Source organism: Salvelinus namaycush, chromosome 20 (assembly GCF_016432855.1).
Source record: "Salvelinus namaycush isolate Seneca chromosome 20, SaNama_1.0, whole genome shotgun sequence".
Lineage (NCBI taxonomy): Eukaryota > Metazoa > Chordata > Actinopteri > Salmoniformes > Salmonidae > Salvelinus > Salvelinus namaycush.
In genome coordinates, this window is record NC_052326.1 from 4,494,971 (window position 1) to 4,639,149 (window position 144,179).

At 42.6% G+C, this 144,179-nt stretch overlaps 1 protein-coding gene across 1 annotated transcript; it reads left to right on the plus strand.

Moving 5' to 3' along the window:
- Positions 1–4,406: 4,406 nt before the first annotated feature.
- Positions 4,407–74,341, plus strand: LOC120065560 (chromodomain-helicase-DNA-binding protein 6-like). The gene is made up of 35 exons (XM_039016625.1): positions 4,407–4,945; positions 10,723–10,882; positions 13,270–13,419; positions 24,396–24,461; positions 24,565–24,623; positions 25,583–25,700; positions 26,015–26,101; positions 26,263–26,397; positions 26,662–26,783; positions 31,167–31,410; positions 40,333–40,509; positions 40,852–40,995; positions 41,746–42,001; positions 42,224–42,434; positions 43,048–43,243; positions 43,688–43,852; positions 50,495–50,674; positions 51,363–51,473; positions 53,630–53,832; positions 55,907–56,106; positions 56,516–56,675; positions 57,042–57,131; positions 57,374–57,477; positions 57,825–57,954; positions 58,234–58,312; positions 58,417–58,471; positions 58,731–59,016; positions 59,497–59,705; positions 61,025–63,022; positions 66,110–66,261; positions 67,601–67,819; positions 67,962–68,510; positions 69,573–69,749; positions 70,061–70,204; positions 71,408–74,341. The coding sequence occupies exons 1-35, from the start codon at positions 4,407–4,409 to the stop codon at positions 72,467–72,469; spliced, it is 8,937 nt and encodes a 2,978-aa protein (XP_038872553.1). The 3' UTR covers positions 72,470–74,341.
- Positions 74,342–144,179: the final 69,838 nt, after the last annotated feature.

The following is a 144,179-nucleotide window of genomic DNA, read 5'->3' on the forward strand; positions in this document are numbered from 1 at the left end:
CATTTGAATGATGCCCAGTCCTGAAGCGTCCTGTGGCAGCAGCCTTACCATTTCTGCTGGATAGGTGTCAGTGTTTTTAGGGAGAAGGCACAGGGAAGCATTGACTTGACTGCATCTGTGGTGTTCAGCAGCTCGGAAGGCTGTATTGATTCATAGGGAATTTGATTGCAGGCAGCTTGTTTGTGGTTGACCGAGTTGGCTGGCAAGCGTGTACATTGCAGCACGTCACTGGGCGCTGTGCGTGCAGTCGCAAATGAAGGTGCATGGGAAATGTAGAGCCATGAAGCCTCAGGACAATGTCCCAGCAGCTCTGTGGTTCTGGAGATGGGAACCTGGATGAGGGTTACACTGTGGACTACTACACTAGGATTTGAGAGGGATCGTGAGGTGAGAAGGAATGTTCCTGTGATTTTGGAGTAAGACATGTCCGTGGCTTTTCTGTCTTATTCAATCTTTGCGCTACCAGTTTGTCTGTTTGCAGCCTTGTCCTGTCCATTGTTTGCAAGCTGGTGAACGTTGTATGAGTGTGTTAGGTCGGTTCATTTGGAGAGGTGTCGTTTACATCATACATACCATGGTCTGTTTTTATGTTCTATTCATGTAAAAAAAATAAGCATTCTTTCTATAGGCAAGATGAATGCTGAATTTGTTTTCAATGTCACACACCTCATTAAGAGCTCTATTTGTGAGAGACTGACTGTCATATTTTGTGGTTGACCTTCTCCCTTTTGATTGTTCATCCCAGCCTGAAGACTATGGAAAGCAGCTGTTGACCAAAGCAGGGGGGCAGGCTATAGGTAGCATCTGTCTGATCAAGTGCAAAATGGATGAAATGTCAAATAGTCCCGTCAGCTGGCAACGAAAGGGTTACCATAGAGACGGCGTGTTTACGTTGCTGCTTGATACAGAGCCTGTTTCCATGGCGACGGCCCTGATTCCCGGAGCTGGGAGTCTGATTCATTGACATTATTATCTTCCTGTGCATGAGTTGTCTCATATACCCCTCCACATGTCCTCAGCCTTGGTTTATAAATAACATGTTGCTCAAAATGGGACTGCACCAATATAGCCCTTATCACATGAAGTGTGCCATATCTACTTTTACACAGAATTCTCTACTGGGATGTGATACGCTGCTAATTCTCGTGGATACAATTACTGTTGCTATATTAAATCAAGGACTTTTCTCGAACAGTAGGTGTTTTTTTTGTAATTTTTTTAATGCTTTCTGGGACTACTTTTGTCTTTGTTACTATGTAGCTGTAAGTGTACATCTTAGCATGAGTCTTGATTATGGTTACATGATGTGCTTATCGTTTTGTAGCACAATATGAACACAAAAGCATAGAGGAACAGATTGGGTCAGACTCAGACATCCTGGTGATGGATGCTGACCTTCACTAATGGCTTGATTTAGCTCTTGTTTTATACTTGTGTAAAAATGTCATGGCTCAAATAATGGCCCACCCATCAGAATTAAAATATAAATCTGCGCCCCTCCCAAAAACTGGGGACATCGGGTACCCCAAACCTTTACCACAATACATACCTTGACAGTTTTCAACAAACCTGGTCCTTGTCACGCACTATAAGTATCTACGAGCACAAGTCCTACTACTACACATTAATTCATGCCGGTCAATTTGATAATCCAGACAACCGAATGATTAGCCTACACAACTCATTACAGTATAGTTGCCAATTGAGTTTAGCCAGCATTCCCTCAATATCAAGCCTATAGTACAGTGGTTCCCAAACCTTTTTAAGTCCCATACCCCTTTAAACATTTAACCTCCAGCTGCATACCACCTCTAGCACCAGGGTCAGCGCACTCTCAAATGTTTTTTTTTGTGCCATTGTAAGCCTGCCACACACACTATATGATACATTTCTTAAACATAAGAATTGAGTGTGAGTTTGTCACAACAGGGCACAAATAGGACCAGGGCGCAAATAATAATAATAATCACAAATGTTACTCTTTATTTAGCCATCTTACATATAAAACTTTATTTGTTCATTGAAAATTGTGAATAACTCACCACAGTGAAGGGTGTACTTGAAAGGATGCACATAACTCTGCAATGTTGTATTGGAGAGAGTCTCGGACTTAAATAATTTCCCACACAGTCTGTGCCTGTATTGAGTTTTCATGCTAGTGAGGGCCGAGAATCCACTCTCACATAGGTACGTGGTTGCAAAGGGCATCCGTGTCTTAACAGCGCGATTTGCCAAGGCAAGAAACTCTCAGCGCAGCCCAATCTAGAAATCTTGCAGTGGCTTCTGATTTAAATACAATTTTCACAGAACCGCTTGTTGCAATTTCGATGAGGCTCTCTTGTTCAGATATCGGTAAGTGGATTGGAGGCAGGGCATGAAAGGGATAACGAATCCAGTTGTTTGTGTCATCCGTTTTGGAATGTAACTGCGTATTTCACCACCCAACTCACTCAGGTGCTTCGCTATATCACATTTGACATTGTCCGTAAGCTTGAGTTCATTTGCAAACAAAAAAATCATACAATGATGGAAAGACCTGTCTTTTGTCCTTGTTAATGCAGACAGAGAAGAGCTCCAACATCTTAATCAATTTTGTCCCGCACATTGAATATAGTTGCGTAGAGTCCCTGTAATTCTAGATTCAGATCATTCAGGCGATTTAAAAAAAAAAAAAAAAAAAAAAAAAAAAACATCACCCACACAGGCCAGTTGTGTGAGAAACTCGTCATTATGCATGCGGTCAGACAAGTGATAATTATGGTGAGTAAAGAACTTTAATAACCCCTTAGAGTCGGCGTCTACTGACGCCTCTAGGATGCCCACAAGACTGGTCTGAAGGTAGCCCAGGACAAGTTAAAAAAAGAAAAGAAAAAAAGAAAAAAGAATGGAAGTGTATATATGGAGTTAGTTAAAAAAAAAAATATATATAATAATATGGGTAAAAAAGATGTGTCCTGAACTTTCATATCGCTCAGATATAGGACTGAGATTTCCTTATGGTACATCATTTTTTAAACTCTTTCCATGTATGAATCAGTTTATTCAATGCATTTCTATGGGCTAATAGCAGTAAGGACAAATTCAATGTTTCATCAAATATATATATTTTTTACCTAAAAGGGGTCCTACAATTCTAAATCAAAAAGCTAAATGATCCTTGGTGTGACTCCGTATGTTAGCTTAGTAGAACCACCAGCCCTTTTTCTACTTAACTCATGGATACCATTTTTATGTCTGCATGCGGTTTGAAGTGCAATTGCTTACTGCCGTTAGCACAATGACTGGAAGTCTATGGGAACAGCTAGCAAGTCTATTGGAACAGCTACATTACCTTTTTTCAGCAGGTTTTGCATTGTTGGAGTCTTGTTCCTCAAGTGATCACATGAAAGAATAATGTAATAGACCAATAAGACACTTTCAAATGTCTCTGCCAACTTGTTTTCAGCTTAAGAGATCTCTTATTTTGCACTGATTTGATGCGACATGCTTATTCTATTGTAACTATTGGGCTGGTCCCCACACCCGCTCTGCGTCTTAGGCCACTCCCAGACAGTCCTGGAAAAATGCTTGCTTGAGAAATTGGGGGGGGGTGGGCGATTTAAATTTTTTACCATTTGGATCTTTTTTTTAATTTTAATTTATCGTTACCCAGAAATTAGTTATGGATTTCAGAACAGCTGTACGGGGCCTTTTCATTCATATTTCTTAATTCATGCCCAGTTTGCAATGCCATGCTAATAAAATTGGTTTCATACAGACTTTCATCCCGCACCTAAACTTTCCGTTCAAATGATGCATCCTCACCTAAATCTATAATTTTGTGGTCACTGTTGGGAGAGGTTTAGACGTATTGCACTGCTCTCATCAGGTGTAGAGAGAGTACAATTGTCCAAAGGTTCTGGGGTCCTATGAATCTGCGTTGGCTTATTAGTATTGTGCATAACTTTGCTGTATCGGTTGCTTGCATTTCAAAGAGTAGTCATAATGCGTCATGGGGGATGTTTTATTGTGGAGTTTGTTTCTCCATAGAATTGGCTGCATTATGACAGCCCAGATGTGCATTTTGAGGAAGAGATCGAGGAACATGGAGACCCTTAATGGAATTCTGAGCATGCCGTTAAATATCGGAGGATTTGCAGGCTTTGGGTTTACCCTCTGATTTGACACAGAAAGATTTGTCACTATATCTCTGACTAGGTCTCTGAATATGTGGAGAATTTTACTGAGACTTCACTGTTGTGTAATGTGATTCTGAACACTGGCGAACATTGTTCACATTTGCAGAAGTACGCCCTGTGACGACCATTCACTCTCATTATGACTGCAAGATAGAGGCATGACCTGCCTTTTTTTCCTATCCCTTTATCTTTCTGTATCTTCATTGCACCATTCTTGTTCTTTTCCAGATGTCCACCACCCACTCACAAAAGTACACTCCAGCTACAGCAGCCTCTAATGCAACTGCCCAAAATGCACAAACTCCATTTCCCAGGGGAACCCTGGGCTCTAAGGACCAGATCAGGGACCTTGGTGGTGGTCAGACCAATCACTGCATGGCCAACTCCAAGCACCCCAGGATGGGCGAGGCGGGCACCAGCTCGGCCAGCCTCAGCCCCTGCGCCCCCTCGTCACCCCTCAACAGCGAGGAGGATGATGGAGGGGGCGGGCGGTGGGCGAAGAAGAAACGAAAGAAAAAAGACAAGCGGGGCGAGCCTGGCATTGCCTGGCAGCACAAGGGCTTGGAGAGAGACATGAAACCAAATAAAAAGAAGGAGCAGAAAGAAGAGAAGGAGCTGCTGCTGCGCAATTTCAAGGAGCCCAGGAAGGTGAAGGCACCAAAAGAGGTGAAGAGAGGGAGAAAACCCAAGGCGCAGGCCCTGCCCCATCCTCCTTCAGAATGCAAGAGCGCCCCCTCTCCTTCCAGACAGAGGGGCCGCAAACCCAGGTGAGGGGCTTTTGATCACTAGTGCATTCACTGTGTTTTTCCAATGGTGTGTCGCAACCAAGTTCTCTTGGGTGGTTAGCGGGTAAAATCTTGGTTGTATTTAGAGACATGGTTGTGTTTGTCTAGTGCGGAATAATACCATTCAATTAATTTAGGTGGGTTACAAGAAGTCAGAACCCGTGCTGTTACTCTGCTTTAACTCCTCTCCTTAGGCCTAACAAAGTTGATTTGACTGTTTAATGGATCCCCGCTTCACATTTCTCCCCAACATTTCGAATAAAAAATACATAATCGATGATTCATATGAAACTATTTTTGACAAAGTTGACGATTCATTGTAGTAGTTGGAATTTGGTTCAATCATGATGAATAGAATCATGTGACTCAAAAAAATAATTTGTAAATCTCAAATTTAAGTTTTATTTTTTTTCTGTACCTTTTTGGATTATGAAGCTGCAAAACTTGTTTTGTAGATATTTCAAGTCGATTTGGGTATTGAATTTGTGGGACATTGCAACCCTATATGACTAAACTAGGAAAAGTACATTTCCTGAAGAAAATGTGTTTGCTTGCTGAATCTGTCTAAAAATATTTTTATTTAACTAGGCAAGTCAGTTAAGAACAAATTCTTATTTACAATGGCGGCCTACCCCGGCCAAACCTGGACGACGCTGGGCCAATTGTGCGCCGCCCTATGGGACTCCCAATCACGGCCGGATGTGATGCAGCCTGGATTCGAACCAGGTACTGCAGTGATGCCTCTTGCACTGAGATGCAGTGTCTTAGACCACTGTGCCACTTTACCAAAAAAACAGACGCGTGCGCAACTATGGGGCAAAACAGACTTTATAGTTTACATGTCAACAATGTTAATTAAAAACATATACATTTTATACAATGAGCACTTGTCTCACAAATCCATTGTTAGTTGTTGGTTAACTAGCTAGCGAATTTTAGCCATATTAGCATTGACATAATCTGCCAAAACACAAAACAAAACATGGTATCAAGAACAAGATGAAACTAGCTGAAACGAGTCATTTACGATTCCTCACATAGCAGTTTCTTGTCATTGTTGGTAACTATCGGGCTATCCAGAATCACAACTCATGTACTTCTACCCCAGTGACAAGTGCACATCGTTTCCGTGACGTTGTCAGCTAACCCATCTATTGTAGTGGGAGATGTTAACCCTTTGACATGTACGAGTACACAGGTGTGATGATTTTACAGTGGTCCCTACAGCGTATGCTCAAACCGGTCTGATTAGAATGTTTAGTTATGATCGACGCACCAGTCAGTTGTACGCAGTTTATTTTTGGATGCAGATGTTAAGACTTTCAACGAAGTAGCAGCAGTATAATGCCATTCTCATCCAAATCGGAAACTGTAGGCTACGTTAGTCCTAGTGCTAACTGTCGGCTGACAGAAACCATAATATGAATTGGATAATAGCAATTACTATATGAAACAAAAATATAAACGCAACATGCAACTATTTCAACAATTTTCATAGAAGGAAATCAGTCAATTAAAATTCATTAGGCCCTAATCCATGGATTTCACATGACTGGGCAGGGGCACAGCCATGGGGAGCCAGGCCCAGCCAGTCAGAATGATTTTCTTTCCCCACAGAAGGGCTTTATTACAGACAAATACTCCTCCGTTTCATCAGCTGCAGCGGTGGCTGGTCTCAGATGATCCCGCAGGTGAAGAAGCCAGGTGTGGAGGTCCTGGGCTGGCGTGGTTACACGGGGTCTCCGGTTCTGAGGCCGGTTGGACGTACTGCCAAATTCTCTAAAATGACTGGTGGCTGCTTATGAACATAGTCTTCTGGCAACAGCTCTGGTGGACATTCATACAGTCAGCATGCCAATTGCACGCTCCTTCAACTTGAGACATCTGTGGCATTGTGTTGTGACAACTGCACATTTAAGAGTGGCCTTTTTAGGGCCCCCAGCACAAGGTGCACCTCTGTAATGATCATGCTGTTTAATCAGCTTCTTGATATGCCGCACCTGTCAGGTGATTGGATTATCTTGGCAAAGGAGAAATGCTCACTAACCGGGATGTGAAGAATGTGTAGATGGCGCCGACACAGGGCTGCCTCGCTTCTAGTTCTTAGGAAACTTTGCAGTATTTTGTTTTTTATGTATTTCTTACATTGTTAGCCCAGAAAAATTTACAGTGGTTCCTCCTTTAAAAGTTGCGAGCTTACACAGCGGGACTTAGAGGTGGGGCGGCAGGTAGCCAAGTGGTTAGAGCGTTGGGCTAGTAACCGAAAGGTTGCAAGATCGAATCCCTGAGCTGACGGGGAGCAGGTACAGAGTATTTTTGCCGAGCAATGCAACGAAGCTGGATCATTCTGACAATGATACCTGCACCATCTACACGCTGCGAAGACTCCCTAACTCTTCGCCATTGTACACGATGGCCCATTGTTTGGAGACTTCCTTTGACCATTCTTAAGCCCGCATGGGGCTTCCTTAATGGCACTGACTTTCTGGTCTAACTCTTCATCTGACACATCAGAATAGCATTCTCTGGCAGACATATTGTATTCTTTCATCCTTCTGTAAGAAAAGCTAACCGTTACACTGTCATGGAAGGTGATTTATATAGCGACTATGAAAAATGGGACAGAAGGTTAGATGAATTCAACTGAAAATGGCGAGCACAGGCGTTCGTAGCTAAATTATTTTGGTTTGCTTGAATAATAATTGCATTATTTATCATTCTACGGTATGTATGTGTAATATAGTAGAATGTTATGAACCGACACTGAATCGTAGGAGCTAACTACTAGCTCCTAAAGCGCCTTACGGCCAGATGAGGAACATTTGCCATACCAGGCGGTGATGCTCTCGATGGTGCAGCTGTAGAACTTTTTGATCTGAGGACCCATGCCAAATCTAGGAGCTAACTACTAGCTATGTAGAAGTTGGATGGAAGAACGCCCAGTACTGCTTACCTGAGATGCTATCATCACGCAGTCCTTCGTAGGTGTCTGCTATGACTTCCTTTTTGTCGGAAAGAAAGGCTGAACAGTGTTTGTAGCCAAACTGACACTCAAAAAATGGCCAAAATGGAGGGTGGTTGATAGCGAAATGTAATTAATTTTTTCAAATACATTTTTTTCTCAATATTTGAGGAATAAAATGCATAAAGTTTTGAGCTCTATTACAAAATATTCGATTGCAATTTTTTAAAGTGTATTTACTTTTGAAGCCTCGTTTTTGCTTACAGAACAATTATTTTTGTTTGAAAATAAAGTTCTAGTCTCTACAAAAATACATCAATTTGTTGCAAGTTGGGGAGGGAGGCTAATAGCTGAACAATAGATTATTCAACCTTTACTACCAGGTGGTGATATAGCCCGACACTTTCGGAACTAGAAGCACAAGCATTTTGCTACACCCGCAATAACATCTGCTAAACACGTACGTGTATGTGACTAACATTTGATTTGTGCACAACATTTGAGAACCTTTTTGTGCCGATGGAAAAGATTTTGGGTCTTTTATTTCAACTCATGAAACATGGGATCAACATTTTACATGTTACGTTTTTGCTCAGTGTAGATAATTAGCAAGTAGCGTTCCTGGTTAACTGTCCTATTGTGTAATGATACAGTTTTGGAACAGTGAGCATATTGCACACATTAAAAAATAACTCTTGCTGGGTGCACTGTTACATATTTGAAACTCACACGTGAGAAGGTTAAACGTAGAATTCAAGCTAAATAGAATATATATACACTACTATATGTAGACTACAATCAATTATATAAAATGGCAGATCTATGCCTCTGATTTAATGAACTGTGCCTAAAAGTCAGCTGGGACAGGCTTTCAAAGGTGCTATCCAACTCCTGACACTAATGACCCTGACCAGGACTCAAACTGTGGTCCCTGTGACTGTCATTCTAAAATGTCTTGGTAAAGTCAGTACAAAACCTTGTAAGGTTGGGGTTCAAAAAAATAAATGAATAAATAAATTGCTCACTCGCCTCACTTTTCAAAAAATGAAATCTGTTAAACAAGTAAATCAACTTTGTATGGCTTTAGTTAGAGATGTTTAGATTTTTTCCCCCAAAGGTGAGATTTCCCAAGTTGCACCATGTCATTGAGCCTTTGTTATGGGATCTAGGGAGATATTCGTTCGGTGCTAATATCTAGACCACAGAATTTTGCTATTTGGCATGTCCGTAGCGGAGTGGGAGGCATTTTTCTAATCGCAGAATGGGTGGATTTGAGGTGGAAACTGTGGGGAACCTTTTTAAACCTCTTTTTTAAACCCCTGCATTCCCAAAAAAAGGACGTTAGAAAAAAACCATTGCCCACTTACAGTGCATTCGGAAAGTATTCAGACCTCGACTTTATCCACATTTTGTTACGTTACAGCCTTATTCTAAGGGTTAAATACATTTTTCCCTCAATCTACACAAAACACCCAATTTTTGCAAATGTATTAAATAAACCTTATTTACACAAGTATTCAGACCCTTTACTATGAGACTCAAAATTGTGCTCAGGTGCATCCTGTTTCCATTGATCATCCTTGGTTTCTACAACTTGATTGGAGTTCACCTCTGGTAAATTCAATTGATTGGACATGATTTAGAAAGGCACACACCTGTCTATATAAGGTCCCACAGTTGACCGTGCATGTCAGAGCAAAAACCAAGCCAAGAGATTGAAGGAATTGTCCGTAGTCCTCCAAGACCGGAATGTGTTGCGGCACAGATCTGGGGTATTTTACAAAAACATTTCTGTAGTATTGACGGTCCCCAAAAACAGTGGCCTCCATCATTCTTAAGTGGAAGTTTGGAACCACCAAGACTCTTCCTAGAGCTGGCTGCCCAATCGTCACTCTGACAGAGCGTCAGAGTTCCTCTGTGGAGATGGTTGTGCTTCTGGAAGGGTCTCCCATCTCTGCGGCACTCCACCAAGCAGGCCTTTTATGGTAGTGGCCAGAAGGAAGCCACTCTTCAGTAAAAGGCACATGACCGCCCATTTGGAGTTTTCCAAAAGGCACCTAAAGGACTCCCAGACCATGAGAAATAAGATTCTCTGGTCTGATGAAACCAAGCTTGAACGCTTTGGCCTGAATTTCAAGTGTCACGTCTGGAGGAAACCTGGCACCATCCCTATGGTGAAGCATGATGGTGGCAGGATCATGCTGTGGGGATGTTCTTCAGGGACTGGGAGACCAGTCAGGATCGGGGGAAAGATGAACAAAGCAAAGTACAGAGAGATCATTGATAACCTGCCCCAGAGCGCTCCGAACCTCAGACGAAGGTTCACCTTCCAACAGGGCAACCCTAAGCACACAGCCAAGACCACGCAGGAGTGGCTTTGGGTCAAGTCTCTGAATGTCCTTGAGTGGCCCAGCCCGGATACTTAGAGTAAGAATACTTATGTAAATGTGCTAAGTTTATTTTTAATACATTTGCAAAAATGTCAACCAGTTTTTGCTTTGTCATTATAGGGTATTGTGTGTGGAGGGGTGGGAACAAACCAATAATACATTATATATATATATATATATATATGCTGTAACGTAACAATGTGGAAAAAGTCAGGGGTTCTGAATACTTTCCAAATGCACTGTATCTAGCTTTTGTATTCTCTGCTAGTATACCTGCCGATGTGAGGTGGCAAGGCGATAAACGCATAATGCCGCCATGTGACCCCTCTGGTCAGTTGAGTGCAGATTACGAACACTCCCTGGTGGACTTCTGTTTCTGTGGTGCCAACCCTGCTGTGTCTCTACAGAGCGCAAGTCTTCCAAGGGCCGGTCCCAGCGGAGAAGAAGAAAAAGGGCAAGCGGAAAAGCGAGGCAGTTCTCCAGGAGGCTGGGGATAGAGATAATGTGACCTTCCTGTCCGCGCTGGCCATCGGGGGAGAGGAGAGCATCGATCCCCTCGACAACACGGTGAGGAACTGAGTGACAGGGCAAGAGCAGACTGAGTGACACTTGCTTCTCTAAAGCATTCTTGCAGTCTTGATTACATTTTTGTATCACTGTGTCTAATAAATCACTGTTTATTTCATGAAACTAACTCAGTATTTTTTGCACTTATTTCCCCGAGCCTCTTTTTGCCATTGAAACGCTCAGTCTGATCTTGTGGGCGTGTTGATACAAATTTGAAATATATTTCCACACACAGCCCTGATTGGCAGATAGGATTGTCTAGACTCTAGCATATCAAAGTATTAGCCGTCACAGCCCATGGTTTGTTGACAAATACATATTTTCTGCCTATTTTTGTTTATTGTATTTTAGTTAGTATTGCCATTTTCTGTATTTATATGTAAATTGTGCTCACAATTCTGCATGTTGCTTCCATTTGTACAATGTTCTGTAAAAAAAAACATTCTCTCAAAGTGGGGGCGACAGGTAGCCTTGTGGTTAGAGTGTTGGACTAGTAACCGAAAGGTTGCAAGATTGAATCCCGAGCCGACAAGGTAAAAATCTGTCGTTCTGCCCCTGAACAAGGCAGTTAACCCACTGTTCTTAGGCCGTCATTGAAAATAAGAATTTGTTCTTAACTGACTTGCCTAGTAAAAGGTTAAAAAAAAGAGAATACATATGCAAGTAAAATGACTGGTTATTGGTCAGAATAATCAGATTGTGATGTCATGCTCTGTGCCAAAAACTGTCTCACCTGAAAAGGATGAAATTCCAGGCAAAGAACAAAAAAAAGAAGCAATGTTTATAATTTTCACAATTCCAGTGTTGGTTCGAGCTCCTAGTGTGGAAACACCATTACAAAACAGGAAATCACTATTTTGACCCCACTAATCAGGGGTTCAGTGTTGACGCTGGTTAAACCCTATTTGTTGCCGTTCATTATTACTCCAGTTCTGCCAAGTTGGTTAACAAAAATGCATGTTTGTGTGTGCAGTACCAGTCAAAAGTTTGGACACCTGCTCATTCAAGGGTTTTTCTTTATTTTTACTATTTTCTACATTGTAGAATAATAGTGAAGACATCAACTATGAACTAACACACATGGAATCATGTACTAACCAAAAAAGTCTTAAACATCAATATGTTTTCTTCAAAGTAGCCACCATCAAGCTGCCTTGATGACAGCTTTTGCACACTCATGGCATTCTCTCAACAAGCTTCACCTGGAATGCTTTTCCATAAGTCTTGAAAGAGTTCCCACATGTGCTGAGCATTTGTTGGCTGCTTTTCCTTCACTCTGCGGTCCAACTCATCCAAAACCATCTCAATTGCGTTGAGGTCGGGTGATTGTGGAGGCCAGGTTATTTGCTGCAGCTCTCCTTCCTGGTCAAATAGCTCTTATACTGCCTGGAGGTGAGTTGGGTCATTGTCCTGTGGAAAAACAAATGATAGTCCCACTAAGCGCAAACCAGATTGGATGGCATATCGCTGCAGAATGCTGTGGTAGCCATGCTGCGTAAGCACCACACATGCGGCGACCATCCGTTCACCTACTCTGCGTCTCACAAAGACATGGCGGTTGGAACCAAAAATCTCACATTTGGACTCATCAGACCAAAAGACAATTTCTACCAGTTTAATGTCCGTTGGTCATGTTTCTTGGTCCAAGCAAGTCTCTTCTTCTTATTGGTGTCCATTAGTAGAGGTTTCTTTACAACAATTTGACCATGAAGGCCTGATTCACGCATTCTCCTCTGAACAGTTGATGTTGAGATGTCTGTTACTTGATCTTTGTAGCATTTATTTGGGCTGCAATTTCTGAGGCTGGGAACTCTAATGTATGTATCTTCTGCAACAGAGGTAACGCTGGGTCTTCCTTTCCTGTGGTTGTCCTCATGAAAGCCGGTTTAATCATAGCGCTTGATGGGTTTTTGCAACTGCACTTAAAGAAACTTTAAAAGTTCTTGAAATTTTCCACATTGACTGACCTTCATGTCTTAAAGTAACGATGGACTGTCATTTCTCTTTGCTTAGTTGAGCTGTTCTTGCCATAATATGGACTTGGTATTTTACCAAATAAGGCTATATTCTGTATACCAACCCTACCTTGTCACCACACAACTGATTGGCTCAAAGAAAAAACCCTTCAAGTGCAGTCGCAAAAACCATCGAGCGCTATGATGAAACTGGCTCTCATGAGGACCACCACAGGAAAGGGAAAAGTTTTTTTTGGTTACTACATGGTTCCATATGTGTTATTTCATAGTTTTTATTTCTTCACTGTTATTCTACAATGTAGAAAATAAAGAAAAACCCTTGAATGAGTACGTGTCAACTGTTGACTGGTACTCTATGTGCAGTAGCTAATGCTTGACATGAAGGCACTTAGTGTAAACTCTCTCTTGTAGAAGCGTCGCTCGGGGCGACAGGTGAAGCGCAGGAAGTACAATGAGGACCTGGACTTCAAGGTGGTGGATGACGACGGGGAGACTATTGCTGTGCTGGGGACGGGCCGTATCCCTGCCCTCAACGCTGCCACTATCACCTGGCAGGCTGAGGTAAGCATCTTGTTCTTTATCTTTGGCCATGTTTATACTAATAGCTATGCGATAGTAGAATGTTTTATGTGGAGGCTTCCGTGTTAATACGTGGGACTAACGTGAGGTAGCTCCTCTACTTTTCACTACTAGTAGGATTTACTTTTTCTAACGCGAACGCAACTTCTTACTCAAATGGCTCACAAGCTGTGTCCCAAAGACAGTCTGAACGAAAACTCTCTGCTGGAGATGACTAAGATGGCGCCGCCTATGGTGGAGATGACTAAGATGGCTGACAACCCTGCACCAGGCCTACCTGCCGACTTGGACAAACTACACATCATGATGGTCTCAGAACTTAAAGGGACAATAGACACTGCTTTGGTCCTGATATCAGCTACTCTAGATGGCGTTCGCAAGACTATCGACGGCCATGGCCAACGGATCATGAATGGTGAGCAACATCTGTCGGGCTACAATGACAGAAGTTCCTCACCGACACCATAGACAAGTCTCCAAATTTCTCGCTGTTCAAATATTTACAGTTCATAAATATTGAAGACAGATCTAATGTCGTTAAATTCATGTATGAAATTTTCAGAGGTCCTGGGGCAAGAAGTTGTCCTCTCATGAGTTTTGGACCGGGTACATTGAATTGGCAAAGTATGTAATAGCCTGACGGCTAAGCCAAGGTCGACGATTGTTAATTTCCACTACTATCAAGAATGTTTATATAATGACTAAATCAGTCAGCTGTTACTATTTTTTTCCCCCCCATGTCCGCCAAACCGTGCTTCTTAACACCTGCTCGCTTAACCCGGAAGCCAGCTGCACTGTGTCGGAAGAAGCACCGTTCAACTGACAATCAGAGTGAGCTTGCATGCGAGGAGTTGTTAGCGCGTGTGGAGCCAAGTAAACCCTCCCCTAACCTGGACGACGCTGGGAGAATTGTGTGGCACCCTATGGGACTGGGATCGAACCTCAGGCTGTAGTGACACTGCAACACTGAGATGCAGTGCCTTAGACCGCTGCCCCACTCTGGAAGCTTTTTAAAGGCCGTGCTTTCAATTAAGATTACATTAGAGGACATTAAACACCAAGTCATTCTTACATTAGAATAGGTGATCACTTCAACGTATTTTTTTACCCTCTAGTATAATAATAAAAAAAATAAAAAAAACACTACTTATCTTATTATTCTTTTGATTGCGCTACCATGTTGATTCTCTACACATTCTAATATTCCTCTTCCTACAGTGCATTCGGAAAGTATTCAGACCCCTTAGCGTTTTCCACATTGTGTTACGTTACAGCCTTAATCTAAAAATAGATTAAATAAAACTTTTTCCTCATCAGTCTACACACAATGCCCCATAATATCAAAGAGAACAGGTTTAGATTTTTTTGCATATGTATTTAAAAAAAGAAATACCTTATTTACATAAGTATTCAGACCCTTTGCTATGAGACTCGAAATTGAGCTCAGGCGCATTCTTTCCATTGATCATTCTTGATGTTTCTACAACTTGATTGGAGTCCACCTGTGGTAAATTGAATTGACTGGACATGAGTTGGAAAAGGCACACACCTGTCTAAGGTCCCACAGTTGATAGTGCATGTCAGAGAAAAAAATCAGGCCATGAGGTCGAAGGGATTGTACAAAGAGCTCCGAGACGACAAGATTGTCGAGGCACAGATCTGGGGAAAGGTACCAAAACATTTCTGCAGCGTTGAAGGTCCCCAAAAACACATTGACCTCCATGGAAGAAGCGTGGAACCATTAATACTCTTCCTAGAGCTGGCCACCCGGCCAAACAGAGCAATCGGGGGAGAAGGGCCTTGATCAGGGAGGAGACCAAGACCCCGATGGTCACTCCGCGCTCCAGAGTTCCTCTGTGGAGATGGGAGAACCTTCCAGAAGGACTACCATCTCTGCAGCACTCCACCAATCAGGTCTTTATGGTAGAGTGGCTAGACGGAAGCCACTCCTCAGTAAAAGGCAGGACAGCCCGCTTGGAGTTTGCCAAAAGACCTGAAAATAACTGTGCAGCAACGCTCCCCATCCAACCTGACAGAGCTTGAGAGGATCTGCAGAGAAGAATGGGAGAAACTCCCCAAATACAGGTGTGCCAAGCTTGTAGCGTCCTACCCAAGAAGACTCGACGCTGTAATCCCTGCCAAAGGTTCTTCAACAATGTACTGAGTAAAGCATCTGAATACATATGTGTTTTAGTTTTTTAAAATATATTTGCAATATCTAAAAACTTAATTGTGGATTGTGTGTAGATTGATGGAAAAAAATATTCGAATTCTACAGGCGACTGTCTGGCCATCCATCAGTGAGCTGAAGCGCAGCTGGGTAATGCAGCAAGAAATGATCCAAAACACAAAATCGAGTCTACATGAAGGTGGTTAAAAATAAATACATTTGAAGTTTTGGAATGGACTTGAAACGAGCTGTTCATGCTTGAAAACACACATTTTGCTGAGGTAAAGCATTTCTGCATGCAAGAGGGAGGCAAAAATCCTCAATGGTGATGTGAGAGAATGATCAACAAATACAGGAACCATTTGGTTGCAGTCATTGCAGCTCAAGGTGGCACAACGAGTTATTGAGTGTAAGGGTGCAATTGGGTGTTGTAACTTTTTGTTAATTAATAAAATAAGTATCCTTTTTTTATTTGTAAACCCCGGTGCTCTTTAACTAATATTAGGATTTGGTTGAAGATCTGTAACATTTAGTATGAAAAATATGCAAAAATTGAGAATCAGAAAGGGGGCAAATACTTTTTCACGGTACTGTATATAACATGATTCATTCTAATCATATTAATTAACATCAATATTAATTATATAGCTGATAACTGATAATAATGGTAATAACCTCAACAATATAATACATTTGTAATAAAACAAATTAAGATGTGACTCACCACCTGGATTCGGTCTTATGTAGCAACATTTGAAATTGTTTTTTTTACATTGGTGAAAAGTAGAGACTCAGCTACAAAATGGTATATCATACACTGCATTTTTGAGGAACAATGGGAAAGTAATTCTGCTTTAAGTTGATACACTTGTAAACTAATTTTTGAGAAAAGGGTCTTTGAATGTTTTGGTACCTATTGGAGAGCTCTATATTTGTCTACACTCATTCAGCATTGTTCACTCCCTCTTAAGCCAGCCCCACCATCTCTTTAAGGATTCACATGTGAGGTCATGTGCGAAACTGAGAAGTGTAGGAAAGATTGACTAAAAGTGGTAAAAGTAGTAGCCTAGAATAAGGAAAAATTCCAGGTTAACAGAAAATGTCCAGATATAAAGATAATTCAGTCATTATCTATTAAGGTAAAAGTCACCCAGTATAATACTACTTGAGTAAAAGTATTTGGTTTTAAAAATACTTAAGTAAATGGAATTGCTAAAATGTACTTGAGTATCAAAAGTATAAATAATTTCAAATTCCTTAAACATTAAACCTTTTTTGAAATATTTTTTGTTGTTGATGGATGGCCAGGGGCACACCAACACTCAGACATAATTTACAAACAAAGCATTTGTGTTTAGTGAGTCTGTGGTATGTCACAAAATCATGTTACGACCACACAGATCAATATACATTTTATATACAGTTGAAGTCGGAAGTTTACATACACCTTAGCCAAATACATTTAAACTCAGTTTTTCACAATTCCGTACATTTAATCCCAGTAAGAATTCCCTGTTTTAGGTCAGTTAGGATCACCACTTTATTTTAAGAATGTGAAATGTCAGAATAATAGCAGAAAATGATTTATTTCAGTTTTTATTTCTTTCATCACATTCCCAGTGGGTCAGAAGTTTACATGCGCTCAATTAGTATTTGGTAGCATTGCCTTTAAATTGTTTAGTCTTGGTCAAACATTTTGGGTATCCTTCCACAAGCTTCCCACAATAAGTTGGTGAATTTTGGCCCATTCCTCCTGACAGAGCTGGTGTAACAGTCATTTTGGCCTCCTTGCTCACACACGCTTTTTCAGTTTTGCCCACAAATGTTCTATAGGATTGAGGTCAGGGCTTTGTGATGGCCATTCCAATACCTTGACTTTGTTGTCATTAAGCCATTTTGCCACAACTTTGGAAGTATGCTTGGGGTCATTGTCCATTTGGAAGACCAATTTGCGACCAAGCTTTAACTTCCTGACTGATGTCTTGAGATGTTGCTTCAATATATCCACATAATTGTCCTCCCTCATGATGCCATCTATTTTGTGAAGTGCACCAGTCCCTCCTGCAGCAAAGCATCCCCACAACATGATGCTTCCTCCCCGTGCTTCACGGTTAGGATGGTGTTCTTTGGCTTGCAAGCCTTCCCCTTTTTCCTCCATACATAACAATGGTCATTATGTCCAAACATTTCTATTTTTGTTTCATCAGACCAGAGGACATTTCTCAAAGTACGATCTTTGTCCCCATTTGCAGCTGCAAACCGTAGTCTGGCTTTTTTATGGCGATTTTGGAGCTGTGGCTTCTTCCTTGCTGAGCGGCCTTTTCAGGTTATGTCGATATAGGACTCGTTTTACTGTGTATATAGATACTTTTGTACCTGTTTCCTCCAGCATCTTCACAAGGTCCTTTGCTGCTATTCTGGGATTGATTTGTACTTTTTGCACCAAAGTATGTTCATCTCTAGAAGACAACGCGTCCCCTTCCTGAGCAGTATGATGACTGCTTGGTCCCATAATGTTTGTACTTGCGTGAACGTGGTGCCTTCAGGCGTTTGGAAATTGCTCCCAAGGATGAACCAGACTTGTGGAGGTCTACAATTTTTTTTTCTGAGGTTTTGGCTGATTTCTTTTGATTTCCCATCATGTCAAGCAAAGAGGCACTGGGTTTGAAGGTAGGCCTTGAAATACATCCACATGTAGCCAGAAGAGGACTGGCCACCCCTCATAGCCTGGTTCCTCTCTAGGTTTCTTCCTAGGTTTTGGCCTTTCTAGGGAGTTTTTCCTAGCCACCGTGCTTCTACACCTGCATTGCTTGCTGTTTGGGGTTTTAGGCTGGGTTTCTGTACAGCACTTCGAGATATTAGCTGATGTACGAAGGGCTATATAAAATAAACTTGATTTGATGTACACCTCCAATTGACTCAAATGATGTTAATTAGGCTATCAGAAGCTTCTAAAGCCATGACATAATTTTCTGGAATTTTCCAAGCTGTTTAAAGGCACAGTCAACTTAGTGTATGTAAACTTCTGGCCCACTGGAATTGTGATAGTGCATTTTAAGTGAAAACAATTGTTGGAAAAATTACTTGTGTCATGCACAAAGTAGATATCCTAACCGACTTACCAAAACCTATAGTTTGTTAACAAGAAATGTGTGGAGTGATTGAAAAACGAGTTTTAATGCCTCCAACCTAAGTGTATGTAAACTTCCCGACTTCAACTGTATCAATATTTTGTTAAGTCTTGCTAAGTGATTGGGTCTCTACAGAAGGTGTAAACAGTACAGCCAAATGGTTACTTGCATAGTAGCAATATCAGATGTGGTGTCAATATAAATAAAATATACAGTATGTACACTATCAATAACGATAGTGAAAGACGTCGTAGTTGTATACATACAGACAATAATACAGTATATATTGTGTGTTTTGTTTATTCCATGTGTAACTCTGTGTTGTTGTATGTGTCGAACTGCTTTGCTTTATCTTGGCCAGGTCGCAGTTGTAAATGAGAACTTGTTCTCAACTAGCCTACCTGGTTAACCTCTCTTGGGTAGGGGGCAGTATTTTGACGTCCGAAAAGCGTGTCCAAAGTAAACTGCCTGTTACTCAGGCCCAGAAGCTAGGATATGCATATAATTGGTAGATTTGGATAGAAAAGCAGTTCTAAAACTGTTAAAATTGTTTGTGAGTATAACAGAACTGATATGGCAGGCAAAACCCCGAGGACAAACCATCCCCCCCAAAAATATTTCAGCCTTCCACTATTTTCAATGGCTATCACTTTTATCATAAGGCCAAGTCCTCCCAGATTGCAGTTCCTAGGGCTTCCACTCAATGTCAACAGTCTTTAGAAAGAGTTTCAGGCTGGTTTTTGGAAAAATGAGCCAGAAATTGTAGTTTTTCTAGGTGGCTCCCATTTTGGCTGTAGTGTTTCCAAGCACGTGAATTCTTTGGTATTTTTCTCCGGTAAAGACAATAACGATTCTCCGTCTTAAATTGTATCGTTTATTTACGTATTAGGGTACCTAAGGTTTGATTATAAACGTGAGCAGCAGAATAAAAAAATACTAGCCGCAACATATGTGTCTGTGTGTTTGTTAAGAGAGAGTCATTTGAATAGAGGCAGTGCATGTAGTGCTGATGACTGGAGAGCCTGTTTCTGTCGTGCCCTTGATTTTGATGCAGGGCATGTGAAGTCCATAGCCTCTTTGGTGCGAAACTCTCTGATATTTTTGAGAAGATGAGTTTGTCTAGCTGTGTCCAGTCCAGGTGGTGCTTGTACAGGCAGACCCATCTGTTGGAGGAAGGATGTCAGCGTTGCGCAGCAGCTGAAACCTGGTCCCGACTGAGTCTGACCGCTCCTTGGCGACAACACCAGGCTCCAGAGCATTGAAGGTGTAAAACAGGAAATAACAAAAAAAAATTGAAGACATTACGACCTTGCACAACATCAATTCACCTCCCAGGTTTAGATAAGAAGAATAACCTCATACAATGCAATGAAAAATGATATTCACCTGAAGTGCTGGTACTGCTTGATGAGGCCGAAGCACCAGTGGCCACTGCCGTTATCACAATTCAGGTCCACACGTGTTTCCCCAACTCCGTAGTTGCTTAAGAAATGGCGCATGTAGTTGATGACTGCGCTGCTGCCTTTGCTGGATGACAGACCTTCATCAATCAAGTAGTTGACTTGTTGTATTCCTTCACAGCAGACACCAAATAAGCCAAACTTGCGAGAAGTTAAAAAGTAGATGGGACCTGGCTGCATAGGGTCAGATGGATAGTGCACCTGCAAACAACAAAAGAACATTAAGATAAATTACAATTCAATGTCTCACTCTTGTCAATCAAGTATTTGCCTGCCTCCCGTATATTTATTTATTTATTTATTTATTTATATATATATATATATACACACACAGTGGGGCAAAAACGTATTTAGTCAGCCACCAATTGTGCAAGTTCTCCCACTTAAAAAGATGAGAGGCCTGTAATTTTCATCATAGGTACACTTCAACTATGACAGACAAAATGAGAAAAAAAAATCCAGAAAATCACATTGTAGGATTTTTAATGAATTTATTTGCAAATTATGGTGGAAAATAAGTATTTGGTCACCTACAAACAAGCAAGATTTCTGGCTCTCACAGACCTGTAACTTCTTCTTTAAGAGGCTCCTCTGTCCTCCACTCGTTACCTGTATTAATGGCACCTGTTTGAACTTGTTATCAGTATAAAAGACACCTGTCCACAACCTCAAACAGTCACACTCCAAACTCCACTATGGCCAAGACCAAAGAGCTGTCAAAGGATACCAGAAACAAAATTGTAGACCTGCACCAGGCTGGGAAGACTGAATCTGCAATAGGTAAGCAGCTTGGTTTGAAGAAATCAACTGTGGGAGCAATTATTAAGAAATGGAAGACATACAAGACCACTGATAATCTCCCTCGATCTGGGGCTCCACGCAAGATCTCACCCCGTGGGGTCAAAATGATCACAAGAACGGTGAGCAAAAATCCTAGAACCACACGGGGGGACCTAGTGAATGACCTGCAGAGAGCTGGGACCAAAGTAACAAAGCCTACCATCAGTAACACACTAGTAACACAGGGACTCAAATCCTGCAGTGCCAGACGTGTCCCCCTGCTTAAGCCAGTACATGTCCAGGCCTGTCTGAAGTTTGCTAGAGAGCATTTGGATGATCCAGAAGAAGATTGGGAGAATGTCAGATGAAACCAAAATAGAACTTTTTGGTAAAAACTCAACTCGTCGTGTTTGGAGGACAAAGAATGCTGAGTTGCATCCAAAGAACACCATACCTACTGTGAAGCATGGGGGTGGAAACATCATGCTTTGGGGCTGTTTTTCTGCAAAGGAACCAGGACGACTGATCCGTGTAAAGGAAAGAATGAATGGGGCCATGTATCGTGAGATTTTGAGTGAAAACCTCCTTCCATCAGCAAGGGCATTGAAGATGAAACGTGGCTGGGTCTTTCAGCATGACAATGATCCCAAACAAACCGCCCGGGCAACGAAGGAGTGGCTTCGTAAGAAGCATTTCAAGGTCCTGGAGTGGCCTAGCCAGTCTCCAGGTCTCAACCCCATAGAAAATCTTTGGAGGGCGTTGAAAGTTCGTGTTGCCCAGCAACAGCCCCAAAACATCACTGCTCTAGAGGAGATCTGTACTAACGTACTAACATCAAGGCGGTGACCCGTTCCTGTAGGTTCATGCTCTACAACATTCGCAGAGTACGACCCTGCCTCACACAGGAAGCGGCGCAGGTCCTAATCCAGGCACTTGTCATCTCCCGTCTGGACTACTGCAACTCGCTGTTGGCTGGGCTCCCTGCCTGTGCCATTAAACCCCTACAACTCATCCAGAACGCCGCAGCCCGTCTGGTGTTCAACCTTCCCAAGTTCTCTCACGTCACCCCGCTCCTCCGCTCTCTCCACTGGCTTCCAGTTGAAGCTCGCATCCGCTACAAGACCATGGTGCTTGCCTACGGAGCTGTGAGGGGAACGGCACCTCCGTACCTTCAGGCTCTGATCAGGCCCTACACCCAAACAAGGGCACTGCGTTCATCCACCTCTGGCCTGCTCGCCTCCCTACCTCTGAGGAAGTACAGCTCCCGCTCAGCCCAGTCAAAACTGTTCGCTGCTCTGGCACCCCAATGGTGGAACAAACTCCCCCACAACGCCAGGTCAGCGGAGTCAATCACCACCTTCCGGAAACACCTGAAACACCACCTCTTTAAGGATTACCTAGGATAGGATAAAGTAATCCTTCTAACCCCCCCCCCCCCCCCCCCCTTAAAAGAGTTAGATGCACTATTGTAAAGTGGTTGTTCCACTGGATATCATAAGGTGAATGCACCAACTTGTAAGTCGTTCTGGATAAGAGCGTCTGCTAAATGACTTAAATGTAAATGTAAATGTAAATGTAAATCTGCATGGAGGAATGGGCCAAAATACCAGCAACAGTGTGTGAAAACCTTGTGAAGACTTACAGAAAACGTTTGACCTCTGTCATTGCCAACAAAGGGTATATAACAAAGTATTGAGAAACTTTTGTTATTGACCAAATACTTATTTTCCACCATAATTTGCAAATAAATTCATTAAAAAATCCTACAATGTGATTTCTGGATTTTTTTTCCTTCTCATTTTGTCTGTCATAGTTGAAGTGTACATATGATGAAAATTACAGGCCTCTCATCTTTTTAAGTGGGAGAACTTGCACAATTGGTGGCTGACTAAATACTTTTTGGGGAAAAAAAAAATATATATATATATATATATATATATATATATTTTTTTTTGTGTGTGTGTATAAACTTTTTTCAGGACCCTGTCTTTCAAAGATAATTCGTAAAAATCCAATTAACTTCACAGATCTTCGTTATAAAGGGTTTAAACACTGTTACCCATGCTTGTTCAATTAACCATAAACAGTTTATGAACATGCACCTGTGGAACGGTCATTAAGACACTAACAGTTTAACAGTTTAGTGCCCAGATCCCTGCTCATCTGCGTGAATGTGCCTTAGGCATGCTGCAAGGAGACATGAGGACTGCAGATGTGGCCAGGGCAATAAATTGCAATGTCCGTACTGTGAGACGCCTAAGACAGCGCTACAGGGAGACAGGACGGACAGTTGTGGTTCTAAAGACTGTTGACGTCTACTGGAAGCCTTAGGAAGTGCAACATTACCAATATCCCACTGTATCTTCAATAGGAGCTGAGTTGAAAATCGACAAACCTCAGATTTCCCACTTCCTGGTTGGATTTTATCTCAGGTTTTTGCCTGCCATATGAGTTCTTATATACTCAGACACCATTCAGTGTTTTCTATCCAAATCTACTAATAATATGCATATTCTAGCTTTTATGTTTTTGTAGCAGGCCGTTTACTCTGGGCATGCTTTTCATCCGGATGTGAAAATACTGCCCCCTACCCCAAAGAAGTTAAGGAATGAGCGTTACACCGAGGCCTGTACTCTGGATCAATTTGGAGGTGGAGGGTCCGTATTGCTCTGGGGCGGTTTGTCATAGCATCATCAGACTCAGCTTGTTGTCATTGCAGGCAATCTCAATGCTGTGTGTTACAGGGAAGACAGCCTCCTCCCTCATGTGGTACCTTTCCTGCAGGCTCATCCTGACATGACCCTCCAGCATGACAATGCCACCAGCCATACTGCTCGTTCTGTGTGTTATTTCCTGCAAGACAGGAATGTCAGTGTTCTGCCATGGCCAGCGAAGAGCCCAGATCTCAATCACATTGAGCACATCTGGGACCTGTTGGATCGGAGGGTGAGGGCTAGCCCCCCGCCCCCAGAATTGTCTGGGAATTTGCAGGTGCCTTGGTGGAAGAGTGGAGTAACATCTCACAGCAAGAACTAGCAAAGGAGGAGATGCACTGCAGTACTTGTTCAAGGACACATTTTTCCATTTCTGTTGGTCACATGTCTGTGGAACTTGTTCAGTTTGTCTCAGTTGTTGAATCTTCTTCTGTTCATACAAATATTTACACATGTGAAGTTACACATGTGAAGAAAATCAACCCAGGTGAGAGGACTTTTCTTTTTTTTGCAGAGTTTATATCTGTCTTTATGTCTGTCATCAGTATAAAGGAGGAGATGTTGCTGACTTGTTGAGCAAAATCAAAGCTGTAATGCATCCTGATGTCTTTGCTTGCTGGTTCAGTGTCCCCCTCAGTAAGCCCAAGCACACTATTTTTTTTTTAACCTTGTGTGAGTAATGCCCCCTTCCCCCCTGTTGCAGGAGCCCCCTGAAGATGAGGCAAACGTTATTGAGAAGATCCTGTCGGTTCGAACTGTGAAGAAAGAGGTATGCCGCCTGACATAAACAACCACACACACACAGACACTAGCAACAAGGTGTTTGTGGATTTCGATTATTTGATGTGTTGTTTTTTTTCTCTTCTTTTGAGGCGTCCCCTGAGGATGCAACTGAGGAGTCCGAGGAGTTCTATGTCAAGTACAGAAATTTGTAAGTGTGCTTACAGTAGCTAGGCGGAAGACCCCAATAACATTGGTCTCTTTGATAACAGATGGTCTGTCGACAGACGGTCTGTTTTTTTGGTGTATGACACATGTTAGAGCGCTCAAGGTTTTCCTAGCTGCACCTTTCAAAATGAGCATTTTCTCATGTTTAGCTGTGTTCAATGTTTAGCTGTGTTCAATAAAAAAAAGACCTACAAATTATTTGATGAAACGTTGAATTTGGCCTTACTGAAATTAGCGTATATAAACGCATTGAAGATTACATTCATACATGGGAAAACGGATAGTAAAAAAAATCTAAAGGAAGTATGTTTTGAAGTGTCTGTCATACGGTGTATATATGAGAGATATAAGAAAGTTCAGGAAATGTATACAGTACAGTCAAAAGTTTGGACACCTACTCATTCCAGGTTTTTTCTTGATTTGTACTATTTTCTACATTGTAGAATAATAGTGAAGATATGGACTTGGTATTTTACCAAATAGGGCTGTCTTCTGTATACCATCCCTACCTTGTCACAACACAAATGACGCTCAAACGCATTAATAAGGAAAGAAATTCCACAAATTAACTTTTAACAAGGCACACCTGTTAATTGAAATGCATTCCAGGTGACTACCTCGTGAAGTTGGTTGAGAGAATGCCAAGAGTGTGCAAAGCTGTCATCAAGGCAAAGTGTGGCTACTTTTGAAAAATCTTGTTTAACACTTTTTTTGGGTTACTACATGATTCCATGTGTATTATTTCATAGTTGTGATGTCTTCACTTTTAATCTACAATGTAGAAAATATTAAAAATAAAGAAAAACCCTCGAATGAGTAGGTGTCCAAACTGCTTTTGCACCCTTTTGCCTAATTACTCTCATTTCAACATAGTCGAAGGTCAATGTACCCCTTTTCCCCTTGAATATTTTAATTGAACCATCCTACCACTTTTGCTCATAGCTCCTACCTGCATTGTAAATGGGCGACATTGGAGGAGTTGGAGAAGGACCCTCGCATCCAGCAAAAAATCAAGCGCTTCAGGACTAAGCATGCCCAAATGAAGCACATATTCGTTGAGGTGAGGCTACTCTTATGTTCTTCTGACATAATTTCATGATTTTATGTATATACAAATTATTTGTTTTTATGTCATATGAAAATGTACTATATGGCTAAGCTGCAACAGTGGATTTTATTTGTAGTAGTATCTGTATTTATCAGCAAACATTTATTTTGTTTTCTGCGAAGTACAAATGTACACCAATACAAATTAAAAAAAACTGTCCCAGCGTAGCCATTCAATACATTTTCATATGACATAAAAAAATACATGCATAGCTACGTAGGTATCACATGAAAAGGATGATATTGATTGTCTACTCCTCCATGTAGCCGAATGAAGACCTCTTTAACCCTGACTACATAGAAGTGGATAGAGTTCTGGAGGTGGCCATCACGACAGACACAGAGACAGGAGAGGTGAGCCGGGGAAAGCCAGTTGCTCACCACCAGTGAGGGGCGTTTGTGTGTTCGGACACACGTGCTTCAGTCAGTGTATCTGACTGACTCACTGGCTAATTCTGTGTCTGACTCATTGACTGTCACTATGTCTCGCTGTGCGTGCATGTGTGTGTTTACAGGAGGTGACACACTACCTGGTGAAGTGGTGCTCCCTGTCCTATGAGGAGGCTACATGGGAGCTTCAGGAAGATGTGGACCCGGTGAAGATTCGGGAGTTTGAGGAGATCAAGAGAATCCCTGAATTGAAATTTGTGGTGAGTGGGAAAGAGTAACTTGTTCCCCTGTAATTTACAACATTTGTTCCTTTGTTTAAAAATGAAATGAACAATCGGCAATGTGTCTGAATTGGGTGTTCTGTTTTTGAAGAATAGCTTTTGATGTGTCTGTGTGATTATGAGAGTTGGTCAGGTATTCTGTGCATTTGTGGGCGTGGGCAGTACGTTTACCCGTCCAGTCGACCTCAATGTGTGTGTGATGCTGTTATTTGACATTGCCAATCCGTGTGTGTGTGTGAGTAGGAAAGACCTCAGCCAGACAAGTGGCAGAAGCTGGACAAATCCAAAGACTATCGAAACGGGAACCAGCTGAGAGAGTACCAGCTGGAGGGCATGAACTGGCTGCTCTTCAACTGGTACAACAGGTAGGAAACCTGCCACTCCTCCTCCCCTAAATCTATACATAGTTCCCCCCATGAATAGTAGACTTACTGCTCAGGTAGTAATCCACCACTAAACACTTCTCGTAGATAAACAATCTGAAACATGCATGAGCACACCAGCTGTTCTGGAAGACTGTGATCACACTCTCCGCAGCCGATGTGATTAAGACCTTTAAACAGGTCAACATTCACAAGGCCGCAGGGCCAGATGGATTCCCAGGACGTGTACTGCGAGCATGCGCTGACCAACTGGCAAGTGTCTTCACTGACATTTTCAACCTCTCCCTGTCCGAGTCTGTAATACCAACATGTTTTAGCCAAGAACACTAAGGTAACCTGCTTCATGACTACCGACCCGTAGCACTCACATCTGTAGCCATGAAGTGCTTTGAAAGGTTGGTCATGGCTCACAACACCATCATCCCAGAAACCCTAGACCCACTCCAATTTGCATACCGTCCCCAACAGATCCACAGATGCAATCTATAAGGACCCTGGGACTAAACACCTCCCTCTGCAACTGACTGACTTCCTGATGGGCCTCCCCCAGGTGGTAAGAGTAGGTAACAACACATCCGCCACGCTGATCCTCAACACAGGGGCCCCTCAGGGATGTGTGCTCAGTCCCCTCCTGTACTCCCTGTTCACTCATGACTGCACGGCCAGGCACGACTCCAACACCATCGTTACGTTTGCAGATGACACAACAGTGGTAGGCCTGATCAACGACGAGAGCGCCTATAGGGAGGTCAGAGACCTGGCCGTGTGGTGCCAGGACAACAACCTCTCGCTCAACGTGATCAAGACAAAGGAGATTGTGGACTACCGGAAAAAGAGGACCGAGCCCGCCCCCATTGTCATCGACGGGGCTCCAGTGGAGCAGGTTGAGAGCTTCAAGTTCATTGGTGTCTACATCAACCAACAAACTAACATGGTCCAAGCACACCAAGACAGTTGTGAATAGGGCACAACCAAACCTATTCCCCCTCAGGATTTGGCATGGGTCCTCAGATCCTCAAAAGGTTCTACAGCTGTACCTTCGAGAGCTTCCTGTCTGGTTGCATCACTTTCTGGTATGGCAACTGCTCGGCCTCCGACCGCAAGGCACTACAGAGGGTAGTGCGAACGGCCCAGTACATCACTGGGGCCAAGCTTCCTGCCATCCAGGACCTCTATACCAGGCGGTGTTAGAGGAAGGCCCTAAAAATTGTCAAAGACTCCAGCCACCCTAGTCACAGACTGTTCTCTCTACTACCGCACGGCAAGCTGTACCGGTGCGCCAAGTCTAGGTCCAAGAGGCTTCTAAACAGCTTCTAGCCAAAAGACGCCTGAACATCTAGTCAAATGGCTGCCCAGACTATTTGCATTGGCCCCTCCCCCTCTTTACACCACTGCTACTCTCTGTTGCAATCTATGCATAGTCACTTTAATAATTCTACATATACATACTACCTCAACTAACCGGTGCCGTCGCACATTGACTTTGTATCAGTACCCCCCAGTATATAGTCTCGCTATTGTTATTTTACTGCTGCTCTTTAATTACATGTTACTTTTATCTCTTATTCTTAACCATATATATTTTTTAACTGCATCGTTGGTTAGGGGCTCGTAAGTAAGCTGTAAGGTCTACTACACCTGTTGTATTCATTGCGTGTGACTAATAAAATTTGTTTTGATGTGTGAGGTACTGCACTGGCCCTGAAATGGTTTTGATCAGTCACCATGGTCAAATAGTTTGCCATGGTGTACTGTCAATTTGGGGCCAGATAGCACTGCAATTTGCTTTGTGCTTTTGTTTCCCAATAGGTAATGTAGTTTTGTTTTGACTTTGTTGTAATTTGGTTTATTCTGATTGATTGGCTGTCCTGGTCCTGAGGCTTCAGTGTGTTCGTTGAACAGGTTTGTGAACTCCAGGACCAGCTGGATGAGTGGACTCTTGTCTTTGCTCAGATCTTGCATTGCAGGGCTTGGTAATGATATGAGTGGATCACTGTATTTTTTTTATTACTAGTGGATATTGGCCTAAATTTCCTCTGGACATGTAGGAGAATCTTATAGAACTCTGCATGCAGGGTTAAAATGGGGTGTTTGTCCCATCGTGTGAAATCTTGTTTTGCAAGTGTACCCCACAACTCGCTGCCATAACGTGCAATTGGTTTATTGACGCATTCAATTTGTTTTAGCCAAATTTTAATAGGTATTTCAATTTTAATTCATTTTTAAAGGTGTATAATACCCTGCGTTCTGAGTCCAGTTGAGTTTATTTTTAAACCAAAGTAATTGTAGTGTGTGCAATACTTTATATATTTGTACCAAATGAGATCTTTGGTCTAATTCCCTGAGATCTGGATCTTCTCTGGAAAATCTATATTTTACTGCCAAGGCCCAGGTCTGGCAGTACTGCTCTAGCAGGTCCAGGCTCTGCTATAGGCCATGTGCTGTGGCTGAAAGCAGGCACAGGTTATCTGCAAAGAGCAGGCATTTATCCTCTGAATTGTGGAGACAAACACAGGGGCTGAGGATTTTTCTAGAATAGTGGCCAATTCTTTGATGTAAATATCGAAGAGCGTGGTGCTCAACCCTGTCGAAGGCCCCCCCCTGGTTAAAGAATTCTTTAGTTTTCTTGCCAATTTTGATGCTGCACGGATTCGCCAGTATACTTTGATTTAATTATGTCATATGTTTTACCCCCTAAACCACTTTCAATAAATTTGTAGAACAGTCCTCTATGCCAAATAGAATCAAATGCTTTTTGGAAGTCGATAAATAAAGCGTATATTTTTGTGGACTTGTTTATCTATCAGGGTATGTAGGGTGTAAATATGATCGATCGTGCAATGTTTTTGGTACAAATCCAATTTGGCCTTTACTCACTACATTGTGCTTATTAACCTTTTCACGTGTGAGTTCCAAATAGCTCTAACAGTTGCCCCAGTCTGAGTTATTGTTTTATGCGCGTGATATCAGAATGCACTCACTGTTCCAAAATGTGATTGTTACGCAACAGGACAGTTAACACGCGCTGTCCTCAAATCAAGACACACGCTACCTGCTAATTATCTCTAGACTATATTTCAACGTGTGTGTTCCGCCTCATTAATTCACATAGAATGTAGCCCATTTCACTGTTTGCGGACAATTTGTTTGAGGCTTTACTGAACCAGACAAACATCCCTCTTCAATGAGAGCCCAAGCACCTCCCTATTGTTACCCCAGATGAAGTATGCAGATATTTGCACAGTCTAGCACAAACTTTTTCCCCCCCTTTTTCTGGTTGGTGCTCACATTGCCTTGATTGCTGTTTTCCCTACAAATAATAACATTGGACATGTGAGTTCCAATCAAAGTAAGTGCCATATTTTCTGTATATCGTGTTGTCGTTTCTGTTGTAGCATACCGTATGTATGGAGCATAATGTATTTACTGTTTTTTTTTTACACATTTTCAAGTACCGGTGACAAATTACGCATTCCGATTCTTGCGTAGTTTGTAATGGACACGTGTGTAAAATACTTTTTTGATTGTTGAAGTTTAGAACTCTTATAATACTACCAAACTCTTACATTATAATACTACTGAACAGGTTACTGTTCACACAAATGCTTCTGTAATTGTTACACACTCACTCACTCAAATCAAAGACCCAAAACATATGTTAACACATGGTGAATAGCACATGCTGCAAAAGCACATGGTGAAATTCCTCTGTCATAAAACGCCATGCCCCCTTCATACATTTTTGGACAGTTAGCATCCTCGATAGACTACTATCACATTGAAACCAGGCATGATCAAAAGGGGGAGATCAGGTGTTCAAATGAACTTTTGTGACAGACTATTAACATTTAATCTGTCACGTTTGAGATGGGGGGGGATGATATCTTCTGGTGCGGTGGTGGATTAATTTTGCACTGCTAACCTGTGAAATAGTTGCAGACTATTAACATTTAATCTGTCACGTTTGAGATGGGGGGATGATATCTTCTGGTGCGGTGGTGGATTAACTTTGCACTGCTAACCTGTGAAATAGTTGCATCCAAAACATCGGATACCTCTATGACATGTTGTCATTCTGTGCAGCCTGGATTGTAAACGTGGGCTTCTTGAGAAGGTGCTTGGGACTGGCTTTGGCAGAGGCTTCATGACTGTTACTTCCGTTCAGTACAGATTTGAAAACCTCAGCCCCCCAAAATCAAACCGAGTTGGCTGGCATGCACACATGAGATTTGGTTCTAGGTTCGGAGATTAGCTCTACTCTCCCTCAGCAGGCCACTGATTGTCACCCCTCACCCCTTTTTGTATTCTTTGAAAATATTTTTGTGCGTTTGACATCACCATGTTTTCCCGACTCTTCCTATATAGGAAGAACTGCATCCTGGCTGACGAGATGGGCCTGGGGAAGACCATCCAGTCCATCACGTTCCTCTTTGAGATGTTCTCCATGGGCCTGCGGGGACCCTTCCTCATCATCGCCCCCCTTTCCACCATCACCAACTGGGAGAGGGAGTTCCGCACCTGGACTGAGATCAACGTCATTGTCTACCACGGCAGCCAGATCAGTCGCCAGATGATCCACCAGTATGAGATGTACCACAAGGACCAGCAGGTGAGCCAACATGGTCTGTGTGTGTGAGACAGTAGGCAGCTGCGAGATGTATCACAAGGCCCAGCAGGTGAGACAATGGTGCGTGCATGTGTGAGGGTATGTGTGGATGTGAGACTATGCTGGGCAGATGCAGTGTGCATGCATACTAAAATGCAAAGGTTCCTGAGGTGAGCCATTGAATGTGTATGTATGAAATTGCACCACTGTGTACGTGTGTTTGAATCTACACAAGATATGCAGATGTAATGTGTTTTTTTCCCTATGGGTCAAACAAAAGCTGAATTTGAATTATCAGAAGACTAAAGGGTGAGCTATTGCTTGTCTGCTGGATGTACAGTGCCTTTGGAAAGTATTCATACCCCTTGACTTTTTGTACATTTTGTTACGTTACAGCCTTATTCTAGAATGGACCATTTAAAAAAAAATGTTTCCCCCTCTCATCAGTTCTACCCACAATACCCCACAATGACAAAGCAAAAACATTTAATAAAAATAAAACATGCAAATGTATTAGAAATAAACATAAATATCACATTTACATAAGTACTCAGACCCTTTACTCGGTACTTTGTTGAAGCACCTTTGGCTGCGATTACTGCCTCGAGTCTTGGGTATGCCGCTACAAGCTTGGCACACCAGTTGTAGAAACATCTCAAGGATGATCAATGGAAACAGGAGGCACCTGAGCTCAGTTTTGAGTCTCATAGCAAAGGGTCTGAATTGTCGTTAAGGGGTATTTTGTGTAGATTGAGGGGGGGAAAATGTATTTAATCCATTTTAGAATGTAATTTTTATTTTACCTTTATTTAACTAGGCAAGTCAGTTAAGAACAAATTCTTATTTTCAATGACAGCCTAGGAACAGTGGGTTGACTTCCTTGTTCAGGGGCAGAATGACAGATTTTTACTTTGTCAGCTCGGGGATTCAATCTGGCAACCTTTCGGTTACTAGTCCACCGCTCTAACGCTCTAAACAAAATGTGGGAAAAGTCGAGGGGTCTGAATACTTTCCAAATGCGCTGTACTTCTGTTCATTTTTTAAACTGATACAGGGACCTTCAGGCTTGTGGGCGTCCTAGAGCAAAACAACCAACTTGTTCGTGCAAGACTTACCTTTCTGCAGAGGTGTCATATTACTGTATAGCCCAAACTGTTCGGACGCTACAGATCGGCTGTACTGACTTCAAACGAGTCCCAAGACGCTTGTGGGGGTCGTAGCACAAAACGGAGAACACCATCTTGTTTATGAGAGTCTCATCTTTGGTTTGTGGGCCAATGTTCAGACACTAAAGAAGTTTGTGAGAAGACCGATTTTCCGGGATGTCTCATGGTCTGACAAACACCGCTCCTAGCTCTGCCACCTTTCACCGCAGATGCGCAAGTGCGGCATTGGCTAATGCGGTAGATTGAGAAGCATCCAATGCAAGAAAAAATACAAATACATATCTCTAGCTTAAACTGGTGGATTTTTTTATTATGCCAAGTAGATTCCCGTGGGGCTGCGGAAATCGACTAGGGGTTTAAACCCAGACTTGGACCACACACCCTCTCTACCGAATAGCAGTCAGGGGAAGTCAAATATTGACTGCTTTGCAACTCTCGCAGTTAGTAACTGATTCCTTCCATACCACTCATTCGTCTTGTTGTGTAATGTTCATTTCCAATGGCCGACGAACACGTTTGATCTATAATTTCTCTTCATATGACAAGGATTGAAAATTATTTTCTAGTAGATTGTCGACATGAATTGTAGGGTTGCACATTTTGGGGATTATTCAGAGGTGGAAACTTTCCGTGGGAATTAACGGGAATATATGCAATTAATATTAATACCTTTTAAATGTAGATTTTTGTTGCATTGGATATGTTTACCATATCATATGGAGACATAAACCTTTTACCTTATCATAAGTAGACATAATTGCAAATTATAAATCCTTCCAATAGAAATAAAATCAACTATTTAGTTACGAATTGAACTTTAAATGAGTTGACTCTTCACATGGGATGATTTCACTGAACAACAAAAGGGTATATTGAATGATCCCCAATGATCCATCACATCTCCCAAAAACATTTTCAACATACATCTATCTATCTGTAAAATGATAGTCTAGAAACTAAGGTTTAGGTTGTCTTTCTCTCAGGCTTCCATGTCTTCTCCCTGGACCACCTCAATGTCCACCTCTTGAACATCAGCCTTTGAGGCCTCATCTTCACTGTCACTTTCCGACCTCGTTGAGGATTGTCAGGCTCAAATGTGCCTGGATGGCCACCAATTTTTCAACCCTTGTATTGGTCAGCCTGTTGCATGCTTTGGTGTGTGTGTGTGTGTGTTCCCAAACAAGGACCAGTTGAGCTCTGAGGCGGGTGATGTTGGTGGGATTTGGAGGATGATGGAGGCAACCGGGGAAAGAGCCTCAGATCCACAAAGTCCCTTCCACCAGGTGGCTGATGAGATATGTTGGCACGACTGCCATATTGCATCTCCATCCCAAAGCCCTTGCTTGGAAGTGTACTTCGCCAGACTGCCGAGAACCTTGCCCTCATCCAGGCAAAGGTGGCGAGACACGGTATTGATGACACCATAGGCCTTGTTGATCTCTGAACCAGACGGGTTGCTCTTGCCAGTATGGGCTTCACGCAGAAGTCTTCACACTTTTTGATGTATTTCAGAACTGCTGTTTCCCCTGCTTGGAGCAACAGTGAAGTAGGCAGGGCAGTACAGATTTCAAATCTAATTTTATTGGTCACATACACATGGTTAGCAGATGTTGATGCGAGTGTAGCGAAATGCTTGTATTTTTAGTTCCGACTGTGCAATAATATCTAACAAGTAATCTAACAATTTCTTCTCTTACATCTGCAAGCAGAGTCTGAAAATCAGACAGGATGACATTGTCTCCCTCAATCTGGGCAATGGCTACTGCTATAGGTTTCAGGCTGCTTACCACTCTCCCAAAATACATCATCCAGGAGGATCCTCTTGATGGGGCTGTCCATATCGGCAGACACTGATATGGCCGTTTCTTGGAGAGACTCCTTTCCCTCCAGGAGACTGTCAAACATGATGACAACACCATCCCCAATGGGTGTTGCTGGGCAGATTCAATGTGATGCTCTTATTCTTCTCACTTTGCTGCTATACCTTCATGACCTTTCACATACCTAACCATTTCCTTGGCTCTCTTGTAGATTGTATCCATTGTTTTCAGTGCCATGATGTCCTTGAGGAGCAGATTCAATGCATGAGCAGCACAGCCAATGAGTGTGATGTGAGGGTAGGACTCCTCCACTTTTAGACCAAGCAGTCGTCATGTTCGCAGCGTTGTCTGTCAGCAGTGCAAATACCTTCTGTGGTCCAAGGTCATTGCAGATGAGTTGAAGGCAGTCATCAATGTAGAGACTGGTGTGTCTGTCCCGTGTCTGTGCTCTTGTAGAATACTGGTTGAGGGTTGGAGATGATGTAGTTAATTTTTCCTTGCCCATGAACATTCGACCACCCATCAGAGATGATTGCAATAGTCTGCTTTCTCTATGATTTACTTGACCTTCACTTGAACTTTGTTGAACTCTGCATCCAGCAAATTAGTAGATAAAGCATGTCTAGTTGGAGGGGTGTATGATGGGCGAAGAACATTCAGAAGTCTCTTCCAATACACATTGCCTGTGAGCATCAGAGGTGAACCAGTTGCATACACAGCTCGAGCAAGACATTCATCAGCATTTCTCTGACTACGTTCCTCCATTGAGTCAAAATACCTTCTGATTCCAGGAGGACCATGAGCTGTTGCTATCGATAAGGTGTCTGATTCATAATTTTCACCTCAGATAGAAGTAGAGGAACTTGTCAGGTTGCTCGTTGTGAGCGCTGAGGGAACTTTATGCACTTGGCCAGATTCAGCATCTTTGTTGTATTCTTCACATATGATTTGGCACAGTATTTGAAAATGTACACAGCTTTTCCTTCTACATTAGCTGCAGTGAAATGTCTCCACACATCAGATAGTGCCCGTGGCATTTTCCTATAAAGATTAGAATACATATTTTTTTTTTTTACCCAAATACAGTTCCATGTACAGATAAATAGTTAAGCAGTTAGATTAAGCAATTCCTTTGTAATATAAATGTTTTAAAATGAAACATGTATGGAAACAGCAGGCTCAATCAAGCTAAAACCCACATGGTAGCAAAAACGAACTAGCAGAAATTAACAAATTAGAATGATTTTAAACACACTTTGCTGTAGGCTACTATTTACTAGTTAACAAAAATCATGCATGTCATATAAAATATATTCACCCCACCCAGTATTGTAATCAAAACTTACCAGAAGGCATGTAGTCCTTGGCTCGGACCGTGTAGTAGTGTAGGCTCAATAGCATCTCATTAGTGTGCAATATCTTGAGAATTAGCTGTACATGTGATGGAAGAGTGCACTGCACATGTGATGGAAGAATGCACTGTGCATGCAGAGGGTTGCAATTCCACTGAATTAGGGATAGTTTAACCAAAATATGCCACAAGACCTATAATTGCCTTATGTGTATCCCACAAAAAGGTTCAAATCAAGTTTTATTTGTCACATACACATGGTTAGCAGATGTTAATGCGAGTGTAGCAAAATGCTTGTGCTTCTAGTTCCAACAGTGCAGTAATATCTAACAATTCCCAACAACGACCTAATACACATAAATCTAAAGGGGTGAATGAGAATATGTACATATAAGTATATGGATGAGCGATGGCTGAGCGGCATAAGCAAGGTGCAGTAGATGGTATAAAATACAGGATATACATGTGATTGATATGAGTAATGTAAGATATGTAAACATTATTAAAGTGGCATTGTTTAAAGTCACTAGTGATCCATTTATTAAAGTGTCCAGTGATTGGGTCTCAATACAGTATTTATATGTGATATGAGTAATGTAAGATATGTAGACCTTTTATTAAAGTGGCATTATTTAGAGTGGCATTGTTTAAAGTGACTAGTGATCCATGTATTAGTGTCCAGTGATTTCAGTCTCAATGTAGGCAGCAGCCTCTGAGTTAGTGATTGCTGTTTAGCAGTCTGATGGCCTTGAGATAGAAGCTGTTTCTCAATCTCGAGGTGTAATGGAGGGCAGGTAGTTTGCCCTCGGTGATGCGTTGTGCAGACCGCACCACCCTCTAGAGAGCCTTGCGTTGCAGTTGCCGTATCAGGCTGTGATACAGCCTGACAGGATTCTCTTGATTGTGCATCTGTAAAGGTTTGTCAGTGTTTTGGGTGACAAGCCAAATTTCTTCAGCCTCCTGAGGTTGAAGAGGCGCTGTTGCGCCTTCTTCACCACACTGTCTGTGTGGGTGGACGATTTCAACTTGTCTGTGATGTGTACGCCCAGGAACTTAAAACATTCCACCTTCTCCACTACTGTCCCTTCGGTGTGGATAAGGGGGTGCTCCACTGTTATTTGCTAACTTTTTTTGATGAATTTAAGCAAAATTCCCGGGCTTAACTCTCCATGGAAAATTTCCGACCCTTTCCAACCCTAATGATTTGTGATGATGGCTGCTTGTCTAGCTAGCTAAGATTTTGAAAGTATGATGTTGACATGCTCAGTACAATCAAAGCTACGGTAGATATAACGTGATTTGACGTCATTTTATCTGTGGCCAATGACCTTGAGCCTTCTTGGACGGGCATTTCTACTGTAAATCTATGGCAGCACCCAAAGGGCCTTGAACTGCTTAGCTCTCCCTATAGATTCTACAGTGATGTAGTGTCCCAATGAGTGACAGAAGCACTGAGCTCGGCTGAAACACCTGCTTTTTGGAGCTGCCTTACTCAGAGACGATGTTTGTATGTGGCTTCATTATTAAGGATTACATTTTTAACTACATTGTTTGCAAACATATGTGACACGAATTAATGCCAGAATAACATGGAAAACAGGCTATTTGTATATTTAAAAAAATATCTATATACACTGCTCAAAAAAATAAAGGGAACACTTAAACAACACAATGTAACTCCAAGTCAATCACACTTCTGTGAAATCAAACTGTCCACTTAGGAAGCAACACTGATTGACAATAAATTTCACATGCTGTTGTGCAAATGGAATAGACAAAAGGTGGAAATTATAGGCAATTAGCATGACACCCCCAATAAAGGAGTGGTTCTGCAGGTGGTGACCACAGACCACTTCTCAGTTCCTATGCTTCCTGGCTGATGTTTTGGTCACTTTTGAATGCTGGCGGTGCTTTCACTCTAGTGAGACGGAGTCTACAACCCACACAAGTGGCTCAGGTAGTGCAGCTCATCCAGGATGGCACATCAATGCGAGCTGTGGCAAGAAGATTTGCTGTGTCTGTCAGCGTAGTGTCCAGAGCATGGAGGCGCTACCAGGAGACAGGCCAGTACATCAGGAGACGTGGAGGAGGCCGTAGGAGGGCAACAACCCAGCAGCAGGACCGCTACCTCCGCCTTTGTGCAAGGAGGAGCAGGTGGAGCACTGCCAGAGCCCTGCAAAATGACCTCCAGCAGGCCACATGTGCATGTGTCTGCTCAAACGGTCAGAAACAGACTCCATGAGGGTGGTATGAGGGCCCGACGTCCACAGGTGGGGGTTGTGCTTACAGCCCAACACCGTGCAGGACGTTTGGCATTTGCCAGAGAACACCAAGATTGGCAAATTCGCCACTGGCGCCCTGTGCTCTTCACTGATGAAAGCAGGTTCACACTGAGCACATGAGCACATGTGACAGACGTGACAGAGTCTGGAGACGCCGTGGAGAACGTTCTGCTGCCTGCAACATCCTCCAGCATGACCGGTTTGGCGGTGGGTCAGTCATGGTGTGGGGTGGCATTTCTTTGGGGGGCCGCACAGCCCTCCATGTGCTCGCCAGAGGTAGCCTGACTGCCATTAGGTACCGAGATGAGATCCTCAGACCCCTTGTGAGACCATATGCTGGTGCGGTTGGCCCTGGGTTCCTCCTAATGCAAGACAATGCTAGACCTCATGTGGCTGGAGTGTGTCAGCAGTTCCTGCAAGAGGAAGGCAATGATGCTATGGACATGCCCGCCCGTTCCCCAGACCTGAATCCAATTGAGCACATCTGGGACATCATGTCTCGCTCCATCCACCAACGCCACGTTGCACCACAGACTGTCCAGGAGTTGGCGGATGCTTTAGTCCAGGTCTGGGAGGAGATCCCTCAGGAGACCATCCGCCACCTCATCAGGAGCATGCCCAGGCGTTGTAGGGAGGTCATACAGGCACGTGGAGGCCACACACACTACTGAGCCTCATTTTGACTTGTTTTAAGGACATTACATCAAAGTTGGATCAGCCTGTAGTGTGGTTTTCCACTTTAATTTTGAGTGTGACTCCAAATCCAGACCTCCATGGGTTGATAAATTTGATTTCCGTTGATCATTTTTGTGTGATTTTGTTGTCAGCACATTCAACTATGTAAAGAAAAAAGTATTTAATAAGAATATTTCATTCATTCAGATCTAGGATGTGTTATTTTAGTGTTCCCTTAATTTTTTTGAGCAGTGTATTTTAAAAATGTTTTAGCTAAACAGGTGTGCCCTGAATGATGGGTCGCCGCTGGTCAAATTGACAATGAAGGCAACTATAGTGGGACTTTGTCCTTGTGTTTCTTGGCCAGTTGTATAATTGTATTCACAAGCTAGGTTGTTTTTCAATGTTCGTTTGAGTTTGCTGCAACTGTCTGCTGCTAGGAAGACATCACAGTTGGAGATGTTCTTCATCATAGACCAGCGAGTGCCCAAGTTACCACAGTAATGGCCCGTACCTTAAAGGGTCAACCGCAAAATTCTCACCTAATGATTGTGCTTGATTTGAGCACGGATCACTCCTAAAAACATATATTCATTAACTTTGAGTCATTTATTATCATTTAAACACTCATACTTCAATTATTCTCCTTATTTGTGTGCTTCATTTCTACTTGTAATCCTTGTAAAAAAAAAAAAAATGTCAGAGTAGAGCCCTGAACTATAATAAATCAGACTTTTGTGTCAGGCTAGGCATTTTGTTGATTCTTGATGTTCAGTTGTAGAACTATTTCTGTTTTTACTACTGTATCTAAATTATTTATTTTAACATACAGTGGTTAAAAGACGCAGGTCACAAAAATGAAATGAAATTAAGCAATGACTTCTTGTTTTAGAAAACAAAGCATGCTCATCCGTATTTGTTTTTTGGGAGGTGTAATTATGTCGCAAAAATAGATTGATTTAAAAAAAATATATATATATCTGCCTGCCACAGTGGCTGGAGGACCAAAAAGTGAATTTTCCACCCTGATTAGCGAGCGTAGCAGAACCTTGCTTACTAGTATCTCGATAAATGTGTTTCCATGGTACTGACAATATCTGCACTCCATGCCTCTCGAGCGCTTTTAACGAACTCATGTTAAGGAAGTAGTCTCCAGGTAAGGTGTTTGAAGTGATGGAGGAGAGCTTTAATGGATGAGCAATGTCCGTGACCCACTTCCAGCTCAGGCCCGAATAAATCTTACCTGAATGTTTTGCTGTGGTGAAGGGGACACAGAGTGCCGTGTGGCAGCAAACACAATTGCAGGTTTGATTCTAGCTTTACAAGATGGAACAACTTCACAGAAGAACGCCTGGCATTATGGAATGCACATCGGAATGACGAATATTATGCATTTGGTTATTTGATCAGGGAGGACCGCAATGTGTTGCCACTGCAATTGTCTTGATTTTACCATGGTACTATTTCACTTATTTAGGGCCAGAACTGTTCTTGCTTCTGCTTTCCTGGAGGACAAATTCACGGATTTCATCGGTTTTAAAGCAGTGTTTAAATAATTGCTCTGAAAAAAAATAATGTTTTCCCCCCCAATCTTTCCTTTTCTTCCTCCTTTTGTCTTTCTCTGTGTATAGGGAAATGTAGTGTTGGGCGGGTACAAGTTCCACGGAGTGATCACCACCTTTGAGATGATTATGGCCGACTGCCCGGAGCTGAAGAAGATCCACTGGCGCTGCGTGGTCATCGATGAGGCCCACCGCCTCAAGAACCGCAACTGTAAACTCCTGGAGGGCCTCAAGCTCATGAACCTGGTGAGGGGGTAGCTAGCTAACTCTCTTGACCATCTGCATTGTTCTTTGTAGTCAATTCAGTTCAGCACCAGCCAAGGCTGATAGTAGCATGGATGCCCCCCCTTGGTCAAGAGGGAAGTACAGCAGAAAAATAAAAAATTTAATCAGCCAGAGTAGGATCTCTGAGTTGGATGTTGTCTTTGAGTTGTCTTTGAGTTGTCTTTGAGTTGTCTTTGAGTTGTCTTTGAGTTGTCTTTGAGTTGTCTTTGCGTTGTCTTTGCGTTGTCTTTGCGTTGTCTTTGCGTTGTCTTTGCGTTGTCTTTGAGTATCATGAAAAAAAACTATAAAACCTAACTCCTGTAGGAACACAAGGTCCTCCTGACAGGCACCCCCCTGCAGAACTCAGTGGAGGAGCTCTTTAGTCTGCTCAACTTCCTGGAGCCCCTACAGTTCCCCTCAGAGAGCCTCTTCTTGGAGGAGTTTGGAGATCTGAAGACTGAGGAACAGGTGATTTTCTCAGGGGTACTCTTTTAGGGTGGGAAAACTGTGGGGAAAAGTTGGTAACTTTCCTTGGGAATTTACAGGAATGTATAGGAAACTTGCCATGGGAATATACAGGAATCTATGGGAATGTTGATTCTTTCTCGTAGATACCCCTCAGCAATTTCCTTTTAAGCATGGTATCATACACTTAATGACAGCTAAAATGCTACTGAACAAAACAGAAAGTCTGCACTTTACATCATCAAGCAGTTTTTGAATCCGTGTTATCAAATTGTTGCTTCTGCAGATAATTTAAACATATTGTTATGAGTAGCGCCACTGTAAGTTATTGTTGTGTCTACGGCAATTTTATACATTCATTCTAATAATTTAGCAGACTGCCTTAACCTTAATTGCTCCTGTAAGTCCTTTTGGATAAGTGCCTTGCTCAAGGGCATATCGACAGATTTTTCACCTAGTTGGCTCTGGAATTTGAACCGGCAACCTTTCGGTTACTGGCCCAACGCTCTTAACTGCTAGGCTACTTGCCGCTTGGTTGTCCAGCCCAGACTAAACAAACAATTGTTTTGTCTGAGTCTAAACTTCACATATTGCTAAGTCTCATTACTGTAGACCATCAGATCCTGACCACCTCTGTCCTCTTCCCCCAGGGTCGGGGTCAATTTTAATTTAATTCAGTCAATTTTATGTACATCCAGAATTGACTGAATTGGAAATGGAATTCACACCAACCCTGCTCTCCTCTTCCTCCAGGTGAAGAAGCTTCAGGCCATCCTGAAGCCCATGATGCTGCGGCGGCTGAAGGATGACGTGGAGAAGAACCTGGCGCCCAAGGAGGAGACCATCATCGAGGTGGAGCTCACCAACATGCAGAAGAAGTACTACCGGGCCATCCTGGAGAAGAACTTCACCTTCCTGGCCAAGGGGGCCAACCAGCACAACATGCCCAACCTCATCAACACCATGATGGAGCTGCGCAAGTGTTGCAACCACCCGTACCTGATCAAAGGTATAAAATGAGTCGACGGCTGAACGAATCTGTTAACACCTGACCTGTATTCCTTCTAGCATCCATAGCCCTGTAGAGTCCTTTATATATGGACTCAGTTTAATTCCATCCTGACTTTATGGAAATGGCTTCATACCGATTTTTCTCTGACCTTCACAAGGCTCTCTACAATGCATTTTAAGTAGACCTTTTTTCTCCCTTATCTTCTCTGGACATGTCCAGGTGCGGAGGAGAAGATCCTGGATAGCTTCAGGAAAACGCACAGCCCTGATGCTTGGGACTTCCAGCTCCAGGCCATGATTCAGGCGGCGGGGAAGCTGGTGCTTATTGACAAGCTGCTGCCGAAGCTGATTGCTGGCGGCCACAAGGTGCTGGTCTTCTCCCAGATGGTGCGCTGCCTGGACATCCTGGAGGACTACCTCATCCAGAGGAGGTTAGGTTGGGGCTGAGGATAGAGTTGAGAGCGTGGCTGGGGATGGGTCTGGGGCTGCTGGACTGGGCTCAAGCTCTGCTCTGTGTGCGCGCATCACAATCCCCCTCACCCTCTGCTCTAGTCTAAAAAAAGAGTCGGACCAAGACTGCAATTGTGTTGAGTTTATCAAGTAGGGAAAAATATATGATTTTGCTGGACAGTTCCAAGAACAAGAGGAAAGGCGCATGTGTATAACAATATTAATGGCTGTCACTTTATGACATAATGATAAATCTGTGTTAGACACACATTTTTACAGGATATCTATGATCCATAGGGGATTTTATATTTATTAAGTGGAATATACAGTGTAAGAGGTGACCAAGCATTTTAATTGGAGATACAATATGAATATCGCAACAACAAAAAAATCTAAATGAAAACACAGTATGAATGAATATGTTTGAATACATAATATGTATTGTAGCGAATTCGGGGGTAGCCCGACCAGTACTCAAACCTGCGACTGTCAGCCCAACACCTTCACTGTTACGCCAAGAGATCCGAACCTCTTGACGAGGTCGTTCGGTTGAGGTTGCTACAGTATGTTCATACGTTATATGTGTGGTTCTAGGTACACCTATGAGCGCATCGACGGCAGAGTGCGGGGTAACCTGCGCCAGGCAGCGATCGACAGGTTCTGTAAGGTGGACTCGGACCGCTTTGTGTTCCTGTTGTGTACCCGTGCTGGGGGCCTGGGCATCAACCTGACCGCTGCAGACACCTGCATCATCTTCGACTCGGACTGGAACCCCCAGAACGACCTACAGGTTAGTCAACACAAAGTTCAGCACCACTTTCCGGACCTTGACTTAAACCTAGTCCTGGACTAAGAAGTGTTATACTCATTTCCTGATTTCATGCTTTCATGTTGTCCTGTGTGGCTCAGTTGATAGTGCATGGCGCTTGCAATGTCAGGATTGATTCCCTCTGGGGACACCACTGTATGTGTATGCACATACGTACGTCGCTTTGGATACAATTTCATACTGTATGAAGTGGTATAATAGCTATTTCATGTGGGCATGCAGTGTGAAATGTTTTTTTTGTACTACATTGATATTGATTACTGCGTTGTTGGATTTAGTGCTTGCAAGAAAGGCATTTCACTGTACTTGTGCACGTGACATTAAAACTTGAAACTTTGAATGCCCGTGTGAAATAACTGTTTCAAGCCGTGTGTGTGAAACTGCCACCGTTTGTGTCCCTGCCAGGCCCAAGCTCGCTGCCACCGCATCGGCCAGAGTAAAGCAGTGAAAGTGTACAGGCTGATCACCAGGAACTCCTATGAGAGGGAGATGTTTGATAAAGCCAGTCTGAAGCTGGGGCTAGACAAGGCTGTGCTGCAGGACATTAATCGAAAGGGCAGCCTCAATGGGGTGAGTGACTGCTATGATCGCCTGGTCCCATATCTGTTTGTGCTGTTTTGCCAACTCCTATTGTCATTGTCCCATCGTCATGCCAGCACAAACAGATCTAGGACTAGGTTATACAATGAAAGATGATTTCTGGATTTTCTTTGTATACAGTGAGCTCCAAAAGTATTGGGACAGCGAGACATCTTTTGTTGTTGCTTTGGCCCTGTACTCCAGCACGTCGGATTTAAAATGATACATTTTTTAATTTGAGGGTGAACCGTTGAGAAATTACAGAACTTTTTGTACATAGTCCCCCCAAATTAGGGGACCAAAAAAAAGTATTGCGACAAATTCACGTACATTGCATTTACTTTTTCCACATTTTGTTACGTTACAGCCTTATTCTAAAATTGATACATTTTTTTCCCCTCATCAATCTACATGACAAAGCAAAAACAGGTTTTTAGAAACTCCTGCAAATGTATAAAAAATGTCACCGAAATATCACATTTAAATAAGTACTCGGTACTTTGTTAAACTACCTTTTGACAGTGATTACAGCCTTGAGTCTTCTTGGGTATGACGCTACAAGTTTGGCACACCTGTATTTGGGGAGTTTCTCCCATTCTTCACTACAGCTCCTCTCAAGCTCTGTCAGGTTGGATGGGGGCGTCGCTGCACAGCTATTTTCAAGTCTCTCCAGAGATGTTCGATCTGGTTCAAGTCCGGACTCTGGCTGGGCCACTCAAGACCATTCCGAGACTTGTCCCGAAGCCACTCCTGCGTTGTCTTGACTGTGTGCTTAGGGTCGTTGTCCTGTTGGAAGATGACCCTTCGCCCTAGTCTGAGGTCCCGAGTTGGTTTTCATCAATGATCTCTCTGTACTTTGCTCCATTCATCTTTCCCTTGATCCTGACTAGTCTCCCAGTCCCTGCCACTGACAAACATCCTCAAAGCATGATGTTGCAATCACCATCCTGGCACCTGAGATGGTGCCAGGTTTCCTCCAGATGTGACGCTTGGCATTCAGGCCAAAGAGTTGAAGCTTGGTTTCATCAGACCAGAGAATCTTGTTTCTCATGGTCTGTGTCTCTTTAGGTGCCTTTTGGAAAACTCCAAGCGGGCTGTCATGTGCCTTTTACAGAGGAGCTGCTTCCGTCTGGCCACTCCACCATAAAGGCCTGATTGGTGGAGTGCTGCAGACATTGTTGTCCTTCTGGAAGGTTCTCCCATCTCCACAGAGAAACTCTGGAGCTCTGCCAGAGTGACCATCGGTTTCTCGGTCACCTCCCTGACCAAGGCCCTTCTCCCCCGATTGCTCAGTTTGGCCGGGCGGCCAGCTCTAGGAAGAGTCTTGGTGGTTCCAAACTCCTTCCATTTTAAGAAGGATGGAGGCCACTGTGTTCTTGGGGACCGTCAATGCTGCAGAAATGTTTTGGTACCCTTCCCCAGATCTGTGCCTCGACACAATCCTGTCTCGGAGCTCCTTCAACCTCATGGCTTGATTTTTGCTCTGACATGCGTAGTCAACTGTGGGACCTTGTATAGACAGGTGTGTGCCTTTCCAAATCATGTCCAATCAATTGAATTTACCACAAGTGGACTCCAATGAAGTTGTAGAAACATCTCAAGGATGGTTAATGAAAACAGGATGCACCTGAGCTCAATTTCGAGGCGTATAGCAAAGGGTCTGAATACTTATGTAAATAAGGTATTTGTCTTTATACATTTGCAAAAAAATCTAAACCTGTTCGCTTTGACATTATGGGGTATTGTGTGTAGATTGTTGAGGAAAATATAATTTAGAATAAGGCTGTAACGTAACAAACAGGGATGCAAACTAATCTTTTCTCTCTTCAGTCACATGCTGCATTCTGTTATTTGAACGTTTGGCAGAGCCTTGTATACAGCCAGTATTGCGCCAAACGGGCATCACTCGTTTGCATACAACACCCCCCCCCCCCCCCCCCCCCCAAACTTATCTCTTCGGATCAACACGAATCATGTAGGTCACGTATTTTGAATCCGAAATTAATGACCTACGTGCTTCGTGTAGATCCGATGAGAAGTTTGGGGGGGGGTTGTATGCAAAAGAGTGATGCCCATTTGGTGCAATACTGGTTGTATCCAAGGCTCAGCTCATCGTTCTAATACAGAATGCAGAAAAGACAACACATTTGCTAGTTACAGCATCAGTGCGCGCTCTGGAAAGGGTTTTTGTAATGATCAATTAGCCTTTTAAAATGATAAACTTAGATTATCTAACACAACGTGCCATTGGAACACAGGAGAGATGGTTGCTGAGAATGGGCCTCTGTTCGCCTAATGTAGATAACGCCTACGTTGAAAATAGTACATAAAGTTCGGACGCCATGTTAATCCCTTTCATGTAAACCGTTATCAACCTAGCCAAACTCCATTACTTACAATGGGGAAAATGCCAAGCAGTTTTTCAGTCGGTTAAAACTCCCTTCAATTGCCTTTAAACATCATCAAACTCATGGACTATGTAATTAAGCATGTTACCTCAATATTTTGAGTCATATTGCACTTTTGCACATTACATACCTGAATTATAGGTAAAATTGAGACATAAACGTTCGTTTTCAGAACTAGTCGTTCTCCAAGAATGAAGAAATGTCAAAGATCTCACTAATGTCACAGTCCCCCTAGCGACAGTAATTATATACATTTAATGCAAATACCTGGGAGGCAAAATAAAACCTCAAGTGTGTGTGTGTCCCATATACACATGGCATATGCTTGGGTACCACCTTGACATCTCTGATCTGCTTGCCTCAGTAAATTAATGCTAGAACTTTGGTAGCCAGGATTAGCTATGTGCATCTAGTCTCCTAATAATTGCATAACGGTGCATGTTAGACACATTATCTTTCGTTTGCATGTTTAAAACATTTTTTTTAACTGAACTTTTAACTATGCAAGTCAGTTAAGATTTGCAATGACGACCTACCCCGTCCAAACCCTAACCCGGACGACGCTGGGCCAATTGTGCGCTGCCCTTTGGGACTCCCAATCACGGCCGGTTGTGATGCAGCCTGGAAAGGAACCAGGGTCTGTAGTGACGCCTCTAGCATTGAGATGGAGTGCCTTAGACCGCTGCGCCACTCGGGAGCCCACTTGAGTGATCACATATGCCTCCGCACACACAGGTTACTTTGCCTGCTTGCAAATGTGTGCTAAAAGTGCGGATGTGTCATAATCAGAAATACTATCTTAACTCACCACCACTGAATTAGATTTTTTACAGAAAACCATGGAACCACCACTGCAATATAGGCCTACACTTAGATATAAAGGTACTATCTACAAATTAACACGATTCTTCCGCTGTCCCCATAGGAGAACCCTTTTTGGTTTCAGGTAGAACCCCTTCTGTGTCTAGGAGGAACCAAAAAGTGTTCTCCTTTGGTGACAGCCAAAGAACCCTGTTGGAACCCCTTTCTCAAAGAGTGTACTCAACAAGTTCAGTCTGTTAAGTTTACACCATTTCATTCTGTACTCAAACATCTGCCTGGTATTCAAGATGACACGCAACATAGAACCACCACCTTTGAAGGTTTTTGTCAACCTCTGCCCAGACTTAAATTGCAGTGTTCCAAGTGCCTCCACCAGGGGTGACTGTAGTATCCTCAAATGGAGAAAAAGGAGACACGAGGCACCCCACATTTTAGATCCCATGGGGTCTTTATTTTCATACTGTATGCTCTCACTCATCTCCTTTGCCATCTTCTCATGTCTTTACTTGGAACGCCATCCATACACACACTACTATAGCATCTTGCTTGCATTTCTCATGTCTTAGACATCCAGTTGAGGCCTTAGATGGATCATGTTGCACTGAGATGGGCACAGGGGTATGTGTACAGTCATTGTTAGTGTGGTGGCAAAGTAGTTGAACAGGAGAAGAGGATGTAGTTACTTGTGGAGGGAGTAAGGGGGTGGTGGATTGAGCAGCTGCAGTGAAGCTGATTGGTTGCTCTGGCTCATCACATCTTGACTAAAAGAAAGAGATTTAGTTCGACATTGCCATAGTTCAACAGCTGAAAATCTGTCATTAGCATACTCCCAGAGATAGCAATACATTGAGTATTCACTGAATGAAGTAGCCTACCCATCCCTATTTACAATTGTATTCATCAATTAAATAAATGATACTATAGCACATTCAATTTCATTATTATTGAGGACTATAGACTACTCCTGGATCTACCTTGTACAATACCGTGATCATTGAATGAAGTAGCGTACCCTTCCACATTTACAATTTAATTGATCAATTATATAAATAATACTAGCACATAGTTACATTGTTGTAGAATAGGCTACAACTGTATCCACACTATATTAGGATACCGTTGTGATTTTGTCAGGCATGATTTTAGGTCTTCGATCGAAGTTGCATGTTGTACCGCGTTTCCCTTCAGTGAAAAGTATTTATGCATCCCCGATTCAGTTTGAGTGTGAATGTGTCGGCCTAGTGACAGTGGAAAAATAAACCCATAGCTCCATCACCCAATGGCATGTAGGGGTAATGTATTACAATGTAAAATATTTATATCCTATAGCACCACGTGTGTATTCTCATTTACAATTTAATTAATCCGTTAAATAAATAATACGAGCACATTAAATTACGTTATTGTACACTAGCCTACTCTGCTATCGACACAGTAAATAATATTGCCTACGTACTTTCGACAATACTTTATCAACTCGTCATGAACAAAAAATTATTTTCAAATAAACCAAATGTGCCTCAACTTCTTATGGCTGCAATCCCGTTGACGGGATGATATGACAACAGCCAGTGAAAGTGTAGGGCGCCAAATTCAAAGCACCACAAATGATTATGTTAGGTCACCACCAACTCACAGAAATTCAGCCATTTTTCCAGCCAAAGAGATACAATTAATCACTAACCTTTGATGATCTTCATCAGATGACACTCATAGGACTTCATGTTACACAATACATATGTCTTGTTCGATTAAGTTCATATTTATATCCAAAAACCTCATGTTCAGAAAGGCCTCCAAAATATCCGGAGAAATTGCAGAGAGCCACGTCAAATAACAGAAAATACTCATCATAAACTTTGATGAAAGATACATGTTTTACATAGGATTAAAGATACACTTGTTCTTAATGCAACCGCTGTGTCAGATTTAAAAAAAAAGCTTTACGGCAAAACACAATATTCAATAATCTGAAAACAGCGTTCAGCCACAAAAGCAAGCCATACAGTTACCCGCCAAATTGTGCAGTCAACAAAACTCATAAAAAGCATTATAAATCTTCACTTACTTTTGCTGATCTTCGTCGGAATGCACTCCCAGGACTCCCACTTCCACAAGAAATGTTAGTTTTGTTCGGTAATGTCCATAATTTATGTCCAAATAGCTATTTTTGTTAGCGTGTTTGGTAAACAAATCCAACATCAGGAAGCGCGTTCACTAAAAGCTGACGAAATGTCCAAAAGTTCCGTAACAGTCAGTTGAAACATGTCAAACGAAGTATTGAATCAATCTTTAGAACGTTTTTAACATAAATCTTGAATAACGTTCCAACCGGAGAATTACATTGACTTCAGATGATCGATGGAACAGAGCTCCCTCTCATGTGAACGCGCATGGTCAAAGAATGGTCAGGTCATGGCAGACTTGACTAATTCCCCTCTCATTCGGCCCCTCTTCACAGTAGAGGCATCAGACAAGGTTCTACAGACTGTTGACATCTAGTGGAAGCCGTAGGAAGTGCAAACTCATCCATATCTCGCTGTGATTTCAATAGGATCTTGGTTGAAAATCGACCAGCCTCAGAATTCCCACTTCCTGTTTGGATTTTTTCTCAGGTTTTTGCCTGCCATATGAGATCTGTTATACTCACAGACATCGTTCGAACAGTTTTAGAAACTTCAGAGTGTTTTCTATCCAATAGTAATAATAATATGCATATATTAGCATCTGGGACAGAGTAGGAGGCAGTTCACTCTGGGCATGCTATTCATCCAAAGTGAAAATGCTGCCCCCTATCCCTAAAGTTAAAATACTGAAGTAGTTTTTTGGGGTATCTGTACTTTACTTTACTATTTATATTTTTGACAACTTTTATTTCACTACATTCCTAAATGTAGTGTACTTTTACTCCATACGTTTTCCCTGACACCCAAAAGTACTCGTTACATTTCGAATGCTTTGCAGGACAGGGAAATGGTCCAATTCACACACATTGAGAACATCCCGTGGTCATCCCTACTGCCTCTTATCTGGCAGACTCACTAAGCACAAATGCTTCGTTTGTAAATAATGTCTGAGTGTTGGAGTGTGCCCCTGGCTATCCGTAAATTTTAAAAACAAGAAAATTGTGCTGTCTGGTTTGTTTAATGTAAGGAATGTGAAATTATTAATATTTTTACTTTTGATACTTAAGTAAATTTTAGCAATTAAATGTACTGAAGTATATTTAAAACCTATTCCACTTTTTGTAATTGAAAAACATTAAGGAGTATTTGAGTTTTGTTCAGTTAAATGACTGAATTGAAATGGAATTGACCCCATCCCTGATCTGTAATTGGGTCCAGCTGATCTGAGAGCTGTTGCTATGGCTGCCTAACTAACGGGGGGGCATGGTGTCCTAAAGGCGCAGCAGATGACCAAGATTGAGGTGGAGGACCTGCTGAGGAAGGGGGCGTATGGCGCACTGATGGATGAGGAGGACGAGGGCTCCAAGTTTTGTGAGGAGGACATCGACCAGATCTTGCAGCGCCGCACCCAAACTATCACCATCGAGACAGAGGCCAAGGGCTCCACCTTCGCCAAGGTTAACACTGATCCTTATATCCCTGACCTCTAACCCCTGACCCTAATATCCAGACTGTCAATATCAAGACGGTAGGCAAGGGCTTCGCCAAAGTAAACCCCAACCTTTATACCTCTGACCTCTAACCCCTGACTAATACCCAGAACATCACCATCCAGACAGAGGATAAGGGCTCCACGTTTGTCAAGGTAAACCCTTATACCTCAGACCATTAACCTCTGACCCATATCTTGACCATCATCATCCTGACAGATCTCCACATTTGCCAAGGGTAACTCAATTATAAACCTTACCCTTCAACCTTGGTCTTTCACTTTACTGGATGGTGATTGTTTGAGATTTGATTACATTGTGCTCAACTACAATGGGGAAATTCAAGTTTGAGTGTCAAGGGCTTTTCCTTTGCCAAGGTAAACTCTACCCCTCCCTTATAGATTAAACCTTCATCCTAAAACTATCACAATCCAGGTAGTCTGTAACTATCGGAAGAAGGACATGTTAGCCAGTCACCACAAGTTTCAGTTTCCCCTGCTTTACACTCCGAGTGGGTGGTGAAAGGGAGATGCAACTCTAACCAAGGTCTGATTTCACGCCTTATCAGCTTTCTCAGCATATCTGTGTATGTTACTCGCATAGATCCAGTCAGGTTGATGTGTGTGCATGCTTTTGTTTTCCTTGTCATTTCCAGGCCAGCTTTGTGTCTTCTGGAAACAGAACTGACATTTCCCTGGACGATCCCAACTTCTGGCAGAAATGGGCCAAAATAACCGAGCTGGAGATTGACTCCAAAGCAGAGAAGGTAAGGGGAAGGGAGGGGAACTAGGGAAGGGCACTATGGGGCTACCGGTTATCCCTGACCAGGGTGTAGTCGCTCCATGGTGTTGGAGGGACTCCAGAAAAAGCCGGTCCCGCATGTCCCTGCAGATCACTCTGAATGCGGGCTAGAAAAGAAAGGGGAAGCGAAACAGTTTAAATATCTGGTACTTGTCACTCTGTTGAACAGATGTGTTGCTTTAATGAGAGAGGAAAAAACAGCATGCGAAGCAGAGGGAGGAGGAGAGGCTGCAGTTGAATTAATTCTGTGTGGTGTATATTACAGCTTGCTGTGTGTGGTGTGTGTGTGTTGCGTATGAATTTTGTGCCCGGGGGGGGGGGGGGGGGGGGGGGTGTACAGTTGACGTCGGAAATTTACGTACACCTTAGCCAAATACATTTAAACTGTTTTTCACAATTCCTAACTTTTAATCCTAGTAAAAATTCCCTGTTTTAGGTCAGTTAGGATCACCACTTTATTTTTAAGTATGTGAAATGTCAGAATAATAATAGAGAATTATTTTATTTCATTTTTTATTTATTTCATCACATTCCCAGTGGGTCAGAAGTTTAGATGCTACCAAATACTAATTGAGTGTATTTCCTTTAAATTGTTTAACTTGGGTCAAATGTTTTGGGTATCCTTCCACAAGCTTCCCACAATAGGTTGGCACATTCCTCCTGACAGAGCTGTTGTAACTGAATCAGGTTTGTAGGCCGCCTTGCTCGCACCCGCTTTTTTAGTTCTGCCCACAAATTTTCTATATGAATGAGGTCAGGGCTTTGTGATGGCGACTCCATACCTTGACTTTGTTGTCCTTAAGCCATTTTGCCACAACTTTGGAAGTATGCTTGGGGTCATTGTCCATTTGTCCAAGACTGAGGTCTTGAGATGTTGCTTCAATATATCCACATCATTTTCTATTTTGTGAAGTGCACCAGTCCCTCCTGCAGCAAAGCACCCTCACAACATGATGCTGCCACCTCCGTTCTTCAGCTTGCAAGCATCTCCCTTTTTCCTCTTTTTCCCTTTTCCTCCAGATGGTCATTATGGCCAAACAGTTCTATTTTTTTCATCAGACCAGAGGACATTTCTCCAAAAAGTACAATCTTTGTACAAATGTACAAAATGTGCAGTTGCAAACCATAGTCTGGCTTTTTTATGGCGGTTTTGGAGCAGTGGCTTCTTCCTTGCTGAGCGGTCTTTCAGGTTATGTTTATATAGGACTCGTTTTATTGTGGATATAGATACTTTTGTACCCGTTTCCTCCAGTATCTTCACAAGGTCCTTTGCTGTTGTTCTGATATTGATTTGCACCTTTCGCACCAAAGCACATTCATCTCTAGGAGACAGAATACGTCTCCTTCCAGAGCGGTATGACGGCTGCGTGGTCCCATGGTGTTTATACGTGCACGCTATTGTTAGTACAGATGAACAGGCGTTTGGAAATTGCTCCCAAGGATGAACCAGAATTGTGGAGCTCTACAATTTTTTTGCTGAGGTCTTGGCTGATTTCTTTTGATATTCCCATGATGTCAAGCAAAGAGGCACTGAGTTTGAAGGTAGGCCTTGAAATACATCCACAGGTACACCTCCAATTGACTCAAATGATGTCAATTAGGCTATCACAAGCTTCTAAAGCCATGACATCATGTTCTGGAATTTTCCAAGCTGTTTAAAGGCACAGTGAACTTAGTGTATGTAAACTTCTGACCCACTGGAATTATGATACAGTGAATGATAAGTGAAATAATCTGTCTGTAAACAATTGTTGGAAAAATTACTTGTCATCCACAAAGTCGATGTCCTAACCGACTCGCCAAAACTATAGATTGTTAACAAGAAATTTATGGAGTGGTTGAAAAATTAGTTTTAATGACTCCAACCTAAGTGTATGTAATCTTCCGACTTCAACTGTAATGTACGTTTTTGGGGGCCTGAGTATGTGGTTTTAGCAGTGTTTGTACACTTATGTATAGGCCTACATCTTGACTTTTCTGCGCATGGATTTGTTTGGCATCCGTACACAGTATGTGTGCTGTGCATGGGTTCATATAATGTCTGTATGGCTAGATGAACTGTGTGTCCATAAATCCTTCAGTAAAGCCAGAATATGAACTACCACCCCCTCTCCCTCACAGGAGAGCCTGGTGATTGATACGCCTCGTGTGAGGAAGCAGACTCGTCACTACAACTCGTTCGAAGACGACGAGCTGATGGAGTTCTCTGAGCTGGACAGCGACTCAGAAGAGAGGCCCTGTCGCACCCGCCGCTTCAGCGAGAGGAGCAGACGCTACCTCCGCGCCGACTGCTTCCGCGTCGAGAAGAACCTGCTCATATTCGGGTTATTTTATCACATCTAACATTCCCCAGTCACACTTTCATTGTGCCATACTGTAATAATTATTGTGAAATGTAAGTGCTCTCTCACTGGCTTAAGTACCCTCAAATTGTACCTTAGTAAGCACTCTGACGCTTCGAACACACCGACTGCGTCATTGCGTTTCGATACACCAGAAGTACATTCATTTCCAATGGAACGCTGCATTTGCCTTGCAGCATTGCGTTGCAGAGGCAGTTGCAGTGCGTTCTGTGTGGTGCATACGTTCGATAAATCGAACGTATGCATCAAATTGTATGAGTGGACTTGACAGAAAGTAGCAAAATATGAATGTAGATTTTTTTTTTGCACACATTCAGTAAAAATTTGGGATTACATAAAAACAGTTTGATTGCATCATTTCTTTACATTTTTTATTTATTTATTTGCCAAGTATATTATTTATTCGATGACATCCTCAAATTAATTGTGAGAGCCTATAATATAATTTCCCTCAAATGCAGTTTTGGAGCGAAATGCAATAATAAATAGTCAAGATAGGCAGAGTAGGCTCTTTCAACAATGAGACCAACGTTGAGGAAGGTGGTCTTGATCGCGCTGTTGGGCCGGGACCAGCCCCGCCGAAAGCTAGCTAACGCTAACTAGCCACAAGCTCACTACTAAACTGACCTGGCAATCCTACTATCGTGGACACTTGTCTCCAAGCAGCATTTTTTGTGTTTATGTCCCTGTAGCTGTCAGCAGTTGTGTCAAAAAGACACGGTTTTGAGGATACTGCGAAAATGATTCTCTCCTCCATGTGAGAGGAGAGAATAAGAGCGTCTGCTAAATGACTTAAATGTAAATGTAATGTGTCCAACCGCATGCGACCATTTGCAAAAGGTACCTGCATCAGTATAGTTGCCTAGCTGCGCAAAATGTTATGCAGCAGTGATGCAATGTTGCAGTCGGTGTGTTCGAAGCGTTACTGGCTACTGCGGAGTTAGTGGGCCAGTGTTTCCCAATCATCTCCTTGAGTAACCCCCAGCCAGTACCATTTATTTGACATATTCCGGGACTAGCACAACTGATTCAATTGGTCAACTAATCACCAAGCCCCTCATTAGTTGAATCAGGTGTGCTAGTTGTGGAATACATCAAATACAGTCCCTGCCAAATATATTGGCACCCCTGCACTTTTTTTTAAAGGCCCAGTGCAGTCAAAAACGTGATTTTCGTGTGTTTTTTAATCTGTTTTTCCAGCTCTTTTATTGTAAGAGCTGTTAGAAAAGACCACCTGAAATTTCAGCCTGTTTTGGTGGGATGAAGTTTTGGCCCATCGAAAAGAGGGTTCCAAACCACTCTGCCAATAACGGGTCGTTTTCAGTTTTCCCCTCCCCACTCAGACCACATCCAGACAGTCTTAGCAAAGTTCTTGCTCGAGAATTGTTTTTGTTTCTTTTAGACCATTTTAATTGAAAATAATCAGTAAGGTACTTAATTGTTACCCAGAAATTATAGGTCTCTGGGTCTCTGTTGAAGGTTGGTCTTCCAGCAGGACAAAACAAACTAAACACACATCAGAAGCACACTTGAATGGTTCAAGAAGAAGCACTGGACCGTTCTTGAGTGTCCAGCGACGAGTCCAGATCTGAATCACATCCATAACCTATGGCAAGAGCTGAAAACAGTGGTTAGTGGAGGGCACCCCTCAAACATTGACGAATTAGAGCAGTTTTGCTGCTTAAAAGTGGGCCAAAAACGCAGGCTCTGCAGCCAAGTACTAGCTCCGGGGTGCCAGTAATTTTGTCCATTTGTCTTTATTTTCAAAAGTAAAATTGTAAGCAATTTTTGATATTTTTTTTTGAAGAAATATGGAATTCTTTAAGAAAAGTGCAAGGGTGCCAATATGTTTGGCTGCAACTATGTGGCACTGGCTGGGGGTATTCAAGGAGAGGTGGGGACTCGATGAGAGCCTAATGCAGTAAGCTACATTAGAGTACAGTTTTATTTATTGTATCCCGGTGACTCGGACACTTTTTTGTGGTGTATCTGTGCTCATGCCACCCGCTCCATCTCTCTGTGTGTGTCCACACAGCTGGGGTCGCTGGAAGGACATCCTGACCCACGGGCGCTTCAAGTGGCAACTGGGTGAGCGTGACATGGAGGTGCTGTGCCGGGCACTGCTGGTCTACTGCGTGCGTCACTACATGGGCGATGACAAGATCAAGAGCTTTATCTGGGACCTCATCACACCTGCCAAGGATGGCCATAAACAAGACCTGCAGAACCATTCTGGTGAGAGATTCACTTACATCCCCTCCAAACAAGCTGCCATTCACTCATATGGCCGTGTGGAGGAAAGAGGACTGGCAAAATGGCTAGTTATGTTGACAACACTCAAATTAATAATCAAGGTCTAAAAAGCAACTCGTAGTGCCAGAGTTTCTCATTGTGGTCTATAAAGCAGATTCCTGACTGAATGGCCCCTGAGGGCTTGAATCCTTGCTCAGCATCTTGTATCGACTCTATCTATCCCTTAACTTTTGTTAATTTGAGTGCTTTGATGACTCCAAATAACTGTAGCCGTAGCTTCAACTCTAATCCCCAAATATGTGCTTTAATGTGGACTGGTGTGCTACTGATGATTGCTAGATGTAAGATGATTGCTTGGTATTGCTCTCAAACCCTACCTTTCCACAAGCAGGCCTGTCGGCCCCAGTGCCCAGGGGACGCAAGGGTAAGAAGCTAAAGAACCAGCTGAGCGTGCCCGAGATGAAGCATGCAGACTGGCTTGTCAACTGCAACCCAGAGGTAGTGCTACAGGACGACAGCTACAAGAAACACCTCAAGCAGCACTGCAACAAGTGAGTCTCCCATTACTCACGATTCACCTTCAGCTGTTGGTGAACCTCGTCATGTTCTCCTCTGACTAATAGGATTCCTAAGGTTTCTAAATCTACAAAGTCTAGCTTGAAAAGAAACATACAACATCTAGATGGTTTGAAATTATGATTTCAAGTGCTGAGGCCAAGGGAGTTTTATGCTAGATTTACTTTTTGTGCCAGATTTATTTTGCATTTGCTCCTTTTTTAAGTTTTATGTTTTAGCTTTGTGTGTTTTCTCTTCCTGAAAAAACTGGTGCAAACTTTGCACCTGGTAAAACAGTTGCTGTGTCCAATAACAGAACGACGAACGAGTGGTCCATGTGTTGTGTTATGTGTTGTGCCAAGGGTACTTCTGAGGGTGAGGATGCTGTACTACCTCAAGGCGGAGGTCCTGGGAGAAACTGCTGCTCAGTTCCTGGAGGGCATCCATGCCAGGTACAGAGTGGGCACCATGAGGGCACCCATTAATCATGCCACTTACTATATACACTGATGAACTTGTTGATACATGAAGGGCTAGTTCCTTGAACACAGATCATGCCTATTCCTGTACTCAAAAGCACTTTCATTGCAGATTCTCCATTGAGCATGCTTTTTAATCCAGAAGTAGGACAATCTTGTCCGGGAAACCAGCCCAAAGTAAATGGCTGATTTGTTTGTGTGTGTAATCTGTGCAGTAAACTGGAGGTGGCACTGCCTGATATTGACTACATCGAGATCCCAGCAGGCTGGTGGGATGCAGAGGCGGATAAGTCTCTCCTCTTAGGAGTGCACAAACACGGTAATCCTTTAGTCTAGGGTCTCCTGCTTATCAAGGCCCTAATTTGATCAATTTCAAAGGATCTTACATCAACCTTGTTCTGAGAGAATTTCAGGGTGTGCAAGTTTGGTTCCAGCACTAAAACACCTGAATCAACTAGTCCAAGTCCTGATCAGTCGATTAGCTGAGTCAGGTTTTAAGCCTGTAGCTCGCTCTGTAAATATTGGATTAGGATTGGTAATTACTGGCCTACCGTATATCAGTTATTGGTCATTGATTTAATTGATCATACATTTAAAATTGATAGTACATTTCAGTCTAAAGCCACTTCCATCATCACCATCTGCGCTCTTGCTATGTGTCCTCAGGGTATGAGCGATACAATGCCATGCGGGCCGACTCAGAGCTATGCTTCTTGGAGCGGGTGGGCATGCCTGACGTCACGGCGCTCTCAGCCGAGCAGAGTGGAGGAGAGGTGGTGGCTGACCTCACTGACAGGCAAGAAACCACCCCCGCCTTACCGTAGGGCACAAGTCTCATTTTAAAGGATTGCCCCCAAAATAACAGCATACAGTAATATCCACAGTACCAAATCTCAGGTGCTGTGTAGAAATGTGAATGTCAATCAATGCCTTTAAGCCCCAAAATTGAATGTATCAGCAATACCTCGATCTAGTTCCCCTAAATATATTAATACATCCTGGGTGGTCATGCTGAGTCTGGTGATGGAGAAAGTGATTTAACTTTGTGGTCTTTATCTTGATTGTTAATGTTTAGTGCTTGCAAAAGTGATGATGTGAAAGACGATCCTGAATGCAATCTGGAGGAGGGAGGAGTGGAAAAGGTTGATAATAAGGTATGGACTCTCGAGTGACTCGGCTAAATGAAAATGGGATTCAATTATTTCATATCTTTAAAGGTCGAGTTGTTATGTTGTATCGTCTATTTTTGCTCCAAAAGGATGAAACCAGCTCCAGTAATGATGCAATGGACAAGCATGACAGTGTTGGTCAAGGTGAGTGTTCATCTACCTTTCAACTTTCATTTTTGCATAAAACACCTTACAAACTGGAGAATCTGTGAGTGCATATAGATTTTAGTGGTTTTGCCAACTCCAAGTTCCACCTAGTTCATTTTCTGCAAGTGTTCTTGTGGGTTATTCTACGAGGTAGGTAATATAATTTTGTCAAAAATATATTTTTCACATAATTGTAAGAATTTGTCATAAAAAGCATATGATTAACAAGCATAGATCTGATGCTGTTACTTTGCAGACACACTCTCAGTGGAGATGGTCCAGGAGAGCTTTGGCCAGGAGGGCATGGAGCTAAAGGGTCGCCCTCTGTGGCCGGCCGGCCCTGCCCTTACGGCCAGGCTACGTCGCCTCATCACGGCCTACCAGCGCTTCATGCGGCGTGAGCCGCTGCGCCACGACTTCCTGCTACCTGAAGGGCTGGGGGCAGGCCTGGGGACGATGTCCTGGCAGCTGGGGGAGGAGATTAGGCGTTGCTCGGTGGCCGCCGCCGAACCTGACCCTCTCTTCCTGGAGTGGCAGAGAAGGTGGGTGATGATGTCAGAGCAAAGGTGGGTGATGTCATTGATCCCCTACGTTATGTGCTGCTCTGTCCTTTTCCCTTTCGGTTCCTAGCTCCTTACACCCCTCTGTTCACCGATATGTAAGGCATGGTTATATCAATACGAGGATGTCTCCTGCTAGCTCTACAATAAGCTAGGTGGAACTATCACTATTTACCTTTCACAAAACATATCCTTCAAGATCTGTGAACACCTGCTATGCTAGAGGAAGAATTGGACTGGTTCATTATCTATGCCCCTAAAATATGGTGCATGTCAAAGACCTAATGTAAAATTATTTGGATTAAGACATTTGACTTCAATGGGGAAATGTCTTACTGGAACCAGACTGCTTTTGTGTATGATACCCACAACTGACTTGTGGCTTCCATGTACTGCAGTCACATGTCAGTGCATGTGACTGCAGATCAAAGGTTGATGGTAGGCCTGTGTTTTTGTGAGCAGGTGGACACGGCGTGAGCAAGCAGATTTCTACCGCACCGTGTCGTCGTTCGGTGTGGTGTACGACCCGGAGAAGAAAACATTAGACTGGAGTCCTTTCCGCTCCTTTGCCCGGTTGGAGAGGAAGACCGACGAGAGCCTGGAGAGATACTTCAGTAGCTTTGTGTCCATGTGCCGCAGCGCCTGCAGATTGCCCCCCAGGAAGGACGAAGGTAACGACTCAATAGGAGGTAAAGCAAGAGAGCTTGCCCTTAAAGGTGCAATAAGAAGGGAATAACCGGAAATCAGGTATCTTCCAACCAGGATTTCTGGATAACCTCAGAATTTTTGGAAAGTACCAGAATTTGTCACCCTAGGGAATGCCATAATGTACACTGAACAAAAATATAAACGCAACATGTAAAGTGCTGGTCCAACATTTTAAAGTGCTGTTTGTAATAAAGGTATTTTGTGGGGTAAAACTCAATTCTGATTGGCTGGGACTGGTTCCCCAGTGGGTGGGCCTTTCTCCCAAGTGGATGATCACATATTATAAACAAATAATCTGAACTAAAAACTCCACACTTTAAAATTTCTGTGTGTCCTTGACAATCGCTAATCAATATCCAGAAACTACACACATTCTCTCTTTTGTGGCATCAATGTGAGGGTTTATGTTGTTGCAGTAGTCTAGTGTGTGGTGTGGGGATAATGACAAGTGTACCTGGTCTCAGTTGGGTTCGCACTGCACAAAAAATGAAGCAAACTGAAAATTGGCTTTTTTAGACCTTTTATTGAACTAGGCAAGCCAGTTAAGAACAAATACTTATTTTACAATGACTGCCTATCCTGCCAAACCGGACGACGCAGGGCTAATTGTGCACCGCCCTATGGGACTCCCAATCACGGCCGGTAGTGATACAGCCTGGAATCGAACCAGGGTCTGTAGTGACCCCTCTAGCACTGAGATGCAATGCCTTAGACCACTGCACCACTCGGGCTGAAAGGGACCAATTTTCACGCTAATTGATCATCCCAAATCTAGCATGAATCATTGGATTTGTAGTGCTATGCTGACGTTGCCTCCCTTTCGTGGCACGTGTTTCTTGGCAACCACCCTGCACTTGCCACTTGCTCACTCTTTGACTAAAGCCAGCGAGAAACTTGCTTGTGTACTTTTGTGCTATGAAACTAAATAAATACTGCACTCTGAACCACAAAACGTATTTGCTATATTCAAGATAGTGTAGTTAGACAAAGCAAGGAAAGTATTTACGTGATGTAGTTTTATTGAGATTTGCAGCTGTTGTTGGTTAGTAATGCGTCCTGCAACCTTCTAAAAACGACTTACTTAACCTTTAACAATAGTCTCAGCCAAAGGAATGTGTCTTAAAGGGATAGTTCACTATTTAGCTTATTTTAGCTGTGCTTTGAAAAGCATGGTGATAGATTTGACATGATTAGTATTATTTATACTGTAGTAGTGACATTGCAATGGTGTGATTTTAATTATACAGTTTATACGAAAGTAAGCCCTCCTTCTGTCTGTCAGGGCCTCTGGACCACAACCTGTTTGTGGAGCCCATCACAGAGGAGCGAGCAGCACGCACCCTCTACCGCATCGAGCTGCTGCGCAAGGTCAGGGAGCAGGTGCTGCGCCACCCACTGCTGGGCTCGCGACTGCAGCTGTGTCGGCCTAGCCTCTACCTGCCTGTGTGGTGGGAGTGTGGCAAGCATGACCGCGACCTCCTGATTGGAGCGGCCCGCCACGGCCTCAGCCGCACTGACTGCTACATCCTCAATGACCCGCAGCTATCTTTCCTGGATGCCCATCGCAACTACGTCCAGAAGGAGAATCACCAGGGCTACCAACCCAGTGTGCACCACGCAGGCATGGCCCCCTCACCGCACCACCACCCCTGCTGCATCTATGAGACGGGCCTCGGCCAATGCCACTCTCCCCAGCCGCCGGAGTACGGTCACCCAGCCATCCCCTCCTCGTCGATCCACTTCCATTCTCACCCGAACGTCCACGGTCACCCACCAGAGATAGTGGGCATGGGCCCCGGTGGCAGCCTAGGTATGGTGTCTGGGCCAAGGGAGGGCTTCCTGGTTTGCCCTCCTCTGGATGAGTCATTGGAACTGGCATCACTGCAGCATGAGGGCCTGGCCTCAGATTCCCTCCATGGCAAGTCTGCCAAGGAGGCCTTCAACGGGTTCCCCTTCAACTCAGCGCAGGGCGGCCAGAGCATGCTCAACTCGTATGGTGTGCAGGCGGAGCTGACCAGCGAGCAGTCGGCTGACATGGACCCAATCATCTCAGGCAAGCTGCGCAGCGACGTGCTGGTGGGCTCCTCGGAAGAGAATGGCCTTATGGCTCCCTTGCTGGAGCTGGAACAGGAGCTGCAGGCGCCCTGGGAGAGCACGGACCACACAGGCACAGCAGACGTCGTGGGCATGTTCAACGAGGCCGACCCCATCCTGGGGGCACCAGCCCTTGATACAGAGTTCCTGGACACAGAGGAGCAGCCGGGAGACGGGGGAAGGGAGGACGGAGCAGGGGGAGTGCTTGACGACTGCCTAGGTATACCCTCATCCCGGAGCGGCCCAGGGGAGCCGCTGCCCTCCAGTTTCATGCTGTTCAAGAACATTGACGTGAGCGAGGAGGAGCCTGCTGCAGAGCACACAAACCTCTCCGCCAGCCCGCTTCCTTCCTACATCCCCCCTCCGCACCTGTCGCTGTCCCATCTGACCTTGCACCCCCACCACCACAACCAGGGTGATGTCGAGCAGCCAGAGAAGTTGAGTGACTCGGACACTGTCGCCCACGTGCCCAGCCCCGACGAGAGGGAGGCAGAGAGGGATGTGTCCTTTCAGTTTGACAAGGAGATGTCTGTGGACAGTCCAAGTCTGGTGGGGCTGGAGCAGGGCCTGGACCCCTCATGTATACCATGCGAGGACACTCTCCAAGAGGAGCCCTGCTATGGGATGGGAATGGGCTCTCCAGTGGAGTCATGTCAGGTGGCTCTAGAGAGGCCAGGAGAAGAGACTTTAGAAAGGGACACGCCCTTAGGGCCAGTTGAGGGGCTTCTAGAGGGACAGGTAGAAGAACCCTTGGAGATATCGCCCATGGATTCCCAGGAGGAGGAACCAGTGGATGGGCCTCTGGAAGACTTCGGTAAAGACAAAGCACCAGAAGGACCATTCACAGGGCCGTTGGAGCAGTACGACGTAGAACCAGAAGCTGACTTCGAGGGGCCTGCCGAAGCAGAGAGCACTTTAAGCGAACACACACTCCCCACTGTTGACGCTACAGACACTCTGCCCCCATCCTCCTCAGTCCCCAGGCCCCAGCCTGAGCCACCACTGTCCCCACGTGTGGTGGGAGTGACACAGATCAAACTTGAGTTCCCTCTGGACCCAGAGAGCTCTGAGAGCAAGTCAGACATACTGGAGCCTGACAGCACTGTCCTCACGCCCAAACTGGAGCAGACAGAGGTGCTGCTGGAAGTGAAGGACAAGATCAAGGAGGAGAGGCCCCAAACTCCAGGTAATGAAGGTAGTTTTACATGCATCCAAAATAGTAATATGACCTGGACAAAAGTAAGGTTCTGTGTGTGTGTACGCGCACAGTACCAGTCAAAGGTTTGGACACACCTACTCATTCAAGGGTTTTTCTTATTTTTTTTACTATTTTCTACATTGTAGAATAGTGTTGAAGACATCAAAACTATGAAATAACACATGGAATCATGTAGTAACCAAAAAAGTGTTAAACAAATCAAATATTTTTTCATTCTTCAAAGTAGCTACCCTTTGCCTTGATGACAGCTTTGCACACACTTGGCATTCTCTCAACCAGCTTCACCTGGAATGCTTTTCCAACAGTCTTGAAGGAGTTCCCACATATGCTGTGTACTTGTTGGCTGCTTTTCCTTCACTCTGTGGTCCAACTCATCCCAAACCATCTCAATTGGTTTGAGGTCGGGTGATTGTGGAGGCCAGTTCATCTGATGCAGCACTTCTTTACTCTCCTTCTTGGTCAGAAATGCCTTACACAGCCTGGAGGTATGTAAGGCAAACCAGATGGGATGGCGTATCGCTGTGGTAGCCATGATGGTTAACCTCTCTAGGGTACGTGCGACGTTAGCGTCCCACCTCTTCAACAGTCAGTGAAATTGCAGGGCGCCAAATTCAAAACAACAAATCTCATAATTAAAATTCCTCAAACATACATGTATTTTACACCATTTTAAAGATATACTTGTAGTAAATCCAGCCACAGTGTCCGATTTCAAAAAGGCTTTATGACAAAAGCAAACCAAACGATTATGTTAGGTGAGTGCCTATTCACAGAATAACACAGCCATTTTTCCAGCCAAAGAGAGGATTCACAAAAAGCAGAAATATAGATAAAATTAATCACTAACCTTTGATCTTCATCAGATGACACTCATAGGACTTCATGTTACACGATACATGTATGTTTTGTTCGGTAAAGTTCATATTTATATCCAAAAATCTGAGTTTACATTGGCGCATTACGTTCAGAAGTTCCAAAACATCCGGTGATTTTGCATAGAGCCACATCAATTTACAGGAATACTCATAATAAACATTGCTAAAAGATACAACTGTTATGCATTGGATTTTAGATGCACTTCTCCTTAATGCAACCGCTGTGTCAGAATTCAAAAAAGCTTTACGGAAAAAGCAAACCATGCAATAATCTGAGGTCGGCGCTCAGAGCCCAATGAAGACACAAATATAGCCGCCATATTATGCAGTCAACAGAAGTCAGAAGTAACAATATAAACATTCACTTACCTTTGATGATCTTCATCAGAATGCACTCCTAGGAATCCCAATTCCACAATAAATGTTTGTTTTGTTCGATAATGTCCATCATTTATGTCCAAATTCCTCCTTGTTGTTCTAGCGTTCAGTACACTTTCCAAACTCACGACGCGCGGGCAGGTCCAGCAAAAAGTACGGACAAAAAGTAAAAAAAAGTAATATTACAGTCCGTACAAACATGACAAACGAAGTATTGAATCAATCTTTAGGATGTTTTTAACATAATTCTTCAATAATGTTCCAACCGGAGTATTCCTGTGTCTTCAGAATTGCGATGGAACAGAACTCGCTCTCACGTGAACGCGCATGGTCACTTCATGGCAGACCTGACTCATTCCTTTCTCCTTCGGCCCCACTAAACAGTAGAGGCATCAGACAAGGTTCTAACGACTGTTGACATCTAGTGGAAGCCTTAGGAAGTGCAACATTACCAATATCCCACTGTATCTTCAATAGGAGCTGAGTTGAAAATCAACCAACCTCAGATTTCCCACTTCCTGTTTGGATTTTTTCTCAAGTTTTTGCCTGCCTGATGAGTTCTGTTATACTCACAGACATCACTCAAACAGTTTTAGAAACTTCAGAGTGTTTACTATCCAAATATACTAATAATATGCATATTCTAGCTTTTATGGCTTTGTAGCAGGCCGTTTACTCTGGGCATGCTTTTCATCCGGATGTGAAAATACTGCCCCCTACCCCAAAGAAGTTAAGTGTGCCTTAATCACTGACAGTGTCACCAGCAAAGCACCATCACACTACCACCTCCATGCTTCACGGTGGGAACCACATGTGCGTCTCACAAAGACACGGCGGTTGGAACCAAAAATATCAAATTTGGACTCATCATACCAAAGGACAGATTTCCACTTGTCTAATGTCCTTTGCTCGTGTATCTTGGCCGAAACAAGTCTCTTCTTATTGGTGTCGTTTAGTAAGTGATTTCTTTGCAGCAAATCGACCATGAAGGCCTAATTGGGCTGCAATCTGAGGTGCTGTTATTCTAATGAACATGTCCTGTCCTGTGGCGGTCCTCATGAGAGCCAGTTTCATCATAGCGCTTTTTGGTTTTTGGGAATGTACTTGAAGAAACTTAAAGTTCTTGAAATTTTCCGCATTGACTGACCTTCATGTCTTAAAGTAATGGACTGTTTCTCTTTGCTTATTTGAGCTGTTCTTGCCAAAATATGGACTTAGTCTTTAACCAAATCGGGTTATCTTCTGTATACCACCCCTACCTTGTCACAACACAAATTATGCTCAAACACATTAAGAAGGAAAGAAATTCCACAAATGAACTTTTAACAAGGTGTTAATTGAAATGCATTCCAGGTGACTACCTCGTGAAGCTGGTTGAGAGAATGCCAAGAGTATGCAAAGCTGTCATCAAGGCAACGGGTGGCTGCTTTGAAGAATCTCAAATATATTTTTATTTGTTTAACTTTTTTTGGTTAGTACATGATTCCATATGTGTTATTTCATAGTTGATGTCTGCAATGTAGAAAATAGTAAAAAATAAAGAAAACCCCTGGAATGAGTAGGTGTGTCCAGACTTTTGACTGGTACTGTATGTATATGGGAAAAACTCTAGGTAACCTACAGCTAGACAAGCTGTTAAGATGGACTCATATAACAGAAAAACAGAAAAAAAATTGCTGTGGCTTTTGGTTTTAGCGGGCTTCAAACATGTAGCATTGAATATGACCTTTCTACCACCTTCTCCAGATGCCCTGTAGTTGAGATCTTGTGTTGTGCACTGAATCACTGTCTCTCTCCACAGCCTCTCTAGTGGACAGCTATGTGGAGGTGGCACAGTTTGCAGTCCCCATGTCCATGTGTGAGATGCCTGACAGTCTGCAGGACGTGCGGGAGCCCACCATCGCCCAGCTGCTGCAGGAAAAAGCCCTCTACTCCTTCTCCGAGTGGCCAAAGGTATGGTACATGGGGAGTTGACCTGCCAACTGCCTTGAAAAGTTTCCATTTCATGTTAGCCCAGGGGAATTGGTTGACACTATCCGATTAGGGTATAACAATTTCTCTCCCAAAATCTAATTTTCAAGGTTATTTCCATAACCTTATGTTTAATTAAGACCAAAAACTGACACCCATTCAATTTCGTAGATTTGGCTATTTCGGCCACACCGTTGCTGACAAGTGTGTAAAATCGAGCACACACCCACACAATCTCCATTGACAAACATTGGCAGTAGAATGGCCTTACAGAAGAATGGCACAGCCATCGGAAGCCACCTTTCCAACAAGTCAGTTCGTCAAATTTCTTCCCTGCTAGAGCCACACAAGCTCACAGAACCGGACCGCCGAGTGCTGAAGTGCGTAGCGTGTAAAAATTGTCTGTCCTGGGTTGCAACACTCACTACCGAGTTCCTAACTGCCTCTGGAAGCAACATCAGCACAAGAACTGTTCGTCGGGTGCTTCATGAAATGGGTTTCCATGGCCGAGCGCAATTCCATGCGTCAGCTGGAGTGGTGTAAAGCTCGCCGCCGTTAGACTCTGGAGCAGTGGAAAAGCATTCTCTGGAGTGATGACTCGCACTTCACCATCTGACAGTTTGATCTGGGTTTGGTGGATGCCTGGAGAACGCAACCTGCCCAAATGTATAGTGCCAACTGTAAAGTTTGATGGATGAAGAATTATGGTCTGGGGCTTTTATTCATGGTTTGGGCTAGGCCCCTTTGTTCCAGTGAAGGGAAATCTTAACGCTACAGCATACAATGACATTCTAGACAATTCTGTGCATCCAGCTTTGGCAACAGTTTAGGGAAGGCCCTTTCCTGTTTCAGCATGACAATGCCCCCGTGCCCAAACCAAGGTCCATACATAAATGGTTTGTCGAGATCGGTGTGGAAGAACTTGACTGGCCTGTACAGAGCCCTGACCTCAACCCCATCGAACACCTTTGGGATGAATTGGAACGCCGACTGTGAGCCAGGCCTAATCGCCCAACATCAGTACCCGACATAACTAATGCTTCCATTCAGCTACAAGAGCAAGTTCCTGCAGCAATGCTCCAACATCTAGTGGAAAGCCTTCCCAGAAGAATGGAGGCTGTTATAGCAACAAAGTGGGGACCACCTCCATGTTAATGCCCATGGTTTTGGAATGAGACGTTCGACGAGCACGTGTCCACATACCTATGATAATGTAGTGTACATTTTCACGATATAGCCAATTTTGACTTTGCAGCTAGGCCAAATACTGAGTACCAGGGGAATAATGCGTGGGACTTTTTTGTGCTCCTTTGCGTTGCAGGATCGGGTGATCATCAACCGCCTGGACAGCATCTGTCACGCCATCTTGAAGGGGAAGTGGCCCTCTTCCAGCCAGCAGTATGACTCCCCTAGCTCTCTGGCAAACACCTGTGTGCCTAACATTGTGCACCAGAGGGCTGGCTTCATTTCAGCCAGGGTACAGCCATCCCAGAGCCTCAACTTCAACATCCCAGCCCCTCCTGTAACCCACCTTCCCAAGGTGACTAGCCCATGTTCATCTTCTGTCCCCTCATAACCATCGTTGTTGAAATCCTTCTTTTGTGACGTTTTTGTGGATATTCGCCAGTCTATTGTCGGTATTCGTTAATATTTTTCCATTCTTCCATTTCCATCCTGTTCAGTACAAGTCAAGAGATGCAGGGGAATGCAGCCAGGGAGGCTGGAGGTTGACATCCTTGCCTCTCTTGCAGGAGAGGCTGGTGGCGCCGCCCTATTTGCCTGAACTAAAGCGGGGTAGGCGTGCGTTTGAATACAAGGCAGAGGTGCTCAGTAAGCAGTGCCACACAGGGGAGAAGATGCCTGTAACCGTGTCGAACAGAGGCGGGGCGCTGCTGCTCAAAGGCTGGCAGGAGGCGGCCATGGACCTCTCCAAGGCCGGGGATCTGGGCATTGGGGGCGACGCGGCAGCCACTGTAGGCCACATGAGTCACCAGGTCCTCCCCGGTGCCCGAAAACTGCCCGCCATGAGCGCCATGCAGGGTTCAGTGGGGAAGGACATGGCCGGGATCCTGCAGGCAGGTCTCATCCACCCCGTCACCGGCCAAATTGTCAACGGCAACCTGAGGTGTGACGACGCAATCATGCGCCGGAGGAGAGGCAGACGGAGAAACGTGGAGGCGGTTGACATCGGGTTTGTCAAGAGCAGAGGAATGCATGTGCAGGAAAAACAGGTATGTCAAGTCAAAACTCCTTTTGGTTTTGTGAACAGAAAAAGAGCCCGCTTAATGGTACTAGTTTTCTGCACCACCTGGTTTTGATGATAATTACTGTGGACCTGTCCCCCTACCAAGTTCAGGGGGAAGGACAATACAGTTGTCTCTTGTGGTTTGGTGCTTGGAGGCAATTAATTTGCAACAAAGGTTGAACGATAGCGTATCACTAGTAGTGTTGTCACGATACCAGTTTTAGTATCACGAAACTCAATACCATCACAATACTTGATACCAAAACGATACCATGGCAAAAAAGGCGTATTAGCCGTAGTCACAGAATGGCATTTAATCCAGACCGATAAACTCAGCTATTGCTCTGTTCAAATGTTGGGCATCTTTTGAGTTTCCAAGTTTCACTTCTGACACCAATGTAATGAAACAGGCCGGGAATCCGGCACGAACCCTCAACATTCTTGCCGGTAGCCCTGCGGAAATCGACTGTGCCACAAAAGCACAGCTTATAAGTCAGGGTTGCTACAGTATCTTTGGATGTGAGGGAGAGATCGTTGTGAATTTATTACGTTTTTGTTGACAACAAGTTTTGAAATCAGCATATTTTGTGTTTTTTATATTTTTTATTTCACAAAGTATTAGGATTGTGAATTGATGTCAGTTCAGCTGTGACTTGCATAGAAAGTTATTCTACAAAGCTGGAAGCTACCGGTATCTTTAGTTTCAAAATGATTCAAGTGTGTTGCTAACATGTTGCTGCCTAGACACTCTGCTCTAGCAATGAGTAAGTGGAGCAGGCATGAGGCACAGTACGCTTGCGTTATTTGGGACATCAGCTGCATTGATAGACAGACTTGATCCTCTCAATCAGTATACGGCGTGAGACACATTTGACAGAAGTACTGAAAGTAACCAAAATTATAGTACCAAACCGTTTTTCATGTTCTAGTATCGAAAAAGTACAGAGTTTCGTTATACCGTGCAACATTAATCATAAGCGCTTCATACTAGCGTTGAGTTGGGAATCAAATACATCTATTTGTTTCCCTGTGTTTTTGTCCTCTACAGGTCACCAGCCATTCTGCAGTGTCGTCCACCTCCTCCCCACCGGAGCGCCCCCCGGGAACCTCCACCCCCACCCTGCCAGAGGTGGTGGCCATCGACAGAGAGGCTGCCAACAATGGCTTGATGGAATGGCTGCGACAGAATCCCAACTGTAGCATGGAGGTGCCCACTTTCGCACCGGTGAGTTGATCCTCCATGCACATTCATCTTATCCATTCTTCAAATTCCCTTTACTTTTGTGAAATCCCAGTTGGAGGGATTCCTGGAATCAAGAGGGAATGAGCAGGAGGAAACTGTGAATGAGCAGGAGGAAACTGTGAATGAGCAGGAGGAAACTGTGATTTCTGAAAAACGTGTGAACTTTGAGAACGTTTCTGGTACGAGGGTTCAACTCACCCGCTGTTTTTATAAGTAAGGTTTTATAGTACGTTTTAAAGTAAGTGAATATCATTTGGAGTAGTGTGCTTTTCTTGCCAAATCTGGGGTTTCAGTCTCCTGGCTCAGCGATTCTGCACAGCTTTGTGGAGCGGCCCAAGCAGCGGCGGCATCGCTGTAAAGACCCCACCAAGCTGGATGTCAACTCCCTAACAGGGGAAGAGAGGGTGCCAGTGGTCCACAGGAGCACTGGCCGCAGGGTAACTATTTTGACTCAAACGCACACACCGAACACTGATGCACAAGCACACATAACATCACTGACATTAACCATGTTTCCATCCCACCATTTTTATGAGAGTACTGTACCTGATGGAAACAGCAAATTGTGGGGAGACTTTAAAAAAAAAAAATGTTAACAAAATACGTTCGATTGGTGGATCATTTTTTGGGTCGGTGAAATAGATACAGTACCAGTCAAAGGTTTGGACATGCCTACTCATTCAAGGGTTTTTCCTTTATTTTTACTATTTTATACATTGTAGAATAATAGTGAAGACATCCAAACTATGAAATAACACATATGGAATCATGTAGTAACCAAAAAACTGTTAAACAAATCAAAATATATTTTAGATTTTTCAAAGTAGCCACCCTTTGCATTGATGACACCTTTACACACTTTTGGTATTTCTCTCAACCATCTTCACTTGGAATGCTTTTCCAACAGTCTTGAAGGACTTCCCACATATGCTGAGCACTTGGCTGCTTTTCCTTCACTCTGCGGTCCACCTCATCCCAAACCATCTCAATTGGGTTGAGGTTGGGTGATTGTGGAGGCCAGGTCATCTGATGCAGCACTCCATCACTCTCCTCCTTGGTCAAATAGCCCTTACACAGCCTGGAGGTGTGTTGGGTCATTGTCCTGTTGAAAAACGAATTATAGTCCCACTACGCGCAAACCAGATGAGATGGTGTATCGCTGCAGAATGCTGTGGTAGCCATGCTGGTTAACTGCCTTGAATTCTAAACTAATGTTTGCCTGAATTATACACAAATGCATAATTTATATTTATGCTATGTGTGTGTGTGTGTGTGTGTGTGTGTGTGTGTGTGTGTGTACAAGAACTCATTGAGGGCTGTATTCTTCTGTGCTGTAGCTTGGGGGTGCTATGGCTCCAGCAATCAAGGAGCTTTCACGATGGCTAGATGAAAATACTGAGTACTGCGTGGCACCTGACTGGGCAGATGTAGTGAAACACTCTGTGAGTAGCATGGCATTTTCACTCTCTCATATCCACATAAATGCCCCATCAAATAGTTTCATTAGAATGCTTCCATTTTTAATTAGGCATTTACTCATCTTGAATAGTGCAGTTGTCAGAACCTACTGCTTCACAGATTACAGATGTCCTTCAAAACCATCCCTGCATTTTCCTTAAGCTAATACCTTGTGTTTCCAGGGCTTTCTTCCTGAGGGCAAGTTCACCCGCATCCTCACTGAGCCCGTGAGCCGCGACCAGGGGCCCCGCCGCCGGGGCCGTCGTCCCCGCAGCGAGATGCCCAAGCCCCTCCTCTCCGAGTCTCCCATGGGCCCGCTCTGTATGAACGGCGGCCTGATCGGCAGCATGGACCTGGTCAGCCTCCAGAACCTCCACAATGTCCAGGGCATCCCACTCACAAGCTTGATGGGATTCCCCCATGGCTTTGCTGTGTCCGCCGGTGAAGACGCAAAGAATGGTCTGAGTATGCTGCCTATGATGCTCCACGGCGTACACGGCGCCCCCCACATGTTCAGTGTTCAGGGGCTGATGGGGTTGCCGCCCACCTGCTCTGCTTCCACCTCTTCCTCCACAGCTGTAGTTACCACCACTGCGGCCTCCTCCTCAGCGGCCAGTAGCCCCTCTCGAGGCCCCGGCCAGGCATCTTCAAGCACAGGGGCCGAGGGCTCTGGCATTCAGTCTGGCAGAGAGAGAAAGAGGGAGGAAAAGCAGCAAGGCGCGATGGGCAGCCACAGCATTGCGGCCATCACCACCACCACAGCGACCAGCAGCAGCAGTGGCAGCCACCAGGCCTTCAACCCTTTCCTCATTCCGGGGATGTCCCATGGACTGCTGTACCCTCACATGTTCCTCCCGCACGGGGGCGTCATGGCGCTGCCAGGCATGCCGCCTGCAGACTCCTCCATTAGCCCAAAGACGAAGAAGAAAAGAACAAGGGAGGAAGGGGTGGTGGTGGTGGTGGTGGAGGCAGGCAGCCACAGCCACTTACAGACGGACAGTGGGCCTCCGAAAAAACACAGTGATGGCCAGACTGGGGAGAGCACGGCTGACCAGGCTGGGCCGGAGGACAGGGAGCAGATGGAGGACAACATTCAGGAGGGCGGCACGGGACACGACTCCCATGATCCTCCAGAGGTAAACCCCAAGAAGAGCGTTGAAGAGGAGAGAGGAACGATGGAGATTAGCTTGATGGAGGAGAAAAAACTGCCTGAGGAGGAGAGCGTGTCAAGGGGGGCAGAGTAGACTTCACAATATACTTCTTCTCCCACCTCTTTCTTACTGTGCAACAGTTTTAAGTTTGTGGTGTGTAAGTACCTTCATTTGTATGTAAATACTTTTATTATCAACCTATTTTTTATAGTTCTGCCCTGTAGCAAATTTGTGATTATCTTATACTATATATCCCCACACATGCTCCATTCAAGAACTTCATGAAAGAGATGCAAACACACACTTGCGAAGGGAGGAATTAATCAACGTTGTTACATGGTTATAACAATTCAAGCATTTTTGACGGTCTGTTACATCATTTAGATGCCTGGTATGTCCTGGTTGCAAAAAGGTAAAGCCGGGAGCCTGTTTGACTGAAGAGGATAAAGATTGTGGGTTGTGTTCATTAGGGCATGCAATGGAGAACATTGTCAAACGGTTTCAATGGGAAATGAAAATGTGTTTCTTATCAAGTCGTCCCATCTTTTTTGTCAGTTTTTTTTAATCCATTTGGTGCCTAATGATCACAACCAAGAACGATGTAGCCTTCTAGTGATTACTGTCCCCTCAGTTTCCTTGATGGTATTAAGGAATGTGAATATCCCATTAAAGTTGTTTAATGTCCCGAAAGCCTAAAACTAATAGCAATTTTATTTGAAGGTCCTTTAAAATGTGTTGAATATAATACTTTTTATATCAATGCATGCAAGGTAACTTGCAGTCCCAAGTTTGATTAGTAGCATAACTGCTGCTAAGAAGTTCTGAATAGGACAGCTTTTGTCCATCCCTATTTTGTTTGTCTTGTTACTGCTGTGTAAAACATTTTTAAAAGGAAAATAGACAAACGAAAGTGCGTATAACAGATTTAGAGAAAACAATGATGCTAGTATAACCAATCGAGAGAACACATATTCAGTACGACAGCCACTCAAAAAAAGGCAAAGACTAATCCTGAGTTTTGATAATGCTTTAAAATATATAATCTCACAAAGTCACTTTGGGACGTGATCAGCTGTGTCAGTGTGGGAGCAGTGAAGAGGTACCATAGACAGTCTGTCACAGAGAGCTCTGTTGAGAGCGCCAGTGCCTCACCGGTGAGGGACAAGCACACAGGGTACTTCACTAAGGGAGAGGGGTGGTGGGGGATGTGCAAAATATCAAAATAATATGTCCATTCCCATCCGCCTTTCCAGTGTTAGGGAAAAGTTAGTCGTTTGATCACAGATACTGTATGTAAAGCAGTGGCAGAGTGCCTCGTTGTTTTAAAGGCTTCGTGGTCTCCTTTTCTTCCCTTAGAAGCATTTTAAACTCCTGTAGACTAGGTCATACTCAGAATGTTTAAAACAAATCTATCTATTTAGCTGTATATTGCTGTTCCTTTTGTTTACATGCACACCACATTTTTAGTTTTCTCCGTTATGTCCCTTGACATTGGGGGGAAATGGCAAAATCAGTACCAGTGTTTATTGTATTTAACATAATGTACTACACTAAATGGATGCAAAAGCTGATTTTATTCTCAATTTTACAACAGGGTCTGTTTTTTGGGGTATATGTTTTAGACTTGGCTTCTAAGCGTAACAACTTGACTTCTCTTTTTGTTTGATTTTTTTTTTTCATATTAGAAAAGTGTCCTTTTGGTGAATGTTTACCTGTATTCTGTCTATTAAGCTTTTATTTGTGTATGTGTACATGCATGCGCACACTTGCACAACCTGTCCCATGGGTGACATTTTGTCCTAGAGCTGTATTTCTCTCTTGCTCTAGCGTCATCTTTCTTTGTTGGAAGACATGTTATAGTTGCCTTGTCACAACTTGTGACTATAATTCATTTGTTCTGCCAAACTTTCACCAAATATGACATTTTTCTTTAAACTTAGTTGATTATATTAAAAGTAAAATGCCTTATTTAGCTAGTGTTATATATAGATATATATATATATATACACTGCTCAAAAAAATAAAGGGAACACTAAAATAACACATCCTAGATCTGAATGAATGAAATATTCTTATTAAATACTTATTTTTTTACATAGTTGAATGTGCTGACAACAAAATCACACAAAAATTATCAATGGAAATCAAATTTATCAACCCATGGAGGTCTGGATTTGGAGTCACACTCAAAATTAAAGTGGAAAACCACACTACAGGCTGATCCAACTTTGATGTAATGTCCTTAAAACAAGTCAAAATGAGGCTCAGTAGTGTGTGTGGCCTCCACGTGCCTGTATGACCTCCCTACAATGCCTGGGCATGCTCCTGATGAGGTGGCGGATGGTCTTCTGAGGGATCTCCTCCCAGACCTGGACTAAAGCATCTGCCAACTCCTGGACAGTCTGTGGTGCAACGTGGCGTTGGTGGATGGAGCGAGACATGATGTCCCAGATGTGCTCAATTGGATTCAGGTCTGGGGAACGGGCGGGCCAGTCCATAGCATCAATGCCTTCCTCTTGCAGGAACTGCTGACACACTCCAGCCACATGAGGTCTAGCATTGTCTTGCATTAGGAGGAACCCAGGGCCAACCGCACCAGCATATGGTCTCACAAGGGGTCTGAGGATCTCATCTCGGTACCTAATGGCAGTCAGGATACCTCTGGCGAGCACATGGAGGGCTGTGCGGCCCCCCAAAGAAATGCCACCCCACACCATGACTGACCCACCGCCAAACCGGTCATGCTGGAGGATGTTGCAGGCAACAGAACGTTCTCCACGGCGTCTCCAGACTCTGTCACATCTGTCACATGTGCTCAGTGTGAACCTGCTTTCATCTGTGAAGAGCACAGGGCGCCAGTGGCGAATTTGCCAATCTTGGTGTTCTCTGGCAAATGCCAAACGTCCTGCACGGTGTTGGGCTGTAAGCACAACCCCCACCTGTGGACGTCGGGCCCTCATACCACCCTCATGGAGTCTGTTTCTGACCGTTTGAGCAGACACATGCACATTTGTGGCCTGCTGAAGGTCATTTTGCAGGGCTCTGGCAGTGCTCCACCTGCTCCTCCTTGCACAAAGGCGGAGGTAGCGGTCCTGCTGCTGGGTTGTTGCCCTCCTACGGCCTCCTCCACGTCTCCTGATGTACTGGCCTGTCTCCTGGTAGCGCCTCCATGCTCTGGACACTACGCTGACAGACACAGCAAACCTTGCCACAGCTCGCATTGATGTGCCATCCTGGATGAGCTGCACTACCTGAGCCACTTGTGTGGGTTGTAGACTCCGTCTCATGCTACCACTAGAGTGAAAGCACCGCCAGCATTCAAAAGTGACCAAAACATCAGCCAGGAAGCATAGGAACTGAGAAGTGGTCTGTGGTCACCACCTGCAGAACCACTCCTTTATTGGGGGTGTCTTGCTAATTGCCTATAATTTCCACCTTTTGTCTATTCCATTTGCACAACAGCATGTGAAATTTATTGTCAATCAGTGTTGCTTCCTAAGTGGACAGTTTGATTTCACAGAAGTGTGATTGACTTGGAGTTACATTGTGTTGTTTAAGTGTTCCCTTTATTTTTTTGAGCAGTGTATATAGATAGATAGATAGATAGATAGATGTTTTGTTACATCTCCATATTGGAAGTTATATATCAAAAGTATTTTGTTCAGTTTGTTTTAAATGCCGCTTCAGTTGTATGCGTACATACCTTGGTAATGTGCAAAACCAGGATTTGGACATTTGCTGGTATCAGTCACTGCAGTGATAGAAGATAATCTTTCAAAGTTATCTTTATGGTCCAATTCACTTACTCCATGAAGTGACTCAAACAATCTTCCAAAGCACAATGGAGAACAATGAATTATTACTGTTTTCTCATCAGTGCCTCTGAGATTTGGTTTGATATTTTTTCCATTTTGTCAAACTTCTGCTGATTTACATAATTTATTATATCTAGGCTGAAGTACTAGTGCAGAAACATCCCTGAACCTATTCCAATGGTATCTAATGTTATCAATGTGAAGGGTGCCATGCAATTCCTGATTGGTCATGTCTGAGGGTCCCCTTTGTTTCACTTAAACAACAAGCTTTTCACATGCTTATATTCACTTAACAGGCCTTCAGTTTTCGTAAAGACATCAATGGTGCACGGTATGTATACAACTGAAGTGGATGTGATGTTAAAACCAATGCTCATCCAATTGTAGACCTATTCTGCATGTTGGATCCAATATTCCACTACCATTGGCTGAGTAATGTGTCTTCAGATAGACAACCTGTTTTTGGGAATATAAAGTAGATTTATTAGATCTCAAGACACCAGCCCACACCAATTTTCTATTACTTTGCTTGTATGTGACAACTTGAAAAACAACTAATTGGTGCAGTATGTGACTACAGTTGAAGGTCAATTAATATTTATTCAGTCTTTCATGTCATGAAATCGTTTTACTGTGTTTTCTTTTCATTTAGTCTTTTGGTAATTTATGGAACGGTCAGATTCATTTCAAGTCATGTATCTCATATGTATTTATTGTACAAGTCTTGTCTAAGCATTTTCATGTTTATGCCTGGTGTGTAACGTTAAAGGGTTCAGAGGGACAACAGTCACGCTTCTAAGGCTTGCTGGCTCTTCACATTTTAGAATGTTTGTTGTATTTTTTTTGCCATCACCTATGGCAAGAGTAGTATAAAATACATAAATGTTATAACTTTTCCTGAAAAAGTGTAACTTACTTATTAATATGTGCCATAGATTGTGGGTCATTGGGACGGGGTCAATTGTATCCGTGTGAACTTTGGACTGAATTGTACTATAACCTATTTCTGCAGTCAGGTTAGACACTAGGCGCCAGGCCCTATTCATCAATTCTGTTATGTATTTGCATGTCAGAGGAAAGATGCGGGCTCTGGCTTTCCAATGCCATGCTATGTGTGTTGTGATTGCATGCCTGGACATGCTGGTTATATAGGCCCTGAAAATTGCCACAATCCAAGTTGCAGAGATGGCAGACCACTCTGTGTGTGTGCGTCTGCATGCATGCATTGACAGATTAGGACCTTCGTTTTCAGCTCATACAGTCAAAGCCAGTGTTCACTAAATGGGTTTACTGTAAAGCTACATTGAACGAAGTGCACCGTGGGTGGGAACATCATGCTTCAAAAGAAAAGTACTGGCTGACGTAAGCTACATTAACAGAGTTGTGGATAAAAAATCATTGTTGAACTAGCTCCAATATTCCCTCATGGACCAATCCCATAACTCAGAACATGGTATGTGATCTTTTATTGTACAATAAAAGATGACTTTCAACTTTCATCAAGTGAAGGGGTATTCATTTCTCAACATACTGCTAGCAGCAGCTAGTTTAAGTGAGAAGCTCGGGAGTAGGCATTGCCCATATGATCAACCATCTGCTAGCTACTAGCTAAACCAGAGGTAAAACAGAGAGGAAAAGGCGATGCAGGAGGTTGTACTCAGTCCAGAATCTGTCCACGAAAATAATCTGACGTGAGGAATTTTTCTATGGAGGTCGGTGTTGAATTTGGTCATAAAAAAATGTAATGTTATTTTATAAAATGGAAGTTTCATAATGGTTAGGTTACGAATGCACTGATATGTGGACACAAGTGGCATTTTGGCAACAACATTTTAGTTGTGCCTGTAATCATAGAGAGATCAGGGATGGGCACCTTTTGGGGGTGGGAGCCACAAAATCTGGACTCATCATGGGGGGGGCCACAGTGACTTGCGGGTCTGTGTACCCACATCCATACATGTAGTCAGAGTGTACCCCTAGCCTTTTGGGGGCCCTAAGTGAAATTTGGTTTCCCTCAGCTTGCAAGCAAAACATTTTAGCAGTCCCCATCTTGGCAGCGGAGAGAAATTATTTAGAGTTAATTTCCTGCAATTCTACACATTTTTCCATAGGATGGAGAGAAATGTTTTGACGTTTAATATATCTGAGTGAGCATTACTAACTAAATCAATGGGGCCCCCGGTCGGTAATTCGACAATGATAACTATAAGTTTAGATAGCTTGCTGCTATACTAATTTACCAATCAAAACAATTTGGAAATTGATAGAGGACTCGTCATGGATATAACCCAGTTTAGCAGGGATGCAAACTGGTGAGGTCCAAAAATATGGGGGGGGGAATCTGACAACTGCAAGAAAATGTGCCTAAATTCAGACTGATACCAGGTCAAATATCACGAGACCGCTCGGTACCACGGGGGTTTGCACCGCCGAAGGATGCCTGTTTCCATTTTCTATGTTCTGCCTGTGCGCTGCACATAAACCTGTTCCTAATTTTCACACCTGTACTCAATACAACACATCTAACACACCTCATGGCAAAACATTTCAGTGGCCAGCCTCTTTATGGAGGAGAGAAAATGTTTTAAAGTTAATTTCCTGTAATAATAAAAATAAATGTATCTGTGTTTTATATATATTTCCACACTTAGGTTGGAATAATACTGTGAAATTGTGAAAATTATGATAATGCCGTTTTAATGTACAGTAGGAGCTGTTATGGTCAATTCGTTAATAGATCAATAAGAAAGACTTCCAAACCTCTCTGCCAATAACAGCACATTTCCAGTTTTCCCCTCCCCACTCAGACCACTTCTAGACAGTCCTAGCAAAATTGCTTGAGAAATTGCTCTTAAAGCTATTTTGTTTATTTTTGACCATTTAATTGAAAACAATCACAGTAAACAACCCTTTTCTAATCGCCGCTCCTGAACAGTGATTGTCCAATCAAAGCTTAGCAACCGTAACCCACCACTCGGACACTTCACAAAAAATCCTCATGGACGACAGGCAGAGATACTTTTCCTTTGTCTGCTACAAGTGAACAGGAAATGGTTAAACAGTGTTCCTAGGACACGTAACTGACAGTCTGTACCTGGAGAAATTAGCGAAGCTGTTCCCGAGCTAGGGGTCGCAGCAACATGTGAGTTGCAGGAGAATTTCCAAAATCCTGAAAAAAATGTATACAAAAATATAATATTGGCTTTCTCAATTGTTATGTGGTTAAACTAATTTATGCTATTGCTAGCAATCAAAAGGAAACCGACTGAAGGACTTAAACTTCCCTGCTTATGCTCTCCAAATGGACCTTAGCTGTGAGGGCCGAGATGCCCGTGCATTGACTTTTGTTTGCTATACAGTGCATTCGGGAAGTATTCAGACCCCTTCCCTTTATACACATTTTGTTACATTAACAGCCTTATTCTCAATTTGATTAAATAAAAAACACAACACTCCATAATGACAAGGCGAAAACTGAAATGAAAAGCATACCTTATTTACATATAGTACCAGTCAAAAGTTTGTACACACACAGTTGAAGTCGGAAGTTTACATACACTTAGGTTGGAGTCATTAAAACTCGTTTTTCAACCACTCCACACATTTTTAGTTAACAAACTATAGTTTTGGTAAGTACGTTAGGACATCTACTTTGTGCATGACACAAGTAACATTTCCAACAATTGTTTGGAAATGTTAGACAGATTATTTCACTTATCATTCACTGTATCACAATTCCACTGGGTCAGAAGTTTACATACACATAAATTAACTGTGCCTTTAAACAGCTTGGAAAATTCCAGAAAATTATGTCATGGCTTTAGAAGCTTCTGATAGGCTAATTGACATCATTTTAGTCAATTGGAGGTCTACCTGTGGATGTATTTCAAGGCCTACCTTCAAACTCAGTGCCTCTCTACTTGACATCATGGGAAATCAAAAGAAATCAGCCAAGATTGTAGACCACAAGTCTGGTTCATCCTTGGGAGCAATTTCCAAACGCCTGAAGGTTCATCTGTACAAACAATAGTACGCAAGTATAAACACCATGGGACCACGCAGCCATCATAGCGCTCAGGAAGGAGACGCGTTCTGTCTCCTAGAGATGAACGTACTTTGGTGCGAAAAGTGCAACTCAATCCCAGAACAGCAGCAAAGGACCTTGTGAAGATGCTGGAGGAAACAGGTAAAAAAAAAAGTATCTATGTCCACAGTAAAACAAGTCCTATATCGACATAACCTGAAAGGCCGCTCAACAAGGAAGAAGCCACTGCTCCAAAACCGCCATAAAAAGCCAGACTACGGTTTGCAACTGCACATGGGGACAAAGATTGTACTTTTTGGAGAAATGTCCTCTGGTCTGATGAAACAAAAATAGAACTGTTTGGCCATAATGACCATCATTATGTTTGGAGGAAAAGGGGGGAGGCTTGCAAGCCGAAGAACACCATCCCAACCGTGAAGCACGGGGGTGGCAGCATCATGTTGTGGGTGCTTTGCTGTAGGAGGGACTGGTGCACTAAACAAAATAGATGGCATCATGAGGCTGGAAAATTATGTGGATATATTGAAGCAACATCTCAAGACATCAGTCAGGAAGTGAAAGCTTGGTCACAAATGGGTCTTCCAAATGGACAATGACCCCAAGCATATGTCATGACGTTGACCTGTGGGTAAGGTTTATGAACCCCCCCATAAATACCTTTCTCCCTTTCCTCTCTTGACTCTACTGAAGGACTCTTGAAAAGCCTTTGTTAAACATAGAGAGCCGGGGAACATCAAGAGGTGGGGGGAAAGGAACCATATTTCGGTAATCCAACCAGTTGAAAATATGCGTTGGTATTTAATGAATATAATGTCAGTTCGGTTGTCATCTGAGACATTCTTATTAATGATAGGATGACATAAACTGCATCCTGGAAAGTCTACACATTATAGTTATCAGATTCACATGGAATTGTTGTGCAACTTAAATGTTAAAATATGAAACTATTTGTGAAAAGATTAAATGTAATTTTAGCTTCCAAATGAGAGAATTGGGTTTTCATAAGGTTAAAGCTCTGCTCCATCAGTGGCCCGCCCATGTGAAGAGACTGGTTATAAACTATGAAACATACCCTTCTCTCCCTCCACTATATAAGCCCTTTACGAAAATATAACTTTCTGTTCCGGGTACATTAGGGCGAAGGTCCGATGTCAGAAGGTTTCAGATAATAACCTGTTGTGAGGACGACGGTCCCACGTTAAAAGGACTAACATGGCAACTACAGAACTAAGCCAACCTCAGCGTGAGCTTTGGTTGGGAATGGTATGAACTTTGAACTCTTATTCACTATAGAAGTGATACCTCCTAGCCGTTGAGTTAGCAGCGGCCGCTGTAAACGTGGGCTAGGAAAGGACGGACGATGTATCCAGTTTACCACCAGAGACATTTTTCAGAGGATAGGAAGATCTCTGTTGGGCAACACGGCCAGCATCTACGACCAACCTACCGAAGCGCAGTTCAGAGTAAATATTTATTGCATTTTCCTTTTCCAAATGGGCGGTAATTTAGAATGCATAAGAAACTGCATTTACGATAGCATAGCTTCTCCCTTTGTTCCTCAGTCTTCCCGCTCTTTCACTCAAACCCAACCCCCTTTCCTTTGTGTAAACAGCCGTCATGTCGGCTCCGTTCACCAGGGACGTTTTCTGTATGACATAATTTGCATTCTGTGTGATTATTTAGTAAATAAATAATTAAACCAAAGTTTGTATTTCTGATTGAACTTGTTGGCCAGGGTTCGTGAAGATAACCAAGAATTTACAACTTTCAGATGAGACTGAAATAAGGTGATGATTAATATTGACTGCTATTGATGTCAAATATTATTAGGTCTTTAAGAGATTATTCGGAAGATAACAGCTCTATAAACATTATTTCGTGGTGCCCCGACTTTCTAGTTAATTACTGTTACATGATTAGCTTAATCAGGTAATATTAATTACAGAGAAAGGATTTTATAGAATGTCATATTACTTTATCCAGCATAGTCAAAGACACGACACATACTTCCAAAGTTGTGGCAAAATGGCTTAAGGACAACAAAGTCAAGGTATTGGAGTGGCCATCACAAAGCCCTGACCTCAATCCTATAGAACATTTGTGAGCAGAACTGAAAAAGCGTGTGCGAGCAAGGAGGCCTACAAACCTGGCTCAGTTACACCAGCTCTGTCAGGAGGAAAGGGCCAAAATTCACCCAATTTTATTGTGGGAAGCTTGTGGAAGGCTACCCAACACGTTTGACCCAAGTTAAACAATTTAAAGGCAATGCTACCAAATACTAATTGAGTGTATGTACACTTCTGACCCACTGGGAATATGATGAAAGAAATAAAGTGTTAAAGAAATAAAAATATATTTTAGATTTTTCAAAGTAGCCACCCTTTGCCTTGATGACAGCTTTACACACTTGCTATTCTCTCAACCAGCTTCATAAGGTAGTCACCTGGAATGCATTTCAATTAAGTGTGCCTTGTTAGTTTGGAATTTCCTTCCTTAATGCATTTGAGCCAATCAGTTGTGTTGTGACAAGGTAGGGGTGGTATATTTTATTTAACGAGGGAAGTCAGTTAAGAACAATTTCTTATTTACAATGACAGCCTAGGAACAGTGGGTTAACTGCCTTGTGCAGGGGCAGAACGACAGATTTTTACCTTGTCAGCTCGGGGATTCGATCTACCTTTCAGTTCATGGCCCACCTGTATACAGAAGATAGCCCTATTTGGTAAAAGACATGAAGGTCAGTCAATGTGGAAAATGTCAAGAACTTTGAAAGTTTCTTCAAGTGCAGTCGCAAAAACCATCAAGTACTATGATGAAACTGGCTCTCATGAGGACCACCACAGGAATACCCAGAGTTACCGCAGCTAAAGAGGATAAGTTCATTAGAGTGACCAGTCTCAGAAATTGCAGCCCAAATAAATGCTTCACAGAGTTCAAGTAACAGACATATCTCAACATCATCTGTTCAGAGGAGACTGCGTGAATCAGGTCTTCATGCTGCAAAGAAACCACTACTAAAGGACACCAATAACAAGAAGACCTGCTTGGGCCAAGAAACACGAGCAATCGACATTAGACCGGTGGAAGTCCGTCCTATAGTCAAAATTTGAGATTTTTAATTCCAATCGCAATGTCCTTTTCAGACGCAGAGTAGGTAAGCGGATGATCTCCGCATGTGTGGTTCCCACCGTGAAGCAGGAAGAGGAGATGTGATGGTGTGGGGTTGCTTGGTGGTGACACTGTCAGTGATTTATTTAGAATTCAAGGCGCACTTGCATTCTGCAGCGATACGCCATCCCATCTGGTTTGTGATTAGTGGGACTATCATTTGTCTTTCAACAGGACAATGACCCAACTCACCTCCAGGAGGTGTAAGGGCTATTTGACCAAGGAGGAGGGTGATGGAGTGCTGCATCCGATGACCTGGCCTCCACAATCATCCGACCTCAACCCAATTGAGATGGTTTGGGATGAGTTGGACCGCAGAGTGAAGGAAAAGCAGCCAACAAGTGCTCGGCATATGTGGGAACTCCTTCAAGGCTGTTACAAAAGCATTCCAGGTGAAGCTGGTTGAGAGAATGCCAAGAGTATGCAAAGCTGTCATCAAGGCAAAGGGTGGCTACTTTGAAGAATCTAAAATATATATTTTGATTTGTTTAACACTTTTTTTTGGTTACTGTGTGATTCAATATGTTATTTCATAGTTTTGATGTCTTAACGAGTATTCCACAATGTAGAAAATAGTCAAAATAAAGATAAACCCTTGAATGAGTAGGTGTTTCCAAACTTTTGACTGGTACAGTACATCACCAGTATATGTATTTATTATGGATCCAAAGCAGCAGCTATTCTTCCTGGGGTCCAGCAAAATTAAGGCAGGTTTTATAAAAAAAAAATTAAACGTTACAGCACATTCACAGATTTCACAACACACTGTGTGTCCTCAGGCCCCTACTCCACCACTACCACATATCTACAGTACTAAATCCATGTGTATGTACCGTGTGTGTGCGTGCATGTGTCTGTGCCAATGTTTGTTGCTTCACAGTCCCCGCTGTTCCATAAGGCATTTTTTTCTTCTGTTTTTGAAATCTAATTTTACTGCTTGCATCAGTTACTTGATATGGAATAGAGTTCCATGTAGTCATGGTTCTATGTAGTACTGTGTTCCTCCCGTAGTCTGTTCTGGACTTGGACTGTGAAGAGACCTCTTGTGGCATGTCTTGTGGGGTATGCATGGATGTCCGAGCTGTGTGCCAGTAGTTCAGACTGACAGCTCGGTGCATTCAACATGTCAATACCTCTCGTAAAAAAAAGTAGTGATGAAGTCAATCTCTCTCCTCCACTTTCAGCCAGGAGAGATTGACATGCATATTATTAATATTAGTTCTCTGTGTACATCCAAGGGCCAGCCTTGCTGCCCTGTTCTGAGCCAAATGCAATTTTCCTAATTCCTTTTTTGTGGCACCTGAGCACACGACTGAACAGTAGTCAAGGTGCGACAAAACTAGGGCCTGTAGGACCTGCCTTGTTGATAGAGTTGTTAACAAGGCAGAGCATCGCTTTATTATAGACAGACTTCTCCCCATCTTAGCTACTACTGCATCAATATGTTTTGACCGTGACAGTTTACAATCTAGTGTTACTCCAAGCAGTTTAATCATCTCAACTTGCTCAATTTCCACAGTATTTCTTACAATATTTAGTTGAGGTTTAGGGTTTAGTTAGTGTTTTGTTCCAAATACAATGCTTTTAGTTTTATAAATATTTAGGGCTTACTTATTCCTTGCCACCCACTCTGAAACTAACTGCAGCTCTATGTTGAGTGTCGCTGTAGTAGCTGACGTGTATAGTGTTGAGTCATCCGCATACATAGAAACTCTGGCTTTACTCAAAGTCAGTGGCATGTCGTTAGTAAAAATTGAAAAAAGCAAGGGGCCTAAACAGCTACCCTGGGAAATTCCTGATTCTAACTGGATTATATTTGAGAGGCTTCCATTAAAGAACACCCTCTGTGTTCTGTTAGAAAAGTAGCTTTTTATCCACATTATAGCAGGGGGTGTAAAGCCATAACACAAGTTTTTCCAGCAACAGACTATGATCAATAATGTCAAAAGCTGCATTGAAGTCTAACAAGACAGCCCCCACAATCATTTTATCATCAATTTCTCTCAGCCAATCATCAGTCATTTGTGTAACTGCTGTGCTTGTTGAGTGTCCTTCACTATAAGCATGCTGAAATCTGTTAATTTTTTTACTGTAACATGCTGATTGGTCAGCTATGTGGCAGTGTCTACAGTCAATCACGGACTACAAAAAGAAAACCAGCCCCGTCGCGGACCCCGATGTCTTGCTCCCAGACAAACTAAACAACTTCTTTGCGCGCTTTGAGGACAATACAGTGCCACCGACACGGCCCGCTACCAAAACCTGTGGACTCTCCTTCACCGCAGCCAATGTGAGTAAAACATTTAATGTGTTAACCCTCACGGCATTCCTAGCCGCGTCCTCAGAGCATGCGCAGACCAGCTGGCTGGTGTGTTTACGGACATATTCAATCAATCCCTATCCCAGTCTGCTGTTCCCAAATGCTTCAAGAGGGCCACCATTGTTCCTGTTCCCAAGAAAGCTAAGGTAACTGAGCTAAATGACTATCGCCCCGTAGCACTCACTTCCGTCATCATGAGGTGCTTTGAGAGACTAGTCAAGGATCATATCACCTCCACCCTACCTGACACCCTAGACCCACTCCAATTTGCTTACCGCCCCATTAGGTCCACAGACGACGCAATCACACTGCCCTAACCCATCTGGACAAGAGGAATACCTATGTAAGAATGCTGTTCATCGACTACAGCTCAGCATTTAACACCATAGTACCCTCAACTTGTCAATAAGCTCGAGACCCTGGGTCTCGACCCCGCCCTGTGCAACTGGGTCCTGGACTTTCTGACGACGGCCCCAGGTGGTGAGGGTAGGAAACATCATCTCCACCCCGCTGATCCTCAACACTGGGGCCCCACAACGGTGCATTCTCAGCCTTCTCCTGTACTCCATTCACCCATGACTGCGTGGCCATGCACGCCTCCAACTCAATCAAGTTTGCAGATGACATTAGGCTTGATTACCAACAACGACGAGACGGCCTACAGGGAGGAGGTGAGGGCCCTCGGAGTGTGGTGTCAGGAAAATAACCTCACACTCAACGTCAACAAAACAAAGGAGATGATTGTGGACTTCAGGAAACAGCAGAGGGAGTACCCCCCTATCCACATTGACGGGACAGTAGTGGAGAAGGTAGTAAGTTTTAAGTTCCTCGGTGTACACATCACGGACAAACTGAATTGGTCCACCCACACAGACAGCGTTGTGAAGAAGGCGCAGCAGCGCCTCTTCAACCTCAGCAGGCTGAAGAAATTTGGCTTGTCACCAAAAGCACTCACAAACTTCTACAGATGCACAATCGAGAGCATCCTGTCGGGGCTGTATCACCGCCTGGTAAACTGCTCCGCCTACAACCGTAAGGCTCTCCAGAGGGTAGTGAGGTCTGCACAACGCATCACCGGGGGCAAACACCTGCCCTCCAGGACACCTACACCACCCGATGTCACAGGAAGGCCATAAAGATCATCAATGACAACAACCACCCGAGCCACTGCCTGTTCACCCCGCTATCATCCAGAAGGCGAGGTCAGTACAGGTGCATCAAAGCTGGGGCTGAGAGACTGAAAAACAGCTTCTATCTTAAGGCCATCAGACTGTTAAACAGCCATCACTAACATTGAGTGGCTGCTGCCAACATACTGACTCAACTCCAGCTCACTTTAACTTCATATGGCTGCAGTCCCGTTAACGGGATCGATATGACAACAGCCAGTCGAAGTGCAGGGCGCCAAATTCAAAAAACAGAAATCTCATAATTAAAATTCCTCAGACATTCATGTGTCTTATGTCATTTTAAAGGTAATCTTGTTGTTAATCCCACCAAAGTGTCCGATTTCAAATAGGCTTTATAGCGAAAGCACTACAAACGATTATGTTAGGTCACCACAAAACCACAATAACCACAGCCATTTTTTCCAGCTAAAGATAGCTTCACAAAAACCAGAATAGAGATAAAAATTAATCACTAACCTTCGATTATTTTCATCAGATGACACTCATAGGACTTCATGTTACACAATACATGCATGTTTTGTTTGATTAAAATCATATTTATAATAAAAAATCGGAGTTTACATTGGCGCGTTACATTCGCTAGTTACAAAAACATAAAGTGATTTTGCATAGCCACATCGTTTCAACAGAAATCATAAATGTAGATGATAATACAAGTTATACACATGGAATTATAGATATACCTCTCCTTTTTTTTTTTTTTTTTTTCTCTTTTTTTTGGGGTGGATCAGCTTAATATTGCGGAAAGAATGTTGCTTCCAATGTAATTGTCTGCATCATTTCCAATCCCCCATATTTTTTTGGGTAAATATATATATCCATACACGCATGCATACATATATACATATATACATACACATACCTATATAGACATACATACTTTTTTAAAGAATATACCTTTATTATTATTCCCCGCAACCCTACCACCGCTCCCCCAATTGGAGTAAACTAATAAACACTTCTGCTTTTACCTTCAATTTATACATCTTATACCTATTTTACAGACACAGACTACTTTATAATAGTTCTCTCTTGTTTGTTCTTAGTCCTTCCTCTATTTCTGTTGTCCATCCAATTTTATTTCCACTTGTAACTGTGCTATTTCACAAAAGCTCTGCACCTATACACATTTCACAGATCCCGTATGCCCTACATTGTTTATCTTGTTATTAGTCCCACCCTTCAGTTCTACTCAACCCTTCCCATCTATCTTCCAACATCATCCATTTCGGATTTTTATTTGCCATATATTTTTCAACTGTGCTGTGATGCTTCACAAAAGATTTGAACCTTCCTATTCTCATAGCTTCTACAGATTGTAAATTAAAAATAAACATTTTTGCTAAAATAATTATTATATTATTGATTGATTGACTATGGCTTTTCAAATCCCCCAGTATTGCTATCTGTAGCGTTAGTTCTAGGCAAATGTTGCAATTCTTCAGCCATTCCTGGACCTGTGACCAAAAACGAGCTACATATGGACAATACCAAAATAAATGGTCTAATGACTCTGCCTCCTCACAGCAGAATCTACAGAGCTGGGAAGATTGTATACCCCATATATATAACATTCTATTAGTTGCAAGAATTTTGTACAATAATTTAAATTGAAAAATTCGAAGTTTTGAATCCGGCGTTGTTTTGCGTATCAATTCATAAACCATGTGCCATGGAATGGGTACATCGAACATCTCTTCCCAACTATTTTGCAATTTATATGGCACAGCTGTCAGTTTTTTGGTCCTTAAATGAAATTGGTATATGTTTTTATTTATCACACTTTTCTTTAACCATTTATGTTCTTTAATACAGGGCCGACATACAAGTTCCTTACTTTTTTCCCCTTCTACTTGCCTCTTCCATTTTTGTGGTAATGCTGCAATTAATTGGTTGTAATTTTGGGTAGAGCAGACATTTCCATATGTCTGTGTGAGCTGCATGTGTGACATAACTCCACCAGTCCTATTTATGATATCATTCACAAAAATTATACCTTTTTTAAACATTTCTTCGATAAATACAGTTTTTTTATCAATTACTATATTTGAATTTAACCACAATATTTGTTGTACTATTTGTTCCGTCCTTTCAGGTGGATTAAACTGAAATTGCAACCAACTTTCTAAGGCTTGTTTAAAAAATAAGGATATTTTGGAGATTATTTCCTTTTCAAACAACCGAAAGTGAGCAGGTGTAATCTGAATAAAGGGAAAAAGGCCCTTCTTGAACATAGGATGAGACATTCGTACCAATTTACTAGAGAACCAGTTTGGATTTAAGTATAACTTTTGTATGACTGATGCCTTTAGTGAGAGGTCTAATGCTTTAATATTTAATAATTTCTGCCCTCCGAATTCATATTCGTTATATAAATAGGCCCTTTTAATTTTATCTGGCTTGCCGTTCCAAATAAAATGGAATATTTTTTGTTCATATAATTTAAAAAGCAGGTCACTAGGTGTAGGCAAAACCATAAGCAAATAGGTAAACTGTGATATGACTAAAGAGTTAATCAGGGTGATTTTTCCACAAATAGACAAGTATTTTCCTTTCCATGGTAGCAAGATCTTATCTATTTTTGCTAACTTTCTATAAAAATTTATTGGAGTGAGATCATTTCTTTCTTTTGGGATTTTTATACCGAGTATATCCACATCTCCGTCAGACCATTTAATTGGTAAACTACATGGCAATATAAAATGTGTATTTTTTAGTGATCCAATACGTAATATGGTACATTTATCATAATTTGGTTTTAATCCAGAGAGGATAGCAAAGGTATCTAGATCCTCTATGAGGCCGTGGAGAGACTCTAGTTGTGGTTTTAAAAGAAAACATGAATCATCAGCGTACAATGACACCTTAGTTTTTAAGCCACGGATTTCTAATCCATTAATATTAATGTTTGATCTAATTTTAACAGCTAACATTTCGATGGCAATAATAAATAGATATGCCGATAGTGGACAACCTTGTTTTACTCCTCTAGATAGTTTAAAACTTTCTGAGATGTAGCCATTATTTACTATTTTACACCTAGGGTTACTATACATAATTTTAACCCATTTTATAAGAGATTCCCCAAAATTGAAATATTCTAGGCATTTATATATAAACTCCAGTCGTACTTTATCAAAAGCCTTTTCAAAATCAGCTATGAAAACCAGACCTGGTGTCCCCGATATTTCATAGTGTTCTATTGTTTCCAGTACTTGCCTTATATTATCTCCAATGTATCGTCCATGTAAAAAACCTGTCTGATTAGGATGAATAATATCTGACAAAACTTTTTTTATTCTATGCGCCAAGCATTTTGCTAGGATTTTTGCATCACAACACTGAAGTGTAAGAGGTCTCCAATTTTTTAATTGGACTGGATCTTTATATATACCACTTGGGTCCTGTTTCAGTAATAACGATATCAGACCTTCTTGTTGCGTGTCTGATAATCTACCATTTATATAGGAGTGGTTAAAACAAGCTAATAATGGTCCTTTGAGTATATCAAAAAAATGTTTGTATACTTCCACTGGTATGCCATCCAGCCCTGGAGTTTTCCCATCCTTAAAGGCCCCAATTGCATCAAGCAGTTCCTCCTCTGTAATTTGGCCTTCACATGAGTCTTTCTGTACAGATGTTAATTTTACATTATTAATAGGAAAAAAATCCATACAATTAGTTTCAGTTAGTGGAGATGGAGGAGCCTGAAACGAAAACATATTCTTAAAGTACTTCACTTCCTCTTTCAAAATATCATTTGGTGAATCATGCGTGACTCCATCATTTGTAACAAGTTTTAATACATTTTTTTTGGTAGCATTTCTATATTGAAGATTGAAAAAGAATTTGGTGCATTTTTCCCCATATTCCATCCAGTTTGCTTTATTTTTATAATATATTACACTGGATCTTTCTTGAATAAGTTCCTCCATTTCTTTTTGTTTTTCCTCTAACTTATTCTGTGCCTCTATGGTACTGTTTTTATTGCTATCTAACTGTACTGTTAGTCCTTCAATTTCCTTTGTTAATATGGACTCTTTTGATCTAAATTCCCTTTGTTTTATAGATGAGTACTGAATTGCATGGCCTCTAAAGGCACACTTAAAAGTGTCCCATACAATAAGGGGATCTGCTGTACCTATGTTATGTCTGAAAAAGTCAGTTATAAAATCTTCTGTCCTAGTTCTAAACAATTTATCATCTAGTAGACTTTGATTAAATTTCCAATATCCTCGCCCACGTGGAAATTCTGTAAGAGAAATATATATGCCAATTATGTGATGATCCGACCGCATTCTGTCCCCTATCAACACTTTTTTAACTTTTGGTGCCAGAGAGAATGGTATAAGAAAGTAGTCAAGACGACTAGCTTGATTCAGCCTCCGCCATGTATATCTCACTAAATCAGGGTATTTAAGTCTCCATATATCCACTAATTCCAATATATCCATGACATTCATGATTTCCTTAAGTGCCTGAGGGTGATAGTTTGTAGTGTGATTTCCTTTCCGGTCTATAGAGGTATTTAAGACCGTATTAAAATCTCCCACTATAATAATAGAGTCTAGTGTTGCTTGTAGAGTTGATAAATTCTTATATATATTTTCAAAGAAGCTTGGATCATCATTATTCGGACCGTATAGGTTAACAAGCCATATTTGTTTATTGTCCAATAACATATTTAAAATAATCCATCTACCTTGAGGATCTGTTTGGACAATTTGCACATTTGGATCAAAATTATTGTTAATTAAAACCATCACCCCTTTTGAATTTCTTTGCCCATGGGAGAAATATATTTTGCCCCCCCAGTTCTTTTTCCACAAAACTTCATCTAAAACTGTTGAATGGGTTTCCTGTAAACAATAGATATTATAATCCTTCTCTTTTAGCCAGGTAAATACTGATCGTCTTTTCTTATTATCTGCTAAGCCATTACAATTGTAACTGGCTATACTTATTTCACCACTTACCATAATGAGACACACCTTTCATTCTTTTAATCAGAATATATTTTTGTAAACGTACTATTAAAAAGTAACATAATGATTGAGTGTCTATATAGTTATACCATGATATTTGCATTTCTACTAAGTAAACCTCCAATTGGTCCCTACTATTCCACCCGCTAAAAGGCCTCATCTCGAGATGGCTTGTCATCCCAATGCCCGGTAGACCACCCTCGACCCCCTGTATCCCATAGCCCTGAACCGACTGGGATCCATTCTTTGAAAAGAGCATACAGTGCCATTTACCGAATTGAAGAAGATCAATTACCATATGCATTTCCATTGCCCTCACCTCGATTTGTATTATATATATCTGTGGATCATCCTCTATTGTCCCTAACATCTTTTACTTCTTCCTTCGCAACAGTTGTGGGATACACACATACACCCACACACACTCAGCCCTTACCCCCACACAACCATAAGCTCACTTTCTCAACAATTGCACCATCCCAGAGCCCAACTCAAGATGGGTCATGATTTACAAATGCACTTGCAGTTGCAGCTGCATGAGAAGGCCTGCAAGACCGCACAAAAAATTAGCAAAAATTGAGAGATTTATTTACCATTGTCATATCCTAGATAATGGAGGTCAAATGTACACCTTATTCCTGAAACACCCACAATACGGCCACCCGTCATGACCATGTCCCCACGCATCTCCATGCAGTCCGACTTTGATTTTGTGCCGCCAGGGCCACAATAATATACCCCCTCTCTGAATGTCCGAGTGTGACCCCCTCCCCATGGGTTACTGCAGCTAGTGTTGCCAGCACTGCCACTGCCTGGGTGGGGGCACCCCACCGGAATCCCCACCGGCTAGGTACAAGGTCGTCAAGGTTCTCATTAGCAGCTTTGAGAATTTCCTTGTATATTATGCTCTCCCTTTATGGGGCTTTGGCTTTGCAGGACCAACCCTGCCAAGCAGGCTCAGAATCTTGAGGGGGCAGTGCTGCTCTTGGTCTCTGACCTCATTTTAGCTGCATACAGACCGCTTACAGCGGGCACATAAAACAGTTAGGGACTTCTCCTTAGTATCTGGGTCATTCAGGTGGGTGTCTAGGGTATAGTGCCATGGACCGTACCATTAAAATAGGATAATAAATAATTAGATATAATTTATAAAAAAATAAATAAAAAATGTAGTTCTCCATGATAGGACAATAAATAAATAAGACGTATAATTCATTATAAAAGTATATCCATCATCTGAACAACATTGAAAGCCCTCTCATACCCGGCTCACAGCAATACATTGGCTCTGGGATATGCAACCATTTCATTACTCACTCACTCAACTTTCCAAACATAACAAATAAAATAAAAAATAAACACAAACCATACCATCCACACATACTGTGCCTTCTGTTTACTTAGTTTTTATCTTCACTATGTTGAATTAGTGCTTGTGTGTTCAATTAGTTATATGTGAAGATTTATAGAAAAGCTATATTTTTTATTGTATTGTTACAATCAGTAACCGGGCTTGAATTGTGTTTATTTCCCTCGTCTATGAGAACTTTGTAATTTTTAAAATAACCATGGAGTAGTCTTTGTGTCTCTGAACAACTGGTTATCAATATATAGTTTATCAACGACGAGAGCTACTCGTTTCGCTTTTAATCTATTTTCTTTGAAAATTGGATACAGAACTTTGCGCCGTTCTGCAATTTCCTTCGGAAACTGATCATTCATGCCAATTTTGGTCCCAGCAAGTCTTTTACCCAGGCTTTTAACCATTATTTTATCTTTAAATGAAGCAAATTTGGCAACGATTGGGCGTTCGTACCTCTGCCCTCTCTGTCCGAAGCGGTGAACGCGTTCAAGTTGGATTTTGTCGATAACTTCGCGTGGAATCTGAAGCGCTGTAAGGAGGAACTCTCTAACTATAGATTCAGGAACTTCTCCTTCTTTTTCTTGGATACCTGTAAGTACCAAATTCTCTCTCATGGATCTAGTTTGTATGTCTAGTAAGGTTTCCTTCAGAACGGTGTTCTCCTTTTTAATTCCATTCATTTCGGTTTCAATCTTATTGACTGTCCCTTTTAGCGCGTGTGTTTGCTTCTCCAATGTCGCAGCTTTTTCATCACTCATCTCTAGGCTTGCCTTCAACTCTTTTATATCCTTACTAACTAATTCAAGTATACCCAGTTTGTCATTTATTGATTTTAACAGATCGGTTTCGACCTTTACCATTCCGGGTGGTGAGAATATTAAATCATCAGTGTCTGTAGAAGAGTCACGTTTTCGTTTTGTAATCGGTTCCCCTGTCTTACTCTCCGTCATGTTTGGTTGTTGCCTGTTTTCGTAATATTTGTCGATAAATGTCTCTAGTTTTAGGATTTGTTTTGTGTTATTGTCCAGATTGAAGGTTATCACTCACCAGATTAAGTAGTGCTAATATTTTAGTCTAATTTAGCAGATATTTCGAATATTATGTTTTATCTTGAGGTGCTCTACATAAATCCCTTCAGTCCGCCATTACCCTTACGTTACCTTTACGTCATACGTCACTCTCTCTCCTTATATACCTCTCCTTAATGCAACCGCTGTGTCAGATTTCAAAAAAACTTTATGGAAAAATAAACCATGCAATAATCTGAGACGGAGCTCAGAACAATAGCCAAATTAGCCGCCATGTTGGGGTCAACAGAAACCAGAAAATACATGATTAATGTTTCCTTTGATGAACTTCATCAGAATGCAGTCCTAGGAATCCCAGTTCCACAATAAATGCTTGATTTGTTCGATAATGTCCGTTATTTATGTCCAATTAGCTACTTTGGTTAGCGCGTTAGCGGTAAACAATTCCAAAGTCACAAAGCGCATCCACTATAACGTGACAATGTCCAAAAGTTCTGTAACAGTCAGTAGAAACATGTCAAACGTTGTACTGAATCAATCTTTAGAATGTTGTTAACATACATCTTGAATAACGTTCCAACCGGAGAATTAGATTGACTTCAGAAGAGCGGTGGAACGGAGGTCCTCATGTGAAGGCGCGTGTTCAATGCGTGGTCACCTCATGGCAGTGATTACTAATTCCTGTCTCCTTCGGCCCCCCTTCACATTAGAGTCATCAGACAAAGTTCTATTGACTGTTGACATCTAGTGGAAGCCGTAGGAAGTAAAAACTCATCAATATCTCGCTGTAATTTCAATGAGAGCTTGGTTGAAAATCTGCCACCTCAGAAACAATTCAAACAGGAAGTGGAACTTCTCAGGTTTTTGCCTGCCATATGAGTTCTGTTATACTCACAGACATAATTCAAACAGTTTTAGAAACTTCAGAGTGTTTTCTATCCAATACGAATAATAATATGCATATATTAGCAACTAGGACTGAGGAGCAGGCAGTTTACTATGGGCACCTCTGTGCACCTTTCATCCAAGCTACTCAATACTGCCCCTGCAGCCATAAGAAGTTAAACAATGCCACTTAATATAATGTTTACATACCCTACATTACTCATCTTATATGTATATACTGTACTCTATCATATACTACATCTTGCCATCTTTATGTAATACATGTATCACTAGCCACTTTAAACTATGCCACTTTTATGTTTACATACCCTACATTACTCATCTCATATTTATATACTGTACTCGATACCATCTACTGCATCTTGCCTATGCCGTTCTGTACCATCACTCATTCATATATCTTTATGTACATATTCTTTATCACTTTACACTTCCCTCCCTATAGGCTGTCATTGGCAAATTTAATGATGGTGTTGGAGTCGTGCCTGGCTGTGCAGTCATGAGTGAACAGGAGTACAGGAAGGGACTGAGCACGCACCTCTGAGGGGCCTCTGTGTTGAGGATAAGCGTGGGGGGGATGTGTTGTTACCTACCCTTACCAGCTGGGGGTGGCCCGTTAGGAAGTCCAGGATCCAGTTGCAGAGGGAGGTGTTTAGTCCCAGGGTCCTTAGCTTATTGATGAGCTTTGAGGGTACTATGGTGTTGAACGCTGAGCTATAGTCTTTGAATAGCATTCTCACATAGGTGTTCCTTTTGTCCAGGTGGGAAAAGGCAGTGTGGAGTGGATCTGTTTGGGCGGTATGCAAATTGGAGTGGGTCTAAGTTTTCTGGGATGATTGGTGTTGATGTGGTCCATGACAAAACTTTCAAGCACTTAATGGCACTCAGATGTGAGTGCTACGGGTCGGTAGTCATTTAGGCAGGATACCTTAGTGTTCTTGGGCACAGGCACTATGGTGGTCTGCTTAAAACATGTTGGTATTACAGACTCGGACAGGGACAGGTTGAAAATGTTAGTGAAGACACTTGCCAGTTTGTCAGCGCATGCGCGGAGTACACGTCCTGGTAATTCATCTGGCCCTGCGGCTTTGTGAATGTTGACCTGTTTAAAGGTCTTACATCGGTTGCGGAGAGCGTGTTCACACAGTCTTCCAGAACAGCTGGTGCTCTCATGCGTGTTTCAGTGTTATTTGCCTCGAAGCGAGCATAGTAGTAGTTTAGCTCGTCTGGTAGGCTCGTGTCACTGGGCAGCTCTCGACTGTGCTTCCCTTTGTAGTCTGTAATGGTTTGCAAGCCCTGCCACATCCGACGAGCCTACGAGCTGGTTTGGGTATGTACATACGGTCACTGTGGGTACGACGTTATTGATGCACTTATTGATGAAGCCAGTGACTGATGTGGTGTACTCTTCAATGCCATCGGAGAAATCCCGGAACATTTTCCAGTCTGTGCTAGCAAAACAGTCCTGTAGCTTAGCAGCTGCTTCATCTGACCACTTTTTATTGAACTAGTCACTGGTGCTTCCTGCTTAAATTTCTGCTTGTAAGCAGGAATCAGGAGGATAGAATTATGGTCAGATTTACCAAATGGGGAGCGAGGGAGAGCTTTGTATGCGTCTCTGTGTGTGGAGTTTATGTGGTCCAGAGATCTTTTTCTTCTTATTGAATATTTAACATACTGATAGAAATTTGATAAAACGGATTTAAGTTTCCCTACATTAAAGTCCCGGCTACTAAGACCGCCACCTCTGGGTGAGCGTTTTCTTGTTTACTTTTGGCGGAATACTGCTCATTCAGTGCTGTCTTAGTGCCAGCCTCTGACTGTGGTGGTATGTAAACAGCTACGAAGAATACAGATAAATACTCTCTCGGTAGGTAGTGTGGTCTACAGCTTATCATGAGATACTCTACCTCAGGCGAGCAATAGCTCGAGACTTGTCATGCACCAGCTGTTATTTACATAAATACATGGTCCGCCACCCCTTGTCTTACCAGACGCCGCTGTTCTATCCTGCCGGTACATCGTATAACCATGCAGCTATATGTTTATTTTGTCGACGTTCAGCCACGACTCTGTGAAGCATAAGTTGTTACAGTTTTTAATGTCCCGTTGGTAGTTTAATCTTCCGCGTAACTCGTCAATTTTATTATCAAAGGATTGCACGTTTGCTAGCAGAATGGAGAGAATTGGGGGGTTATTCAATCGCCTACAAATTCTCAAAGGCAGCCCGCCCTTCGGCCCCTCTTTCTCCCCCTCCTCTTCACGCAGATCATGGGATATTTGGCCTGTTCCCGAGGAAGCAGTACATCCTTTGCGTCGGGCTCATCAGAGTCGTGAAAGGAAAAAAAGGATTCTGCTAGTCCGTGGTGAGTAATCGTAGTCCTGATGTCTAGAAATTATTTTCAGGCATAAGAGACGGTAGCGGCAACATTATGTACAAAATAATTTAAAAAATAAGTTACGAACAACGCAAATAAACGAACGAAAAAACACAATCGGCTGGGGGCACGTGAAACGTCTACCTTCTCCGGCTCCAGCTTACATAAGAACGAGAGCCCACAGTCCTTAGGAGCGGTCTGCTTCTGTGACATGCTTTCAGTTTTGCACGAATGCTGCCATCTATCCACGGTTTCTGGTTTGGGTAGGTTTTACTAGTCACAGTGGGAACAACATCCACTATAAACTTCCTGACGATCTCAGTCACCGTGTCTGCATATACATCAATGTTATTCTCAGAGGCAACCCGGAACATTTCCCATTCCGCGTGATTGAAACAATCTTGAAGCATGGATTCCGATTGGTCAGAACAGCTTTGAATAGACCTTAGCACGACTACTTCCTGTTTGAGTTTCTGCCTATAGGAAGGGAGGAGCAGAATGAAATAGTGATCTGATTTGCTGAAGGGTGGGCGGGGGAGGGCCTTGTAGTCATCCCGGAAGAGGGAGTAACAGTTTATTGCGTTTTAAAACTTAACAAAACACTCCAGTATGCAAGTATCCATTTCAATAGAACATCACTCCAACAACTGTTTCAGATCACTTTCTTTTGAGTGTACAGAGGGCAGAATTTCTGATGAATTTACAAACGCTCAACTCCGGTTGAATATGGCCGGTGTCATTAAATGTCGGCAAAAAAAAGCTTAATTGTTGCCAGGAGCGCAGTTAGTCATCAACGCTCTGGATAACATGAAAACAGCCTAACCAGCTCTGCTGGGGCAAGTACAATGGTCAGAGTTTGGGTGGGGGCTAAAGCTTAAGATTTTTCTTACGGCATTGCATACGGTCAGTGTGAACCAGTGACTTGACACAATAACAATGGGCCAAGCAAGCTGTACAAACAAAACAGAAAGGACACAGGACATCTTATTTAATGAAAGGGTTGCAGTCTGCCGTGAAGCTTTTATCCATGTATTCTAGTTTGATATTGGAAGTTGTTTTCATTGCAAGTTAAAGCTTGTTGTTAGCTAGGTAGCTGAAGTCTGATGGCTGGCTTGCTAGCTAAAATTGAGCCTATTTGCTTAACTTTAGCTAGCTATGACAATCGGTTTGTATTGCTAGTACTCTATGGTTTGGGATTTATGGTTAGGGATTATGGTTAATTGTTTAGCTGGCTAGCTAGCTAGCTACATGTCTAAACAAAATATCCCAAGTTAAAGCTTGCTGTTAGCTAGCTAGCTGAAGTTAGATGGCTGGCTTGCTAGCTAACGTAAACTCCCATTCCGTACAAATATGCGCAACCACGACATTCAAACGAGGCTGCAAAGAAAACTAATGGGACTGTAGCGACTGTGTTGACTTCAAAATCTGGGGTGTGAACTACGTTTCTATTTAAGTGTTGATCGACATGGTAATGGTTCTATAGTATTGGAGAAAAGTTGAAAAAACTGACCCTCCGTTACATTGGGACGTGTCATGCCGTAACGTACAGCACGCATAAAGCAACTATTTCTGTCTTACAATCTCTCTCCACCATGTGTAGCACTTCTCTCATCGTTTAAAAACAAGAAATAGACAGTGACGGGGTAAGGGGGGGATACCTGGTCATTTTTTGTGTCATCACTGCAAGCATCATGACTCTCAAAGCCGCTGTTTACTTCTGAAGATCACTTTAGCACCGCCCAGAAACCCGATTCAAATTCAACACAAACCTTCAAATAGGTATGTAATGACACATTATATAACCTCTTTATAGTGTTTTATTTACACTTTAGAGGTGATAAGGTAATAAGTTGGACAGATCGAGTGAAAAAAAGCAATTTTGCCACACACATCTCTTCTCACTATCACGCATTAGTTTCGCTTCCCCACCCATCATTTTTAAAAAGACCCGATGGAGCTTGTTGCCTTCTTGAATCATGCAGAAACGGGCAGCGTGGAGTTCATGTAATTGAGTCTGTTGGAAAGTGGAGAAATTGTGCTTTACAATGATATTGACATTACAGTTGATCTGGAAGTATTACGTTTTTTGGGCTCTAAAATAATGTCAATTGTACGGACCAAGGCGATGTACAAAAGGTGAGTGAGTTTACGTTAACGTTATGTGAATGAACTGTGTGTAGTGATATCTCAGAATGCCATTTTGCATCTATTGTATAATAATGCTAAAATATTTGTATCTGGAATTTGTCTTTCAGCATCAGTAGAACACGCCTGACTCTCCTCCACCAGTCATACAGGGAGAATGGTCTAATGCCTCCCATCAAAAAGAGAGCTGGCCCAAGCAAGCACAGGTTACACCTGAAGCATGAGGACTTGCAGCGAGTGCTGAACTTCATCAACAACTACACAGAGGATAATGCAATAGTATTACCAGGACGCCACCCAGGACACAAACACTTTGGTGGAAAGCTGCTGCCATCCGATGTGACAAGCAGCAGTGTGGCGTCTCTATAAGGAATCGATGACAACACTTGGTATGTAAAGCATAAACACATTTTGATTATTTAATTGACCTCCAACATGATTGGCACTACTTTTATTGGTCTCACATTATTTCTGTATTTTCCAGAAGCTGTTAAGTCAGCCAAGCTGAAGAAGCAAGAGCAACATCTCCTGCTTGTTCAGAGTGAGCGGTCTGTCTACCAGAAGATGGTTGCTGACTGTCAAGACCTGCAGGTGTCTCTGGGGGCCCTTACTGAACCAGCAAGCAAAGACATCAGGATGCAATACAGCTTAGATTTTTTCTCAGCAAGTCAGCAACATTTCCTCCTTTATACTGATTAAGGACATACATTTTACATTTACATTTAACAGACGCTCTTATCCAGAGCGACTTACTAATTTACCTTTTTTTATATTTAACTAGGCAAGTCAGTTAAGAACAAATTCTTATTTTTCAATGACGGCCTAGGAACAGTGGGTTAACTGCCTGTTCAGGGGCAGAACGTCAGATTTGTACCTTGTCAGCTCGGGGATTTGAACTTGCAACCTTTCGGTTACTAGTCCAACGCTCTAACCACTAGGCTACCCTGCCCCCCACATAGATGGATGGATATATATATATATATATACACTCCAAAAAGGGGTGAGACAATTAATTGTAATTTATCTTACTGTTCTTTTGTTGTTCGTACTCATGTCCCACCTACTTTTTAACTCCTAGGCAAGTGTGGCTTGTTTGGTGTCTGCTGTGACGGAATACTACAACACTGGTGTGAAGGCATTTGGGCAGTGGAGTAAAGCACTTCATTAAAAATACGTTAAAGTACTACTTAATTATTTTTGGGGGGTATCTGCACATTACTATTGTTGGGTTCTGAGAATATGAAAACATACTTATTCATGTCACTGATGGAGTGCTGAGGTTTAGAGGGTCTACACCAGAAGTTGAGGGTTATAGGATGAAGGTATGTAGTGTGTGAAACTAAGCTTGGAATGTGTTGAGTGCAGGGAAGCGATTACATGTGGCAGGCATTGATAAGGGGAGATGGGTGGAGATCTTAGAAACTAACAATGTCACTGAGGGAGAGAGGGTCATGTATAACGTTTACATTATGTCAGGATATGTTATTGTTAGCCATCATGGATCCTCTGGGAGGAGAAGAGACACAGTCTGGTATCAATAACCGTGACAGCCTTGAGTTGGGGAGGAGTGAGCACTTTGGGTTAGAGGTCAGGTTAGATGAAGTGAGGTAGAACAGATATCACTAAGGTTCTGTCTAGCAACAGAGATGCATTGGCTGTTCAATTGTGGAGGAGGAGACTCCGCCTAGGAGAAAGGGTTAAATATCAGTGCTTGTGTGAAAGGTTTTTTGTCTGAATTACAGCTGTATTTGACCCATTGGGAAGAATTAAACTTGGTTAAGTTTCTCTAGTGTCCGTGAGTTATTTACTCAAAATTAGAACCTAACAATATATTTTTGGCAAATTTTACTTCACTACAACTTTTTACTCCATATATTTTCCCTGACATCCAAAAAGTACTAATTACATTTTGACAGGAAAATTGTCCAATTCACACACTTATCAAGAGAACATCCCTGGTCATCCCTACTGCATTTGAACTGGCAGACTCACTAAACACAAATGCTTTGTTTGTAAATGATGTCTGTGTTGTAGTGAGTGTTGGAGTGTGCCCCTGGCTATCTGTCAATAATTTAAAAAAAGATTTACTTTTCGACTTTAACTCAATTAGTATTTTACTGGGTGCCTTTTCGCGTCAGTCATTTCCTATTAAGGTGTCTATACATTTACTCAAGTATGACAATTTATAACTTTTTCAACCACACACACACACACACACAGGGGGAGGACGTGACTTCTGATATTGTGCTCTATTAGAACAAGGCTTGTCATGGTTGTGCTTACAAACTAATTACCTGCGTGTTTATCACATCTAACATGTCATTGTTTACAGGTTTAATGATGGAGGCTTCCAGTGTTTACAGACAAATGTGTAGTTAACTAGTGATTACGCATTCAACAACCCGGTCGCATTCCGCTTCGCTCCACAGGTAGTATCACATTTCACTTCATTTCATTACAGTACAACGGTTTGATTTGTTTGATCTTAGCTAGCTACATAGCCGTCTTTGTATCAAAGATAATTGTGTAGTTTAGAGCGATTTTCTAGGTTAGCTAGCCAGCTAGTTTCGTCCTTTTAACGTAACGTAACGTAATCAACACTGCTAGCTAGCCAGCTAGCCACCGAATAGCAGCACTGTAGAATCTATTACATTCAACGGAACAACGGAACGACTTGATTAGTGTAGTGTTAGCTAGCTACATAGTTGTCTTTGCTGTCCTTGTATCTAAGATAACTGTGGAGTCTAGAGTAATTTTCGGTTAGCTAGCCAGCTATTTTCGTCCGCCGCGCTGCCGTTCTCCTACCTAGTCAATACTGCTAGTCAACACTGCTAACACTGCTAACACTGCTAGCTAGCCAACTTCTACCGAATAGCAGCACTGTAGAAACTATTACATTACAACGGAACGATTTGATTAGTGCAGTGTTAGCTAGCTAGTGTTAGCTAGCTACATAGTTGTCTTTGCTGTCCTTGTATCTAAGACAATTGTGTAGTATAAACTAATTATCTGGCCAGTTACCGAGGTTACCTAGCCAGCTATCGAGGTTACCTAGCCAGCTACACTTTCAAACAAAGTCAACAACACAGCCACTGCTAGCCAGACTACTTCAGCAGTACTGTATCATTTTAACCACTTTAGTCAATAAGATTTTTGCAACGTAAGCTTAACTTTCTGAACATTCGAGACGTGTAGTCCACTTGTCATTCCAATCTCCTTTGCATTAGCGTAGCCTCTTCTGTAGCCTGTCAACTATGTGTCTGTCTATCCCTGTTCTCTCCTCTCTGCACAGACCATACAAACGCTTCACACCGCGTGGCCGCGGCCACCCTAACCTGGTGGTCCCAGCGCGCACGACCCACGTGGAGTTCCAGGTCTCCGGTAGCCTCTGGAACTGCCGATCTGCGGCCAACAAGGCAGAGTTCATCTCAGCCTATGCTTCCCTCCAGTCCCTCGACTTCTTGGCACTGACGGAAACATGGATCACCACAGATAACACTGCTACTCCTACTGCTCTCTCTTCGTCTGTCCACGTGTTCTCGCACACCCCGAGAGCTCCTGGTCAGCGGGGTGGTGGCACCGGGATCCTCATCTCTCCCAAGTGGTCATTCTCTCTTTCTCCCCTTACCCATCTGTCTATCGCCTCCTTTGAATTCCATGCTGTCACAGTCACCAGCCCTTTCAAGCTTAACATCCTTATCATTTATCGCCCTCCAGGTTCCCTCGGAGAGTTCATCAATGAGCTTGATGCCTTGATAAGCTCCTTTCCTGAGGACGGCTCACCTCTCACAGTTCTGGGTGACTTTAACCTCCCCACATCTACCTTTGACTCATTCCTCTCTGCCTCCTTCTTTCCACTCCTCTCCTCTTTTGACCTCACCCTCTCACCTCCCCCCCCTACTCACAAGGCAGGCAATACGCTTGACCTCATCTTTACTAGATGCTGTTCTTCCACTAACCTCATTGCAACTCCCCTCCAAGTCTCCGACCACTACCTTGTATCCTTTTCCCTCTCGCTCTCATCCAACACTTCCCACACTGCCCCTACTCGGATGGTATCGCGCCGTCCCAACCTTCGCTCTCTCTCCCCCGCTACTCTCTCCTCTTCCATCCTATCATCTCTTCCCTCTGCTCAAACCTTCTCCAACCTATCTCCTGACTCTGCCTCCTCAACCCTCCTCTCCTCCCTTTCTGCATCCTTTGACTCTCTATGTCCCCTATCCTCCAGGCCGGCTCGGTCCTCCCCTCCCGCTCCGTGGCTCGACGACTCATTGCGAGCTCACAGAACAGGGCTCCGGGCAGCCGAGCGGAAATGGAGGAAAACTCGCCTCCCTGCGGACCTGGCATCCTTTCACTCCCTCCTCTCTACATTTTCCTCTTCTGTCTCTGCTGCTAAAGCCACTTTCTACCACTCTAAATTCCAAGCATCTGCCTCTAACCCTAGGAAGCTCTTTGCCACCTTCTCCTCCCTCCTGAATCCTCCTCCCCCCCCCCCCCCCCCCCCTCATCCCTCTCTGCAGATGACTTCGTCAACCATTTTGAAAAGAAGGTCGACGACATCCGATCCTCGTTTGCTAAGTCAAACGACACCGCTGGTTCTGCTCACACTGCCCTACCCTGTGCTCTGACCTCTTTCTCCCCTCTCTCTCCAGATGAAATCTCGCGTCTTGTGACGGCCGGCCGCCCAACAACCTGCCCGCTTGACCCTATCCCCTCCTCTCTTCTCCAGACCATTTCCGGAGACCTTCTCCCTTACCTCACCTCGCTCATCAACTCATCCTTGACCGCTGGCTACGTCCCGTCCGTCTTCAAGAGAGCGAGAGTTGCACCCCTTCTGAAAAAACCTACACTCGATCCCTCCGATGTCAACAACTACAGACCAGTATCCCTTCTTTCTTTTCTCTCCAAAACTCTTGAACGTGCCGTCCTTGGCCAGCTCTCCTGCTATCTCTCTCAGAATGACCTTCTTGATCCAAATCAGTCAGGTTTCAAGACTAGTCATTCAACTGAGACTGCTCTTCTCTGTATCACGGAGGCGCTCCGCACTGCTAAAGCTAACTCTCTCTCCTCTGCTCTCATCCTTCTAGACCTATCGGCTGCCTTCGATACTGTGAACCATCAGATCCTCCTCTCCACCCTCTCCGAGTTGGGCATCTCCGGCGCGGCCCACGCTTGGATTGCGTCCTACCTGACAGGTCGCTCCTACCAGGTGGCGTGGCGAGAATCTGTCTCCTCACCACGTGCTCTCACCACTGGTGTCCCCCAGGGCTCTGTTCTAGGCCCTCTCCTATTCTCGCTATACACCAAGTCACTTGGCTCTGTCATAACCTCACATGGTCTCTCCTATCATTGCTATGCAGACGACACACAATTAATCTTCTCCTTTCCCCCTTCTGATGACCAGGTGGCGAATCGCATCTCTGCATGTCTGGCAGACATATCAGTGTGGATGACGGATCACCACCTCAAGCTGAACCTCGGCAAGACGGAGCTGCTCTTCCTCCCGGGGAAGGACTGCCCGTTCCATGATCTCGCCATCACGGTTGACAACTCCATTGTGTCCTCCTCCCAGAGCGCTAAGAACCTTGGCGTGATCCTGGACAACACCCTGTCGTTCTCAACTAACATCAAGGCGGTGGCCCGTTCCTGTAGGTTCATGCTCTACAACATCCGCAGAGTACGACCCTGCCTCACACAGGAAGCGGCGCAGGTCCTAATCCAGGCACTTGTCATCTCCCGTCTGGATTACTGCAACTCGCTGTTGGCTGGGCTCCCTGCCTGTGCCATTAAACCCCTACAACTCATCCAGAACGCCGCAGCCCGTCTGGTGTTCAACCTTCCCAAGTTCTCTCACGTCACCCCGCTCCTCCGCTCTCTCCACTGGCTTCCAGTTGAAGCTCGCATCCGCTACAAGACCATGGTGCTTGCCTACGGAGCTGTGAGGGGAACGGCACCTCAGTACCTTCAGGCTCTGATCAGGCCCTACACCCAAACAAGGGCACTGCGTTCATCCACCTCTGGCCTGCTCGCCTCCCTACCACTGAGGAAGTACAGTTCCCGCTCAGCCCAGTCAAAACTGTTCGCTGCACTGGCACCCCAATGGTGGAACAAACTCCCTCACGACGCCAGGACAGCGGAGTCAATCACCACCTTCCGGAGACACCTGAAACCCCACCTCTTTAAGGAATACCTAGGATAGGATAAAGCAATCCTTCTGACCCCCCCCCCCTTAAAAGATTTAGATGCACTATTGTAAAGTGGCTGTTCCACTGGATGTCATAAGGTGAATGCACCAATTTGTAAGTCGCTCTGGATAAGAGCGTCTGCTAAATGACTTAAATGTAAATGTAAATGTGGATGTGGCTGGGGGTTATAGCATTTCTTTCACATGACCCATCAATTTAGACAAGTGTCTGGGTAAGCGTCAAGCAATATTTATAAAATGTTTTTTATCTGGACACTTCCCTGGATTTTTTCCTTATTGTAGGCTATTACCACTTTTAGTCTTACTACACTACTCACTGTTTAGCACATGACCTCACATGTGAATCCTTAACTTCACTAGGGTAGGGGGCAGCATTTGGAATTTTGGATGAAAAGCGTGCCCAAATTAACCTGCCTGCTACTCAGCCATAAAAGCTAGAATATGCATATAATTAGTAGATTTGGATAGAAAACACTGAAGTTTCTAAAACTGTTTGAATGATGTCTGTGAGTATAACAGAACTCATATGGCAGGCAAAAACCTGAGAAAAGTTTGTAGTTTTTCAACTCATTGCCTATCGAACATAGTGTCTATGGGGTCATGTTGCACTTCCTAAGGCTTCCACTAGTTGTCAACAGTCTTTAGAACCTTGTTTGAGGCTTCTACTGTGAAGTGGGGGCGAATGAGAGGGAATTGAGTAAGGTCTCTCCCAGAGTGCCATGAGCTGACCATGCGCGCTCACGTGAGAGATAGCTTGCATTCCATTGCAAGACAAAGGATTTCTCCGGTTGGAACATTATTGAAGATTTATGTTAAAAACATCCTAAAGATTGATGTTTGACATGTTTCTACGGACTGTAACGGAACTTTTTGACTTTTCGTCTGCACCTAGTGATCGCGACTCATGGATTTTGATTACTGGGCTAAACGCGTGAACAAAAATGAGGTATTTGGACATAAATGATGGACTTTATTGAACAAATCAAAATTTATTGTGGAACTGGGATTCCTGGGAGTGCATTCTGATGAAGATCATCAAAGGTAAGTGAATATTTATAATGCTATTTCTGACTGTTGACTACACAACATGGCGGATATCTGTATGGCTTGGTTTTGTGTCTGAGCGCTGTACTCAGATTATTGCATGGTGGGCTTTTTCCGTAAAGTTTTTTTAAAATCTGACACAGCGGTTGCATTAACTTCTCTAGGCTAGGTGAGAAGCTAACGTCCCACCAGGCCAACATCCGGTAAAACTGCGGAGAGCTAACATTTTAAATACACCATTCGTTGTATTAAACATTCTTGTAAATACATCTATCTTACATCATTTAAAAAATGAACGTCTTATTAATCCAGCCGCTGTGTCAGATTTAAAAAAGGTTTACTGCAAAAGTAAACATGCGATTTTCTGAGGACGGCGCCCCACACACACAAGTATTACTAGCATTTTCCAACCAAGCATTAGCGTCACGAAAGTCAGAAATAACAATAAAATAAATCGCTTACCATTGAAGATCTTCCTCTGGTGGCAATGGCAAGTGTCCTAACTACACATTGAATGTTCGTTTTGTTTGATAAAATCAATTTTTATAGCCTAACACGAAACATTTGTAAACCGGTTGCGTCGTGATTTCCATCTCATTCAACTTTGGACAAAGCGTTCGTGGTAATTACACACACTAAACAAACGTTTATCCAGTCATGGTTGGTTTCTTTGCAATCCTCTGGTTGTTACTAACACAACCATACATGATGGCTCTTTTCCCGGGACGTATTGACCGAAACAAACCGATTTGAAGACACCAATCAATGACCTCATTGCGCACCAATGGTAGGACCGGTCTATGTTGATTGACTGTAATTTGGCCCAATGACCACTGATCATCTTGAAATCTAGCTTGGAAGATAGCCAATGAGCTGAGGTAAACGGCAATATGTAATGGTTATACGTTTGAAGACCAGCCTTTGTCGTAAACTCTGGCATAAAAGAGGTTCATTCGCCATTGCAAATCCTACTTGACGGAGCCACGAGTGTTACACATAGCAGTACATATTCAATAGCATTTTCAACAAGTTTATATATTTAAATTATGGTGAATAAATCAGGAAAAGCTAAAACAAAGTCTAGGTATACAGATTTAACACAAATTATAGAGGAAATTGATAGAGACAGCCCCCCATCTCACAGCTAGCCTTCAGGGAGCTGCTCATCCAGGAGCTTGCTAGCTACAGCACTGCAGCACCTTCTGCCCCGTCAACCAGTGGTGTTCACCTGCCCAGATTCATCTCTGCAGGCATGAATGTGCCTCAGGGTAAAAAGGGCACAGTATGGAGACGTCAATGTGCCCTTTGTCACAGGAAATGCCCCATCACCAGCACCACCTGTTCAGTAAGCCTCTGCTTTACAGCAGAAAGAGACTGCTATTGGCCATGGCACCAGCAGCACAATATTGTGTAGAGGACTGAGGGTCTTCACAATATTGTAAATATGTAAATAGTTACCCTTGTTATTTGTTTGTTTATTTTTTTATTTTATTTTATTTTTTCATATATATATATATATATATATATATATATATTAATTTTTGGGGGGTGTGTTAGAATAGCATTTATGTATTTTGTATATAGTTCTTTCCTTCAAAATGTATCACTGTACCAATTCGGCCACTTGGGTACATTTGGGTACATTTGTGTGGGACACCTGGGTGACTTCATGCTCAATGTCATGTAGCTCGCTCATTTTTGAAGTTATCTGTCTAAAACTTTGCTCAGCTATTGTTGCCATCTTATGTTCTTCATTCAAATCATCCACAGTATCCTATCTGTATGTTTGGCTGTTCTTGGTCATTTGAAAGATGATACAGCAACAATAAAAAACAGAAAACGTATGTTTATTTCCTTGTATTTTCTTCTACCAGATCCATTGTGTTATATTCTCCTACATTCAATTCACATTTCCACAAACGTCAGAGTGTTTCCTTTCAAATGATACCAAGTGTATGCATATCCTTGCTTCTGGGCCTGAGCTACAGGCAGTTACATTAGGGTATGTCTTTAGGCGGAAATTGAGAAGAAGGGTACCCCAAAGAAGTTAACTTCTTAGCGCTAGGGGTCAGATTTTTTATTTATTTTTTAAATACCGTGCCCAACATAAACGGACATTTTCTCTGGCCCAGATCGTAGAATATGTATATAATTTACAGATTAGGATAGAAAACACTCCAAAGTTTCCAAAACGGTCAAAATATTGTCTGTGAGTATAACAATATTTATTCTGCAAGCGAAAACCTGAGAAAATGTAACCCGGAAGTGATATTTAAAATAAATAAAAAATCTGTGTTCCCTGGCCCGTCTAACCTCCATTTATAGGGGTATCAACCAGATTCCTTTTCCAATGGCTTCCTCAGGCTGTGACCAGGCTTTAGACATAGTTTCAGGCTTTTATTTTGAAAAATGAGCGCCATTTTTCAAAAGTAGTCAAGTGTCCTCTGAATATTTCCTGCGCGCGACAGAGGGGCTCCCCATTTTCCGTTTCTCTCTTAAAGAATAGGTTATGGTCCGTTTGAAATATTATCGATTATGTTTGTTAAAAACAACCTGTGGATTGATTATAAAAAACATTTGACATGTTTCTACGACCATTACGGATACTTTTTGGAATTTGTCGAACGGAACACGGCTTTTGTTTTCTCAACATAACGCGCAACCCAAATGGCGTTTTTTTGTGATAAAAGTAATATTTATCGAACAAAAAAAACATTTGTTGTGTAACTGGGAGTCTCGTGAGTGGAAACATCCGAAGATTATCAAAGGTAAGCGATTCATTTTATTGCTTTTCTGACTTTCGTGACCAAGCTAACCAAGCTAATATAAGGCTAGCTGTTGTAGCATTGAAAGCTACACTCACAAAAACTTGGATTTCTTTCGCTGTAAAATATATTTTCAAAATCTGACACGATAGGTGGATTAACAACAAGCTAAGCTGTGTTTTGGTATATTTCACTTGTGATTGCATGATTATAAATATTTTTAGTAATATTTTTTAATCTGATACGTTTGGAAATGTTCATCTTCCTTTCAGGACTGGAAAAAGGCTTTTGTTTTCTCAACATAACGCGCAACCCAAATGGCGTTTTTTTGTGATAAAAGTAATATTTATCGAACAAAAAAAACATTTGTTGTGTAACTGGGAGTCTCGTGAGTGGAAACATCCGAAGATTATCAAAGGTAAGCGATTCATTTTATTGCTTTTCTGACTTTCGTGACCAAGCTAACCAAGCTAATATAAGGCTAGCTGTTGTAGCATTGAAAGCTACACTCACAAAAACTTGGATTTCTTTCGCTGTAAAATATATTTTCAAAATCTGACACGATAGGTGGATTAACAACAAGCTAAGCTGTGTTTTGGTATATTTCACTTGTGATTGCATGATTATAAATATTTTTAGTAATATTTTTTAATCTGATACGTTTGGAAATGTTCATCTTCCTTTCAGGACTGGAAAAAGGCTGTAGTTTTCTCAACATAACGTGCAACCCAAATGGCTTTTTTTTTGTGATTAAAGTAATATTTATCGAACAAAAAGAACATTTGTTGTGTAACTGGGAGTCTCGTGAGTGGAAACATCCGAAGATTATCTAAGGTAAGCGATTAATTTTATTGCTTTTCTGACTTTCGTGACCATGCTAATTTGGGGCTAGCTGTTGTAGCATTGAAAGCTACACTCACAAAAGCTTGGATTTCTTTCGCTGTAAAATATATTTTCAAAATCTGACACAATAGGTGTATTAACAACAAGCTAAGCTGTGTTTTGGTATATTTCACTTGTGATTGCATGATTATAAATATTTTTAGTAATATTTATGCAGTTGGCGCCCTGCAATTCTAGCGGTTGTTTAGGAAAGTGATCCCGTAAAAGGGATCCGTAGCGCAGAGAAGTTAAGGAGAAGTGCATCTAAAATTCCATGCATAACAGTTGTATCTTTTAGCAATGGTTATTATGAGTATTTCTGTAAATTGATATGGCTCTCTGCAAAATCACCGGATGTTTTGGAACTACTGAACATAACGCGCCAATGTAAACTCAGATTTTTGGATATAAATATGAACTTTACCAAACAAAACATACATGTATTGTGTAACATGAAGTCCTATGAGTGTCATCTGATGAAGATCATCAAAGGTTAGTGATTAATTTTATCTCTATTTCTGCTTTTTGTGAATCCTCTCTTTGGCTGGAAAAATGGCTGTGTTTTTCTGTGACTTGGCTCTGACCTAACATAATTGTTTGGTGTGCTTTCGTCGTAAAGCCTTTTTGAAATCGGACACTGTGGCTGGATTTACAACAAGTGTATCTTTACAAGGGTGTAAAATACTTGTATGTTTGAGGAATTTTAATTATGGGATTTCTGTTTTTTTGAATTTGGCGCCCTGCAGTTTCGCTAGCGTCCCACATACCCTAGTGAGGTTAAAGAGCTGGGTGGGGCTGGCATAAGAGGGTGTGAACAATGCTGAATGGTTGTAGACAAAGGAGAGCTCTCCAGTAGGTACCAAAAATTCTAAGGCCCTTTTCTCAAAAGTCAGTTTACAAGATAACTTTCAAAGCAGAATTACTTTCCCATTGTTCCTCAAAAATGCAGTGTAAGATATACAATTTTGTCGCGCTGAGTCTCTACTCTTTACCAATGTAAAAAAAAAAAGTTTTTTTAAATGTTGCTACTTAAGACTTAATCCAGGTGGTGAGTCAAAAAATGTGCTTTGTTAAAATCCCCAGCTACAATAAATGTTCCTCAGTTCCTTGAGGGCCGTCATGGTATCGGCTTGAGGGGGAATATACACAGCTGTGACTATAACCGAAGAAAATTATCTTGGGAGGTAATACGGTCGGCATTTGATTGTGAGGTATTCTAGGAAAAAGGTAACCGCACACTGCTCTTGATAGTAACACTGATCTTTAATAATTCTACTTATTGGCCTTATGGCCTTCGTCAGAGTTTTTGTGAGTTTAAAAAAAAAATGAACACCCTTATGTAGACCTATACATAAGCTTATTAAAGATCAGTGATACTACCAAGAGCAGTGTGCGGTTTCCTTTTTCCTCCATCTTGTTCAACTGTTACCATGCACCTGCAAAAAAGATTGCTCAGATGTGCGAGTGCTTTTTGAATTTTGAATTGTGAGGTATTCTAGGTTGGGTGAACAAAAGGACTTGAGTTTCTGTACATTATCTCAATCACACCATGAGTTGTTAATCATGAAACATACACCACCGCCTTTCTTCCCGGAGAGGTTTTTATTCCTGTCTGCGCGATGTACTGAGAACCCAGCTGGCTGTATGGACGGAGACGGTATATCCGGAGAGAGCCATGATTCCGTGAAACAGAGTATGTTACAGTCCCTGATGTCTCTCTGTAAGGAGATCCTCGTCCTGAGCTCATCTACTTTATTGTCCAGAGACTCAACATTCGCGAGAATATACTCGGTGGATGGTGTGCACTTCTCCTGAGTTGGACTACTAAGTCCACTCTGAATATCTCTTTGCCACCGGCGGCGTCTTGAAGCAGCCTCTGGAATAAGTTCAATTGCCCAAGGGAACAAAGGATCCTAAACGGGAAAGTTGTATTCCTGGTCATAATGCTGGTGAGTTAATAACTTATTAACCAATGTTTCGACAGACAAGCTGTCTTCATCAGGGTATAATTACAAACACTGCAGTTCACTAGTTTATATAGTGTCAAAGAACACACACAGGTGTCTGTAATCATGGCCGGGTGTGGCCTGGTATCATTGGTTAATTCTCAGATATAAACAGAACATACAAAAAACATGGATAGCATACGATCATAGATACAATTTGGCTACATAGACCTGCAAAATCACAATGATCAGAAGAATGGCTTCAGATCAAAGTCTACGTTGAGACCGAAGGGAGCAAGGGTCATTAAATGAAAGATCCAGGCAACCTCTCATTTAAACAATACATTGTCGAGGTCACCCCCTCTCCTAGGGAGGTTGACATGTTAGATGCCGATATAACGTAGAGACAAAATGAAGTGGATCGCTTCCAAAAAGTGGGCATTCAGCCGGAAATAACTTTTGGATATTAGAGCGGGCGTTAAACTCTGAGACTATCGATCCCGACAGAATAAGAGCAAATCCTAGATACTAATTAATAGTCTGCAGCTAGAAATTATGTCAACCTGGGATGCGAAGACCGACAACCGCCGAACCATCTTTTCTATGAGAAAATTTCTGAATGGTACTCTGAAGTATCCATTCTAACCAAAAAGACTTCAGGGAGCAGAGAGAGAGACGATCGGACGAGCTCTCCAACAGAAGGACTGACGATTCCAACAGAGATCACGACGACACACTGGGCGTAAATATATATTGATTGCAATTATTCCCGAATGAGTGAGCGTTCATGTGCAAAGGATTAGCATTTCAATTAATATAATTATTAACTGTGTAGTGACTCCTTTTTGTCTTTCCCACCCTTCTCAGTCCACATCCACTTCCCTTTGTCCACCAAGCAGTCATATCGGCTTAGCCCACTAGGGAACCTCCCCTATCATTTCCTTGTAACTATATCTACTGTTTGCTTGTTTATGCATTTCTGTGATTATTTAGTTAGTTAATAAATAAATTATTGAGACAATTGGTGTATGGATGACTCATAGTGAAGGCTGTGTTCGTGCAGATAAGCAACAATTTACGACGTTTGGAATGAGACTAACGTGAGGTAAAGAATAATTCAGTAATTAGAAGACTAATTGACCATTTCAGTTTGTCAGTGATGTGTTCGCCGAGGAACTTCTCCACTGCGGTCCCGTAGCCCTCTGCTATTTCCTGAAGTCCACGATCAGCCTCTTTGTTTTGTTGACGTTGGGTGAGAGGTTATTTTCCTGGCACCACACTCCCAGGGCCCTCACCTCCTCCCTGTAGGCGGTCTCGTCATTGTTGGTAATCAGGCCTACTACTGTTGTGCCATCTGCAAACTTGATGATTGAGTTGGAGGCATGCGTGGCCACGCATCCTTGTGGGGCCTCAGTGTTGAGGATAAGCGAAGTGGAGGTGTTGTTTCCTACCTTAACCACTTGGGGGCGGCATGTCAGGAAGTCCAGGATCTACACTGCCATGCCCATCAGGTGTTGGCAAACACCTCAGAACGGACAAAAGGTGATTACTATAATGAACAAAAATATTCATGCAACAATTTACAAGATTTTACTGAGTTACAGTTCATATAGGGAAATAAGTCATTTGAAATAAATTAATTAGGCCAAATCTGTGGATTTCACATGACTGGTCAAGGGTGCAGCCATGGGTGGGCCTGGGAGGGCATAGGCCCAACCACTTGGTAGCCAGGCCTACCCACTGGGGAGCCAGGCCCAGCCAATAAGAATTTCCTCACAAAAGGGTGTGGCCTGCTGGAAGTCATTTTGCAGGGCTCTGGCAGTGCTCCTCCTTGCACAAAGGCGGAGGTAGCGGTCCTGCTGCTGGGTTGTTGCCCTCCTACGGCCTCCTCCACGTCTCCTGATGTACTGGCCTGTCTCCTGGTAGCGCCTCCATGCTCTGGACACTACGCTGACAGACAGCAAACCTTCTTGCCACAGCTCGCATTGATGTGCCATCCTGGATGAGCTGCACTACCTGAGCCACTTGTGTGGGTTGTAGACTCCGTCTCATGCTACCACTAGAGTGAAAGCACCGCCAGCATTCAAAAGTGACCAAAACATCAGCCAGGAAGCATAGGAACTGAGAAGTGGTCTGTGGTCACCACCTGCAGAATCACTCTTTTATTGGGGGTGTCTTGCTAATTGCCTATAATTTCCACCTTTTGTCTATTCCATTTGCACAACAGCATGTGAAATTTATTGTCAATCAGTGTTGCTTCCTAAGTGGACAGTTTGATTTCACAGAAGTGTGATTGACTTGGAGTTACATTGTGTTGTTTAAGTGTTCCCTTTATTTTTTTGAGCAGTGTACTTTGCAGACAGAGTTCAGTGTGTCAAATCGGAGGGCATGTTGTCCGGTCCTCTGGCAGTCTCTATGGGGGTACCACAGGGTTCAATTCTCGGGCCGACTCTTTTCTCTGTATATATCAATGATGTTGCTCTTGCTGCGGGCGATTCCCCGATCCACCTCTACGCAGACGACACCATTCTGTATACTTCTGGCCCTTCCTTGGACACTGTGCTATCTAACCTCCAAACGAGCTTCAATGCCATACAACACTCCTTCCGTGGCCTCCAACTGCTCTTAAACGCTAGTAAAACCAAATGCATGCTTTTCAACCGTTCGCTGCCTGCACCCGCCCGCCCGACTAGCATCACCACCCTGGACGGTTCCGACCTAGAATATGTGGACATCTATAAATACCTAGGTGTCTGGCTAGACTGTAAACTCTCCTTCCAGACTCATATTAAACATCTCCAATCCAAAATCAAATCAAGAATCGGCTTTCTATTTCGCAACTTCACTCACGCCGCCAAACTCACCCTAGTAAAACTGACTATCCTACCGATCCTCGACTTCGGCGATGTCATCTACAAAATAGCGTCCAATACTCTACTCAGCAAACTAGATGCAGTTTATCATAGTGCCATCCGTTTTGTTACTAAAACACCTTATACCACCCACCACTGCGACCTGTATGCTCTAGTCGGCTGGCCCTCGCTACATATTCGTCGCCAGACCCACTGGCTCCAGGTCATCTATAAGTCCATGCTAGGTCAAGCTAGCTATCTCAACACAACACCCACCCGTAGCACGCGCTCCAGCAGGTATATCTCACTGATCATCCCAAAAGCCAACACCTCATTTGGCCGCCTTTCCTTCCAGTTCTCTGCTGCCTGTGACTGGAACGAATTGCAAAAATCGCTGAAGTTGGAGACTTTTATTTCCCTCACCAACTTTAAACATCTGCTATCTGAGCAGCTAACCGATCGCTGCAGCTGTACATAGTCCATCTGCAAACAGCCCACCCAATTTACCTACCTCATCCCCTTACTGTTTTTATTTATTTACTTTTCTGCTCTTTTGCACACCAGTATCTCTACTTGCTCATGATCATCTGATGATTTATCACTCCAGTGTTAATATGCTAAATTGTAATTATTCGCTCCTATGGCCTATTTATTGCCTACCTCATGCCTTTTGCACACAATGTATATAGACTAATTTAGTTTTTTTCCTACTGTGTTATTGACTTGTTTATTGTTTACTCCATGTGTAACTCTGTGTTGTTGTCTGTTCACACTGCTATGCTTTATCTTGGCCAGGTCGCAGTTGTAAATGATAACTTGTTCTCAACTAGCCTACCTGGTTAAATAAAGGTGAAATATATATATTTTTATTTTATTATATTGACCAGATACTCTAGTGGCGCTCGAACAATGAAAATAAATGTCTAAAATCGAAGGCAGTTGGGAGGAGGCAGGTGGGACCATTCTAGCCAATGAGAGGGGATATATTCATGTCAACAACAGGCACATCGGTTTCCACTAGTTACCACAGCTACAAGTCAAAATTGGCTAGATTATAATACAGCTCGCTAGACCACCCGAGAGGTGGGGAAAGTACTGGATTGAGCAGAGTAGTGTGACGCTGCCACAACCTTTGTTTTACGGGTATGGTCCACCATCAAAGCATAGGACACCAAACCAATACTCAACACAAATATAGAAAATCATTACCTTTATTTATTAACTACACAATTTCATAAGACAGCGTGCACGAAATGCTAGGCGACCTACTAAATTCCTGCAGTCTCTGTAACCCAATCATAAGTGCTGCAATGACCCAAATACCCTGACTACACCCTGACTACACTACACTATGACTGATATTATCTCATAGATCTCCTAAGCTTGTGTTAACCTCAGACTTTATTTTTGGCCTTTATCCCAAAAACCCCATTCTTTCCCCATTAATTTCCCCCATAGGAATGGCTAAATGAACCAGAGAAACAAATTTCCGTTTTTTAGGACCACAAGTTGACAAGCTCTATTGTGGATGCAGCAGAAAAGTATCTGGGACTTCGGGAATTCACAGCAGAAGATTTGCAAGGGTTATTGGCGACAGAAGATGTGACGCCTTCCCAGGCTCCTGTGTAGGGACCAGACATGGAGAATTGATTTTAAGACAGGAGGGAGCATTTGGATTAGTGATTTTAGGGTAGTTAAGGAGATTTTTTTAATCCACTATTACATTTCTTGTGATCTTTTAATTTTTCATCCCACACAGTATAAGGCGGCAATCAAACTCTTTGGACGTAGTCCACTGTAAAACCCCAAAAAAGAAGAAGAGCAAGGGGTTTCCACTAGATAGCACAGCCTCAAGTCGAAATTGGTTATCGTAAAAATTCATGAAAGCAAAAATTAGCTTTTTGGTCTTCATTTAAGGTTAAGCATAAGGTTAGCAGTGTGGTTAAGTTTAAAGTGACATTTTAAGTAGATACATTTTTTTTAAATGGGCAGGGTTTACGACTTTGTGGGTGTGGTAACTAGTGACGACAGAAGAAAGGGTCCGAATGAGAAGGAAAGATGGCGTAAGTGGATGATGAGTTTGAATCAAGCAAAGTTGGTGAAGACAAATGTTCTGAATGGTCAACAGTTGTATCGAAAACCGGAACAAAAGGGAAATGGTCTAAAATTGGAGTGGAGGATACGTGTATAAATTATAATGAATCGCTTCTTGTTGGGATGCGTTTGTTGAGTAAGGATGCAGATGTGGGAGACCCGCTTGAGGTGTCGAAAATGGTGAAGTATGCACTGGGAAAAGGGGAGTCTCAGGGTGACCAGGAGTGGTCTTATTTTGATTAATTGTATTTCTGAAGAACAGAGGAAGATTGCAGTGAGCCTCAAAATAATCCGGACAACATAAGTTTTGTGTTTTAAACTAATGAGTAGAGCACCTGTCTAAGGAGTGTAATGGGAATTTTTATGTTTGTGCTTTTCTTATAACCAATTTCTGTGATCTATCATGTGCTGTTCTGTAAACCAATTCCTGTGTTCATGCAAGTGGCTGTACAAATCACCTATCAGTAGCTGCAATTTGGCAGTACGCCCAGACCGTGTTTTGAGAACGAACGACCGTGTTTTGAGAACAAATGAAGATATCTCAGTTTCAAGGTCTCAGCTTAGAGAGAAAGAAGCCTCGTGAAGTGTTGCTCTGCCATATGTTATGAAACAGTATTGGTCGGTCAAATGAATGAAACAAAACGGTAATGATTAATTAATTATGCTAAATCATGCAAATATAGCTTGTCTGTGTATAGCCGTATATAAGACAACTGCTGAGACTGCCCAAGCAGAGCTCCTGATTGACATGTGTACTATGGTGCATTGAGTTGGTTGGAACCTCTCCAGCGAGCTGACAATAAACAATGATTCATTTAAGATTGACTTCGAGTGTCCCTGTGTAAGAATTTCCACAACAATTTGTCGTCAATGAACAGAATGATTGATTCTACCTGTGGAGCTTTCCAGTGGGGGTCTGCGAGGAAAACCGGTGGCGCATTTTATGAAGCGTGATGAAAATTTCTGTCTGACCAAAAAAGGACTAGGACCCGGAGCGAGGGTAACGGTACCATGTAAAGCCACGCTGACAGCTGTCTATAGGCATTTAGAGGAAATGTATTTTTGGTCTGCAGCCACAAAAAAAATTGGTATTTTTTAGTACGTGGTGTTATTTATGTGCATAGCAAGTATCGACAGAGAATCATTGACAATGCACGTGGGTAATGAGGAGATTACCGAGTGTGTTTGGGAATAGTACTGAGGGAATGTGGATATGAAAGTTGTGAGATATGACATATTAATCTCGCTGGGTTATGTGGGATGCTAGCGTCCCAACTGGCCAACATCCAGTGAAAATGCAGAGCGCCAAATTCAAATAAATTACTATAAAAATTTAACTTTGATGAAATCACACATTCAATATACCAAATTAAAGCTACACTTGTTGTGAATCCAGCCAACGTGTCAGATTTAAAAAATGCTTTACGGTGAAAGCAAACGATGCTATTATCTGAGGATAGCACCCAAGCAAACAAACACAGACCATCATATTTCAACCCTCCAGGCGCGACACAAAACGCAGAAATAAAGATATAATTCATGCCTTACCTTTGACGAGCTTCTTCTGTTGGCACTCCAATATGTCCCATAAACATCACAAATGGTCCTTTTGTTCGATTAATTCCATCGATATATATCCAAAATGTCCATTTATTTGGCGTGTTTGATCCAGAAAAACACTGGTTCCAACTTGCGCAACGTGACTACAAAATATCTCAAAAGTTACCTGTAAGCTTTGTCCAAACATTTCAAACTACTTTTGTAATACAACTTTAGGTATTTTTTAACGTAAATAATCGCTAAAATTGAAGACGGGATATACTGTGTTCAATACCGGAGGAAAACAATGTGGAGCGTGCTTTCAGGTCACTCGCCTCTAACAAAGAGTAATTTTTATAGTAATTTACACTTCCCTCTACCCTCATTCTGAACAGTGTTACTTCTTCATGTCTCAAAGGAAAAACCTCAACCAATTTCTAAAGACTGTTGACATCCAGTGGAAGTGATAGAAACTGCAAGAAGGTCACTTAGAAATCTGGATTCCCGATGAAAACCCATTGAAAAGAGAGTGACCTAAAAAATAAATCTGAATGGTTTGTCCTTGGGGTTTTGCCTGCCAAATAAGTTCTGTTATACTCACAGACATGATTCAAACAGTTTTAGAAACTTCAGAGTGTTGTCTATCCAAATCTACTAATAATATGCATATGTTAGGTTCAGGGCCTGAGTAGCAGGCAGTTTACTTTGGACACGCTTTTCATCCGGACATGAAAATACTGCCACCTATCCCAGAGAAGTTAAGCTGATTGAAATGTGGCTGATTGATTGAAATTTTGATAACAAATGGATTGAAAATATTACTATTAAGATTGGAATTTGGATAATAAGCTATTAAGTATTGAGTGAATGAGAGCTGTCAGGGGACTAGCTAACTTGTGAAAGAGGTGAATGAATGCCACAACTTGAGTTTTCCAGTTCTGTGTGAGCTGATTAGTAACATTATCTAGGGGTCTGTCCAACACCGCCATTGGATCTACAGGTAGAGGAAAACATGTCTCAGAAATCTCAGAGGATAACATGTCTTATTAGTAAGGAGGATAACATGTCTTGTTAGTAAGGAGGATAACATGTCTTGTTAATGTTGAGGATAACATGTCTCATTGGTAACGAGGATAACATGTCTCTGAGGATAACATGACTTTAGAGTATATGAGGATAACGTGTCTCATCAGTGGAGTTTGATGTATAACATTATTATGTATGGAGATATGAAAGAAGAGAGAACTATTTTCAAATATGCTGTTAAATAAATCGAACTAGTGTAAATATCTAAAACCCTGTATGAATATAACAATAGTCTAGAGAAGGAATTTGTGATGTAACACATGTATAATGGTTTACTAGAGATAAAGTAACATAATATTGAGTTTAATGGTTTATTATGATGATTTGATGAAGTAAGAATAGAAAACAAATAATAACAATATACAACTAGCACACCCACACGTAGACATACGTGAGAGGTGATAAGGTATTCTGAGGAATGTTCAGAGTGGTCCCTTTATGAATAATTTGTTTGATAAGAGTTAAAGCATTGTACAGGACTTGACTTACCCCTAACCAATAGAACTATAAACGCTTAGATGATTTCATTCACCCTGGTAATGCATTTTGAAATAAGCCCATACCCTGTTAAATAGAACCAATGAATGTTGAATACGATTTTCTGTTAACAAAACTTAAAAGGCTACAATTCATTGTACTCCCGATGGAGTTTTCGTTGATATCCCAAATGATGACGACCTAAACCAATTTGTGAGTAGGCAAAATGGAGACTGCATTTTTTCCCTGTCTATGCTGTCTCAGGTGCCAGACTTATTATGGACTGAGTGTGACATCTACTGGGGAATGAGACAGTGCAACCCAGTTAACACATATTGATCCCTCCAAAGCATTACATACGAATCTTAAAATAATAGACATTTAATAAATATTGAAGCAGAACGTGAATATCCAACAGTGATTATGTAATAGAAATATACTGTAATCCTTGCAATAGGGGAACGCAGAACATTGTTTGAGAGTGGTCCGTGTGTTTTAGGACTAGTGATTGATTATCTTTTTTTTCTACTGGAAAGAGGAGAATGGTTTTAGTTGGAGGAAACAGATTATGGAGACTAGTGAAAGTAACAAAGTGAATGATAACACCCAGATAGCAATCCAATAATGTCATATTTTGGTAATTTGAAGGAGTAAAACAGAGAGATTGAGCATTGGGACTGATATTAAATTAGAGGCTGCTCACTCCTCAAGGCCTGATCCACTGCTCTCGTGTTTAAGTCGTCTGTTGTTTGGATTAGACATAACCTTCCTGTGGAACAATAGATAGCCGCCAGTACACACTGAACTCAAACAGGCTTTGAGAGACACAGTGGGGAAATTTGGGACAGTATGTACATAATTGTATGTCAATGAAACAGGTCAAAAATATTAAGATTACAAGAGAGTTGTTTACTTTAGAAGGTGCCCAATTCAGCTATACACTGTATTATCTGATGTCTATGCAGTATAAATGTGTCTGAAGTATAATTATGTATACGCATGTGTTTATTAAGACTTCCTGCCCAAGATGTAGTAAACCTGATTAATGATTAAGAATTTTTAGGACTGATTAAAACGTAGCATAGTGAAAACTAAGAACATGTTTATTTTCTTTCTTCCACGACTGATGGAATGTCCGCTACCAAGTTTTTTTTTCATGTTCATAAATTATTCTGATTCTGGTGGTGTTACCATCCACTGTGAATTTGTTCGGTCTCTTTTACTGTGTTTTCTCTAACCCGAGAGTTTTACTGGGAGGAAGGTAGGAGGCGGAACTGAGACAGGTAATGGCGGACTGAACGAAGTTATGTAGAGCACCTCAAGATAAAAACGTAATATTCAATATCGGCAAGTTATACTAAATATTAGCACTACACAATCTGGTGGGTGATAACCTTCAATATGGATAATAACACAAAACAAATCTTAAGACTAGAGACAGTGTCCCAGAACTTTTTTGAGTTTGTGCTACAGGATGCAAATTTCTGCTTGAAAAAGCTAACCTAAGCTTTTTGAATCCTAACTTCCCTGAAAAGTTGCATATAACGGGGGCTATTCGATGCTAATGCAGAACCCCAAAGGATGTTTTTGTGCTGGTCAAAGGCAGTCAGGTCTGGAGAGAACCAAGGGCTATATCTGTTCCTGGTTCAATTTTTTTTGAAAGGGGCATGCTTATTTAAGATGGTGAGGAAGGCACTTTTAAAGAATGACCAGGCATCCTCTACTGACGTGATGAGGTCAATATCCTTCCAGGATACCCGGGCCAGGTCGATTAGAAAGGCCTGCTCGCTGAAGTGTTTTAGGGAGCATTTGACAGTGATGAGGGGTGGTTGTTTGACCGTGGACCCATTACGGATGCAGGCAATGAGGCAGTGATGGCTGAGATCTTGGTTGAAAACAGCATTTTCAACCAAGTGTATTTGGAGGGCAAGTTGGTTAGGATGATATCTATGAGGGTGCCCGTGTTTATAGATTTGGGGTTGTACCTGGTAGGTTCATTGATCATTTGTGTGCGATTGAGGGCATCAAGCTTAGATGGTAGGATGGCCGGGGTGTTAAGCATGTCCCAGGGGGTCATGGATTCAGAAACGACTAGGCATAATAATAGTAGAGAGAATGATTTTTTTCAGCTTTTATTTCTTTCATCACATTCCTTGTGTGTCAGAAGTTTACATACACTCAATTAGTATTTGGGAGCATTGCCTTTAAATTGTTTAACTTGGGTCAAACATTTTGGGTAGCCTTCCACAAGCTTCCCACAATAACTTTGGTGAATTTTGGCCCATTCCTCCTGACAGCTGGTGTTACGGAGTCAGGTTTGTAGGCCTCCTTGCTCACACATGCTTTTTCAGTTCTGCCCACACATTTTCTATGGGATTGAGGTCAGGGCTTTGTGATGGCCACTCCAATACCTTGACATTGTTGTTCTTAAGCCATTTTGCCACAACTTTGGAAGTATGCTTGGGGTCATTGTCCATTTGGAAGACCCATTTTCGACCAAGCTTTAACTTCTGAGATGTTGAGATGAAGCAACTGAGATGTTGCTTCAATATATCCACATAATATTCCACCCTCATGATGCCATCTATTTTGTGAAGTGCAGCAGTCCCTCCTGCAGAAAAGCACCCGCACAACATGATGCTGCCACACCCATGCTTCACGGTTGGGATGGTGTTCTTCGGCTTGCAAGCACGCCCCTTTTTCCTCCAAACATAATGATGGTCATTATGCCTAAACAGTTACATTTTTGTTTCATCAGACCAGAGGATATTACTCCAAAAAGTACGATCTTCGTCCCCATGTGCAGTTGCAAACCGTAGTCTGGCTTTTTTATGGCGGTTTTGGAGCAGTGGCTTCTTCCTTGCTGAGCGGCCTTTCAGGTTATGTCGATATAGGACTCGTTTAACTGTGGATATAGATACTTTTGTACCTTCACAAGGTTGTTTGCTGTTATTCTGGTACTGATTTGCACTTTTTGCACCAAAGTACGTTCATCTCTTGGAGACAGAATGCGTCTCCTTCCTGAGCAGTATGACGGCTGCGTGGTCCCATGGTGTTTACACCTGAAGCGTTTGAATACCATCAAGTGTTTGGAAATTGCTCCCAAGGATGAACCAGCCTTGTGGAGGTGTACATTTTTTTCCTGAGGTCTTGGCTGATTTCTTTTGGTTTTCCCATGATGTCAAGCAAAAAGTCACTGAGTTTGAAGGTAGGCCTTGAAATACATCCACAGGTACACCTCCAATTGACTCAAATAATGTCAATTAGCCTAAGAAGCTTCTAAAGCCATCATTTTCTGGAATTTTCAAAGCTGTTTAAAGGCACAGTCTCCCTAATGTATGTAAACTTCTCACCCACTGGAATTGTGATACAGTGAATTTTAAGTGAAATAATCTGTCTGTAAATAATTGTTGGAAAAATTACTTGTGTCACGCACAAAGTAGATGTCCTAACCGACTTGCCAAAACTATAGTTTGTTAACAAGAAATGTGTGGAGTGGTTGAAAAACTAGTTTTAATGACTCCAACCTGGAGTGTATGTAAATTTCCGACTTCAACTGTATCTGTTGTAGGTCCTAGGATACAACAATGAATAATGTGGAACAAATTAATACCATCAAAGGATACCTTACAACAATAATGAACACCCTGTGAAACAGCTGTGAAAACCAACATGGCAATTTTTAAGATTTTAATACATGAACATTGATTGTTTTTGGTACAGTTCTGTCATTCATTTATTTTCACAGATTTTTTGTGCACTCACATGGCGGTCATAGACTAAAATACTGAATTCTGGTGTGTGGAATTCTGCCTGTCACTTGTTCTCAAAAGGCAGCTAGTATCAGAAGTGGGACTTGAAGAGGGAGACTGCAAAGTCCAGGCACTGCTGCTCTCTTTGTTCTGAGTGTTTGCAGTGCTAGTGTTTTTAGTTAATCGGTTTAGCTCACATATTATGTGCCCAGTATGATAGAGCAAGAAAACTTTCTCAGCAGATAATGACAACATGATAACAACAGTAGCTGTAGATGATGTAATGAACAGTTGGAGGGTGGTTGGTAATGGAGGACATCATGTGGATCCACATCTGGGTGTTGGGCAGAACCCCCTAGCTCCTGGAGAACAGGAGCAGAGTTCAAAGGAAAAAGGTAGGAGACCTAGACGTAAACAAGCAAACACACAGGTTACACTTTACTGTGCGAAAATTTGATGGATTAGTGCAGTGTTATAAAATAAATGAACAGCGGGCAATCATTTTTACCTGGTCTTAAACCTCCACATCCTTCTCAGTCCGTGCCTGAAGGTAGTACACGAAGGCGTTCTGATCTGGTTTGGCAACTTCCACCACATCAGGTGGGGTTTCAGTGATCTGAAAGTACTTTATACAAAAATAGCAATAGACAAACAACAACTCCAAGTCAATCACAAATTTGAAAGACTACAGTATATGCAATAATTGTATTTACAGTTGCATTGTTTACCTCAGTCAACAGCTGCGGCTCACATCCATACTCGGCCTGGATGCTGCTGTTGTGTGCAAAGAGAATTGCCTTCAGGTTGTTCTCCCACCCTTCCTGGTATCAAGGGGCTTGCCCATGGCAGTCTTGAGGGTCTGGTTGGTCCATTCACCAAACCTGGAGGAGGGGGTAGGAAAGCGATATCTATTGACAATGTAAGATATTAAAATACGTCTGATTATGTACCATGGAAAAACAAAAACAAATTGTAAAAAATAAATAAACCGACCATGTGGTGACAGAATATAACCTATAACATTCGTACCTTGTTCTAGCGTTCATGACCTCGGTCACTCAAGATGAGCTCAGGAAAACCGTGGCCTCCAAGGCGATGATGGGTATCATACAAAACAAAAAATATTGTAATTTTGGTTCCAAGCACCATTTTTAATGGGTTACAGAAGGGAATTTAGAGTTAACTTCTTATGGGCAGGTGGGACGGTAGCGTCCCACCTGGCCAACATCTGGTGAAATTGCAGAGCGCGATATTCAAACTACAGTATTATAAATATTGAACTTTCATAAAATCACAAGTGTAAAACATCAAAATAAAGCTTCACTTCTTGTTAATCCAGCCGCTGTGTCAGATTTCAAAAAGACTTTACGGCAAAAGCATACCATGCGATTATCTGACAGCGCCCCGCATACAAACACATGAAAAACATATTTCAACCAGGCAGGTGCGACACGAAAGTCAGAAATAGCGATATAAAAAATGCCTTACCTTTGATGATCTTCTTCTGTTGGCACTCCAAAAGGTCCCAGTTACATCACAAATGGTCCTTTTGTTCGATAATGTCCTTCTTTATATCCATAAAAACTCAGTTTAGCTGGCGCGCTTCAGTCAATAATCCATCCAGTTTCCCTCCATCAAAATGCATACAAAATGAATCCCAAACGTTACTAATACACTTTTCCAAACAAGTCAAACAACGTTTATAATCAAACCTTAGGTACCCAAATACGTAAATAAACGATACAATTTAAGACGGAGAATCGTTATTGTCTTTACCGGAGAAAAATACCAAAGAACGCGCTCTCTTCCACGCGCTTGGAAACACTACAGCCAAAATGGGAGCCAGAAACTACCATTTCTGGCTCATTTTTCCAAAAACCAGCATGAAACTCTTTCTAAAGACTGTTGACATCTAGTGTTAGCCCTAGGAACTGCAATCTGGGAGGACTTGGCCTTATAATAGAAGTGAAAGCCATTGAAAATAGTGGTTGGCTGAATTTGTTTGGGGGGGATGGTTTGTCCTCGGGGTTTCGCCTGCCATATCAGTGCTGTTATACTCACAGACATAATTTTAACAGTTTAGAAACTTTAGAGTGTTTTCTATCCAAATCTACCAATTCTATCCAAATCTACCAATGCATATCCTAGCTTCTGGGCCTGAGTAACAGGCAGTTTACTTTGGGCACGCTTTTCATCCGGACGTCAAAATTCTGCACTCTACCCCAAGAGAGGTTAAGCACATACTCTTCCTTTACTGACTTTAATGGGTATTGGCTCCACCCACATGGTAAAGTGATCGGGCGCTGGCAAACACCAGCTGTTGCCTTTCGTGAAGGGTCCGATGAGATCCACCCCTAACATTTTAAGTGTTAGAGAGAAGACTTTATTCTTACCTGTATCTGTGTCATACAGTATGCAGCTTTTCATATTTGTAAGGATACTGACACGCACGCACGCACGCACACACACACACACACACACACACACACACACACACACACACACACACACACACACACACACACACACACACACACACACACACACACACACACACACACACACACACACACACACACACACACACACACACACTCTATAATATGGAACTCTGCTGTGGTCAAATAAAGAAACCATTACAAAACAACTTATCATGGCAAAATTTGAATTGGGACACTTACCGATCATGTGCAATGGTGAAACAACTTTGATTGGCTCTGGCAGGCTAGACAGAGTACTGACCTTTAAGCAGAAAGTGACACATTGAAACGTTGTGTGCTCTCTGCTATGACATTAATTGAAATCCTAATGCAATGTGTCAGATTTCAAAAAAACTTTACGGAAAAAGCACACCATGCAATAATCTGAGTACAGCGCTCAGAGCCCAAATAAGCCATAAAGATATCCGCCATGTTGTGGAGTCAACAGAAGTCAGAAATAGCATTATAAATATTCACTTACCTTTGATGATCTTCATCAGAATGCACTCCCAGGAATCCCAGTTCCACAATCAATGTTTGTTTGGTTCGATATAGTCCATCATTTATGTCCAAATACATTCATTTTGTTTGCGCGTTCAATCCAGTAATCCACATTCATGACGCACAGTTCAGACAAAGTCAGACAATTCCATTACAGTTCGTAGAAACATGTCAAACGATGTATAGAATCAATCTTTATGACGTTTTTAACATAAATCTTCAATAATGTTTCAACCAGAGAATTCCTTTGTTTTCAGAAATGCGATGGAAAGCAGGTTGCTCTCACGTGAGCGCGCATGTTCAGCTCGTGCCAGACACCTGACTCAAAGAGCTCTCCTTCCCTCATTCTTCACAGTAGAAGCATCAAACAAGGTTCTAAAGACTGTTGACATCTAGTGGAAGCCTTAGGAAGTGCAAAATGACCAATATCCCACTGTATATTGGATAGGCAAACCTACACACCTCAGATTTCCCACTTCCTGGTTGGATTTTTTCTCAGGTTTTTGCCTGCCATATGAGTTCTGTTATACTCACAGACATCATTCAAACAGTTTTAGAAACTTCAGTGTTTTCTATCCAATACTAATAATAATATGCAAATCTTAGCAGGCAGTTTACTCTGGGCACCTTTTCATCCAAGCTACTCAATACTGCCACCCAGCCATAAGAAGTAAAACTATATTTTCCTATTTAAGAATATGTACTTAAGACAAATACATGGTAAAGAAAGTGTTATATTTCCAGTATTTTTGGTCCTCTGAAACAACAGGTAGTCAGCAGGTTGTCTCCGTCAAAAACACTGTCCTTGGAGAGCAATTCTGAGGTAATAATATTGCGCAGACTGAGCGAGCGTTTATGCGGTGAAATAGAACTATAATTGCCCTCAACCTCCTCCAAGGTAAAATAGAGCCAAGCAACCAGCATAGCAACGGACGCTTTGGTTAATTATGTAATCAGGTCAGAATGTTACAAATTCTAGCAACAGCCCTAGCAACAGAAGCTAGAACTCATCTAATCGCATTGTGACGTAGAGGGGGACACTATTTGGCCGGGGGACACTATTTGGCATGACAGGGTCCTAAACGAGATTTGGTTGAGGGGCCCCCCACCTCGTGGCAAAACATTTGAGTGGCCCCTCTCTTGATGTTAGAGAGACAAAAAAGTTCACTTCCTGCAATTCTGCACATTTTGCAATGTGGCGAAGAGAAAATTGAGTAATTTGATAATACATTTAATGCAATTCTACTCATTTTGCCATGGGGCTGAGAGAACAAAATATGCCCATGATATATTTGGTCTAGGGATTATTTTGGTTACGGTTATCGGTCAATAGGTTACTTTGCATAATTTAGTGGAATTAAATTGGCGTGTGTATTTTCATTAGAGCCCGACTGATTTATTGGTTGACTGATATTATCACCAATATTAGCCTTTTATGGAGTATTTGTATCTGTGTTTAATCCACTCAAAACATGCCTGGGCAAAGACCGGCCCAGGGGCCGTATGCGGCCCCCGACCTGATTCAGTACAGCCCGCGGAATCATGCTCAAAATTTTTTTTGCGATGGTAAAGTTTAGAAAAACGTATTTGTTATTCAAATTAAAAGCCCAATGAATGCTCGTCATTGTGGAATGATTTAACTCCCACTGTGGGACATTTATTTTGAAGGCACGTATAAGTAACAACTGCACAAGGACAGACAATGACTGACAGGCTGACACACGTCACAGTTACAAATAGTAGCTAGCTAGGGGGGAAAAAAAGGTTTTCAAAGATTTCAAAGTAAAGTAGACAATGAATGTAGGGTGTTCAAGCAAGAATGAACATCAAAATATTTCCCTATTGATGTATCAGCGTAAGCTGTGTGCAAAGAGCGCATCACTGTCTTGAAAGACTACAACTTGTCCCGACACTTCCAGACGAAGCATGCAGAGAAATATAGGAATATGTCTTCTGTGCAGAGGGCAAGAGCATCGAAATAGTTGCTTTCTCAGTTGCAAAAGCAGCAAGGACTTTTCACAAAACTGCATTCAGCAAACGACGGAATTGTGAGAGCTAGCTACTGTATGTACTGCCCCACAAAATTGCTAATCATAGCAAGCCATTCGCTGAGGGCGAATTCATTAAAGAATGTTTCATTGACTCTGCAGCAATACTTTTCACCGACAAGAAAGAGCTGTTTGAAAATGTCCCTGTCAAGATGAACAGTGACACGGCATGTTGAGGACATCGCAGAGAATATGGAGCAACAGTTGATGAAGTTCATCTATTTCTCCTTGCCCCTGTATGAGAGCAGTGATGCACGTGACATGGCACAGTTGTTGATATTATTACTAGGCATAACCCCAGACTTTGACATTACAGAGGAGCTTGCTTCAGTGTAGTCAATGAAGAGCACAACCACAGGGAAATATTTATTGGAGGAGGTTAATAAATGTGAGGCAAAGTTGGGACTGAGTTTTAAAAAGTTATCCAGTGTGACCACTGATGGGTGCCCAAACTTGACAGGAAAAAACGTTACCCAGATCAGATTTTTTCCCCTGAATTGCATTATTCATCAGGAGGTGCTCTGTAAATGTGTTCTGAAAATGAGCCATGTTGTGGATACAGTCACTAAAGTGGTAAACTTCATAAGAGCAAAATCTTTAAACCACAGGCAGTTTGTCTCACTGTTGGAAGAGACAGAGTCGGGTCATGCAGATCTCCCCTACCACACAAACGTGAGATGGATGAGTTTGGGGAAGGTGTTTAAAACGGTGTGGGACCTGAAGTCGGAGATTGCTGTGTTTTTGCAAATGAAAGGAAAATAATGGTTGGCTGATTTTGCCTTCACAGTGGACATCATGACCCTCATGAATGAACTGAATTCCAAACTACAAGGGAAGGGCCTTTTTTTCACATCAGATGTACAGCCTTGTCAAAGACTTCAAAGGAAAATTACTCCTCCTGACCAGCCAAGTAGAAGCCAACAATCTCACCCACCTTCCTTCCGACACTACTGGTCTGTTCCCTATCAGATGACCAGCGGGAGAAGTATACATCGCTGCTGCGTGCTTTGAATGGTGAGTTTTCTCTCGTCGTTTTGAGGATTTCAAAGTGTTTGAAAATGACATGCTGTTGGTCTCCTCTCCTTTCACCTTCAATGTGGATAACCCTCCCACTGACCTGCTGTTGGTTTCCTCTCCTTTCACCTTCAATGTGGATAACGCTCCCACTGACCTGCTGTTGGTTTCCTCTCCTTTCACCTTCAATGTGGATAACGCTCCCACTGACCTGCTGTTGGTTTCCTCTCCTTTCACCTTCAATGTGGATAACGCTCCCACTGACCTGCTGTTGGTCTCCTCTCCTTTCACCTTCAATGTGGATAACCCTCCCACTGACCTGCTGTTGGTTTCCTCTCCTTTCACCTTCAATGTGGATAACGCTCCCACTGACCTGCTGTTGGTCTCCTCTCCTTTCACCTTCAATGTGGATAACGCTCCCACTGACCTGCTGTTGGTTTCCTCTCCTTTCACCTTCAATGTGGATAACGCTCCCACTGACCTGCAACTTGAGCTTATCCATCTTCAGTCTGATGCAGTGATTGGAGAACTATTCAAAACAATGTCACTGACGAGGTTCTATGCATCTCTTGACGAACAAAACTTCCAAAGATTAGGAGTCATGCTCAGAAGATGTTTGTACTGTTTGGGTCAACCTATGTATGTGAACAGACATTTTCAGTGATGAAATATAACAAGTCAAGGCACAGATCATCTCTTACTGACTCTCACCTCTCAGCAATCCTGCTCATAGCAACATCAGAAACTATACCTGACTTCACTGCTCTAGTCAAAACCCATCAGAGACCTCACTCCTCACACTGATTGAGTAGTTTAAATGTAATGTTGAGCTCTCGCTCACTGTGTTTTTGTTCAGACCCGTTAACAAGAGTTCTGTCCGTGGTGCTGAATGTACAGTGTACTTTTCCCTCCGTGTAGTTCATTGCATGTTAAATAATGAAAATACCTACCAAAAGGAGAACATGGATGTGGTTTATTTCTGTGCATGTTAAAAAAAGTTTAATAAGTAGCCTATCTGGACGTGATTTACTGTAGATATGTCTCTCAACACAGTCATACACATGATGCATATTCCTGTACTATGATTCTGGCCCGCAATGGCAAAATTATATTCTAATGTGGCCCTCCATGGAAAATAATTTCCCAGGCCTGACCTCAGAGGACCAATTAGAATAGATGGATAGAATTAAACTTTTTTTTGCATTTCATTATTTGTCCTGAAGAGGGCGGTCCTTACATGGCTATAAGCCTATTTTGCTTTGGCGTGCTACAGCAACACTGGACATTATATCACCTAATGCAACTACACCAGTTGGAGAAAATAGTGAATTCTGTGAACTGTTACTGCTTCTGAGTGTGCTGAGTAGATAAAAGCTTGCCAGGTCAATAATGTACCAAAAAATGCGCACTGGCTATATACTGTTACGTGAAGTGTCATGATTGGGTGTCGTGACAAACAATGGATGCGACGTTCAACTCTTTGGTAACGTTACAGTTACAGCCCTTTAGTGAAGCTTGCGAATCTGGTGTGTTCTTTGTGAAGGGTATTCTTCAAGCTCTGCCATTCAAATGTTTTCAGAGACTCTAAAAAAAAACATAGGTTACAAAGTAGCGCTTTATAGCTACATTTTGATGTATGGGTTGTCACTTGTTAGGGACTGGTCCAAATTTAGGTTTCGCTACCCCAATTTCCATGTGTGAGAGTACTTGACGTCGTTTACTCAGGGTTAGTGCTATCCGGGATGCTTGGGACATCCATATGTTTAACCCTACCCTAACCATAACACTTACCTATGACCAGAAACAAGCTACATAGGAGCAATACCAAAATACACTACATTGCCAAAGGTATGTGGACACCTCTTCAAATTAGTGGGTTCGGCTATTTCAGCCACACCCGTTGCTGACAGCTGTATAAAATCATCGGGCACACAGCCGTCCAATCTCCACAGACAAACATTGGCAGTAGAATGGCCTTACTGAAGAGCTCAGTGACTTTCAACCTGGCACCGTCATAGGATGCCACCTTTACAACAAGTCAGTTTATCAAATTTCTGCCATGCTAGAGCTGCCCCAGTCAACTGTAAGTGCTGTTATTGTGAAGTGGAAACGTCTAGGAGCAACAATGGCTCAGCCGCAAAGTGATAGGCCACAGAAGGTCACAGAACGGGACTGCCGAGTACTGAAGCACGTAGCACGTAAAAATAGTCTATCCCCAGTTGCAACACTCACTGCCGAGATCCAAACTGTCTAGGCCCCTTTGTTCCAGTGAACGGAAATCTTAACGTTACAGCATACAATGACATTGTAGACGATTCAGTGCTTCCAACTTTGTGATAACAGTTTGGGGAAGGCCCTTTCCTGTTCCAGCATGACAATGCCACCGTGCACAAAGCGAGGTAAATACAGAAATGGTTTGTCAAGATCGGTGTGGAAGAATTTGACTGGCCTGCACAGTGCCCTGACCTCAACCCCATCGAACACCTTTGAGATGAATTGGAACGCCGACTGCGAGCCAGGCCTAATCGCCCAACATCAGTGCCAGACCTCACTAATACGTTTTTGCTGAATGGGAGCAAGTCCCCACAGCAATGTTCTAACATCTAGTGGAAAGCATTCCCAGAAGAGTGCAGGCTGTTATAGCAGCAAAGGGGGGACCAACTCCATATTAATGCCCATGCTTTTGGAATGAGATGTTGCTAGCAAGATCCAACATACTTTTGGCCATGTAAGTGATCTAATGCTTCTGTCTCTTTGTAGGATAATCTGCAGAGCTGAGGTAGTTGTATGCCCCATATACATAACATTTTGTTTATCGCAAGAATTCTGTCTAATAATTTAAATTGAAAACGTAAGTTTTGAATCAAGCATTGTTTTGCATATCATTTCATAAAACGTGCCACGGAATCGGCACATCGAAAATGTCTTTCCAACTATTTTGGAACCTGTACTGTATGGCGCTGGATAGAGCAAACATTTCCATATCTGTTTACTGCACATGTGACATTCCTATTTATAACGTAATTAACAAAGATAAATAAAAAATAATAATAAATCCATGAAGAAGATATATATTTTTTATCAATTCGTATATTTGAATTTAACCATAATATTTGTTCTGTCTTTTCTGGAGGATGAATCTGGATTTGCAACCAGCTTTGTGTTGCTTGTTTCAGTAAGGGGGAAGATCAGTAGTTGAGTGTCATCCGCATAGCAATGATAGGAGAGACCATATAAGGATTTGACGGAGCCGAGTGACTTGTTGTATAGAGAGAAGAGGGAGAGGGCTATAAACCAAGCCCTGGGGGGACACCAGTAGTCAGAGTATGTGCTGCAGACACAGATCCTCTCCATGTCACCTGGTAGGAGCAGCCTACCAGGTAGAATGCAACCCAAGAGTGTGCAAAGCCTGAGACGCCCAGCCCTGAGATGGAGGGTGGAGAGGAAAATCTGATAGTTCACGGTGTCGAAGGCAGAGGATAGATCTATGGAGGATGAGAACAGAGGAGAGAGCATCAGCTTTGGCAGTGTGGATAGACTCTGTGACACAGAGAAGAGCAGTCTTGGTTGAGTGATCCTTCTTGAAACCTGACTGGTTAGAGTTGGTCAGAGACAGCACAGTCAAGTGTTTTGGAAAGAATAGAAAGAAGGGATACTGGTCTGTAGTTTTTGACGTTAGTGGAGTCGAGTGTTTGTTTCATGAGGAAGGGAGCAACTCTGCCATTTTGAAATGAATGAGTTGATTAGGAATGGGAGAAGGTCTCCAGAGATGGTCTGGAGAAGGTAGGAGGGAGTGGGGTCAAATGGACAGGTTGTCGGGCATCCAGACCTCACAAGTGGCAGGATTTAATCTGGAGAGAGGGGAAAAAGAGCTCCTTTTGTGTATGTCAGTATTTTATGTCACAGTGTCTGTTCTCATTCAGCCACTAGAGGGAGTTTGTATCCTAATCTACGTGTTCACATGGAGTAGTGTGACTAATGTCCCTTTCGATACCAGTAGACTGTACATCCATATTGTCTTCAAAATATCATGAAAGCTCTCTTGAACTATATATTTTTGATCATGTAGTGTATGTGGACACCTGCTCGTCGATCATTTTATTCCAAAATCATGGGCATTAATATGGAGTTGGTCCCCCTTTTGCTGCCATAACACTTTCCACTCTTCTGGGAAGGCTTTCCACTAGACGTTGGAACATTGCTGTGGGCACTTGCTTCCATTCAGCCACAAGCTTAGTGAGGTCGGGCACTGATGTTGGGCGATTAGCCTTGGCTCGCGTTCCAATTAATTTCAAAGGTGTTGGATGATGTTGAGGTCAGGGCTCTGTGCAGGCCAGTCTAACCCAGATTCATCCATTGGATGGTGAAGCATGATTCATCACTCCAGAGAACGTGTTTCCACTGCTCTAGAGTCCAATGGCGGTGAGCTTTACACCACTCCAGCCGACGCTTGGCATTGCGCATGATGATCTTAGGCTTGTGTGCGGCTGCTCGGCCATAGAAACTCATTTCATGAAGCTTCCGACGAACAGTTCTTGTGCTGATGTTGTTTCCAGAGGCAGTTTGGAACTCGGTAGGGATAGTTGCAACCGAGGACAATTTTTCTTTCCTCAGGAAATTGGCTTAAAAATGAAAAATGTCTCCACCCCCCAAGGTGGGGGCATCTAAAATGTTCTCTCAAATGTAGCCACTCCGACAGGCCGACCACACTCATTTCCACGTCCCCTGCCACGCCCACCACCTAAGCCACTTTTTGATACAGAAAAAACCCTGCCTCTTCTCTTCGGTTTTTCAGCATCTCTTTCATCCTTCATTATCTCTTATCATCTCCCTTCATCAGGCAGATCTCCTGGATGTACTTCTCCACCTTTGCTCTGAACTGTTCCTTTGCTTTCTTCTCCTCCAAAGCCTGACTGTCTATCTTGGCCCCACTCTTCATCAGGTTCAGTTCCTGGGTGACACTAATAAGCTTGGCCTTCAGATATTCTGGTCAGCCTCCGAGTAGAAGACATCCCATTTCAACTCATCAGGGCATGGCGGTAGTCTTGAACTGAACGTGTTTCATTAAGACCTGTTTCTGAACTTTGAAGCAGGACGTGGGTTGCCCTCTGGTCTCACTGACCGGAATAGCTTTTTGTTGGCATCATTGTTATGCACAGTGGCTGTAACGGGAGGCAGCGGCATCTTGGTAGCCATTTTGGCTCCATCCCCCTCTTCAAAGGGGGAGACACTCTAGACCCAAACTGTTAGACCTATATCCATCCTGCCCTGCCTTTCTAAAGTCTTCGAAAGCCAAGTGAACAAACAGATCACCGACCATCTCGAATCCCACCGTACCTTCTCCGCTATGCAATCCGGTTTCCGAGTTGGTCACGGGTGTACCTCAGCCACGCTCAAGGTCCTAAACGATATCATAACCACCATCGATAAACAGTACTGTGCAGACGTCTTCATCGACCTGGCCAAGGCTTTCGACTCTGTCAATCACCGTATTCTTATCGGCAGACGCAACAGCCTTGGTTTCTCTAATGACTGCCTCGACTGGTTCACTAACTACTTCTCAGATAGAGTTCAGTGTGTCAAATCGGAGGGCCTGTTGTCTGGAAATCTGGCAGTCTCTATGGGGGTGCCACAGGTTTCAATTCGTGGGCCGACTCTTTTCTCTGTATATATCAATGATGTCGCTCTTGCTGCGGGTGATTCTTTGATCCACCTCTACGCAGACGACACCATTCTGTATACCTCTGGCCCTTCTTTGGACACTGTGTTAAACCTCCAAACGAGCTTCGATGCCATACAACACTCTTTTCGTGGACTCCAACTGCTCTTAAACCATAGTAAAACTAAATGCATGCTCTTCAACTGATCGCTGCCGCCCGCCTAGCATTACTACTCTGGATGCGGTCCTGACTAGAATATGTGGACAACTATAAATACCTAGGTGTCTGGCTAGACTGTAAAGGCTCCTTCCTGACTCATATTCAGCATCTCCAATCCAAAATTAAATCTAGAATCGGCTTCCTATTTTGCAACAAAGCCTCCTTCACTCATGCTGCTAAACATACCTTCGTAAAACTGACTATCCTGCCGATCCTTGACTTCGGCGATGTCATTTACAAAATAGCCTCCAATACTCTACTCAGCAAATTGGATGCAGTCTATCACAGTGTCATCCGTTTTGTCACCAAAGCCCCATATACTACCCACCATTGCGATCTGTATGCTCTCGTTGGCTGGTCCACGCTACATATTCGCTGCCAAACCCACTGGCTCCAGGTCCTCTATAAGTCTTTGCTAGGTAAAGCTCTGCCTTATCTCAGCTCATTGGTCACCATAGCAACACCCACCCATAGCACGCGCTCCAGAAGGTATATTTCACTGGTCATCCCCAAAGCGAACATCTCTTTTGGCTGCCTTACCTTCCAGTTCTCTGCTGCCAATGACTGGAACGAATTGCAAAAATCACTGAAGTTGTAGTCTTATATCTCCCTCTCTAATTTTAAGCATCAGCTGTCAGAGCAGCTTACCGATCGCTGCAGCTGTACACAGCCCATCTGCAAATAGCCCATCCAACGTACTACCTACCTCATCCCCATATTTGTTTTTAGTTTTTTCTGCTCTTTTCCACACCAGTATTTCTACTTGCACATCCTCATCTGCACATATATCACTCCAGTGTAAATTACTAAATAGTAATTACTTCGCCACTATTGGCCTTTTATTGCCTTACCTCCTTACTTAATTTGCACACACCGTATACAGATTTTCTATTGTGTTATTGACTGTACGTTTGTTTATCCCATGTGTAACTCTGTGTTGTTTTTTTTTTGTCGCACTGCTTTGCTTTATCTTGGCCAGGTTGCAGTTGTGAATGAGAACTTGTGCTCAACTGGCATACCTGGTTAAAAAAATCTTCTTATGGCTGAGATCCCGCTACCGGGATCGATATGACAACAGCCAGTGAAAGTGCAGGGCGCCAAATTCAAACAACAGAAATCTCATAATTAAAATTCAAGCATACAAGTATTTCACACCATTTTAAAGATACACTTCTTGTTAATCCCACCACAGTAGGCTTTTCGGCGAAAGCACCACAAACGATTATGTTAGGTCAGAGCCAAATCACAGCCATTTTTCAGCAAAAGACAGGAGTCACAAAAAGCAGAAATAGAGATAAAATTAATCACTAATATTTGATGATCTTCATCAGATGACACTCATAGGACATTATGTTCAGTAGTTCCAAAAACATCCGGTGATTTTGTAGAGACACATCAATTTCCAGAAATACTCGTAATAAACTTTGATCAAAGATACAAGTGTTATACATGGAATTTTAGATCCACTTCTCCTTAATGCAACCGCTGTGTCAGATTTCGAAAAACCTTATATCATCAGAGGTTGCACACAAGCTGCTATTAACAAAAATAAACACCCCTCCCCCCCATCTTACCCAAGGCTGCAGTCCGATCTTGACTATGCATGGAAAAGCCAGCAAGGTGTATATCATCCATGTCCTTGTTCAGCCACGAATCTGAGAAACATAGGATATTAATTCTTCATGTCCCGTTGATAGGATAGTCTCGAACGAAGCTCGTCCAGTTTGTTCTCTATTGATTGTAACTTTGCCATCAAAGCAGAAGGAAATGGCGGTCTAGATGCTCGTCAGTGTAGTCTAATCATGACGCCGCCTCGCTTTCCTCTTTCGCCACTGCTTCCTCTTTCTAGTCTCGTGGATCAGGGCCTGGTCCGGGGTAAGCAAAACGTCCAGAGCTGCTGTCTTGTTGAAATAGAAATCTTCATCCAAATCGAGGTTAGTGATCGCAATTGTACAGCCTTGGTCTTTTCAGAATCCACATGGATCCATGCCATCAGAAGACACAATATGGCCAAGGAACTTCATGGAGGTTTGGCAGACCAGCTTTCTCTTAGCTTGTCCAACACTGTCTGATCTTGAAAGTGTTGTTCTCTGGTCTGGGAGTAGATTATCCTGATGAGGATAGAGGGCGCTATTTACACTTTGGGTGAAAAACGTGCCCAATTTAAACGGCCTCGTACTCTATTCTTGCTCGTACAATATGCATATTATTATTACTATTGGATAGAAAACACTCTAGTTTCTAAAACCGTTTGAATTTTGTCTGTGAGTAAAACAGAACTCATTTGGCAGCACACTTTCTGACCAGGAAGTGGAAAGTCTGAAAATGATGCTCTGTTCAAGGGCCTGCCTATAAATGGGCATGACATGTATGAGTATACATGCACGTCATACACCTTCCCCAGGATGTCAAGATGCAGTGAGAGAAGAAATGGAGTGATTATCTTGGTCTGAGATGGAATACGTCCTCTTGGAATGACGTGTCCCCCATTTTATGTTTTCAGGAAGGCGCGAAGTTGGTTCTGGATTTGCCATCGGAATAGCTGTCGTTATAGCCGATTACTATCTCCGGCTTTGATTTTATTTGATACATGTGACCATATCATCGTAAAGTATGTTTTTTCAATATAGTTTTATTAGATTTTTGAAATTTATTCGGGACGTTAGGCGTGTTGCGTTGTGTGCCTTTGTTCAGAAAGGAGAGCTTCGAGCCACTTGGCCAGTGTGCTGGCTAATTGAAGAGGGAAAAACGATGTTCTAAATCCAAACAACAACTGTTCTGGACAAAGGACCCCTTGTCCAACATTCTGATGGAAGATCAGCAAAAGTAAGAAACATTTTATGATGCTATTTCATATATCTGTCGAACTGTATACTAGTAGTTTTGCGCCCCGGTTTTGGCCACTCTCTTGCTATAACATAAGCCTTATGTCGTAATGAAGATATTTTTAGAATTCTAACACTGCGATTGCATTAAGAACTAGTGTTACTATCATTTCCTATACAACATGTATTTTTTTGTAATGTTTATGAATTGCTATTTGGTCAGAATAGGTGAGAGTCTAATAGAAATATCCGCACATTCTGGGAAATAGAAGCTACGTTAGCATAATGGATAACCACTGATTTCAGCTCTAAATATGCACATTTTCGAACAAAACATAAGTGTATGTATAACCTGATGTTATAGGACTGTCATCTGAGGAAGGTTTATGAAGGTTAGTGAAAATTGATATCTTTTGCTGGTTTATTCGCTAACGCTAACGTGCCTATTGCTATCGCTAACGTGCCTTGATGAATGAATGCGGTTGTGTGTAGGCTATTGTAGTAAGCTAATATAATGCTATATTGTGTTTTCGCTGTAAAACACTTAAAAAATCTGAAATATTGGCTGGATTCACAAGATGCTTGTCTTTCATTTCTGTACATGATGCATTTTTCAGAAATGTTTTATGATGAGTATTTAGGTATTCCACGTTGGTCTCTATATTTACTCTGGCTGCTTCGGTGCTATCTTTGACGGTAGCTGTGATGGTAGCTGCAATGTAAAACTGATTTATACCTCAAATATGCACATTTTTCGAACAAAACATAGATTTATTGTGTAACATGTTATAAGACTGTCATCTGATTAAGTTGTTTCTTGGTTAGTTTGGTTGGTTCTTGGTTAGTTAGGTTGGCTTTGTGCATGCTACCTGTGCTGTGAAAAATGTCTGTCCTTCTTTGTATTTAGTGGTGAGCTAACATAAATATATGTGGTGTTTTCGCTGTAAAACATTTAAAAAATCGGACATGTTGACTGGATTCACAAGATGTGTATCTTTCATTTGCTGTATTGGACTTGTTAATGTGTGAAAGTTAAATATTTCAAAAAAATATCTTTTGAATTTCGCGCTCTGCCTTTTCAGTGGAATGTGGGAGGAGTTCCGCTAGCGGAACGCTGAGGCTAGACAGGTTATTATATTGTCCAGGTATGTAAACATATCTTCCCTTTTGAGCTCATCTAACAGTCTTTGGAAGATGGCAGGCACATTATTTACTCCAAAAGGCATCACCTTAAAGGAAAACAGGCCGTCAGCACAGTCAAAAACAGTCTTGTCCTTGCTGTCCTGGTCCATCTCAACCTGCCAATAGCCACTACTGAGGTCGAGAGTGGTGAACACAACAGTGCCAGACAATGACTCCAGGATCTCTTGGATAGTGGGAAGAGGATAGACATCAGTTTTGGAGATGTTGTTGGTCTTCCTATAGTCCACACAAAGTCTAAGACCCCCATTCTTTTGGGGGATGAGGACAACAGGAGCAGCCCAGGGAGAGGAGGAACGTTCAATTATATCTTGTGTCAACATAGCATTAACGAGTTATTTTTGGATGTTGAGCTTTGCTAGGGACAAACAATATGGCCTCTGCTTGATAGGCTTGTCCTGTGTAAGGAATATTTTGTGCTTTAGGAGCATGGTGCGTCCCAGCTTCAATGTACATACAGTACATCAGAGTTAAGCTGCAGCTGTTCCAACAGCCTTAACTCCTCTGGCTGTTCCAGCTGAGCTCTTCTCACAGCCTGTAAAAGGAGATCATCAACCAGATTATGAGGGGTTAACTATACCGGAGCCACGATAGAGAAGACTGCCACACTTGGACCCAATCGTGTAACTTTGTATCTTCTGCTTGGAAGAAATGCTTCTCGCTCTGATTGTGTGGAAACCAGTAGCAATTGTGTGCGACATCAATCTGGACACCTCTGAAGTACATGAAATCAATTCCCAACACGACAGGAAAAGCAAGGGTCTTGGAAGGCAGAATAACAAAAGAAATCATATAAGAGCGGTTACACAGGCAGAACTCCACCTCACTCCACCCGAGTGGTTGTTTAGCCTCACCATCAGCCAGATATAATGGACCTTCTGTCCACAGCTTCATGTTGTATTGTGGACCTTTCACCTCCTTCCACAGATTCTCATTGAGCAGCGTGTAGGATGACCCGGTGTCCAGATCTTCCTGTCCAAGGGCCTATGGATAGGAGTAACACCAGCTGGTGCGGTATTGGCTGAAAGGAAGGGGATGTCGATGGGTGGGTGTAGTCAGTGACTCTTGGGGTTTCATCTCTAATCAGAGCACCCAGAGTAGGATGGTCGTTCTTGTGATGGTAGTTAGGTGTGTTGCCCTGTTGTGACTTGTTGCACAGTTTGTGGTTTCTGGAGGGGTTTACTTGATCCTGATTTGGACATGTAGCTGGAGAATGTTCCTCTTTGCTACATCTCCAGCAGAACACTGGAGGCATCTTGGCTGGAGACTCTGGATGTGGTTGATAGTCTGTCTTGGGTAACTGTTTGGGTGTCTGTTCATATTGTTCATGGCATACTCTGTCCTCCTTGAGCTGCTGTCCCAGTATAACCAGTCCATCTACAATGGTGACTCTTTCTCTGAGTTGACAGACTAGTAGAGGGTTGACTTAATGACCTCTTCCTCTTCAATTCCAGGTTTTCACAGTCTGGTGGTAACTGTATGCAAAGTCACAGATACTGTCTCTCTCTCCTTGCACTGGATTGCTGACTCTGCCTGCCAGCTCATCTGTGTAGTCCTCAGACAGAAAGGCAGAGGAAAACAGCCCAGGAGGTAATGGTGAGACATGCCACATCCCACCAGTCTCGACCTGTCCCATGAAACACATTCCTCAATGTGGCAAGGACTTCTTCGTCAGCCAGGGGATTAAGGGCAAGAAAGTCACAACATCTTTCCAGATATATTAGTGGATCAGGACTGTCATCCTATTTCCCAAAGGTGGGAAATGGCAATTTAATGGTTGTCGTGCCAACATGACATCTACTCAATTCACCATGAACAAGAGAGCTAGAAGCGGTTGAGGAAGTAGAGGGTGAGGGAGTTCAGACCATGAAAATTAACATCAGGATGCATGGGGGATTGCATCCTGCAGGGGGTGGCTGCAGCATGGCTTTGTCTTGGCTGTTCTGAGGTGCCAGCCTGGCCCTCAGTGGTCTGAACAGAAGTGGACACCAGAGAACTCTGTGCAAGGAGCGGGGCCTAAAGGAAGCCATGTCAACAGACACATCATCCAACATTTTACCACATTTAGAGAGCTCTGTTTGCAAGTGGTCTACAGTGTTCACCAGAGGAGAAAATACTGAATTAATGTCCTTGGAAGACCTCCGTGTGGTGATGTTGCAGGCACCACTGGAGTGTGGTAGTGAGTTGGGTTCTTTGGTAGTCAAACTGTCTGTCCATTGTAGCAGTAACTTACCTTCTTCCACTCTCACTGAGGTATGTTAGCTTGTGGGCTAGAGTGCCCAGTGAGTCTCTGAGTTCCATGGTGCTCTGTTGTTGCTCTTCACTCAGACGTTTGAATTTATGGTGGATTTGAGTTTGGTGATGTTGAGTCCGATGAATATCAAGTATGTCACCTTGAAATTGTAAGACTACAACCTCTGGAGATAAACCAGAAGATGAAGGAAGGTTGGGTGTCAGAGGAAGGGCAAGCTCAGAACTTACACACAGGTCCATGTCAATAAGAAAGTAACTGGTTAGATCCCCTGTGGCCTGTGGTCCAGACCGAGCATTCAGATTCCTAGGGCTCTGGGCCAAGTCAACTCCATTATCTCCATTCACATCCTCCGTATTCACTTTATTATTTGCATTCTCAGCTCCATTGTCAGAATGACCCTGTGTATTCCCATTGACAGGTATGATATGGATGATCCCATTTTGGGGGGTTGAATCCATTGTTTTAATTCCACACAATTCACATAAGGTTTGCTTTGGTTATTTCTTAAAAGTTGAGAGGTCACATCTGGGGTGCCATTTGTTATGTAACGGTTTTGACTTGAGGTTATCGTTTGTTATGGGTGCCAGGTAGATCGTGCCTAAGAGAGAAAATATTGATTTCTCCTTTTTGTTTGTGAGGGAATGAGTCCCGTCTAGTCCGTCAAGTCGACACCAATACAAAGGACTCATGTAAAAGTTTTCATAAACCCTTAAAACATTGGAAATAACTTCAAAACAACTGTTCCTTTGCATTGGTTGTATTACCAAAATAAATGCTCACACACATAATAACGTCAGAACACAATGATCTCTGGTTCCTCAAGAACATTCCTGTACCTTGGGCCTAAAAAATGTCCTGCACGTTAAATTACTTCAAATGAACTCAAGTGACCTTGGTCACGCAATGTTCGTCCGTTCATAGTGTAGCTTAACCCCAGTCTCAATCATACAATCAAAATCTCTAACTCTTTTCCTGCACAACAATAAAGGGTATCAGAACTCCCAGTAGTCTTCACCAACAACTGAACACATAACCCAACAAGGTGTAACTCACCCTAAAACAAATGAAATACCGGTTGGAGAAAGTTGGCCAGTCAGTCAATCCAATCCTCAAAAGATCTCCGGCAGAGAAAGGCAATGGAGAACAGCTGAGATGTGTAGTCCAACTGAAGAAATGATTGGATCCGATCCCGGTTAAGAACAAATTCTTATTTACAATGACGGCCTACCCGGGAACAGTGGGTTAACTGCCTTGTTCAGGGGCAGAACAATAGATTTTTACCTTGTCAAGTTGGGGATTCGATCCAGCAACTTTTTGGTTACTGGCCCAACGCTTTAACCACTAGGTTACCTGCCGCCCCATATATACTGCCGTCCATTACTGGAGTATAGCCAGGTGGTTCGGACAGTTACTTTCGGACCACTAAAAGATACCTCATACCTTGGCCCTGAGAAAGACCGGAACTGAATCACACTGTCAAAAACAATATTGGTTTCAAATGGTTTATTTCTTGTACAGAAATTCTGAAACAATACTTAATTTTCATATTCTTGTTTTATTGTATTAATCTTTAAGGAGATTGATACGGTAGACAGATATGAGTGAAATTAGCGTTGT

Coding starts and splice junctions, on each gene's coding strand:
- LOC120065560 (XM_039016625.1), top strand. CDS start 4,407: ATGTCCACCACCCACTCACAAAAGTACACTCCAGCTACAGCAGCCTCT. Junction 63,023..66,109: donor GGAGAGGCCCCAAACTCCAG/GTAATGAAGGTA, acceptor CTCTCTCCACAG/CCTCTCTAGTGGACAGCTAT. Junction 68,511..69,572: donor TGCATGTGCAGGAAAAACAG/GTATGTCAAGTC, acceptor TGTCCTCTACAG/GTCACCAGCCATTCTGCAGT.